The following is a 114,610-nucleotide window of genomic DNA, read 5'->3' as shown; positions in this document are numbered from 1 at the left end:
CCGCGGGCTCATCACGCCGGGAGCGCAACTTCTGCTCCGACCTGAAGTCGCAGCTCCTCTGTTTGTTTATTTCCCCGGCCGCGGTGGCCGGCTGCCAAGCACGCCGACCTTGCCTATTAAAAACCCATTTTTCTTGCCCTGCGCGGAGCAGCAGTTTGCTCGCCGCGCTCCGTTGTTCCGTTAAAATAAAGCGCTGCAAAGTCTGCTCGGGGGTGCGGGGGGAGGGGGCGATGGGGGTGGCGGTGGATCTGTGCCCGCCTCACGCGTCGCGCCCGGGGCCGGCGCGGTCTCCCGGGGTGCCTCCCGCCGCAGCCCGCTCCCGCGCCGGCCGCCGCCGTGCCCCGAGATCGCGGTGGGGCGGGGTGACCGCTCTGGCTCCCCGGCCAAACCATTTCCTGCCCTACGGAGCCACGGCCCCTCGCCGCCGGCCAAGCGGTAGCTGGGTCTGGCCGGGGGACGGCGGGCAGCGGGGCTGGGCGGAGAGGCGGCGGCGGCGGGCTGGAAAAATCAACACGCGGCAGCGGTGGCGGAGGGCAGGGGCTGATCCCATTAGCCGCGCCGAGCCGGAGCCGGGCTGAGCCGGAACAGCGGGGTCACCCCTGCCCGTGGCGCCCCGGACCGCCGGCCGGAGCGGCGGGAGGGCGACGCTCGCTATCCCCTTCCCCTGGTGTCCGCCCCGGGGCCCCCTCGCCCTTATCGGCGGCGTCAGCCCAGGAGGGCGGCGGAGGCGACGTCGCTGCCCACCCTCGAGGACGGGAGACAGACGGGTTTGTGCCGCTGGGCGCGGGGGGCCGTTTCGCCTCGCCGCTTTATTCAGCGATGGCGCTGCCCGCCGGGACGCGCTCCGGTCAGCCCGGCCCGGCCGGGCCCCGGCTCGTAGCTCCCTCACCCTTGGCACTGCCCCGTTGCGCCCAGCCTCCTCCGACACCCGAGGGCGTCCTGTCTCCCCTTCTCCTCTAGGGCGATCTAAAAGTCGTCCGAAGCAAGCTGCTTTTAGAGCAGATACAACAATAAAGTATATTGAAATAAGTCTGCGGTTGGTGAGTTTCCAGCGATACTTAATGGCACTCGTGGTAAACAGTCCCTCTCTGTGCTAGCGGGGAAAATCATCCAGACACAAGCACATTCCACCCTCTTTAGGGCTCCCTGGCTGTTATTATAGTTATTGCATTACTCTGGTGTAAGCCTTTTGTAACTAAGCTTCTATAAAGCCCCGCTTACAAGCACCCTGATTAGAATTTTCCTTGCCAGTAACCAAAGGCCACCCGCTTTCCAGTGCTATACAGAGGGAGCCGTCAACAGCCACCCCTCTGAATGTACGCTTTGTTCCTGGCAACAAGGAAACGAGTGGGCTTCTATTGGGGAGAAAGCAACCCTTCTTTTAAATATCACACAGCGAGAGCTGATGGGGCACCGGGCTCCGGAGGGGCCGTGACGGAGGGAGACAGACGCGGCGGGGTCACGGGAGCGCGGAGTGGCCGAGCCCTAATGCTACCCACGAAGCGGCTGCCGCTCAGCCGACGGTCAGAGGATCATCTGGCTGATCCCGGCTCAGGGGCGGGCGGGGACGGAGCCGGGGCCTGGATGGAAAAGAAAAGGAGGGCGCCGGATAATGGTTTCCCAGCGGCGCACACCGCTCCGGCACCCTGGCTTCCCTCTCCCCAGGCGTCGGGCGGGCAACGGTTCGCCGAGCCGGGGCGGGCTCTGTGTGTGTCTGTGTCTGTGCGTGTGTGTGAGCCGAGCGCAGGGGACGGACGCGACCTGCCGGGGGGCCCGCCCGGCACACCAGCACCCCCTCTCACCCGTCCCACCGCCCCTCCGGGGACACCCTGGGAAAGCAAGCGTCGTGCGGGTTAGGACATCGCCGTTTCTGCAAACACGGCTGGTCTGCCAGGCACCCCCATCTCCGGGGACGAGGATTTCCCCGGGGATGAAGATTTCCCCGGGGACGGCGGGAAAGGAGCCTGGCTCCCCCCGGGAACTCCCCCGGGCGGCTGCAGCCCGGCCCACCGCGCCGGCAGCGAGCGAGCGGGGAGCGGGCAGCCGGCCGGCCTCCCCCGGGGGGCTCCGCAGCCAGCCCGGCTATTGTGAGCGCCCGAGAGTCCGTCTCGCCGGGTGTAAGTAATTACTGTGATATGTCCAACATGTATGTAAGTGACATTACTAAGGAGGTGAGAGCTTGGCGCTCAGAGGGCCGAAATGCTGGGCTTTCGCTTTCGTTCAGGATGTGTGTAACAGTCTTTTCTCAGCTCGCCTGATTTTTAACTTCCTCTAAACCTCTCTTTTTTTCTTTGCTCGGAGAGCAGCAACGAGAGACCCGAGAGGAAACACGCTGCTGCTGTGCAAAATGTGGACCATGTGTGGGAACTATTTACTCAGAGTGCAACTGCAGGCACCAGGCGAGGGGGCTGGCAGAGCCGGGGGGCGGTGGAGAGAAAGGCTACGTCTCTCTCTCGCTTCTCGCCCCCCCCCCCCCCCCCGCCCCATGTCTTCCCTAAAGCCAAACCACGTCGCTGTGTGTGTGTTACGGTGCGTTTTACTGACTTCTCGCTGGGCGCGTGTTGGTTTTTTTCTTTTTTTTTTTTTTTCTTCTCACCAGTCCAAGGCTTTCCCGATCTGCTTTTGTGCTGACCCACCATAAGCCTCCGCGGGCAAAGGGTTAAATCTTCGGAGCCGTGCAAGGAAGCGGCCGAGTTTCAACAAAAAAAAAGGAAGAAAAAAGAAAGAAAAAAGGGGAGGGGGGGAAGGAGTGGGAGCGTGAAGAAGCAAGCACAGAGAGGGCCGCACGTTCCCTGATGGTCCTTTTGGCTGCTGTAGAATAATAAAAATAATTAATAACAATAATCACCACCCTTTCTTTTCTATTTGGCTATATCAGGAAGTGCCTCTGGCCTTGAAGCTCCCTATTACCTCTCTTCCTCTCCCCCACCCCCCTTTCCTGGGAAGTGAGAAGAAAAAGGTCTGCAGCTGACAAATATTATCCATCCTTTTCATCGATCGGAGCATATACAGATGTGATAGCTTGATGTACGCTGCAAACCGGCTGATCCATCGCTTTCTCCCTCTCTCGCTGGCTCTGGTTCGGCCCCCTCCTCCCCCTCCCCCTTTGTTCTCCCCCCCCCCGCCTTTCCCTCTCTCTTTAAATAGATTTCAAGGCGCTGCCTGTTGGAGAGCAGCTCTCCAGAGAGAGCGAGCTATTGCTTCCCTGCCGATAGCCTCCCCCCTTCTCCGGTTTCCAAACAGAAAACAATCCCCGGCCCGAGGAACCTGTGCTGGGGATGCAGGAAGGAGTTAAACCGGCAGCGAAGAGCGAGATAAGGAGGCAGCTCCCTGCACCATCTCTTTCGAGCCCTGTGTAAAAAAATAATCACAAAAAGAAAAATAAAAATACATATCGGTGCTCTCCGTCGTGCACCATCACGTGGGGAAGGGCCAGCTTGTCCCGGGCCACCATCCGCCCTGGCTCCTGGCCCCGGCGGGAGCTGTCCCAGCCCCGCGCTGGCCGGCGCAACTCGAAGCGAGCGGCTGGGAGGCGGCTGGCGGCGCGGAGCGAAAGGGTTAAGCCTCCCCTCCACCGCCCTCCTCTCTCGCCAGAGAATAAGCGCTCGCACGAAGCGTTTCTGGAGAGGCAGGCTGCGAGCAGGCCTTTCGCCGTGGATCCATGGCTACCTCACCGCCTGTCAGTGCCATGATGGCCCTCCCCCGGTGCCCCGAGCGGTCAGCACGGGCTGTTAACCGGCACTTGCAGTCAGTTTCTCGAAAGGTTAGCCAAGGTCCCCGGTTCTTACAGACGGGAGGCGTTACGAAACCGCCTTTGTATCTGCGTGCACTTACATAAAAAAGGCGAGGAGGAGGCGAGGGAGAAGGGAGCAGCCCCCCCGGGCAGGGAGCGAGCCGGGCCGGTGGGCTGGGGGCTCTCCTCGGGCGGGCGTGGGACCCCCACGGGCATCTCCCTCCGCAGATGCACCACACCACCTGGCCGGCAGCTCGCCCTTGGAAGGGCTGGGGTGGCCCTCGCCGCCAGCCCCGCCAGCCCTGCCCGGTGCTGGAGAGAGCCAGGCGGCGGCGGGGCTGCCGAGGCGAAAATGGAGTGGGAGGAGGGAAAAGTGCTATCCGGAGAGCTGTTGTGACAGATGCTAAGCCTTGCCCTACGCGTGCTGGTGAGAGAAGGAGTTAAAAGCAAGCTGCTTTTTCGATCGAGCTGCTTCCCCGAGCGTCGGAAGGAGCGGCTTGCTAGAAAGCCGTCCATCAGCAACCAGTCCAACCTGCCCGTGATAATATGCGATCAACACCAAATCACCCCCGCTAGGCACGATCCATCATCGCTACGATGCAATGGGCCCTTGTATGGATGTGTCTACACGGGGGGCGGGCGAGGAGAGAAGGGGAGGGAGCGGAAAAGAGAGAGGGAGAGCTGTGTGGATGTGTGTGCGGGGGGGGGGGGGGGGCGCATCATCCACCGGAATGGGAATCGCCGCCTCCCCCGGCTCTCGGAGAGCGGAGCTGCCCGAGCCAGCGGAGCCGAAAGTTGCTGGGCCGGGGCTGAGCGGGGAGCCTGGCACACGGCCCCGCCGCGCCTCCGACTGACATCAGCCTCCCCTCCCCCCTCCCCCCCCGCTCCTCCTGGGCAAGCTTGACTGGCGTAAAATTAATAATTAATAGGGTGAAATTGATTAAAGGGCTGGGCGCGCGATAGGGGCGCTCGGAGAGCCCTTCGCCTTCCCGGCCGCTCCGCATCCGCCTCCCCGCCGGTAGGGGCCCGGGAGCGGGGACTGGCCGCCGCCGCCGAGCCGGGGGAGCTCCGGGGCAGCCCAGCCCGAGCAGGAAGGAAAAGGGCGGCGGGGACCGGGGAGGGGGAGGAAGGCGGCGGCTGCAGCAGCAAACCCCGCTGGGTGGCTGGCTGTAACCGAGATCGGCCGCGCTAGGAGCAGCGGCGGCGGCAGGCGGGGGCTGGCCCGACTCGGCTCGGCGCAGCTGGGTGTGTGTGCGCGCGTGTGTGTACAAAGCCGGGTCCCGGGAGCTGCCCGAGGGCGGTACTCGGCACCACAAGACCAGCCCCCCCTCCCCCCCCCTTTTTCCCTACCGCGATCACTCTCTGCCACGGAGGGAGTGGGGAACCGCAGGGGACGCGGCCGGGCCAGCGCACGCCTCAGCCTCCAGCCCCGCGGAGGTGGGAAAGGGTTAAACGTTGGAGGGCGACGAGGGGGGGGACGGGGGATGGGGAGCGAGGGGAGGGGGGATGCCGAGCACAGCGCTGAGCGCAGGGAAACCACAGCGCACCTGGGCTCGGCTCGGGAGCCGGAACGAGCCGCCGCCTCCTCCTCCCTCTTTCCCTCCCTCCCTCCCTCCCTCCCTCCCTCCTGCCCTTCCACCAGCTCGGTGCCTGCCTGGCCCGTTTCGCGGCCGTATCCCTGCAGCAGCGGGAGCTCAGCTCCTCTGTTCCTATCAGCTGCTCCCTCTAACCTCAGTGACCCAGATAAGCACGGCTGCCTCCCACCCCCGCCCGGCAGCGTGCCGGGGGCTCCGGCCCGGCTCCCCACCAGCCCTCCCTGCCCGCTGCGCCGCCTGCCTCCCCGCGGGGCCGCCCCCGGCCCGGCCCGCCGCCTGCAGCCCCGGCGGGCTCCTCCCGGCCCGGCGACTCCAGCCCCGACCTTCAGCGGGGGCAGCAAACCTGGGCCGGCGCCCGCCCCCTCGCTGGTCTCCCCCCTCCTCCCCCCCCCCCCGCTGCCCCTCTCGCACGGCTTGGGATCATTGTTAGCCCGAGCCGCGCCAGCCCGCCGTCAAAATAATAATTAAAAGCAAAACAAACACCCCGATCCGGTCTTTCCTGGACACGCGGGTCGGAGTCACCGCAGCCCAAGTGTTGTTATTCCCGGGCTGGAAATAGCCCTGGCTCCGCCCTGGACAATCGCCTGTCAGAGGCCTCTTCTCTCCCCTCCCTGGAGGCCCTGCCCTGCCCTGCTTTATTTACTTTTGAAGTGTCTGGATTGATGGAGAACTGCGGACGGCACTTTCCTCCCCCGGCTCCCTCCTGCACCAGGGCTCCACCGGAGCCTCTTACCGCACCCGGCGCTCCGCGCCAGCTCCGCATGACCCAAGATAACCCGGCCCCGGGGAGGCCGGGGCGAGCGGGGGAGGGCGCTTCACCAAGCCAAACAGATCGATCCGTCCCCAGCCGCCGCGGGAGCCCGGGACGGGGGGGGGGCCGGAGGGGCCCCTAGCAGCGGCGCCCGGGCGGGAGAGGGGAGCCGCAGTCCCCGCCGTCCCGGAGCGCCCCCACCCCCGGCTCGCCCGCCGGGGAGGAGGGGCGGAAGGGAGATCGCGGCCGGGCCCGTAACGACACAAGGGATAAACAGCAAAGTTATCACCAGCCGTGACCAAAATAAATGCCTGTGATAAAAAAGCACTGACAGGATGATCCATTACGCGGGTGTCACTGCCTACAACGAGGTTCAATCAGATACGCCGGTTGCCGTGGACAACGGGGGAAGCGGCGGTACCGGGCTGACGACTTTTCTGGAGGGGCGGGTGGTGGTTGCCATCAGGGAGGTGACACGGCGCGATCTGCACGAGGGTGGCCCCGGCGTCGCGGGAAGGGACAGACCGCGGGGGCCCCCCCGCCCGTTTCTCCCGCGGCCGCCGCTCGCCCCGCTGCCCCTACAACCGGCTGCCCGCCCGGAGGCGGCCTCGAGTCACCGACACATCTCTGAGAGGGAGAGGTGCGTTCTCCCCGCGGGCGGCCCCGGGGACGTGCGCCGTGCGCCCGGGGAAGCACACCCTCCCGTCTGGGATGCCGTCGGGTACCTCCCCGGTTCATGCCCCCCCTTCCCCCCCCCCCCCAGTGTGGGGCCGGGAGCGCGGCTCGGCACGGTTCCTAACCCCCCTCCTCGGGCGCCCCGCGTCCCTCCGCAGCCCGGCGGTGGAAATCAATGAGCGTTTGTTCCGTGCGGCGCGACCGTCTTCTGAGCGATGCCCTGTTATTAGCAGGGGAAGGGGAAGGGGGAGGGAAGAAAGGCTCTCTGCGGGCTCGGTGCTGCACGTCCTCGCCTCCGGCAGAGCCGCCTGCAGGTGCCGGAGCGGGGGCAGCGGGGGCCGAGCTGGCTGGCAGCGCCGCCGGGAAGAGCCGTGCCCCGGGGCGTCGGGCTAATCGCACGGCAGGTCAGCTCGGCGGGACGCCGGGGCCCCGGGCGGTGCGATTCATGAAGGCTCGGAGGCAGCGGGGACAGGCTGCGGGCCAGTGCCCCTTGTGCCACATTCCTCAGAATCGGGCCGGGCCGGGCCGGGCCTCGCCCCTCGGCGGGCGGGGGCGGGGGCGATGGGGACAAGGTCCCTGCGCCAAGCGGGGTACCGCCCCCTCTATCCCGGCCCCCCCTCCCGGGAGCAGGCAGCCTTTGGCAACGATCGTGCCCGAGGTGGGGGGACTGCGGGGCACAAGGGACACTGTCCCGTCCCCCCGTCCCCCCCCCGCCAGCGGGAGGAACGATGCCGGGGCCGTCCCCGCCGGTGCCACGGTGCGTGACACGACAGCCCCGTGCCTCCTCGGGATGAGAAACTTCGCGGCTGCTAGCGACGGGTGGCTGCGCCGCCCGCAACGCATCCTCCGGTCCCCAGCTTCCCCCCCGAGCGTAAACGCATCCCCCCCGCCGCCGCCGCCCCCTTCCCGTCACGATTTAATGCTTTTCATGTTCTTCGGCAACTGCGTTTCCGCAGAGAAACCCCGGCGCGCTCCCAGCTCGGCTGCTCAGCTGTATTGTGGCGAGCTCAGGCACAGCCGGAGTGAATCCATTACGCCTCGATCCTACAATACAGGTTTATGCGGATACCCTCTGATTTACATTTAAAACAGTGCACAGGCATTGTCTGCTAGCCTGAAAAGAAAACACAGCCCCGTAACTTCAAATGACCTTCAAAGCAATGCAATTAACTCTCGTAATTATCGGTACACGCCTTTTAGAAAAAGACACAGGTGCTCGCGTCGGTGCTGTTCCACCTGGCTAAGCAGCCTCATCCTACCAGGGAATGACACCTCCACCCTTTGCAGTCCCCAAATCTGGGACTCGCTCCGCCGTTCCTACATTTCGAAATCTCCCCTCATCCTCCCCTTCCCCCGCCCGCCGCCTGGGCTGAGGGACAGCTTGCTCAGCGCGGCGAGGCTTTGTCACACTGCCACACACACCACCACGTCGCTGGCTGGTGCCGGCGGCGGGCGGCGTGTTTTGCTTTCCCGGCTCCCACAAAGCGCTCCCCTCCCGCCGGCCCCCGGACCGCAGGCCACGCAGAGCCGAAATTTAGGTTAATAGGATGGGCTTTGATCCGTGGTCCCCTTCGCCCTCCCCTCACCCCGAACGACATCGATCCGCTGCATTTACTCCCGCGCCGACCGGCCCCCGGTGCTCCCGCAGTCACGCTCTGCGCGACCGGAGAGAATAAATATCCCCGAAATACCGAGCCGGTGGTGGCCCCTGGCCCTGCCTGCCCCGGCCCCGCGGCCGTGGCGGTGCGCACGGGTGGCCGGTCCCCGGCGGCTCAATGTGCAGTGTCATGATGGCTCCCACGGCCCGCGGGCAGCACCGGGGGCGGCACCGGGGGGCGGCAGGGACGCGGGCGGCTGAGGGGGCGGGGGGGGGAGCTGTCGGCCCCGCAGAAGCCGCCGCCCCCCCTCCCCTTCTCCCCTCTTGCACACACACACACACACACACGCACGCACGCACGCACACACAAAATAAATAAATAACGAGGCGGCTGGAGCCATCTGGGGTTGGATGGCTTCTCATCTCATTACAGAGCATTAGGAGAAACAGGCAAATATACAGCTATTAAAATTAATCGCCTCGCGCTGTCAGCTGAACATAATGGAAATTATTTATAGGCTGCCTACGATGCCTTTCTCGTCACGGAGGCTCGGTGTGGAGAGGCGCACTCACGGCTCCCGGCACGGAGAGGCGTGCGGGGCCGTGCGGGGGGCGCCGGGCTCGGCTCGGCGCGGCCCCGGCCAGCGAAGTTTGGGATCTGGGGGGGGGGCGAGGGAGGGGGAAAAGGCAAGGAAAGGCAAGCGGCGGAGGCGCCGCGATGCACGCGTCAGGGTGGGTTATTTTCAGGTGACTGGAGAGGAAGCGGTGGAGGCACAAATAGGGCAAAACGCGGTGCTGGGGCCTCCCCGGGCTGCTCTGGCGACGCGTCCCCGGGGCGGTGCGAGGCAGGGCCGGGGGCAGCGGGCGGCCTCCTCCGGAAAGAAACCTCCTCTGGAAGCGGCGGCGAGTCCTTTGCAGGCACCGTGCGGTGCGGCGAGGGCACGCTGCGGGAGGGGGGCGATGCACTCCCCGAGCGATCTGCCTGCAGATCTCTGCTGCCAGATGAAATGTTGTCAGCCCTTCCGCTTCGGCCGCTGGAGCGGGTTTCGGGGCTGTTTGCTTCTGCTCCGGGGGAGACGGGAGTTTCTTTGCTTGGGGAGAAAAAAAACCCCAAACCAAACCTAAACCCAATCGTCTATGCCAAGCAGAGCTGGCCTGTTTTTCCGACCGAGAAAGTGCGTTTGGGAAGCGGGGAAGCGCTGCCCGTGCATTTCTCCGCTCCGTCCGGGGCTGTTTGGCCAACAGCTCGCCGGGGCGAGCCGCCAGACCCCCACAGCTGCGGGGCTCGCCGCGCTGCTTTGCTGGCGTGAGGACTGCAAGCCCCCTCCGCAGGGGCCGGAGGAGGCAAAGTACGAGTGCCACTGGCAGCGGGAGCCGCCGCAGCAGTCCGGGTGGCACCGGCTGGGACGGGGGGAAGGTGCGAGAAAGCCCGAGCGGGAGGCTGAACGCGCAGCTCCGCCAGGCTTGAGAGGTTAATAAATACACCCGTCCCCACTCCCCAGCCCGCCTGAGGCTAAGACTCGCAGCTCAGCGGGTAATTGACAGTCTCAATCCAAAATTGAAACATGTGTTAACAACAACGCCACGCATCCTAGGAGCTACCCGGGAGATCGCCACCTCACGGTCTTTATATATTATTTGAATCCACCGGAGGAAAGTGTCACGAGGTTTTCAGAGCACGTTTCACCCCTACCTGTAAATCAGCTCTTATCACTGCTGGCTGCTCAGACGGAGCCAGCCTCTGCTTTATAGCGCAGGAGGAGGAGAGCCATTGCTCTCTCGCAGCGCCGTTTCCGTGCCACCTCCAGGCGAAGCCCGCCGGCAACCCCCGCCCGATCCGGCCGCTTCCCGAGGGGACCCCCCGCCCCCCAAGGGTGAGCTTATACGGTGGGGCAGCGCCGGCTCGCCCGTGTTCGGGAGCGGCCGAGGACGGGCACATCTGAGCCCCCGCCGCCGGGGCTGCGCGGCTCCTCGGCGCTCCCGCACGGCGCGGCGGCGAGGACGTGGCTCCCGGGGAGTGCGGCCGCACCACGGCCCGGCCCGCATTCCGTGTCCCTCTCGCATACCCCACGCCCAGGCAGCCCCCCTATCCTTGCCAGGGCAAACAGGACTGGTGTCCGTGTGTCGTGTCGTCGTCCCTACCCTCTCACCCCCCGCCAACGTCCTTGGGCGAGTGTCACACAGCTGCAAGCGGGAACCGGTGCCGGTGCAGCATCTTTCCCATGGAGTTACCCGTGTTTCTAGGATCGGGCAGAACAGAAGCAGTCCCTCGCGCTGAGCTGAGGGCCTCTCTCTCGGCAGCGCTCCAACAGCCGGGGTTGGCTGTTCTCTGAGGAGCAAGGAAACTGGGGTTCCCCCCTCCCCAAAACCCCTTTAAACCGAAACCCCTTTAAGAGCCTATGCTGTCCTCGGCAGGAGGGATCGGGTCGGGGCAGGGAAAGAGCAAACTTGTGCCGCAGTAGTTGGACGTGCAGAGGCAGGACAGCACTGGCAGGGTTCCCCGGGAAGGGCAGGTCTCCAGGGCCTCCCACCGCCAGCTCCATCCCTTCCCCCCGCCGTTGCAATCGCCCCCTTTTCACACCCGCAGCCTGCGCGAGGAGCGGCCTCCGCTGCCGGGGGGGTGGCAGCAGCTCCCCCTGCCCCCGCAGCTCGACCCCGCTCGGGAGGGCTGCTGCCTGCGAGCCCTGCACGGAGGTCACGACCAGCGGCGCAGGCAGATGGAAAATCCCAGTTCCTGCCTCACATAAACAAGGTGGGGACGGGCAGAGCGGCCCTGGGCGCTGCGCGGGAGGGGAAGGGCGTGGGGTCCCTCCTCCATGGCCCGCTGCCCGCTCAGCCACAGCTCTTGCCCGGGGAGCTCCCTCCTCCGGCGGGCAGAGGCCGCGCTGCAGTGCGCGGAGGCGGATGCTCCGGGGGTTCTGTCCGGGGAAGGTACGGGGCCGCCGGCGGGAAGGGACCTCCGGGGGCGGTCCCGGGAGCGGGGGCCGCCCGGGCAGGGCGCCGGCACGGCAGCGGAGCAGAGCTTCTGCCCGGCGTCCTCGGTCCCGCGGCGCGCCCGCCCCCCGCGCCGCTCGCAGCTCTCGCCCACGCGTGCACTTACACGCACGCACGGTGAGTCACACGGGCACGCCGCCTCTCGCACACCGTGTCACGCATACGCTCCGTGTGGCACACACACAGCCTCTTTTCGATGGCGCCGTGTCACGCACACGTTCCGTGTCACACGAACATTGATTCCCACGCACCCTCGCTGCCTCTCTCGGGGAAGCACGCCAGCTCTCACACATTCGCTGCCTCTCTCACCCGGGACACACACCGAGGAGCTCGCATACAGCCAGACTCTCTCACACCCGGGCTCTGTCACACGGCCACACACGCTCACGCTCCGGGTTTCCCACGCAGGCACACGCGCGCCGCCTCCCTCGCAGCACTCTCCCGGTCCCCCACGCACATCGTCTCGCAGGCGCTCGCCGCCGCAGGCTTCCACACACTGAGCCGCACGCCGTCCCCGGCTGCTCCCCGGGCACGTCGCCACCCACACACCCACACGGAGCCTCCGCCGCTCACGCCCGGGGCGACGGGCGGCCCCAGAGCCGTGCTCGGCCGCGTGTATGCGCTTGTGGGAAACCCGAGGACCATCCCTTCGGCCCCTTTGGCAGCGCTCCGCCACCACCGCCGGGCCAGCTGCGCGGCCCCGGTCCGGAACAGCTTGTGTTTGTTCCCACCAGACGGGAGGGCGGGGGGGGGGAGGAAGGGTCAGCCGGTCCCGAACCGCGCAGACCGGGGCAGGGGGCACCGCGGGGCGCGGGCAGCGGCGGAGGCTCCACCTGCCGCGGGGCATCCCCGTGGGGGGACATCCCCCCCCCCGGGACACCTCCGCCCCGCTCCTCCTTCGCTGCCACGCTTTATTTCACCCCCCCTCCCCCCACCCCCCAGCCCCGTCTCCCCCCGCTTCGTCCCGTCCCCTTCCAGGCTAATACTGCGGCTGTGCTCCGGCCCCCGGGCGGGTGGCCCCGGCCGAGGCAGCGCCGTGCGCTCGGCGGCTGCGATGTGCGTGCTGCCAGAGCCAGCCAGGGAAAGGCCAACAGCGCCCGAGGCGCGGGCAGAGGTATCGGTTGATCTCTTGGCAGATCTGAGAGCGGTTTGGCCGCCGCAGCCGGGAGGCGGGCCCGGATTATTCATCACGGGCGGACGAACACAATTCCTCCCCCCCTCCCCCCCCTCCGCCAGCCCTGGATATTTTGTCCCGGCCGTGCAAACAATATTCAACTTGTATCCTCTTCCGTGAAGGCACCGGGAAGCCGGCGGCTGCCAGGAACAGGCTCCCGTGCACCGCACGGCAGCGGGATCCTGTTTCCCTCGCAGCCAGCGCAAAGCGGGTTCTCCGCGGGCAGCGGACGCTTTCTGCCCCCGCCCGGCACACGGCGGCGGCCCCCGGGTCCTGCCAGGCGTCCCTGGCGAGGGGGTGGCCGCCGCCCGGCTCCCGGCCGCAGGCGAGGGCCCCCGGCGTGCAGCCGCAGCTTTGCAAACCGCACGATCGCAGCTCTCGGAGGGCGGCGCGGAGCTGGCAGCCAGCGCTGCCTGCCCGTGCCAAGCCGCGGGCACAGCGGGGCTCGGCGGCCCCGGGCGCAGCGCTGCGCTCACCAGCCAAGGCCGAAATAAAAGCCAGCTCCGCAAGCGCCCCCGGGGTTTGCCTGGCGCCGGTTTCCCCTTTTCCGCCCGGCAGCCGCCAGGGAAGAGCGATCCTCGCCCCAGCGGGAGCCACCGGCGGCGCGGGGGGGGGGGCGGGGGGAGGAGGGGGGGGAGGAGAGCTCCCCTGGGCCCCCCTTGCCGACCCCGATCCCGCGGAGCCCAGCGGCAGCCGGGCTTCCCTCGCCCCCTATTGGAAACCGCCGCGCGGTGCGGGGCCGCGGCCATGGGGGTTCCCCTACACGCCCCCCTCGACCGGGCCGCCGCCTCCGGGCGCAGGAAACGTCCCCGCCGCGCTCAGCGGCGAGCTGCGGCTGCGGCACAGCCCGAGCGGGGCCCGGGGGCCGCGGGCGTCCTTCCCCTTCCCTTCACGTTTCCCTTTCCCCTTCCTTTCCTCGGCCCCCCCGCTGGGCCCCCCCCGCGAGCGCACTCAGCCGAGTCCATCTTGCTCTTAAATCAAGCCGGGATATTTAAAGCCTAAGTCCCGGTTCATTTTCGTCCTGGACCAAAGGCGCTGGCTACTTATTCGGGCAGCTATTGAAATACCTCCCCCGACCTCCCCTCGAGGTTACGAGCGTTTGCTGCCGGAGAATGTCACCAGACTGTTTGGTCCCGCCGCCCCGGCTCACCGGGACGCGCCGCGGGAGCCGGGGAGCGTTGCTGAGGGCGAGGGGGGGATGTGCTTTGGGGCGCCGAAGGGAAAAGACCTCTTTTCAGCCAGAGAACCGCGGTACTTCACGCCCACTTCGTGGTTTATTACTACAGGAGGAATCTGTTTGTAGTCAAACCGTATTACATTGGGCCGTATCGATTTTCCAGCAGTACTCCCCACCGATTTAATTGTTTTTAGGAATGTCAATTGCAGCTCTCACGTTCCCTGAATTCATCAGCGCTCAAATGATAAACCTCATCATCTCATACGGCAATCTCCTCGTTCCTTTCTGCCTGCCCCTCTCGCCCCCCCCCCCCCCCCCAGCCCCACACACTGACCGCGCCGTGTGTGTCTCAGGGTATATTAAACTTCATGCAGCGCCCCAGCAGCGTGCTCCCACCTCTCTCCGATTCATAGCCCCTCCACTCCATCTTTGAAGTTTTAATGTCTTGAAATTAATGCACTGAAGAAATACACCCCTAAATTAGCCACGGTTCCTGGTTTCGGGTTCTACGGCTCAAAATCCCCATTGCAGCGCTGAGCAGAAAATACAGAAAAAAACCCCAACCAACCACCAAAAAGAAAAAAAAAAACAACCAACCAAACAAAAAAACCCCAACCCACACAGAGAAGTCATCGAGTCTTTAAAAAATAATTAGGAAGAAAAACAAGCTGAAACTGCGGACAAGGCGCTGGAAACTCCACGCTGCTGCTGCTCGTGGTTGCGCTAATCCCTGCAGGCGGGAGCAAGCCAGTGCCTCGCCCGCCGCTCCGGCCTCCGACTCCGCGCTCGGCCGCCCCCCCGCGACGGTGGGGACACGCGTGGGCAGCCGCGGGGAATCCTGCCAGCTCCTGGCCAAGGTCACCAGGCTCCCAGAGGTGTTGCCGGAGGGTGTGTGTGGGGCTACGCGGTGCGACCCTCCCGCGGCGGGGACGGACTCCCGAGGGCCAGTGTGGGGACCGTCCCGGGACGGCGAGCGCAGCCCGCAGTGCCCGTAGGAGGACAGCGTCGCGGCCGGTCCCCGCGGGAGGGGACGGCTGTCGCCGAGCGCCGCTTAGCACAGTTTTTCCGGCAGCTTTTCCTGTTGCTGCTGCTGCGGCTGCCCGGGAACCACTTCTCCCCCCTCACAATGCGCTCCGCGGGCAGGCTCAGTCCCCGCGGCGGATTCCCGCCGTGGCAGCCGTTAAGCGGGATCCTTCCCAGGCGCACTCGGCGCGTTAGTCCCCAGAAATACAGTAAAGAGCCTTGATGGGGAGCAGTTTCGTTTGTGCTACAAAGTTAGCTGCTATCGCTTGGGGTGGCTGCGGGGGGTGGGGGTGTCACTGCATGGGTGGGAGATCAAAGGCTTGATGCGAGCTTCCCCCCGGCGCCCCTATTTAGAGGGATCGGGACTTAGCGGGCGACCCGCAGGCAGGAGCTTCTCCCCGTGGTGAGTTTGGGATCCTCTAGAACGTTTAAGGCGACGGCAGCGACCGCCCTGAAAGCAAGAATTACCTTGCAAACTCAGGTAGGACCACCCTCCCCCCCAGACTAATAAGATGTGCGGGCAGCGCTGCCCGTTACCCCCTCCCCCCCGAAATTTCCGCTCAGCGAGGGGACCCAAGCACCCTAAAACATCACTCGCACGTAGCGCCGGGGGGGGGGAAGCCCAGGCTCTGACCCTTCGCTCCGTTCAGGAACCCCGGGACTTGACTTGATCCCGCTTTTGCTTTCTGCCATCTCCTTCGCACGGCATCCTCCTGCTCCTCCTCAGGGGGAAGGGCAGGGAAAACCTTGCTGCTGGCTCCGTTACCGGGAGGGCTGCGAAGCCGTGCGGAGCGAGGAGCAAGTTGCGCGCCCGCGGTGTGCCAGGCGCGGGGAAGCGGGGTACCGGGGTGCGCGCGGGGGCATTTCGCACCCCGCTCCCCCCGCCGGGGGCCGGAGGGTGGTGACGGGGGAAAGTGGCGACGGGCGGCACCACCGGGCATCCATCACCTTGCGCTGCTGTCTCCCGCGGGCAGCCCTCGGCTGCTGTTTATTTTGTTATCAAATCAATTAAGCTGCCGCTGTCGTATAAAACGGGGGCGGGAGGGGAGGGAGGAGGGGGTTTGGAGTAGGGCTGTGGCCACGCCTTTGATACCGTCTCACCAAAGCAAAGAGCTCCTCCTGTTGGAGAAATGTTTTCCAGCTGGATGGGAAACCCAGCACGCAAGCGATTTATTATTTTATTTTGTGTTATGTGGGTTTATGTTATTATTTTCTTTTACCTTCTTTCAGTTTTACTTTATTTCATTTTTACTTTATTTCACTTCATCTGTCGGTGGTCCCTGCACCAGCAATCACGCCAGGCACCTGGTTCATATGCTGTCGTGTAATCTACTTCTCTATCGCCGTCATGGCTGGCCACTGACGCAGGTGGGAGGCCTGGTCAAACACTGACCCCCAAACGCTGGACCCTTCCTGTGCCGTGCACAGGGACCCAGCCCCGGAAACACCAACAGTGCCCCAACAATACCTGGCACTTTGTAAGTAATGTGTAACAGATGTGGGATTTCTAGGTATGGCCCGAAGTCTCCCATAATCTGCAGTAATCAGTGGTCACTGGAAAGATTTATGCTGGCTCCTGGGGCTATCAAATCAGCTCTTATGCAGGGTAATAACTGACCTGTGCACTACTAAGTTCATGTCCAGGATTACCTTGAAGTTCTTTTAACCTTATGGTTTCTGTGGAATGAACTAAGCTGAACTGGGTAGCCATTATAATCACAACCGTTATCTTTTGGGGAAACATCAGAAAAAGCCAGGTATTTGAGGAGCAAGGAGATTCTCTCAGAGCCTTGGGATTTGCTGGGAAGAGCTTCTCTTGAAGGTGGCATCTGGCTGGAAGCCTTGGTCTGGCTGCCTGAGGAGAGCACCTGGCCAGCCTGCCTGCGAAGAGCAGGGCTGCCAGATTTCAAGCAGGGACTTTTGCTCCCTCTGTTTAGATGAGCTCTGCTCTTTACCTCTCTAGTTGCTGCCAATGATTTAAGACTGTACCCTACTAAATAGTGGCATGTTCTTATCTGATTCTTTTATAGTAGTGCAAAGAGGATCATGATCTCTTCAGTGACAGAATGCTATGGTGGAAGAGGTACTTACCCATTGCATTCTCTCCTGGCTGATGTGATCTAACCAGGGGGCCTGAACCCTGTAACTGGGCTACTTTAATCCCAAGGTATAATGCAAGATGGACCCTGGCTTCTCTTCCTACCCTGCCTTTCCCCAAGGTACAGGACTACTTACTCCATCAACCTCCTCTTCTTCTTTCACTCATTTGCTTCCTGGGAGCCACAGACGCCGAGTCTTTTGGAGATCCCTTGCACTTTGGCATGCCACTGGGGGAAGGAAGAGTTGTTCGGAGGGTGCAGAGCTCCTGCAGCTCCCTGCTACTCAGATGTGGACAGCATCCTGCAGCTGCGAGGAAAAGAGTGCGATAGTGGTGGTGGGAGTTCAGGGAAGGTGGAGGAGAGGTGGAGTTACAGCAAGGCTGGGCATTGCAGAGCAAGGCGAGGCGATGGGGCACCTCCAGGCAAGTGTCAGACAGGTATTGGTCATACCTGTATCGCACCAACTGGCATCTGGTCAGCAGAGGTCATGGACATTTTGAACTGTGATACTACTGGGATAGCAATGCTCATTACAGATACTGTCATCAGGACAAAAATGGTGCTTATGCTCCCTCCCCATGTTGTAAGTACTCTGAAGGCAGAGTCCAGTGTGCTGGGTAGGTATCCCATGGGAGATGCTTTCAAAAATAGCCACTGAGTATGAAGGCCTTAACTTCTGGGCATTCAGCTACACCCCATATGCAAAAGCAGGTGCACTTGGAATCGGCAGCTATTACAAAAAAATATCCTAGCTTAATTCTGGTTGGCCAAAAATGGATAAAAATGCTAAGACATGTAGTAGTGTTGGAGGACGGTGGAAACTGGCAGCAGAGGTGCACTTTAAGATATTTTCTACTGCTTTTGCACTATGAGTTTACCCATTTTAGAATCATTTGTTTTGTCACCTTTGCTAAGTACAGTTTATTTCTGTTGTTTAACCAACAGCTGCACTCTCCCAGGCCACCTGCTCCTCCTACCCCACCCTGCAGCAGCCCCGAGCTTTGTGAGGTACTAGGGCCATGTCCTAGCCAGTGCACAGCGTAATGGCAAAAAGGCAGTCTTATGTATTCACACCAACATGGGGAGAGAAGTGGGAGGGGGAAAACTTAGTGAAGTCAACAGTTGTGACCTTAAGGTGTCAACAAAACAATCTGGAAAGAATGACAACAAAGTATTGTTTTGTTATGTTTTGTGGTTACTCCTTACTGCCACTCTTGTCTTCTCTCAAAATTTACTGAAAAGAGAGAAAAAAAAAGTGTCTCACCTATACCAGGCACTACCAGAGGCATAGAAATAATGAAGTTGCCAGTGAAGTCCTCAGCCAGCTCTCGCAATCTGCAAGCGTCATTTCACCTTCTCCACATTACGTCAGCCACATCCACCACCCACAACCCACACACCTCCTCCCTCTCTCCCCACACAAGGTGCCTAACCATTAAGCTCAAACTGTGTGGCGTGGTTTGCAAAAGGAGCAATTGTGTGGATCGGCGGTGTCCTGTGAAGCAGCTGGGGTTCAGGGTATGTGGTCTTAGCAGCTGGTGGAAGGGTGCTATGTGAGAGGATTGTGGTTGATGCAAATCTTTTGTTGCTTGTAAACGGGAATTGATTGTAGGAGGGTTCATGATTTTGAGAAGTTCTGACCTGCTCCCTGTGATAGTGTGTGAGTTAGGTGGTGCACTGAGGAAGTATGGTGCTGCATTTTGTTTTCTTGACAGGCGAGTCTTGCATGTGGGCTTCAGGTTAAAGGTTTTGAGTGGGAAGGGAAGGAGGAAGCCTGTGCGTTCTAGAAGTCGGTGGGGTGACATGCCGAAGGTGAAACTGTGGTTAAGGGCTTCAAAACCTGAGTGAAGGCTTGGCTAGGAACTTCATGGCTTTCTAATGTTTTTGTTGGTGGGATGTGCCATGAGCAACTCTTAACGGATTTTTAACAATATTTTTGGTTTGGTGGGATTTCTGTGCAAACATTGACAGATGGCATGGGTAGCTCATGTATTTTCATCTCTGTTCCTCCTGTAGTGTCTTGCAAAGCCCTAAATATTCACGTATCACCTCACTTTCTGACTGACCTCTTTACTTGACTCCTCTTCTCTGTCTCCTTTTCCAGATCATGTCCTGTATTCATTCTATATTCTGTTGTTCCTAGAGCCCAGGCTAACCCTTTTCTCCTGTCTTCTGACTCTTCAGTCAGCTCTTTCACTGCTCTTTTTTTACAGAATCACTGGAGATAGCCATATAAGTTGATATATTACGGGCACTGAGAAAAAAAAAAGGTGGCAAAGGAGGGAGAAAGGGGATATGTATGGGATAGTAAGGAGGGCAGCAGGAGGAGGGGTGGTGAAGGTACTGAAGTATAGGTGGGGGCGGGCTTGTCTGTAATGTGCTCTGTGGGTTTTCAGGACTGACAAGCTCCAAGGGGGAGGGAGATGTGAGAAAACGGGTCTGTAGCCAAGCTGGACCTGAGCAGAAAGAAACAGAGGAACTGCATGCTGACAAAGCCTAGGCAGCCCCTCTACCCTGAGCATCTCTGATGTAAGCTCTCCCTCCCCTTCCATGCTGCCCCCCACAACCTTACTGCTGCAGCTGTGCTGCATCTCCTCTGCCCCTGCCAGCTGAGCTGACCGTGGCACAGCTAACCAATATGCTGGGGGAAGAGACTGAGGGAACAGAAACAGGGTTGGGTTCCCGGGGGATTAAAAGCCCAGGAGCCTGTACCCCTGCGGGGGTAGCCCTCAGAGGGAGCCCCTCACTCTTGCCTCAGCTTTGTGGTGCAGTCGGGGCTGGTATGCACTGGCACAGAGGTGCAGCTCCTTTGGCACAAACTGAGTGCAGAAGAGTGGAAGGTGACATGGGCGAGACATCTGCAAGGAGCGCTGCTCAAATACTACTGATCTGATGTGGTACCTCAGGGCCTGGGGCCAGGCTTAGTCCTTTGCCCCTCTACTGCAGAGATGCTGGAGCATTTGGGGCTTAGCAGGGCTTAATCACTTACACACATCCAATGCTCAGCCGCTTGCTGATCCCATCATGTGCGCACGCATGCATGCATATCCCACTCATCTCACTCCCCTGTTACCTTGAAAACCCACCTCTGTAATTTCTATTATCAGGTGAGCAGTGCAAGAGAAAGAAGGCTTTTAAATTCACACTGCTGGCAAACCTGACCTAGTCCTGTTGGCTAAACTCAGTATAACTTGGATCTGCCACCTGAGGTGGGAAGAATGATTTGTGGTGCCTGAAATTTCCCAGGTACAAAGCAACAGAATCCTTGAGGTGACGTCAGATCTTCCATCTGTAATATCTGACATTTACAATTATTTAGAAATAAATGTGAAAGAAAATGAGCATCATTTAGAAGTGAGTAGATACGTCAGAAAACAATGTGTTAACCCCTCTCTGCCTTATGGAAGAGCTAGCCTCTAAAATCTGGAGATTGAACTCAATCAGGAAAGTTTGATACAGAGGGATTTGATTCCTGTTTTGGCTGCAAATTCCAAGCCAGCTTTAATGATGGCCCCAATACTGATATCCTCCCTCTTATTTAATTGAGCACAGTTTACTTTAGCTAATATGCACACCAGAGTCCCCTAATATGAATCCCTACCATAAGAAATCACTGACACGCCTTCAAAATGCCACGGGAAGTGTTCAGTCATCACTTGAGAAAAGAGAAGATATTCCAAATGACTGAAAATGGGGTGTATAAAAGGAAGGAGTTAATATTTAAACAGGCTCTGAATTCCCCCCATTAGAGAAGCACCAGGAGTGAATTTGTCCCTTGCCTTTGCACTCATACACACCTCTGCAACAGTCACCTTGCCTTTTTTTGTGGTGCAAGCCAGACGAGGAACTGATCCGAGCTTTCGAGCAACAGGCTGTAGGTTATCAGCATCACAGGGTGGCTGGTTTGTTTATACAGCTCCTAAAGGAGGTGATGGATTAGCCACTCTTTTTGCACCCTACTGAAACTAAAAATGTTTCTGGCCTCACCTTAAAGGAAGAAACTGGGTATTTGCCTCTATGTTCAGTGTTTTGAACCAGATGGCCAGAGCCAGACAAAAGACAGGTGTGAGCCAAATTACAAGAATATAAACATTTGTGACAAATCACTCCAGTAACCTTTCTTCCTCTTTCTTGACAGCTTAATGCTGCTATAGATGTTAGCTTGTGTGGGACAGGTAAGAAGGCTGGCAGGGCTTAGTTAAACATAGTTTTAAATGCTAGATTAGAAAAACCATGAAATTTTACTAGGTTGTGGAAGATTGGGCTCTCCTTTGTTAGCGATTCTTACCGAAGACAAACTTTACTGGTATTCGTGTCTAAAAATACTTTAAAAACTGCTTCTTGGGGAAGAATATAGACTCCAGGTGCCTGACCACAACAGTAAATTGCTGTCAGTGACACAGCCTATGCATATTTAGGGGACCTAGCTTTGCCCTCTCCTTGACAGGATAGTGGGTTGCCTTGGGGTTCATCTGCTCATATCACTTTCATCTGTCATGACATATTCATATGCAACCCAGCTGCTGAAGCTTACACTAAGAAAGGAAACTTAAAAGTAATTGGTTGATGTTTATGTTGTTCCTTAGGCTACACCTGCATAGTCCTTTTCAAGGCTTGCTATTTGAAGAATCATTGACCTTACATATATATACTGTCCTATATCTTAAGTAATACACCTTTCTACTGTTAACCTTTAAATAATGCAAGTGCAGAAAAAGCCTTGTCACTGCTGAGCATCACCCAGTAAAATCTGACTGCAGTTTAATGCCAATACTAAATACATCATAACATTTTAGTAAACTCATTTCTGAGGTGAGACTGATTCTCTTAGATTTACTGGGAGATTAGACACCTTTTCAACTTGAGAGTTTTAGAAATGCTCATTGTTGGAGCCAGCAATCTGAAGATGATGAAAGCTTTTGTGCTGGGGCTGAGCTTGGTTTGCTGCAAACTACCCAAGACAAAATTGTGTCCCACCACAGGCATCTGCCTCAGACTCAGTCCCTGCAACAGAGACATTTGGGGTCTCCTGGCAAAGCAGCCATTGTCACAGCGGGCCCTGCCTCCTCCAGTGCTGGGTGAGGAGATGACACCCTGGTCCTGCCCTAGCTCTCCATGAAATGGCAGTCTATGGGCTCAGATCTCAACAAGGAGCAGTGAGTATGTTGGTACTGTGCTGTGTATAGGAGTTATCCTGGTGAAGAGGGGAGCACAGACTAGGTGAAGAATATGGCAGTGGCCACTTCTCTCTGAAGTGATTCCGAAAGGGATTCAGGCTGAATGATGCTGAATCGTCACAGTAATAAAGTGATAATCATTGATTTGAGTATCCCCAGCACAGCATTGAGTCTTAAATTTTATCATTAACCTGGCTGATACAGTTATAGGGAAAATGAAGTGTGTAGCCACCATCTTTCATTTAAAAGACCAGTTAAGCTGAAATAGGTAGCTATGGAAATAGGTAGAAGAGGATGTCTGTAGGTATGATAGGTAGGAGAAGCCATATGGACAGCTTCCGGAAAGTCAGCCAGCAAGCAGTAAGCATAGCATCACTTGTAGCATGACTGAGAAAATGCTCAGAGAAAGGGCTCTGGGGTTAAAGTGCTTCCAGAAAAAAGCTGAATCTATAAGCCAAGAAATTGTCTCCTTTTGCTTAATTCCTCCTGCATTCTAGGAATCAAGCATTTGCAAATAAACAGGGCTGCACTAAAGAAATAACTCACTGTTCCCAATTTCTAATAGAAGTGAATGCTAAACTTTAGCCATGCTGCCCACCAAAAAGAGCAACTATGCATTGAAGAAGATGCAAAAATATAAATTCATTTTCAAGAAATTAAAATTGTCCATGTTTCTTTCTGGTAACTCCCAAGCTGTGTTTTCTATGATACCTTGCCTCTGGTTCTGCATGGAAAAAGCAGTAAAAAAACTTGCAGGTTAACAATACGGCAAAATGCCCTTATTTATGGTCTTTGAGGCTTGCAAATGCTGAGCCCTTGTCTATTCTAGAGAAATGGCCGTAGAGTACTGTGACCGCCAGGTCACTCTGAGCCAGCATAAGCTCCCGTGCACGCAGGGCTATGGCTGCTGCTGGCTGTGCGTAGCACTGCCTTGGCTCCCTTTGCTCCCAGTGGAGTTAGCACTGTCAGCAGTGTTGGCACAGCCTCAGCTTGGGTTGTGTGCTTAGGCGATATGCTCTGTATATAGCAATATGCTATATATATATGTGTATGGTATTTCCTTAGGCAGTACGTTACTAGTATTGGGAAAGGTTTAAGGGGGGTGAGGGAAAAAGCACCTTAACATAGAGACTCACACAGTAAAGGCTCTGTGAAGGAAAGCCCCATATCCCCAAAACACAATTTCAGATCTATTGTTAGAGAATAAAAAGACAGTAATTACAATTGGAGACCAATTGCGTGCTATTGCCAGGGAAGATAATTCTCACCACAGATACACAGCTAGCTCTATTTTTATTCTATAATTTCTTTTTTCAGCATGCTGAAAAACTCAGAGAAGAACAAGTGACAAACAGAATTCAGAGGTATCCAAGTAAAGTTACTTTTGAGCAAAACATAATCTATCAGGATAACATTTACAGTGTCTATTTTAATAAAAGTCCTCAAACTACAGTTCTTTGGAATTAAAATAAATATTGTTATAATGCATAATATAGGCAGCTGGTTTCTGGATTGTGCTGTGCTATCATCTATCACTGTAAGTAGTTTTTAATGTAAAAATGAAATATACATTCTGCTGCAGCTACTTGTGTTTTGTGCTGGGTTGGTTGTTTGGTTTTAACCATATTGTCTTAGATGGGGAACATGAATTGACTATCAAAGGGTGATGTTGAATATATGTCTTTTACAGCCGCTAGCCTGAGTGATTCCTTGGGTGAAATTATATTAGATCAGACTGTATTGTGCTTGGTGCATGTTATCAGTGCCTACAAAACCAAGGCAGGCCATGGCTGGGCACCAGGACTTGCTGAAGTGCAGTGCCACAGCCCACAGGGGGGACATAGCCATTTGGGTGTCCTGACATATTTATTGCTGCACATTGACCCGGCAGCTCCAATCCAGCGCCTGCTTGCCTGCCACACGGATTCAGTCACAGGCTTAAGTTTTGTTGCACTCATTACTCCAGCTCATGCATTAGCAGGCTCTTTGGACTTGCCTCAGCATACCTAGATGTGCTATCCTTGAAACAAAATGCAGAATAGGGTCACCCTAAACACACTCAAACATTAATTTTGGCCTGAATGAAAATGCTTAGTGTACAAAAAAAAAAAAAAGCATCATAATGCAGAAGAGCTCAGGAAAAGTGATGAACTAGAAATATACTTGTTAGGTGAGCTGAAACTTGTGTTTGTGTCATCTGAGCTATCATTTGTTTTAGAATACAATAGCCCATGATCCCAGACCTGAAATAAAGAACATCAAAGTTTATGCACTCCACAAGTCTGTTTCTGTATATCTTGGCTGCTAACTGTAGGATCGTGCAGTGAAGCAGAGAAGACAAAAAGTCTGTTCAGAGGGAGCCCTGGTTTCCTCCAGCGTCAGCATCTGGAAGGTACAGTGAGAGCAAGCCACATCAGGAACAGCATTGGTGAGGCTCAATGACATCTTCAGAGAGATGGGGGAGCAGCTTCAGAGAGCTGCACTATCAGCAGGACACCTACAGAAAACTTTCCAAAACTGCAGATGAGAGACACTGGAGGCATGTTTAGGTGGCTGGAGATACCCAAGAACTGACAAGCATCTTGAAGGAGTCATCTGTGCCACCCTTCACATTTGGGAAACAAGCTTTCTTCAGTGTTTAGGACAATAACTGCAAGGGCACCTTCACAAACCTTCACAGACCCCTGAAGACTGCTTTGCTTCTCTAAGTCAGAGAAATAATATCCCTTTTGTTTCACTGGACTTTTTTTTTTTTTTTTTTTTTTTTTGGAGAGAGAAGTGGAACATGTTTCTTCCTTTCCTGACAGGTACAGAAAGATCGTTTTCTCTTCTCAGCACCATTCAACAAAAAAATGGAATAGCAGACAACCTATGTTTTTCCACTGTGATGTTCTTTGCTTCCTTTTATACCTTTCTCTCTGAAAAGTATCCACATCCCCCTGCCCCCTATTTCCCAAGGTTTTCCTGGTGATTGTGTGTTATTGTGGGGATTAATGCAGGGGAAACTTGAAAGCAGCAAGAGAAGCCTGCAGGCTCTGTCGAGTGTGAGAGATGGGCTGTTATCCCTCATACCTCCTTGTTGCGAATCCCACGTGGTAGTGTGCTAGTGAAAAGAAAACCTGCTCTGTGCAAGTGTTTGAATCAGTCAGGGCAAAAAGCACCTGTGTCCGGGTTGGTTTTAGCAATAGAAGGGACTGACTTTGCTCCCACACTGGGCAGCCCCCTCCTCCAGCTGGTGAGAGCCTTCCTGAGAGCACTTGCAGCTTTGTCCTGCTCTGGGCTTGGCTTACCTATCCACAGCGTCTTCCGTGCCAGGGACAGGGCCTGGGCTGGGCACCCTGCTCCCACCCCTCAGTCCCACTGCCTGGGGAGGCTGGAGCTCTGGGAGCCAAGGTTCCAACTGAGGCAGCTGGACCTGGGTTGAAAACTGGAGTGCTGGAGAGGAGGAAATGGGCAGCTGTCCTCTACAGTGGAAAATCTGCCTGTTGGGTCCCATCCTGCCTCTGCCAACTTCAGCAGGAGCTTTGCCTCTGGATGAGCCTACTATTTTCTGAGCTCTTCCTATTAAGTTCATACTAGCTAGTAATAGTCTGATCCACTGTAATAGTCTGTCCCTGTTCACAGACTGCAGGAGCAGGTTTCCCTTTGTGATTTACAACTCTTCAAGGCGACTTAATACCAATGCTCTTTAGCAAATTAATTTTTTTCCACAAGCCAGTCGCTAAGGGCATTTGCTACTTGCTATTCATGCTGTATGGTTGGGTGCTGTATCCCAAGGTATTGTCCCTGTTCCAGGACTGGTCTCACCTCAGCACTATAATCTGGAACCGCCTCTCTGCTTGCAGATTGTTCACAAATATACTGAATTGTTCCTTGGATCTACTGTGCTCACCAGGAAAAAAAAAAAAAAGGGATATTTCCAAGACAGCTGCAGAGGTGCTTCTGATACACACGCTCTCATTGGGCATAGGGTCGTGCATTTTATTTCTTCCAAGCACTCTAGGGAAAAAAACACAGATATATCTGGGCATTGGTGAGTAATATATATAAACCACTAATAAACAGAAATTTTTTTTAAAAAAAGATGGCAAATAGCAGCAAAACTAATGAGGAGTCTGATTCCTGGGACTGAAGTGAAAGCTTTTCAGTAGCATTCACCTTGCTGACATAGATAGGACCGGAGAGTAACGCCAGAAACCAAACCTCCTTCCCAGCCAGTACAAATGGTTTAATAGTACGTTACGTAGACTTCCTGAAATAGCTGCCCCCTGATTCCTCAGCTGTGCTTGGGGAGGAGGTGGGAGGGAGTATATATGAATGCTAAATGCCACTGCAGGCTCCCCTACGCAGGCACCCCCATCGATGCCAATTTTTGATCCAGCAGCACAGGGCGGATTAGCAGCGGAAGATTAATTCCTTCCTGTCATCTCCCCGGGGAGGTTAAATGATCTCAGGAGCAATTTCTCTTGCTAGGAACACTGTAATCCCGAAGCAGACTGCTAACTGCTACAGTTTATGTGGGGCTCTAATGATGGCAAGGAGGTTCCAAGTTTGGAGAAGGGTCATCGGCCAAAGAGATGTTTATTTAATTAAATGGTGATTTCTTGCAAACCCTTCTCTCGTGTGAAACCTGTAGCTTGGAGGAACCGTTTGGGTAATTTTTAAATGTCTGAAGGAGAAAAACCTTAATTAATTAAAAAAGGGGTCCTGCTGAGTATAAGCAGTTGAACATGACCCATGGACTTGACCTTAGCCATGCATGCTCCGCATCTGCGTCCTCGCCCCACTTACCCAGCACAGCTACTTGAAAATGAAACTCTGGTTTAAACTTTTTGGCTTGGTTGTGCAGTCTCTGCACCCACAGCTTCCTGTCAGTATGCTCCTCTGTAGCCTGCCACACCAAACTGCTCTGAGCCTGGTCCCCAACCTATGCTAGAAGGTGGCCCCATAGATCAGCAGAGACACAGGCAGCTGTGTGACACCCCTGCTCCTGTTCTCCTCTCCTCCCTGAGGAGGCTGTCTCACCAGTGGGAAGAAGACATGGGAGTATTCCTGACTGCAGAATCAGGGATAATAAAAACTTGTCACGGTGCTGTCCTGCCTGTCTTCAGATGACAAGGTTCCCTTTTCTCCAGGCCACTTCTGTGTGGTGAGGAGTGTGCTGTCACATCACTTCTGCAATGCAGTGAGCACATATGGGGCTTCCCTGCCCCACAGCATGCACTCGCAGGCAAAAATAAAATGTGGACCAAGAAGCGAATAGTAAGGAAGAGCTGAAGGGAGATGAGATGAGAGGAAGGCTTCTGGTAATCATGGGTTTGAAAGAGAGTCTCAAATAGAGATGGTTCTTGGCAGCAGGAAACAGAAGACAGCTCTAAGTGGGAGAGCCGCGTGAGTGACATACAAATGGGAGCGTGGGAGCAGCCAGCCCCTGCGGCTGGAGCAGCAGTGGGAAGGGGAGGGGGGCCGCAGGAAGGGTGAGCAGAGCCATCCGTGGACTTCAGATATGCCTGGCACTGGATGAAAGGAAGAAGGTGAACGGGGGTCTGTGGGCGCTTTTATCACAAGATGTACTGGCGGGTGGATCTACAGGACATCAGCCAGTCTAATACAATGCCTGCATGCCTGCTGTCACCCTGGAGATGTGAGAAGCAGGGCTGGCAGACGCAGGGGGTGCATCGTAGTCACTGCAGGTACCACTGGCTAAGGGCATTTGCAACCAGCAAATTATCCTGATGCAGCTGACACGTGGTAACTCATTACTCCCCTCAGCAACCTGTTCCTCTGTCAGGGTTCTTACTCAAGGGTCCAGCTTCGATTTAAACCTGGCTTGTAGGGGTTTAATGTGTACCTGCAGATTCCTGGCTATTTCAGACTTGTCTCTACACAGAATTTAAAGTAATTAATTTAATTTAAATAATTTAAATGGAATTAAAAAAAACAAAACAGTGGAGACCTCTCTGTAGGTACAGCATTCAATTAGATCCCAGCGGTTTATTTTTCCCTGTATGTTTTCAGGTGTAGTGTAAACTTGTATGCATACTTCAATCTGTATATGCCTGTTTGTGGAAACGGAGCGTTTGAGCTGAACCGCTTCGCCATCCTGCCTTTGGAGAAATCATGGCAGGGAACATCAGAACAATAAGGACAGAGGAGGGGGAGGCAGGTGAGGAAATTTTGAAGTGAAAAGCAGAGTGAGAGATGGGATGGGGGTTACAAAGATGAAAAGCAGACCATTAAAACCGGGGGTCTGGTCCTGTCCCCTGCTAGGAATTAGTAACAGTAGTTCTGTGTGTCTTATGTGAGGGCACAGAACTGCAGCTGCATTGCAAAAGATGAATCTGGGGAAGATTACCAGCAGCAAAGGCAATAGCTTGGAGGGCTTCTTTGCTGACCATGTCTTCAGTTCCAGTCACTTTATGCACTAATCCAGTCAAATATATGCTTAGCTGTAAGCATGTGAGCAGTTTCACTGATTACAAAGGCACTACTCAGTTGCTGTGAAGGGAAGCATGAGCTTGAGAGCTTTGCTTGCTTCATCAGGCTTTCTAAGGTACACAGCCTGTAAATCAGCACCTTAAACGATACCCTGACACTGAAATACAGTCACTGAGAATTAGAATAGAGGGAAATCAGAGACATGCAGGCTGGATGCTTTTTAAATAAATTGAAGAGGTTGAGGGTGAACTTCTTGTGTATTAATAGTTTATTGCAATGGTTTACATGTGAATTGCTCCCCTGAAGTTGCAAGATTGCTGCTATTCTGTTATCCTAACAAATCACTAGTGGCACCCAGTGGCTAGAAAGGTTAATCAAAAATTTACCTTTGTCCCTTATGATTCCCCTTGCACAAAAGTTAGCGTTTAAATGCAAATACCACTGTCTTGGTATTACGCGTATTAAATTCAGACATAGCTATTCTTGGGTGAGGTTTCAGCTGGAAAGTATCTCCTGAGTAACGATTGCAATTTCTGTTCACGGAGGCATTTAGCCTACAAGGTAAAATGCTTAGCCTTCTAGCACAACACACGGCAGGCTACAAACCCACTGCATTTTGGCGCAGTTGTGGGATAGTTAATGCTTATTTATTCTGTGAGAGCACTAAACCTGCACAAATGAAAATTATGCCTGTTGTAAGAGTTCCAGGACTTTCCTCCAGAGAACACTTTCCAAAATTTGCTGACTTTCAGTACTTACGGAATTTCAAGAGCCAAGTGATCCATAGGAAAGTTAAAGCCCAGCTAGTAAATGAAATGAGCAATTAACCAAACTGATGAGAGGGAACGCCAAAACTCCATAGCCGTAGTTTCTGGATCTTTAGCCTCTACTTGGTGCATATATAATGAAAAAATGTGTCTTCTAAAAGACAAGTAAAAATTACCTAATTTGTTACTGAATGATACATTAAATGGGCTTAAAGTACGTGCCTGATACTGCAGGCTGCGGAAGTGATTTCAGTAGGATCAGCCACATGACACGGGTTTGTAGGGGTTTATGTGTTACAATGTTGGGGTGCAGGCAGAGGCAGAGGTTTGTTATCCCCATTTGCTCTGCGGGCTGTGCTGAGCTAAAGCCCCTTTGCACTGTGTTGTGCTCCTCTGCCACCCCCTCCTCCAGCCAGTGGCTCGCAGCAGGTCACAGCCACCTTGTCCCCACCCGACGCTTCTGCTATCAGGCTGATGACAATTTCTATCAAAACTTACAGCTCTACCTGCACACCATTTTCTGCTCCCCCATCTCCCTGTTTTGTCAAAAGCTGGCATAGCAAGGGAGGGAGAAGATGCTAATCTCATCCCTGCTCCATTTTAGAGACAGGAATCCTGTGTGTGGTAGGAGGATAACGCCAGGGGCCTCGGTTATTGGTTTGCTGTGGCTCCCTGCAGCGCTGCAGGAGCAGAGAGCAGCAGTGAAGCCTTTTCACCAGGCAGGTGACAACGGAGCGGCTGTGCAGGAATCACATGCTTATACTCTCCCAAGCCCCCTGTGGCGTCCCAACAAGGGCCATGGCAGGGAATAACGGCCACGGCCAGGACATTGCTGCAGCCTTGTTGTTCCCAGCTGCCAGAGCAGCCTTTTGGGGCTGAGGGACGGTTGCACCCAAGCTCAAGCAGTCCTGTAGCAACTACCAAACATGAGGTGGAGAGCAATGCTCCCTTTTTTCTGACACTGGCCCAGGCCAGGAACAGCTGGTTTTGCCTGTGGTGTGTTGTGTGGGCTGCTATAGCTTTGGGGAAGCACGGATTTAATTCCCCATGCTCTCCATGCAGGACACCTCTGGAAAGCTTTACTTGCAGTACTCAGACCTCACTGGACCAGGCACTATGCTGGTAGCAGTCTTCATTTCTGTTTCAGCCATTTTGTACATTCCTTGCCACCACAAGGACCCAGACCACCAGTCATGCCCTTTCCAGCTTCTTTTTATGGAATATAACACTTACGGCTGCAGATCATTTACTACAGTTTGTAATGGGTTGCAGGGAGCTGCTGGTGAACCTGGTGTGTGGGGTGGATGTTTTGCAGATCCTTTGTTGGTCTATTCTTGTCTTTTCCAACACTGCAATAATAAGTAGAAATGTAAGTCTTAGGGCAAGAGCCTCCTGACCATCAAGGTCAAATCTCTGCAATTACAGGTGTTATCTATCTTTCTCTAATGTAAGTTAATTTCTCCTTGCAAAAACTGGATAACCTCTCTGTGCCTCAGTGTCCCTGTAAAATGGGCACATCATCAGACAGGAGTTTGGTAATGGCAGGGCAGCGCTGCAGGTTTACATCGCTTGCCAAGCACTTCACGATCCTCCACTGGGATGTACCAGGAAAGTGCAAGTTTACTTTTAAAACTTACATACCCCTCCAAATGGTTTCCTTGAAGAGTTTTTACGTTACTGTCATTGCTCTTGTCTCCCAGCACATTCCTTAACTGAGGTGTGTGTCATTGCCTTCATTCATCCCCTCATCCCCCCCGCCTTTCCCTGCCTTCTCCCAAGGCAGGTGTGAAGTGTGTGTGCAGCAGAGTGCTCTGCCATGGTTCATTGATTTCTCTTGTTTGTTGCTTTCTTTTCTTTCCTTGCTTTCTTTTCTTTCTCCCCAAAGAAAGCAGTGAGTGGAAATGCAATAGGTGATGTAAAATTTGCAAGCCAAATAGAGCATACATTTATTCCCATGTGCACAGCTTAACAGGAGGCTGAAAACTGTTCACTGACTCTTCTTGTCCGTGCAAGAAGAGCTTCTTGCCTGACTGGTGAGTATAGACTTTAACCCATGTGGACATACTGGTATAACAGGGTTCAAATGTCCATTCTGGCATGTCAGCATGTTCTACCTCATTCTCAATTATATACTTTGCAGCTTTTCATTAAGAAGTCATAGTTCTGTGTGACGTCTCATGTTTGGAGGTGGCTACAAAAACCTGTTGGGTCCTGGCTTCTTTCTTAATACAGTAATCAAATGCAGAAGTGCTAAACCATTAATTCTAGAGAGTTTGGGGTTTTGTTTGTTTGTTTGTTTTTGTTTGTTTGTTTGTTTTAAATCCCAAGAGTATGAAATCCGAAGAAGACTTAATACAAGTATTCCTAGGGGATGGTGATCATAAGTGTTGTGACCATCTGGGTATACAGCTGGCTAAACATAGCGTCTACTTCATCTCCTCCAGGAGGGATCCTTAGAAGGGGCAGAAAAGGGCTAAACCAGTACAAAAGCCGACCTTTTTTTCAGTAAGAGCATCCTCCCTGTTTTGGAAGTGTTAATCGTTTGGCCTCCCTCAGCCACGGAGGCTGCTTTATTGTGTATTTATTACTGAGATGAAGGCTGGAGCCAGAGTTCCTTGGCCCATTTATAAAGCAATTTAAATGAGACGGCTGCTCTGGGCGGCAGTGCTTGGGACCAGGCTGAGCCGCCGCAGCAGGCGTGCCAGCGGGAACTGCCCTCAGCCTTAGGAGCGGGGATTTACGGTTCACATGCAGTTCAAGCGCGGCTCTTGCCTTGGGATTATGTACGTGGCCAGCACCAAGGCATGCAAGACGGGCTGCTGGGCAGTCCTGAATCCTGCAGCCAGGGAGGGGGGCTGCTGGTACCAGGCTCCTGCATGCCCAGGGACCTTGCTGCCTGTGCAGCAGGGAGCCCCAGAACCGGGAGGTGCTGCTTTGTCTCCCCAGCTCCTGCCTCTCCCTGCTCCATCCCTGGTGGCTGTTGCCCCTCGGGAGCTGCTGCTGCGTGGTGCCTGGGCTGGCAGGGCTGGCAGGGCTGACCAGCCCCCCGCAGCCCCGGCGGGGAGGGAGTGCCGTTTCAGAAGAGGGCTGTGGTTCAGTAGCCAAGTGGCGTGAAGAGACTTGCACTCTCCTCGATGCCGCTGCTGTTGTGGCAGAGACAACCAGGTGATGCCAGCTTTTGGGGCAGCTGCCTCTAACCCTGGAGTGTCATGGCTACAGCACGCAGCATCACAGGTGGGACCAGTTCTGGCCCTCCTTCCCACTATCCCAGCCCATTCCAGCCCCAGGACCAGACTCCATCCCATCCACCCATGCTAAACTGTGTGATCATCACACCTCGGCTATGGTGTTTCGGCACAGGGCCTTCAGCCTCTGGCTGTGGCTGCCTGAGAAATGGCTGTATTCCAGCAAATCCCACAGCCTGCCAGGCCTCATCGGGAGCTCTGGGGGAAAATATAACTCAAGCCATAAACAAGTTAGTAAGGAACAAAAGGATATGTGAATGGACCATCAGTGGGTCTAAATCATCAGCTGAGACTAATTTACACCTCAGAAAGATGGACATATACCTTACCCAGGAAAGTCCAATTATAAAAAAAAATTGAAAAAATATCCAAGCTGTTCCTGCTTACAGGAACACCTTTCTTATCAGGACAATCCTTCAAAATCTAGCAATCGCCAGCAAAGCCTGAATTCACTACCAATCCACCTTCACCTCTCACATAGCTTCTGCACCAATATCACACTGCCTTCAAAGCCCCCAGACCTCTTCTTCCCCACCCTTGCTCCCAGCACCTGCAGCCTGGCATGAAGTCCAGCCTCCTGGTCACTGATCTCCACCAACACAGCCATGCAGGCAGCTTCCTGGCACATGGGGCTGCAGTGGTACGTACCATCGCTGTGTTTTTCCCAGGTAAGCGTTTAGGAAATTTCACAGCTTTCAAATGGAATTAAAAAACAATGGGCAGGCACCTTCTGTGCCATAATATGCCTAAACAGAGAGTGACTTAGAAGAAAACAAGACCCATTGTGTCAGGACAGATCAAAGATCCATCTGAATTGGTCAGGCATTAAATGATCATTGTAGGTCCATTCCAACTGAAATATTCCAGTCTAGTCTAGTCTATTCTGCCATGCCGTCTTGTCTCCACCAGCAGCTGGCCACAGCTGCAGAGAGAGGAGTACAAGTGCAAGACATGCATGCAGTGATCCCACTCAGAAATATCTGCTCAGCCTCAGCGAACTTCGGCTCAACAGCTCCTGCCTTACAGGTATTGCCTTGGCTTATCTGGCTTTTGGCTACAGGAGAGGGGTGTTGTGGCAAATGGAGGATGAGGGTCAGGGTCTGTTACAGAACAAAAAAAGTCAGATTTGTCTTCAACAAAAGAGCCCCATGGTAGCTAACCTCACCTCCACTGCAGAGGCCACTGCTAAGGGTGCCAGCCCCGTGCTGCTGCCAGAGCACAGTGGGCTGTGGTTACACATCAGAGTTCTGCTTTCCTGGGTGTGCTGCCACCCACAGGGTTTTGGGGTGTTTAGGCCAAGACTGGTTTCAGAAGCACTCCATACCTTGGCTCCATGTGCAGGTGGCTTTCATATCCTTTTGTAATAAAGCCTATTTACTCTTACCATTCATTGAGCCCTCTTTCCTGCTTCCTTTACTTTTCTTCATTTTCCTTTCCTTCCCTTCTCTTCCTTGCCCTGCCCTGCCAAACACTATGATAATAGGGTTGTTAGGTCCATGCTATTAACTTGCAAGCTTTAAGCCAGAAAGCGCAAGAGTTAAGGCTCTAGGACAACGTTATCTTGGCCATGGGCACACCTGTAGTGCTTTCAGGTGTGTTCATTTACACCTTTTGTATCTGAAGCTCTTCAGCCAGACTGCCTGAGCATCCCTCTGAGCTCCTGCACAAGGTAGGGCAGAGAGCAGCACCCCACAGGTGCTGTATGCCTTTAAAAGCTTCCCTACCTCCACACATTTCATTGATAACAGAAGCAAAATACAATGCAATAGTGTTTCTTTCATTTTATATATAGCCTAACTTTTTAAAACTATGTGACCTCAAATTTTGAGTTTAGGGCCTTTATTTTGTTGCTTGTTTGTGCCAGAGGGAGAGAATGGGGTCAAAAATCCTGTTTATTTCTTGAGGAGAGTTATTGAGGGAGCAGCTGAATGCTGTTGTGTGGGTCATGCCTTGGGTAAGTGTCATCATACCCTCACAGCTCTCCTGTTTGTCTGGAAATGCTGCTCTGCAGTGCTGGATTAGCAGAGCAATGGCATCCTTGTCTGCAATGAAGCAGCTCACTTCTTATAAAGGAACAAGACAAAACCCCTCCCCACATTTTTTCTTATTAAGAAGAAAGAAGGAAAAAGCTTCAGTCATGGCAAATATTCACAAATAATGCTGAGAGACCCACATATAAAGGTAGGGTTTTTTTCTTCTGCATACTTTCCCCCTTCCCCCACCTTCCCTGGGAAGGAGATAATTCTTATTTGCTTTTTTTCCCCCTTCCCTTCCCCTGAGGCAGTGAGGACCAAGGAGAGTTACCAAAGTTTCTTGCTTTGTTTTGCTGAGAGAATTGCAATGCCTCCCAGGTAAATTGTCTCATCATCAGTCAGGCTGAGTAGAGGAGTTTGTTATTAACACAAAAATGTGGGGAAAGTAATTTTTCATTTTTACTGAACCTAAAAGTGGTTGAACAAGATCTCTTCATATTTTTCCTTTCAAACTTTGCTGAAACACAATGTTTAAATGCCAGAATAAAAGTGCCACACTGAAGAAAGGCACGCTGGAAAAGAATAGCTATAATGGCAGCCTTAACAGTCGTGACAAGTAGGATAAATCTTCCAGTCTGTGGATGATTTGTTAAGTGTTTTGCAAATATATATACATATTGCAGATATATGTTATGTGTGTGTGTGTGTGTGCAATCAATACAGTGTGTGTACAACAGATGGATGGATTAGATAGATAATTATGTGATTGCGAGTCTCCCGTTATATTTATGTTCACCCATTAAAGCCACTTGTGAGTTATCCCTCCTCTCCTCTCCTGGAGATAAAGGTCATTAATGCCATCAGCCCTCAGGTATGCTTCACACCCTGCGCAGCCACAGAGGCAGAAAGCCAGAGATCCTGATGCCTGCTTTGGCAGCATGGTGCAGCTCAGCCTCCTTCATTTTTGAGGAAAATGTAAGCTGGAAAAAAAGTTAAAAAGTTCAGGTGTTTTTTTTTTTTTACTGCCAGATGCAGCAGCTGAGGTGGGATAGTTGTTAGTTTTGCTACTTGAGGAAGCAGAAAGGTGTCTGCATCAACCGGAGGGTGACCTTGTGTAGAGGGGCAGGATGCATGCCTGCTCAGGGTGGGCTGAGGGCACGCTGGGCTGTGAGCGTGTCCCCAGGTGAGGCCAGCAGCTGCTCTGCTTCTGCCGATGGCCCCAGCCCAGCAGATGCTGGGGTGTCCTGGCTGGACTCGGCTGGAAAGCCCGACCTCTGCATGCTGTGGGGTGACAGAGCGAGCAGGGACGGAGCAGGCACAAGAGACACCCCACGATGTGTCAGTCGGCTGCCCGGCTGCCTTACCCTGTCACGGCTGCACGCCAGCCTCCTTGGAGCCTGGCCGACTACTGGGAAGAGGATTTCAGTCCACACCCATTTAGTCACCGGCGTCTGACTTGGAAATATCTGACTAATTAGGGGTTGTATGTAATGTAACCTAGGCAGGTTGCGTTCCTGCTACCCCAGCCTTCCCTGCACAAATACCTCGAGTCCATGCAGCGGGCTGCAGGTCCAGCAGCGATGGGGACAACCCACTGATGGGTCTAGGCCAGGTTTGCAGACAATATCCTGGCCCCTACCTACACCAGCCAGCCACGTTGCTCCTGCTGGCTTCTCCTACAGGGCTCACGTGGAACAGTGGGGATGTAGGGGAAGCCTTCTCTGTCCCTAGCGCCAGTGTCCCCAGCAGGGAGCTGCCCCTGGCAGCGCAGGCTTTTCTGGACAGGCACAGGGCAGCAAGGAAGAGTGGAGATGGTCCAGCAGGCTTCAGCACTGATTCTTTAGGGTCACTCTTAAGGACATGGACCTGTTGGAGCAAGTCCAGAGGAGGGCCAGGAAGGTGATCAGAGGGCTGCAGCAACTCTCTTATGAAGACAGGCTGAGAGAGGTGGGGTTGTTCAGCCTGGAGAAGAGAGGGCTCCGGGGACACCTCACAGCAGCCTCCCAGTGCCTGAAGGGGCTACAGGAAAGCTGGGGAGGGACTTTGTACAAGGGCATGTAGTGACAGGACAAGGGGAGGTGGCTTTAAACTGGAAGAGGGTAGATGTAGATTAGGTATAGGGAAAATATTCTTCACTGTGAGGGTGGTGAGACACTGGCACAGGCTGCCCAGAGCAGCTGTGGGTGCCCCATCCCTGGCAGTGCTCAAGGCCAGGCTGGATGGGGCTGTCAGCAACCTGGTCTGGTGGAAGGTGTCCCTGCCCATGGCAGCGGGGTGGAACTAGATGGTTTTTAAGGTCACTTCCAACCCAAACCGTTCTATGATAAACAGCCCTAACTAACACTTCATTTTGATCCTTTTAAGCCATTTCTAGATCTAGCTTAGTCTCTGCTTGACCTCAGGGAAGCAGAAATGGGGCACAGAGCAATGTTTTCTGAATTCTAGAGAGGATCTTCTGGAGGGAAAAAAAACCCTAAGAAAAATCAAAGACTGCCTTGTTTCCTGTTTTGCTAACAGAGAGAGGAGGATAACTCCAGTACTCAGCACTGTGGTAAATAAACTGGTGAGGTGGGTCCTGCCCCCCACCTCCAACCCAAAATCTCCAGTGAATTTGCTTTGCTGGAATGGAATTCTACATTTTAGATGTAGACTAGACTTTCGATTTCAAATTACTGGGTTTTGAGTTAAAATACTGAAAAAAAAAAAAGTGACCTTGGGCTCACATCCTGATACACCACCAGTGGGAAGAGGAGTATTTGTGAACCGGCAGTTGCTTTTCTAGCTGTGGTCTTATGAATCCATGTGCAACAGATGAAACAACATCAGCCAAAGTCATTTTACCTCCTGCCTCTCTGCGAACTGCAGCTCAGCTAGGTCCATGGGTATACGCGGCTGCATCCTGCCCACCAAAGAAAATACAAAGACTAGTGATCTCTGTGCTCCTCGTCTATTGATGGACACAAATGACCAGTTTAGCGCTTTCATTTCCACACCGGGAACAGAGGGATTAAAATGCCACTATCTCCTGATTGTAATGCTTTTTATGCAGGCCCTAGGTAAACATTACAAGAGTCAACAAACCACTGTTAATAAAAATTGCTAATTAAATGAGGGCCAGTGGCTTGCTTTATTGACATAAGTATTTATAGGCTTTTTCTGCTCTCTTGTATTTTCCAAGGCTCTGTATGTTTTGCGTTTACTTGTGCTCTCTGTTCCTGCTTGTCCTTCTAATTATTGCTTTATAGGGGTTTTTTGTTGTTGTTTTAACCACCCTGAGTCAGACATAAGGATTTGTCTTATGTCAAGTCCATTCTTTTCTTGGAAGAACTTCTCTAACACAACACAATATTTTGGAGTTTGTAAATAATACCATACATTTCCTAAATCTGTCTTTTGCAGTGTGATACTAGCCAAGATAGCTTATACTTTGGGATAAGACTTGGATTTTTGGTACACATTTGTCTAGCTCCTCAAGAAATGGGGCTTTAAACCCTGTGTGAAAGGAATTATAATTCAGCTGAGCTTATCTGTGTTAATTCAGGATATGCAGTTGACTATCAGAAAAGCATCCAAACTGCAGCTCAATAAGAGACTCCAATGTGTTCAGTCATCCTTCTGCAGAACATGCAGACCATCATCATTTAACTATTAGCATGTACTATTAATTCTGTGGAAACCCACACTGGACACAGCACACAGGACTGAAATGGCACACAAAACAGAAGGGTGACAATGTCAACTGGAGTGCCACACTGCTTTAACTCTCAGAAGACTCCTGTGTGATAGTAAGGTCTGAGCATCACATCAGCAGAAGATTCCTTGGGATAATATACCCCAAGGATGTGACACTGCTGCTGGTTGCTGTGGAAGCTAGACTTGCACTAAATCAACATCTCCAGGTTTCCCATATGCCGTGTGCTATCCAGCCTGACTTTCTGTTCAGATATGGTGAGGCTGGCATGTCCTGTGGCTTCTGCTTGTGCAAGGTTTTATTCTAGAAGACATCAAAGCCGGTTACCACCTTCTCATCATGGCCCTTTGTGGGATACAAATGGGAAACCCAACTTGTCATCAGATGTGCTTTGGAGACTGATCTTGAGTAAGCACTGGACAGGAATCAGGGATATTGTCGAGCCAACACTGTTGAGAACGTAAACAAAATTGAATGGAAGTGAGTATGATGTAGAGCTTGTGTCCTTGAAAGCTAATTTAGGCTCTCTTGGTTCTGGTTTAGTTTTAAACATTTCTGGTGGGATGAGGGAGACAAGCATCTGCAATATAAAAGATAAGGGCTGGAGCCTGACTAATATTAGTGTTTTGAAGGAAGAATTTTCACAGCCCATCTGAAAGTGATTTATCCCTACTTGGAGATACTCCCAAGCACAGACCTGTTCCAGAAATGAGCAGCCCCAAAAACAATAGGCTTCAAACTGGAGTGAAGAGTGGGACAAGTGCTAAGGATATTCTGAAATAATCACTCCAATCAGCAGGTGAATAACAAAAATTGCCAGTTAATAAAAGGCATCAGGAACTGCAATTCTGACCATACTCTTAAAAATAAATAACAATAAAAGGGAGTTAAAAAGAGGTAAACAGCATTTGAGTGCTAGGCAGAAGGCCTGGCACACTCCAAAACATTGTAAAGCACCTTTCAGTCCCAAGGGAGATTGCAGGTTTGAACACATGAAGAACTTAACTGCTCGGTAAGAAATTATCAGGTGCCTGCTGATCCATGGCAACTGTCCCTGCTAATTTACATGGTGGCGTATGTGGGATAATTTGAGATCTCTGCAGCCTCTGTGGAAGACAAGAGAGAGGTCTACACCAACATGAATGACCTCACGTTTGTTGCAGCCTAAGAGTGGTTGTGAAGACAATTGTCTTCTGCAAGTTGACTGGTGGCAACTGGTTCTCCTGTGGTTTCTTCTTGCTGTGGCTGAGCATGGATGAGTGTGTCGTTGCCTGTATGTTGGCCATATAGGCTTTTCTTACTGTGATGTAATTCTTTCCTCCCTCCTCAGGTAACCAAGTTAGGGAGCCCAGTGTTGCTCCCCAATAACAGGACTGTTTCTGTACAGACGGTGAAGGGATAAGCAGATTGTCCTGTGGTGAAAAGTGATTTGGGGACCTTCTAATAAATAACCACCATGGTTTTGACACTACTATGGCATCCTTCTAAAATGTAGGTCTCATGTGGCCACATTTATCTTCTAAGGCCCTGTACCCTAAGGTCTGTAGGCCCTGAACACATTTTTTTATTGAAAATAAGGCAGTGAAGAACATTTGTTATAAAAATGCGATCTGCACAAAACTAACATGAATTTAGATTTCATTACAAACATGGAACCTGGCAAAGGTTAATTGAAACATTTGCTGAGGGCCAATCTAAAGTTTGATGAAATCAAAGGGGGACTTTAAACTGACTTTAATGGTCTTGAGGTCAGGTTGTAAGGCAAATTGGACAAGTTTCAAGGTCCCTAGGTCAATGGATTTATTTTTTTTTTTAAATCAAAACCATGCCATGCTATTAGTTTAGAAAGACATTTCAGCCATCAGCCATAGAAATCATTTGGTACCAGTTCAACAGGAACCAGATCAGGTCATGCTGTCCACAACGCCTGGCTCCTTGGGTGTTAAATCACCCTGGTGGAAAATGCCTGCCTCGCTGGCAAGGGGTAAGGGAGAAGCCAGGCATCAGGCACTGCTGGGTCTGAGAGTCCCAGGCCTTACCTGGGGTGACCCATGGCATGGCACTCTTAGGACACAGTCCTCACCAATGGACCTCTCCTCAGCAGAAGGCAGCAGCCTGAAGACCTACAGGGCACAATGCAAAGCCAGTCATCTCTTCCCCTGCGTATTTGCTTGCGGGAATGGGTGGGTGGGTTGTTTATCTTGTGGGGAGGAGACTTTTCCTTTTGACCCTTGGGAAAAAAGGAATTGCACTGTGTATGTTTACTGAAAGTCCGCTGTGTTCCCTGAGACATGGAGATAGGGCACATCCTTATAAATCAGGATGGAGAAAAAATAGAAACAGAAAAGAAATGGGCTGGGAGAGCTGCATGACAGTGTGCATGCATGTGTGCACCCAGCCAGCAAGGGGAATGACACTGACACTGTTTCAAAGGAAGGTCATCGTGTAGACCATAAATCTCCAACAGTTAGAATTTGCTTCAATCGTCATCATTAACTCTTTTTTACAAGAAGTTCAGCAACTATCAGAAAAATTTGAAATTATTATTGATTTATGTGGCCCTGCAGCTGTTCACAGCTAGTGATTTAAAGTTTGATGCGGCTAAACACAGCACGACCAGCCTGAGCCTGCCTGTGGGCGTCCTGTCCTTAGGAGGGTTGCCAGTGCCTGCAGCGATCGCGTGAGTAAGGGCCGGGGTGCGCAGGAGAATGGTACAGGCACATGCAATATGGGTGCCCAGGGGCAGCACCGCTGTGAGTGTTCTCACAGCCAGGCACCAGCAGCAGGCAGAGGAGGAGGAGGAGGACAGCCTTCTGGGACGGAGCAGACCTTTGCCATGGACTTGCACCCTGGCCTTTACTTTTGGGTGCTCTGGGGGAAACAGACTGCTGCTTTGAGGTGGTGGAGCCATTCTTACATCTGCAGCTGGTCTAGTTTTGCTACTTGGTTTCTTCCAGTTAGCTTCGGGCCCATGAGGTTTCGCTGAGCACCAGGCACGGTTCATGAGTCAAGTTCTCCAAGACTCTTTCGCTCAGAGAAGAGGGGGAGGGGAAAGTTTTCTCTAATTGATCACAACTAATGTAATTAGTACTTTGCAGGTTTTCTATCCATGTACTTTTGAGACCTTCATTAGTCTTAACACCCATTGTCATTCTAATTACTTTCAGTGAGCCTACAGCAAAGAACAGATGTCATTCTCTTCTGTGACTGCTGCATGAAAATATTAGAAAGACACAAACTGACCAGATGAATGTTTAGTTAAATTCCAGTTCTGCCATTAACTTGCATGGCGGCCATGGCAAGTCATTTCATTTTGCTCTGGGCTGTTTTTTTATTCATATAGAAAATGGAAATAGCAAACTGATCCATATTAAAGGTCTACTCCAGCCCCAACTAAGATAATAGAAACTTGGCTTTGCTTAGCTTTGCTTGGCTTGGTAAATCTTTTTGGAAACGTAAGCCTTACTGTTTTGAAAAAAAACCCACCATTAATCACTGGGAAAATCTATTGCGTTGTTTAAATAAGCAAAATCAACTGAGGAAAATAACTGCAGCCTTCTCAACAATTGAGAAGCAAATTCTGTAGGCCCATGTTTATAACACGCGGAGCATCCTGATCTCAACACGCTTTCCACCACTGCCTCTGTTTCCACTGGAGCACTAGGCTGCTTCCTTTAGAAAGTCCAAGTCCACCAGAGGTCAGAGAGGACCTTTATTTATAAGGAGTTTAGTTTGCGGTCCAAGAGCTCCTTCCCAAGCAGTTGGACACTTTTTATCAGCCCTTGCTTGCTAACTAGAAGGATTAACGACCACTTTCCAATTCCATCTTCTGCTACCAACGACCAGCTGTCATGCTTGACTGCCTCCGTTTCCAAGACCAAGGGGCTAGGGACATCTAATGGCAACTGCATGCATAGCAGATCATCATCTCCCCCTGGAGCCGGCTGTCCTGTAAGGTAGGGCTTCCAATATTTAACTCTTACAGTACCTCAGAAGCGTATCTGTGCAAGACCAGCGAAATGACAACGGCCGTGTTGGCATATGACATCCCGGCATCCTACTAGAAGAAAAAATAAGTGACGTAGATGACTCTGAGGCAGAAAATGGACAGTGGTCAGTGTATGCATTCAAAATTTGTTCAGGTGCCTGAATGTTGCTGAGCCATCTTGGCTCTGTTCTCTTCTTCCTTGATGAGTGGAAGAAGGATTTAGGACAGGAGAGTTGCATGAATGAGTTACTACAGTATTCTTGACAGCATCCTCACACTGGAAAAACATCACGCTGAAAAAACCATATGATCTTCCATGGAAGAGGAGGGGAATAAAAGAACAAATCCCTGGAGATTAAGGAAGGGAAAATAGACTGGATCGAATGGACAAATGCCCTTTGTTCTGCCTCCAGGGTGCCCTGTGCCCTAAGCGAAATGGGGCCATGACATGAAAACTGCAAACTCCTGAGTGTATGCTCAGAATATGTAGTATTTCCTAACTGTCTCTGCTGAATGGAGAGAAATAGGTGCTGTTGAGCAATTCATGTGAAATGCACAATAACAAATATACCTTCAAGAAGGTGCTCAGCAGCTGGGTGGTTTACTGCCTTGCCTGGGAAGATCCCTCAGGGGTGACACAGCTGATGACTCAGGCAGCATGAGAGATTCAGCACGGGATTTAGGGGAGAGTCTTTGCTTAGCAAAGCCAGTGACTTATATACTGGCATAATCTATATGTCCAGAAACCTCCTTTTTGTGCAGCCCCCACCCCCCCTTCAAAACAGGCTAGATAAATAAGCAGAGATCAGACAGGGACACAATTCTGCAGTGCTGAAGGCCCCTACCTTTTACAAAGGAGTCCCTGTTATTTCTATAGACCTAAGTCCTGACGTGCAGTGGGCATGTAAAACGCCTGGGGATTCCAGGCATGCTCCAAGTGCTCATGTCTTCTCTGGAGATGGCCCCTTGCTAGCAGAGGTGGGACAGGAGCTGGAACAAGGCACTGCAGAGTCTGGGCCTGATCGTGATACCGGTCCCTTTTGCTGCAACATTCTTTTCCGTTAAGACCAGAACAGCAATGCTCCATGTATTCTCCAAGGGTGGTGTGAGACTCACTGTTGACAGGCGAGTCATGGGGGACCTCAGTCAGCACTAGAAATTATCCCCATCTGTCCCTTCCCCTCCCAGGGTCATTCATCTCAGACTTCAATGTGGACAGAGACAACTCAACTCCTTCCATGAAACAGCCAAAGACTTAAACTGACTGCCACAGTGGAAAGCTGTGGGCAGTTACTTCATAACTGCTGTAGCAGGAGTCACTGAGGATGGCCTGTCAGCCTCCCAAGGGATTAGTGTCCTGTATGATATGCAACTGAAAGGTGGAGAAGCAAAGTGCAGGAGCAGCTGCAGAGTACACTACAATTAAAAAACCCCAAAGCAATGAAAAAAACACCCCAAATCCTGAAGCTTCTTAACTACAACTAAGGCCTCCATAATCCCTGTCTGGCAGAAGCATCCAGCCACGCCTTCCACCAAGGGTGGCTAAGGGGGTGCCCAGGGAGCAGAGCAGGAGGGCAGTCTCTCTGCTTGGTGGAAGGTTGCCCTCAGCCCTTCCTTACCAGCTGTGCTCCTCTGACTGTTGTGAGGTACTGTCCTTTCCCTCCCTGTGTGGTGGCATCTTTGCTTGCTGAGAAGTACTGCATGCGCAGTTTCCTCCACAGAAGGTATTTAAGAAAGTTGTAACTGTCGCAACTAGCCATGACAGTTAAATAACTACTGCCTAGCACATCTGTATCAGCAGTGGAGTTACAGCCCAGCTCTTCCTGACACCTAACACAGAGTCTGTTCCTCTAAGGCTGGTCAGAAGATAAGTGACAAAACAGTAGTGTGACAAAACACAAGAACATATTTGGTTTTAATTTTATTTGCCATGATAAAACATTGGCTATATTCTGTTTCTGATATCCAGTTGTATGCTATCTGCAGGGAGTTTCATGGCTTGTCCAAGGCCCATTTAATTCAGTGGCTTTGTGTCAACTTCATTGAGTGCTGGATCCTACTTGGGCTGTAAATGAGTCCTTTAATAGGTACAGCTGTAAAAACATACCTAGCTACTTCTCTGTAGGCCTGTTTTTTTCTGTAAAAAAAAAGTGTATTTGCAGAACAATGGAGTTTCAGATCAAAGGAAGCCATTTTCCATTTCAAGTTGAATTTGAGAAATAGTTATGACCTAATTAAAAAGAATGAAGAGGGAATGTTGAAATTTTGGTATATTCAAGCCATCTTGTTATTTTTTTGGGAGTAGCCTTTGATCCATGGTGGTTCAAGGGATAAAGCACAATCCAAGAGGTGGGACACTTAGGTATACAAGCCTTATCTGCATATTTTGGAATAAAAATTATAACCAGGCTCTTCTCCATGCCAGGTGCAGCTCCTAACCACCAAGCAGTCCAGAGGGATGTGCTCTCCATGTCCTGACAGAGCTATTGCACTCAGCAGAGCCACTTGAATATCCATTTTAACTGAAGAAAGAAAAGGACGTTATAAGTCAGTAATTAGGACGCTCACTTGTTGGTCCAAGTGCTGGAGAGCTCTAACATGGACTCAGTACTCTGTAGGCTGATATGGATAGTGCTCATGGGGTTTGAATCAGAAACAGTCAGATGAATGGCTTTCTGCAGTGCGGATGATCAGACTAAGCTGAAGAGAGAAGGACAGCTTTTCCTCTATAGTTTTATGAGCAGTACTTAAGCTAATGTCTAAGACTTGTGATCTAGTCTTTTGTTTTTAATCTCCATTCTTATTTAAAACACCCCAAAGAAATCTTTTGTTTGCTCAAAAAATGACTAGGTCAATCCTGAGTATTTTTCCTTCGATTTTTGAGCTCTGACGCTGCACTGAAAAAGTGACTTTTATTGCAAGCTAAGTCCCACATTTTTCTGCTCGAAGAGGTTTTCACTGTGCTTCAATGCTAAGCTGTCAAATTCCACGGGACCCTACCACCCTCTGCTTACCTCCTGTTGATTCTGAAGCTGGGAAGTGCTGTATGAAACTGATAGCCTGACTGGGTGTTAGCTTGGGTCTTGAGGCAATTCAAGGGTAAAATAATCTAATGCAACAATATGTCAGAACTCAGCATTCAAGGTATCATCATTCTTGACTAATTGCCAGTGCCATGGAACTAGGCTTCTGTTGATCACAGCCAAGGAGAAGGCTGACATGGTGTATCTCAATACACACAACTACCTAATCTGTAGCTTGCAGTAGACTTATTGACCATAAAGAAGATTTCAGAAAGGAAAAACAAGGCAGCATCCATGAAAAAGGATAGATAATAGCTGATTCAACCAGGCTTCATTAGTGGAGAAAGATGGCTAGCTGTGGGATGAAAAGCAACTCTGATATTTTCTTGAGCCAGAGTCCTTTTGATCTTAAGCATGTCTTGAAATTTTGGGTTGCTTTCTTAATCATAAAATTATTTTTAAAAAATCCTTTTTAGAAAAGGCTGTCCCAGTCTGTTCTGTACTTCCTGCACCTGGACACCGGGTGACAAAGGTGTTACAGCTTTCAGGAAACAGCGCATTTGTCAGCGTGGAGCCCCCAGCTGAACAAAGGGCTGGATTCATGAATGCAATATCAACCATGGAAATGTTCCACCCCTGCCCCTCCCCGGCTTCTGACTCAATCTGTTGAAACAAAAAATGAATTGTCATTGGATTTTGCAGCCTTTGAGGTTCTGCAGCAGATCAATACATCTTGGACATGCTGATGGACCCTCATTTGAATGAAGCTGTGCAAGAAGTGCAAGAATTTGAGCTTAGATTGTGTGCTACTCTTTTGGGTTTTGTTTCTAGTAAGGAGAAGTAATACAAAGCTGCTACCAAAGAAGAGATGAGAGGCAGTCTCTACAGCAAGGAAAAGTAAATGTGCAGTGAATTACAGTCAGATCTGACTTCACTCCCACACAGCAGCACCACTTCAAAATTTCCCTCACCCTGGAGGAGCAGGGTACCCTTTTGACAGGAACCTGGTGTTCGTTAATGGTGTTTGCTCTGCCTGACATGACATTTAAAAGCTCTAGACCAGTACCACATTTATTCAGTGTTGTCATATTCAGCAAAACCTTTAAGCAGTTATTCAGCTTGAAGCACCTAAGTAGTCCCACTGTCAACAACAGGACTTCTCAAATGCTTAAATTTCTGCATGTGTTGAAGTACCTTGCTGAATCAGCGCTTCAAAGCCTAATAGTCTGCTGAACCAGAGTGATCATTCCAGTCTTTATCCCCAAAACCTTACAAACACCCCTGGCATGCAATGTACAAAACTAGTTTTAGTTAATTGGACAAAACTGTATATGTACACTCCATGACCTCCGAGAGTTTTGAAAACTAATTATGCCGGTGTCACCCTGCATACCTAGTTCTATGATTCATCACATCTGCCTATAAGGAATGTGGCACTGGCATCAGATATGCTCTGTGATTTGTCCTAAAGGCTGGCACATCCCTAGCTCTGGGTGGTTTCCTCCACAGCTGTCACAGAGCGCGGTGTTAGCTACCTGTGATAACCGATGAGCAGACAGATGCCTTTTGTGCTGCCATTTTTAATGTGTTTCTCTACATACCCCTTTCAAAGACTAATAATTTCCGCCAGGCAGGAATACTGTCAGCCTGCCATCAGATAAGTTCTCAGGCAGAGAACTGTACCCCGCATTGCCTATTTTATCTAATAAAGATTTTTCCATCTCTGGTCTACTGCTTATAATTTAGCCTTCATAAATTGACTTGCCAACACAGTTGGCTGGACAGAAAAAAAGTAAGATGCTGACGTATCTTCAGACTCCTTTCAGCTGACATAATCCACCCATTGTCAAAACAGGTAAGTAGAAGGGAAAACATTTAGTAATCAGAAACTGATTTTCACTTTACCATCCTCCCGCCTTTCTGGTACTGTGACAAGAAGTAAAGCTTTGGTCATTCACATGCTGCCATAGGACAACATTTTGAGGCTAGAGCTGAAATGAAGTTTGAGATTAACCTTTTTGTTTTTTTTCAGGAGGGGAATAGCTACTCAACTTACCTAGCCAAAAACTTCAAACAAAACCAAGGCTGTGAATAGCACAGGTAGCGTCAGAAGTATTACATCTGTTTCCTCACAGGTAAGAACAGCTTTTTAAGGGTGTTTATTCCCCTTTCCCTTTGCTCCTTTTTTCAGCTAAGTTTGGTGACACACGGCTTGGTCCCTACTCTCAACGGAGACACCAGTGCCCTGCCAAGCAGGCTGCAGCAGCTTCTGCGCATGCTACGTCCACGGACATGCATGGAGGCCTCCCACTGCACAGCTGGCAGGATAAAACAGTCCCTAGATATCTGAAGAGTAGACAGTGAACATCCCTTGCAGATGATATCAGCAGCAAGTATCAGGAGGTAACTGGGCATTTCTGAAACTCCCAGGGGCCCCAGTCCACTGGGTGCAGGCAGGGAGGGCAGGAGCAGAGCTTTTATCTGTGTGTTTGGCAGCCTGGTGCCCACATGAAGTTTGTGTTTTCCACGTTGCCTTAGTTCAAAGGAGCATTAATGTGTGTGTTACTAATGAGATAAAGTGGCTGACTGCCTGCTATGCTGGTTTAGGGAACAAGCACAACTTTTACTGCTCTGGCTCCCCTAGTGCTGAGCTAAGAGGACATCTGCCTCGACCCACACAGCCCCACGGAGAGGTTTGCTTCTCTTCTGCCTGTTGTCCTCACCTGCCAGTGCACCTGAGGCAAGTCGTGCTTTCCCTCTGTCACACCATTATGTACCATAGCCCAAATTCTGCAGACACTTAGGCATACACAAGAGACCCCACAGAGGAAAGCCAGCAGGTTCCTGGGAATGAAGGTGTTCAGGAACACATCTGCATGACTGAGACCCAGAGTCCTTGTAATCTGGGAAAAACAAGCAATGGCTTCTAGCTGTCCAATAAAAGCACACTAGACCCTCACCCTGCTATATGTGTTAATCACGCTTTGATAATTGTCTCTAAAATTAAGTTTAATAACAACTGAAATGTTTTAAGAGTTTCCTTGGCAGCTGAGTTTACAGAAGGTGCTACCTAGGCATGCTGGAAAATAAAATAAAATTATACTATCTAACCTCTGGGAGAAATAACAGCTTGGATTTGTTAATTTTGGACAACATCTAAATTCTTCTGCTGGCACATTTTTAAACTACAGTCCTTAAATGCATCTCCTCATACTTTTACAGCAGCGATAAGAAAATTGGCTAAAGAATGGTAATGCCCCTTTTGGATCCTAGTATATCTTTTGGGTCTCATTTGTTTAGTTTAATGAAAAACTAAAGTTAGCATAGCCATATTCCAGTCCCAATAAGAATAGCCTGTGTTGGGATAATAAACTAATCATGGCAGGGGCAGGCAGAGTGCCTCCACTGCAGGGCAGAACCAGCAGCCACTCAACAGCCCTCAGCAATGTGCAACTCTTCCCAGCTTCTCCACATTTAGGATAAAACAAACATGCAAACAAGGCAGAGCCCAGTCCTGAGGACCTCCCCAGGTGGCCTGAGGGGTGCCAGATCACAGAACTGGTGTGCAGACTGGTACCTGAGAGACCAGCACAGGCACAGATAGCTGTTCCCACTTCATAACTCTTGCCACGCTGGGAAGCCAAAGGCTGAATAAATACCATTTTACAGAAATTTGTAGCCACTGAAAAAACAGCTTTTAACACTAAAATTTGAGGGGTTAAATTGATAACTGAGTTGGAATTTCTTCAGCACGTAAAACAGGCAGCAGAGAAAGTAGAGGCGTTCAGATGGAAGTAAACAAATATTTTTTGTTTCTTAATCATAGCATGTTCACCAGGTGTTTGACAACTGGATCGAGCCTTTAAAGTCATAACATGTTACCTGAAGATGTGGCTTGATTACAGCCTAGACATGAATGTATAATATCAGTTTTCCAGAGGCCAATTACATTATTTCATGTAGCTGTTCCATGAAGAGTGAAATTATTCCAGTGTGTATTGATCATTTTGGTTTTCAAAAGCTGTGTCTTAGTCCGATGACAGTAGCTTTCAGAGGTACGAATGCTCTCTGCAGACAGTGCCCCTCAACTTGGGGTACAGCTAAAATCCTGAAAGCTGTGCTGATTTAATTACAACTATTCAAAGAGAATGAAAGATTTTATTTAGAATTCCCTGAGATGGAAAAGAAGGGGGTAATGGAAATTCTTTTATCATCCCAACTGCAGGGGTTGTGACTGAGAGTACACTCTCATTTGCTGTCTATACAGCTGTAATTAAATCACTCCAGCTTTCAGAGTTTTAGCCATACCCCTAAGCCGGGAAAAAAATTCACAGTGAAAGAGATGAGATAACACTACATGAAAACAGTCAAAACAAATAACTAGATGCAGTGGCAAGAGTTTACTTTCTTCCAGAGAATTCAAGAGCCAAGCAGGACACAAGGCATGCTGCACTGTGCCAGTACTGCTGGCAAGGATCCGGCTGCACCTTACAGTCACCCACAGCAACACTACCTAGAGGATCATGGTGCTACTGATGTGTCCCACTAGCCACATCTGCTGGCTAATATAACAGAAGCCCAATCCAATCCATGACCAAAATTTAAGAATAAGGGTTTGGAAAAGCTCCATCTTCCCAGGGATTCTAGAAATCTTTCTTGCTGAGTGCCCCAAAGAACATAAGCTCATTTTAATTGGAAAAAAAACCCAAACCCCCCCAAAACCCCCACTCCACAATGACAGGAAATCAGCACACTAGTTATGGAAATAAAAAAAAAATAAAATAGAGTGAAGCTCAACCTCAGAGCAGGGCTTTGTTATAAATGGATAAACTGATCAAGTCCTCTATGTGTTTGGAGACAGATACATTGCAGCTGTTACCTGCTGTGATCCTGGCCAAAAGCGCAGCCAGGCTGCAGGGGAATTGGGTGAGGTTTTGGGCAGGATGGCAATGATAGAGGGGGTATGAGAGGTGGCTGCCTCCTGATGCAGCAGCACCCAGCCAAGCAGGCTTTGTGCATCCCAGAGGGCAGTGACATACCCAGGTTAGGATGTCAGAACAGGCAAGTGCAGGGTTGTGGCCCCACTGCAATGAATCATCAGCCCAGCTCCTGCCCCACCAGGTAGGCTCAGCTTTGGGTGTGAGTACAGATTGTTTCTCAGCCTGTGAGCCTTGGGCACCCCCAGTTTCCCAGCCTTACACAGCGGCAGGCCGCTGCAGCTTTGGTCCTTAGTGGATGTTCAAGGCTTGAGGGCAGAAAACGCTGTTGTTGCTGCCACCATCCCATAAAAGCACCAAATATGATGTCTCAGCATGTGGCAAAGCAGAGTGAACAGATGATGTGGGTGTTCAGAGACAGGGGGAACATCCTTAGGGATACAGAGTATGGATAGCAGTGAAATTGGTTCCATGGGCCAAGGACAAGTGGAAGACAAGAGCAGTTAGCCTAGGAAAGGATCTGACTCAGGACGCTGAGACATTTTGCCTTGCTTGAGGCTAACCAGTGTTTGGTAAATAGGTCGAACCCTGCCGTCCCACCTCATCCTGTGCACCTCCATGATGGCAGGTACCATGCAACCCTGCACATGTCCTGTTACTGCTTTGCAGTAAATCCATCAATAGACTTAGGCAAGGAGAAAAGCACTCAAACACAATCTGTGATAATAACAGAGAGAGTAAATGGTCCCAGCATTATCGCATCCTTAAAGCTCCACTTGGGGAGCTCCTCCCTGGGCATTCATGTTTACAGTAAATTGTTAGGGGCTGACTCTTTCAACACAAGGAGAAATACCATATAAAGCTACTGCATCATGTATAAGATATAGGATATAGCAGGGTTATGAAGCATAGGTATATGATAATAAATATCCACAGCATGTGGCCTCAGGGGTAAAGGTAGCCCTACCTATCTCTCTTTACAGGGTAACATCTTAGCTGTAGTGTCTGGCCCCTGTTAGAACTGGACATACCTCTGAATCCTGGGTAGCATTGGCTTGCATCATTTCAGATGCTTGATCCTGCCATTCTTGAGCAAATCTCCCGTTCAACTGCATGGGCATTTTGCCCAATTCTCTGCTGCTTGGTTGGACCTTTTGGAGGTCAGGTTAAGAAACAGCGGGGAAGAAAGTGAGTGTAGCACTCTGTACCTGCTAACACACCAGACCATCTCAGTTCTACAGCCGAGCGGAGCTCAATATCTCCTTTTCAGGACAAATAACAGTCAAATCCCTGTGATAGATCATACAATTATTAATTCTGTTCTCAGGCGATACACATCAGAAGATGGAAGTCCTCTGAATGCAAGGTGGTAAGATAACACTTCAGGGAAAAAACCAACACCAACACACCTATACTCACAGCCCCACACCCCCCATTTAAGTTCCCAGTTCACTAAAATTTCAGAGGTAAACAATAAAAGTTATAGCAAAAAGATTCAGGTCACTGTAAAGACCAAAAGATGCCTCACTGTAGATGAGATGATGGCCTGTTGTACAGAAACCAAATACAAACTGACCTGGACAAAGACTAATTAAAAAGTGTTGCATCTGTTTGCATTCTCTGTAACTAGTTTGGCTTGTAACTGTTGGAGCTGAAACTGGAAATTGATTTCTCTCTGTACAAAAATCTCCCAGCTATTCAGAGGTTCAGCTTGCTGGCTGAGATTACCCATTCTCAGAAGATAAGTGATTTTTAAGGAGTTCTCCAGAGACATGTCACTCGGGAGACTTTCTCCTGGTTAACTATTCTCCAGCTAAACCAAAAAGCACAACACTTTTCTCACCATCATGAAAGTGGTCTAATGACCTGTTTCCAACTTGGTTTCTGAAGTCTCAGTGAACTTTAACAGAAACTTGTCATGAAGGCGTAGGACTAGTCATATGCTGCAGTCTGGGAGGTGGTGAGAATTCAGAGATATGTGATAGGAAGAAATTCCCTGCCGAGTGTGTTTGCTGAGGATCAATTTCTAACCGTGCTATGGCAAAACCAGCCAAAGATATTAGGGGAAGGAAGAAAACTCCTCCGTGAACTTGTGTGCAGACACTTTCACAAAAGCCCTTGCAGAGCTTGTGTTTTCCACCAATGTTCTGGCAAATGCAGTGGTATCACTTGTGCAAATGCTGGTGAAAAACAACTATAGGCATATCTTAAGGTTTTCTCTGAATGAATGTTCACAAATAATGCTTTGGAGAGCTCTTGGCTGGAACAAAACCTATCTAGTCAGAATTTCCAGCACAGCTAGGGACACTAGACTAAAACAGCAGATGAGTTGGAAAAAATACACCCTATGTACAGAAATGTCATGGGGACCTTCCATGACCCTCCCAGTGATAACACAGCAGAAATGACTAAGCACATAAAACCGTAAACTTCCGCACTGGGAACTGTGTCTCCTCGAGCTCTTAAAAGTCTGTGCGTAGGATATTGCTGTAAACTGGGCAGCACCAGTGCCTTCATTGATCAGGCAGGATGTATCCACTTCATACTGCACTGCGGGCTTTCCATTTGTGTACTCTTTCCTACGTTTCAGCGGAATTTTCATTTTAAGCAAATTTCAGCATAATCACTGTATTTGCTTAAACCTGCACATGTGCGACAAAGCTGTTCCTAGCCCATCTGCTCTGGCAGCCTCTGTCCTGTAAAACGGACACTCGTCTGAGGTGTTGGAAGCAGAAGGAGGGATCCCCTGTCACATGTGCAACTGAGGGCAGAGGCACTAGGGAACTGTTATCACCAGACACTAAGAGGCACGTGATTCAGGGCCAAAGTTTTACACTCCTCACACATGCATATGTATTTTACCTCATTATTGGCTTCAGCTGTACTTATTATTACCAATTTGTGTCCTGATGCTATTTTTCTAGGCAGCCTCAGTGGGAGACACTTGTGTGCAGAGCAATATTTGCATTTCTGCAAGCCTTTACGGGTATACATATTGTTAATACGCACATAAACAGGATGCCATTCATATTTAAACAGTGCTTTTGGAGTCGGATGGCATCACAGCTGAGGGAATGGAAATGCTCTGATTTGTATCACTTATTTCAGTGGAGGCTGCTTCCTTCACATATTCTGACTTCTGCAGAGCTGCTGTAATAAGGTAGTTATATTCACATAGGATGAGACACTAGGCGTTTAATAACCCCCGCTTCCTCCCCCAGAAGCCTAATAAGCTTGCTTTGCCAGTTGATCTTTACAGTCACTCGCCCCTCCGTTTTTTCCAGACTACTGTGCTTCCTTTATACTTCAGCTCTTTTCTTCAATGTCATTTGCATATATTCAAGGCCCTAAAGAAAAACAGCTCTGCATTAAAAGACTATTACAGAAATATATGCTATTTAAGTAACAATAGAACGTGTTTTTCATTGGGAGGGAAAAAAAAAAAAAAAGGATATTTTAGTTCCAAATAAGATTTAAAAGGATGTCACATGATGTTCAGTGTACTTTGGCTCACAGAATTTGTCCTGCAGTTTGTTGCAGCTTCTGCTTTAGTCAGTTCATCTCTTTTGCAGAAATAGGTTTGTAACAAGACTCTGTGTGTTCAGTCATGCCACCTCCCTCTTTGTCCGAGGCTTTTCCCAAGTGCAGATGACCAGATGCTTCGCTGCACTGCACCCTCTACTGCGATTTGCTAAGGGGGTGTAAAGCAGTGCCGCTTGTGCTGGGCAGCATTTCACACAGCCTTCAGCAGGCTGCAGGGAGCCCAGCTCAGCAGGGCTCATCCAGGCATCACTTCCAAAAGCTTTTCATTCCTAGGAGTCACGGCTGTGTCAGGCGGGAAGCTTTTCCACTGCCTTTATGAGATAAAGTGCCAAAAGGGGATGCATTTGCAAAAACATCAGGTGAAAAAATTCATGTTAGACAAATCCCCACCAACTTCGTGGGTGTTTACGTTGTGTGCCTGGGGGTCTGTCTCATCACCCCCGACAGGTTTAATGGCCAGGGCTGAAGCAGTTCTTGTCCCAGCTGTCTGCCATGGCCTTTGGCTGGCAGTCACCGTCACTCAGGAGAACTTGGTGACTGGGCTGGGTGTCCTCTCCACAACTTTCTCAAGGCACAGTCCTGCAAGTGGATTAAACTGACCTAAAACCACATTGCTTCCCAAAGGGATGGTCCTGCCTTCCTCCAACCTGGCTGCATGCTCCTGGTGCCCCCATGCTGGTGCTGCTGATCCTGCAGCCACACAGGGAGTGGGAGCCAGGCGCGACAGGGCTGAAAGCTCACCCAGCAAAAGGAGAAAAAGATCCTTTTTCACCAGGTCAACAAGATGAGCTGTCCCACCCTGCAATGAGGTGGCAGGAGCACATGGCTGGGAGAAGTGGGATCTCTCCCTTTCAGTAGTCCATTCCTCATAGTTCAGCTAAGCTGATGGCAAAGTCACATTTTGAGTTTACTGCTTGAGCGGTAATTTAAGCTGCTGTCAGCTTTTGGTTCTCCTTGGCATCTGGGGCTGGCTGGCAGTGCTGCAGCCACAGAGACTCACCAGTGCCTCTGCTAGGGGACAAGACACTCCACCAGAGAGAGAGAAGGGCAGAGGATGGCAGCAGTACCTGCACCTGCTGCAAATCCATCTTCTTGCTTCCTTCTTTGGGAGGGCTGTTTTTAACTGGATCATCTCAGTGACCCAACATGTCGAAGTGCAGCTTCACAAACAGTTGCATCAGTGCAAACAAGGTGGAAGCAAGCTGGAAGAACATGGGGACAGGGGAGTCCCTTGGGCCAGCCTTGCCACGGAGCCACCGTGCTGTGAGGGCCACCACCACCAACATAGGGCTCTGGAAAGGTTCAGGAGGGAAGAGGCTTCCCTCTTGCATTTGAGTGTATAAATGTGTTACCCATTCCCTTCAAGGAGCTTTGCCCTTGCCTAGGCTTTGTGAAGGACTAAGCAGAATGCATGAAACATCCTAATGTCTTCCCCGGTGGCAGAAGAACTAATGCTCTAAGAGGAAGGACAGTTTGGCTGTATTTTCAGCATATATTTTTTTGCCAGTGAGTGAGGAGGTGGCCGCTTTATAAGTGTGAAAACAAGAGGCAAATGACAACAGACTATTGCTTCCATCCCTGTGTTTCAGAAAGCAGCAGACAAACCAGACGGTTTTTGAAGGCAGGACAAAAGGTCCTCCAAACAGAAATCCGCAGGGTCATGACTCTTCAGTGCTATTCTCATGAGAGAACAGAGAGGATTAAAAAAAGAAATCCTAAAACCCCAGTGACATATTTACCAATTTTAGATGTGAAATAAAAACAACTAATTTCTCCACCTTTATCCAAGGATTTCCATCGCCTATTTTTACTGGGCATCCAGGGCAGACTCACAGATAACTGCACTTCATCATTCCACCAGGAAGCTCATTCAGACTGCAACTTGGACTATTGGTTTTTAATTTTAATGCAGTTTTTCATTGTGATAGCTCTTCCATCTGACACAGAATTGCCACGTTGCAAATTGAATACAATAAAATTGCTAATCAGCCCATTAGAATATGTTGATGGTATAACATCTATTAGTTATTGAATAATGTCTTCCTCCAATGTATTTTGAATTAAGTCTGCATGATAACAAAATTAATCCAGATAAGTATACCTACCCATAAATGCAACATGTACATGCACGTGCAGACAATCCCATACAAATACCAGGGAAAGAAAGTGTGTCTTCAAGTAGTGAAATAAAGAATTAAAACAAAGAAATTATCCATGAAGTAAGACAGGCTAGAGCAGTTTGCTCTGATCATGTGTCTTTCATGGGAACACAAGACCTATTACAGTCTCCAATCTCATATCACACAGAATTTCTTTGACTTCAGGGGCTTCTTATCCTGGGAATACTTCCCACATTTTACTTTCCCAACAGTTAAACCAAACCACTCTCCTGCACTGACATCTTCTTACCCCATTTTCTCCTGCTTTTTCTAAGCTCTTGCCTGACAGTTTCTTAGGTCCTTAATTCTGATATGCAGAGGCTACAATTTTTCTTAGCACCCCAAGAAGAAAAGCCCTTAGTTCTTTTAAGGTCTCACTCAATTTCTCTACCCCAGTGCAAGTCTTCCCTTGCTTTACTATTGCAAAGACGCAAAACATGAACTTCTTTTCTTGGCTTCCCTTCCTTGGGGAAAGATAATTTCCTACACCGGCAATTTCCCCTGTCAGCATCCTCTGGTGCTACATCCTGCGTGGCTGAGAGCTGCCACACCAAGAATGCCTTTGTGTGAAGCTGAAAATAGATAGAAAGTAGCAGTGAATCCAAAATTTATCTTCCTTGTTTAGTATGCTCTGTTAAAAGCTCCTAATCATTATAAAGGAAGAATTGTTGAAGCTGTTAAGGGGAAATTTGTCCCTGTCCCCAAACATATGTTCTTTATATTCAGCAGAATCAACCTTTATGGTAATCTTCTAAAAGAAACACAGCAGTCCTATTGTAAAGCCCTATAATTTGGAGGAGTTTATTTTCTGATAGGAATCTTGGGATTTTAAATGGGTCAAAATCCAGAATTAGCCAGTAATGCATAATAAGAATATAATATTATAGAAACTTTCTCGTAAAATAGTACAGCCTGCTGTAAGAGCAACTGTGGTCAGAATCTTACTGACAGTTTGATTTTCATATATTTGAAATGATAGTCCAGGTGGATTTGTAACCTTGGGCATTTGAGAAAAATGTCACTAGGCATCTCTGCATCTTTATGTACCTAAATACCTTCAAGGATCAGGTTCTCAATGTGCCTAAAGCCCATACAAACCAGCATCTGTGTCACTTAAGGCACATGTCTGAGAGTAATCTACTTGCAAGAATCATTAGGACTCTTACCATACGCAGATAAGAAAAGGAACAATACACTTGAAATGTGCAAAGATGATTCAGTTCAATCTGAGGAGAGTTGCTTTGTATTCCCCGTCAGTTTAACAATCGTTTCATCTTTCAAGGAAATTATAACTGTGATTCATTTGGACAAAGTTACCAACTTCTCTTTTTATCTAAGTCCTATTATTGGTGCTTGTCACAGCCATTCAAGGACCTCCTGGGAACCAAAATGGACAATTGCATCCTCCTCTCTCTGCCAGCAAGAGACTAGGTATCATTAACAATGCTTACATTAATAGCAAATTTTGGAGGGACTAAATGCGCCCCTGCAGGACACCATGGATGAAGAGACAGGATACACATTTCAGTTCAAAGTCCTGTCTGTGAGTGGAGGTCTGTGACATTTTCCCATTCAAAATTAGACATTCATAAGTTCACTGCAGCAAGGTGCACATTATTGTTTTGGTCTATGGAATCAATAGCTGTGAGAGAAGGAGTGCAAGGTGGCTTTTTGAAAAAGGGAGTGTTTTTCACAATGGAAAGATCCATAATGTGTAATAAGTGGCTGTAGGTGGTTCCCTGCCCTTGCTCTTTTTTGTGCCGTATAGGTCTCAGGGCTCTGAAAGGAACTGGAACACAAGGTGAGGTCTTTTATCAAACTTTGTGTTACTGTGGATAATGTGGCATCCATATTTTGCCATATTATGTGAGCAGAGGAGACTTGTAGAAGCGAAATAGCTTGAGCTTTGTCTAGGTGAGGTCAAAGTGGGGCTGGAAAGCAGAGGGGAAGCCTGGCTTGTGGCCAGCTGCAGCCCACCAAACCTTTGTGTGCTGCCAGGCAAAGGGATTTCACATCTACAGCCGAAAGCCAGCTGATCTTGGAGGCTGTAGTGATTTTGCCTGGCAGCAGCAGGCAAGGGGCTACACTGGGATGAGTGTCCTGGCACTCCAGGGTTGGAGCAATAAGCTGGTTTGAGCAGAATGCAGCCTGCACCCCTGGAGTTACCACAGCTCAGGACACCCTGCAGCAGCGTGTTCCTGCTCCTCGCTGCTCCTCCATCATTCTGGGTGCATTTTACCTGGCAATGAGAAACCATTGCAGGCCCTGCTTCATGGGTGCCATGCCACTGAGGCTTAGAGGACACTGCTCTCAGGGGATGGAGGGTGGGAGATGTACAGCTTGACACTCCCTTCTCAGGGGGGGTACGAGGGGGCTGAATTTTCTAGTGGCCAGGGCTTTTCCTGCAAGTTGCAGCCCATGTCAGACTGAGGCAGTGCTCACCCCCAGGCTGAACTCTGATCCAGAATAAACAGAAAAATTCTGCATTTATGCTGTTGCCAGCTGTGTCAGATGGAAGTACTTACTGCACTGCAAATAACTTTTGTTACATGATGCCCCACTGCAATGCTTCATCCACTAAAGAAACAAAGCTCTGAGAACCACTGGACTTCGGGCAAACGCCAGGGTTATCCCTGCACCTCTTATAAAAGATTTACGTCCAGTCTGGAGTAAGATGGTGGCATCAAAAAACCCCACCATTGCTATGAGACTGAAGGTAGCAGTGGCAGTATTTAATGCCTTATCTCACTTAGGTATGGACAAAGTTGCTATATTCATTCCTTTCTAAAGTGGACCAGACTGGTATAAGTACATCTATGTAATCTGGAGGCTATGTAACTATAAGACAGTCTGCCTAGTCTCAAGATCATAAACTGAGATAAAAGAGAGCATTAGGTAATCTACTCCATCTTCCATCCCTTGCAGAATCTTTCCCTGTTAAGTCATAGAATCATAGAACGGTTTGGGTTGGAAGGGACCTTAAAAACCATCTAGTTCCACCCCCTCTGCCACAAGCAGGGACACCTTCCACCGGACCAGGTTGCTGACAGCCCCATCCAGCCTGGCCTTGAGCGCTGCCAGGGATGGGGCACCCACAGCTGCTCTGGGCAGCCTGTGCCAGTGTCTCACCACCCTCACAGTGAAGAATATTTTCCCTATACCTAATCTACATCTACCCTCTTCCAGTTTAAAGCCACCTCCCCTTGTCCTGTCACTACATGCCCTTGTACAAAGTCCCTCCCCAGCTTTCCTGTAGCCCCTTCAGGCACTGGGAGGCTGCTGTGAGGTGTCCCCGGAGCCCTCTCTTCTCCAGGCTGAACAACCCCACCTCTCTCAGCCTGTCTTCATAGGAGAGTTGCTGCAGCCCTCTGATCACCTTCCTGGCCCTCCTCTGGACTTGCTCCAACAGGTCCATGTCCTTGTTACACTGGGGGCCCTGGAGCTGAATGCCGTACTCCAGGTGGGGTCTCATGAGATGAGAGCAGAGTAGAAGGGAAGAATCCTCTCCCTCGACCTGCTGGCCATGTTTCTTTTGATGCAGACTAGGATACGGTTGCCTTTCTGGGTTGCAAACACACATTGCTGGATCATGCTGAGCTTCTCATCAAGGAACACCTCCAAGTCCTTCTCCTCAGGGCCGCCCTCCATCTATTCTCAATCCCTGCCCAGACCGTATTTGTACTTGGGATTGCCCCAGTCCAGGTGCAGGACCTTACACTTGTCCTTGCTGAACTTCATGAAGTTTGCATGGGCCCACCTCTCAAGCCTGTCAAGGTCCCTCTGGATGGCGTCCCTTCCATCCAGCATGTCAACCACACCACATGGCTTGGTGTTGCTGGCAAACCTCCTGAGGGTGCACTCAGTCCCATTGTCCATGTCCCTGACAAAGTTGCTAAGCAGCGCCAGTCCCAATACTGACCTCTGAGGAACACCACTCCTCACTGGTCTCCACTTGGACATCGAGCTGTTGACCTCAACTCTTTGAGTACGACCATCCAACCAATTCCTTATCCATCCAGTGGTCCATCCATCAAATCCATGTCTTTTCCATTTAGATACAAGGATGTAATGCAGGACAGTGTCAAATGCTTTGCACAAGTCCAGGCAGATTATGTCAGTTGCTCTTCTTATCCACCAGCGCTCTAACCACACTGTAGAAGGCCACCAAATTTGTCAGGCATGATTTGCCTTAGTGAAGCCATGTTGACTGTCACCAATCACCTCCTTATTTTCCATGTGCCCTAGACGTAGTTTCCAGGAGGATCTGCTCCATGATCTTGCAGGACACAGAGGTGAGACTGACTGGCCTGTAGTTCCCTGGTTTTTCCTTTTTTCCCATTTGAAAAATGGGTGTTACGTTTCCTCTTTTCCAGTCGGCGGGAACGTCACTGGACTGCCACGACTTCTTAAATATGATGGATAGTGGCTTAGCAAGTCCCACTAGTGCTTTGTTGTATATATTTTAAGTGTCCAGAATGACTGAACTTCTACTCTTCAGAGATTATCTTGAAACTTAGCAGGACTCTCCAGAGGGAATTTTTTTGTTGTTGTTGCTAGTTAGTCTTACATTTTGCCTCCTTAGAATTAACTCCACAGTTCCTGTTTCACCCTGTTGTGGTTTAACCCCAGCCAGAAACTAAGTACCATGTTGCCTCTTGCTCACTCCCCGCCAACCCCACCCTGAGGGATGGGGAGGAGAACTGGAAAGGAATGTAAAACTCGATGGTTGAGATAAGAACATTGTAATAAATAAAATAAAAGTAGGAGACACGCACCCCAAACCAATATTGATAATAACAACAATAATAACAATTATAATGAAAAGGAGGGAGAAGGGGAGAGGACTAAAATCCAAAGGAAAGGGAGAAAAAGACAAGTGATGCACAATACGGTTGCTCACCACCTGTTGACTCATGACCAGGCAGTCCTGGAGCAGTGGTCAGCAGACCCTGGACAACCCCCCCCCAGTTTATATACTGAGCATGACTTTCTATAGTATGGAATGCCCTTTTGGCTAGCTCAGGTCAGCTGTCCTGGCTCTGCTCTCTCCCAGTTTCTTGTTCCCCTCCAGCCTTCTTGCTGGCAAGGCCTGAGGAACTGAAAAGTCCTTGACTTAGTATAAACATTACCTAGCAACAGCTAACATCTGTTATCGACATTATTCTCACACCAAATCCAAAACACAGCGCTGCACCAGCTACTAAGAAAAAAATTAACTCTATCCCAGCTGAAACAAGGACACATCCTAAAATATGTTATATTTTGATCTTGGTTCCTTTCACAAGAACCAATGAATTCTTATTAGCATCTTCAGAAGAAGCTGAGAGTGATCTCAGCCAAGATAAGTCTAAGGAGGGAGTGCAGGAATGTACACTGCTGTAAGGAACAGCCCCATCCCTTCTTGCTCCATCCAGCTTCTAGATGCTAGAAAGCATCTAGCACAGCCTGCTCCTGCTGCAAGCAAGCAAGCTGGCTGGACATTAGAAATACTGGTGAAATCCTGGCAAATTATGTCAGGCTCTCTTTTTAAGTAAACTCATAATGAATGCTTTGAGCACGTACCTGAAAAAACCTGATTGCCAGGCTTCAGAATCTGGAATAGCAATGATACATCTAGTTTGTGACTAGCTGAGCAGCAGCAAACCCCTGCCCGCACGTCCCACTTGTTTGTCACCTCAGTGGTACCAGCAGGAAGCACCTACTAGTAAACCAGTGCTTTTCTAGTGCCTCTGTTATCCTTCCCTACAGCATCTTGCCCCACGCCGCATTCACCTCTTTCCAGTGGTATTCACATATGTCAGAAGTGTGTTGTTGGTTATTTTGTCACCTTTCTAGCTGTCACTTTGTTGAAATTTACATTTCTCTCTTGTCTCCTAAGTCAGAGCTCAGTCTCACTGACCTTCAGCAGATACCACTGCAATTATAGCCTTTTTCTCCTGACCTTCTTTACGCACATTTTATTGCAGACTAGCAATGTTTACCCTTTCTTTAGCAGCTGAACAAGCTGATGAGCTCCAAGTGTAAAAACAGGGGGTCTTCTCAGTGTACCTCAGTGAGTGGGGGTCTTGGAGGTAATAAGAAGAATGTAGCGTAAGGCTTTGGCCCCTCTGAAGAAAAAGCTAATTTAAAACCAGTGCTTTTCATGTTGTCAAAGAAAATCAGTAACAGGCAAGAAATAATCCTCTTATATAACAGGTCAAATAATAGTATGTCATCAAGGTGCTTTTAACTTCATTAAAATTTGTCCCTTGATAGGTGACACTTTAATTATGTGACCAGGTAATAAAATAATACATGCCTGAAAACTTATGTCCAGCCCACACATAATTAATGGTCCTAAATTAACCCTGGATGATAGGGTAGAACTTAATCTTAGATAGAAAATAATCTACTGGACATTTTTCACATGCCTGTTTTGGAGTTTTGAACTGACAGTTCAATTTGGCAAAGTAAGTGACATAGTGACATTAATCTAGCCCATAAGATAAACAATAAAGGTAACAAATGCTTTTTAATCTACACCGTAATGGTGCCATGATCCAACAAAATGTCAGGAATGTGAGGATTAGACTTTTACATTGCTTTAGCATAAGTGTTTCCCCAAGGGTCTTGGCAAGATCTTGAGCTGGGAGGTGGGTTCCCAAATGGTGTATGGAGAGAAGCCTGGGTGATGGCTGGAGAGGGCTTTGTTTCACTTCCACCAAGCCTGCTGCAGCACTGACTGGACAGCTTTCCAGCCCCATGGGAGAAAAGGTGCAAGATTTCCTCAAGGAGGTAGCAAACACCATTTTAATCTCGGGTACTTGGATGAAAGTTGGCCGGAAGAGCATGTTTCAAAGGTCTGGATTTCAGTATAAGCTTGCTGCTGATCTGTGAAAAAACAAATCTGGAGTGTTTTTTTCAAGCATTGCTATGAAACAGAGATGTAGTTTGTATAGGTTTAGGCATGAAAAGGGTGATTGATCTAAAGGCAGTGTACTTTGACTTATGTATCAAATATTTGAATATGCCTGTCTGATAGGAAAGTGATCTTAGATAACATGAATTTTTATATACTGACCTTTAGAAATAAATGATTTAAGAAATAAAACCAATCTGTGCCAGAAAATCTTAATCTGTGAACCTTAAGTCTGCTTGCCTTTAGTGCTATTTGTTGGACTAAAATCCCTGAAAAAAAGAATAAACTATGTTGGTCAGAAAACTTGGTGCAAGTCATAAACTCCAAAGGCATAGCTCCAGGATTCAACCACTGTGTCCTAAACAACACAAGTCTCATCTAATGTATAAATGTCTCCAAAGCATTTATCGCTGTAGTGTCTGGGCCGATCACATAGATTTTGGGATACAGTGGGATCTGTCCAGAAGAGATGATCAATTTCCCATGCAGCTGCTGTGCTGCCCTTTGGCTTCACCATTACATTTAAAAGAATGGAAGTAACTCTGACCACAAGCATGTGGTGTCCTGATGTGACTTTAATGCTGACATTCAGGTAGGATTATTGGGGTTTAGATTTTCTTTGCTGCAGTTCCCCAAACATTTTCCGAGAGTAGAACCTCTGGCTATGCTGCTCCATTCATGTCCTGCTGCTCCCAAACATCAATTTTGGGTATCAGCAACTCCAGCAGTAAAAATGAACTGGAAAGACAAAGGTATGCTGTTTCAAAGATGCCCACGTGTATCTATCACTTCTACCCTGGAGAATGGGAAGCTATTGGGGAGCTTTGATGGTCTACGGGGAGACAGACCAGACAGGGATGGGACTGACCTAGCCCGGCCTGGAGGTTGTTCTATTTTATGCCTGAAGGGAGTATAAAAATCCCCATGCCACCAGGAACCAGCAGAATCTGCACCTTCCACCTTCCCCAACCCCTGGTATTTCCACTAATGGCCTGTCTCTGATGCTGGGTGTAAGCAAATGCAATGTCCAAATGCTGAAAGTTATGGAAGTTACCCTCAAAATGTACTGTTCACCCCTAACTGGCAATCTGCAGGTAGAAGAAGACAAGGGTAAGTTTACATGTTAGAGTGTGCCCAAGTGCCCAAATGCCACTCTTGTGGTGGTGTTCCTTCAAAAATAAAGCAAGCAAGCAGTGACCATCAGAATGTTTCTGAAGTGCAAAGCATGTAAGAGAAATTGTTATTTATTGATAGTGCGCTGGAAACTCCCTGGGAAGCATATCTGCCAGCAGTGATATCTGCATGTCAATCTAACTCCCTTTCTCTATTCTGTAGCAAAAAAAGAGCTGCATTATTGCTCTTGCTGCTGTGATCTCCTCTCAGGCTGCTCTAATACATCTCTCCTTTTGGGATAAACCCCCTAGCATGCCATCTGTCTTAAGTTCCAGTTCCTCCTCAGCGCCCACCACTGCTTCCCACACACAGCCTGAACCAGAGGCTCCTTAGTACCCTGCCCAAGCCTGCACTGATAAACCATGGGCCGAGGGAGGTTTTGGAGGTCACTGACACTTCTGTTGGCCCAGAGGACCTAAGTGAAGCGGCTGAGATAGCAAGGGACACTGATGCAGCATGTCCACATCATCCCTGTGGGCTCAAGCTTTGCAAGTGTGTTTCCTCTTCCCTGTGCAGAGCTTGCCCGGCCAGGACAGTGTGCTCATGAACGCTGGCACGGGATGCATCAGGAGAGCATCAGGCAATGGCAGGACCTGGTGTTTACTTCCCACCATTTGCCCTCTGCTGGGCTTGAGGCTGCTGCCCAGCGGTGAGCTAATGAGACCACTCTGACCTCAGAGGACTGGCAGAAAAAGATTTCATTACAGAGAGTGGCTGTGGAGCACTGGCATGCTTGGCAGGACAAAGGAACGTGGTACTGTCTCCAGAACCATTTGGATGCCCAACAGCTGAAGCAACCAAGGTTATGGGGTAGCATCTTGTCAAAACCCTTACAGGAGGGCAGGTAGAGTAGGATTTTCTGTGTTTCCAAACAGCATCATTTAGGTGGTGGGAGGCCGACTTGGTGTCCAGCTTATTCCCTGGGCCTGAAGTTTTTTACTAGACAGCCTCTTCCAGGTGCTCTGATCCAGACACTGGTTTTGGATGCATTTTCCCAAATCAGGTTTCACACTTGGCTCTCGCCAGATATTAACTAGCAATCTGTTGTGCTCCTGCGGCCAATGGACAGTGCAGGGGAAAAGGAGTTTTTATCTGAGTCTGTGTGATGAGAGCTGGATGCTGTGGAAAAGGAGCAGCCTTCATGGAAAACATGCTCAGGGAACCTCCAATGTACAAAAGCCAGAAGGTAGCTCCCAGCGCACTGGATGCAGGTAAGGAATGGAATGGAGCGGGAAGTATGAGCCTGGGCCAGTGCGATACGACATCAGAGAACAGTGATAACTGGAAATGCTGCCCAGGTTTGGGTAGCAGGATCCTGTGGGTGAGGAGCACAATGCAAATGAAAGTGTGTTCGATCTGGTTTCCTTTCAGGCTGCAGCTCTTTGTAAAAATCTGCCTATACTGGGGCTGTTTGGCAGGGTGTCCTGCAGGGAGCCAGCACCGCATCACACACTCTGCATTGGCAGGACGTAGCCAGGCAGACAGCACAGTTACCAATTAATAGCAGACAGCAATATTTAAACTAATAATTAAGGGGATCAGCATAAAACAAAACTCTTATTAAAATTAACAACACAGTCACTAAAACTGATGCTGTTTCAAGCTATTCATTATAGCTAACAACCAAATCTAGCCAACAGCACTTGATCAGGGCTGGTGCTGTTTTTAGTTTTATGTCTTCTGGAGACAGGGCTTACCTGATTTCAATGCTCTGTGGACACATCGAAGTAACCAACTGGAGTTGACGCCAAGTGGGAAGGACTCTAGTTCATTTTGCTGCCTCCCATTATGGTTCCAAAACCACACATGCACACCACATCTTTACCAGCCATGAGGTTTGTGCCAGTGCAGTCTCTGGTGCAACGCACCACACAAATTCAGAGCGCTAACAGCTGGCAGATCTCCTGTCTACTCTGCAAGTGGAGCGTCCTGGGTGGCACGGCACTGCATGACTCCAGCCTTGGGTCCAATAGGTGGGAAATGGCCCTGAGCTATTCACTGCTGTGATCAGGTGAATGCCTTAGTGCAACTGCAAGAGACAAAGTAAAGACACAAAGAGTATTTATAGCAAGAACCCTTCCAGCACACTAAATTGCTAAGGTAGATGCCTGTTGCAAATAACTTTTGAACATTTTGACAAGGTATGAAAGTCTTTAAAGTTAATCAGCCTCCAAACTGTGCTTGCAAAGGGGCAGGCAGACAGGGCTGTATTAATGTTCCCACTGAAGGGAAGGCTGCAGTATGAATTTGCACCTCCTCTGAGAGAAGTGAATCCACACATGACAGGATCCTCCAAACGAAGCTGCCCTGAGTGATCAAATTATCACAGCATAAGAAATATTTGACCCCTAAAATAGGGGGTTCCTGCCCCTCAGCTGATGTGATACAAATCTGTGATGCATCCTCTCCTGGTCCACTGCAAATACACAGTAAAACATTTGCTTGAAATGCTTTTATACTTCACCCTGCATTTGAAATGGTCTAGAAGTGCATGCAGCATTGTTTACCATGTCTCTTAAGGGGAAAACCTGCTCAAATGTGATTTCCAAGAGACTGAGTTGGTACAACAGCAGATGCTAAACTGGCAAAGAAAACTGCCATCAGATTTTTCCTTCAGCTTTTTATCTGTCTGCCTATATCCTTCATTAGACCTCCCACTCTCCCTCCTGTATCCCTTTGAACTCTCCACTTTTTAATCCTAACAAGGTCGCACTTTTGCTTCGTGGCTTCAGATCCAGCACTCTTCCTGCCAAACTCCAGCCAGCTAATTGTTCAACTCCTTAATGCTTTCAAGGTCGAAGGACGTGGCACCTCCCCCTGACCTCCAGGGCACTTTCAATCTCTTATGAGCTGAAGCGAGCAGCCACCTCGGTCTAAAACCTCCTCATCAGCTGCACTGCAGTAGCATCAGAAGGACCCAGGGAGGATCAAGGCCCCCTTGCGCTCCGATCTGCATAAACAGCCAGTGAGAGACAGGTCCTGTCCTCCTGAGGTTATGGGCTGAAAGGGAAAGCAGGCAGAGTGAAGGCGAGTGGGATACACGTAAGCGGAGTAATCATGATGATGCTAGTCACATTGCTTGTTAGTCTCTCTTTTTTTTTTTCCCTCCCCCCTGATATGAAAATAAAATAAGTTGGCTTGTTTCTGGGAGTGTTGTAAATTAGTATTTGCAAAAGTGATCATCTGTTTCCATCCAGCTTGGTTCTGTGCCAGTGCTGCTCCAGGCTGCGCTTCCTGAGGAGGTCCTGTGGCTCTTCAGGAATAGCACAGCACGGAAGCACCAGAAGATGAAGGAAAAACACTTGTTTGCCCACCCACCCCATCAGAGACGGCTGCAGTCTAGTAATAAGCCTGCCACCAGCAAGCTGAATGCAATGTAGCCCAATGTGTCCTGTCAGCCACCAGCTTAGGGCTGGAGAGACGGGAGGGACTGTCCCCTCGCTTACCCTCATTACAACGCAAAAGGGAGGGAACATCCCAGCTGGTTCACAGAGCGTACACCTGCCAGGGGAGAAGGAAAGTTTTGAGAACTGGAAAAATTGCCCTGAAGTAGGGTACAATATCACTTCAGACAAACCCTAAGGAGAATAATTTATTCTGCTCTTCCTTGGGCAGCGGAAGCGCACCAGCATCACAGAACTGCAAGGACAAAGGACAGCCTGTCCTGTCCCGATGCGAAAAAGTCCTACCTTAAAAGTGAGGCTTCAGAACAATGTGTGAGAGTTTGATTTGCATCCAGAGTGGAATCGTGCTTGCCAGCCATCAGGCTGATGTGATTTGAAGCAGCTGAGATATTAAATGCACTAAACCAGAATGTATAATAGCCATGCTGGCAGACCTTTAATTATTGTCGTGCTTGTGGGCACTGATATCATTCAAATTAAAAGCTTTCCCCACTACTTGCATTTTTTTAATACGTTGATGTACTCTGCACTGATGGATTGTCCTCTCTTGTCCTTCTCTCACAAAATGCTTGGCACAATTTGTTCCAGTGCAGAAATAAAAATTACTGGCACTCACCTGCTGTATTTCTGGTGCTCTTTTGTTTTGTTTTAAAGCATCGACCCCCTAACTAGAAGAAAAGTTTGGTGAGTTTGGAGGGGTAGTGTTAATTCCTCAGTCACCAATCCTTTCTCAGAAAAAGCAGGAATGCTCATTATTAATAGCAAGACTGAAGTGCTGGTGCAAGCTTCCCTAGAGCAGTGCCTTTGACAGTGCTGGCTGGTGACACGGAGAAGTTTCCTTGCTGTGTGCTGCACAGATGCCCTGATTTTCCTCTCTCAGCTGGTCCAAACAGAGGTATTTTCAGCTAGTGCAGTGCTCAGATACAGCAGCAGAAAGCTTAAGCAGCTCCTCCGAAACTGAAGCAGCTTCTCTGTTTGCACCATTGTCACTGATACCAGAATGTAGTTCCTTGTCTACTGCCGTGATAAGGCTGCTCACTTGCTCAGTGTAATTCTGGAACAAGTGGAACTGTTTTAAGCAGAATAAGCACAGTAGCAGCACAAAATACGTATCAGAAAAGTTGTCCATGCCCTCTCCTGAGATGGAGAACTGATAAACTAGGCAGATTAATATTCTCATTTATTACCCTGGATGACAGGCATGGCACATCCTATCTCCATCATACGGAGACTCATTTGTAGGACATGCAGCACTCATGTCTTCCACACAGCTTCCAAATTACAGTCCCTGATTTGACACAGCTGGTGCAAAATTTCTTTCAACTCTTGCTACATTCTGCGGTTCTGCTTGCTGTACTTGTTACGCAGCTCGTTTTACCTGTGGGGCAGTGATGGAGCACAGTTAGAAAGGGGCTGAGGCTCAAACCAGGACAGTGCTTACCCCTACCTCATCTCTCCCTAGCTCTGAGCCTCGGCCTCTCTGCAGACCCCAGAGCAATGCTACTGCTTCACAGGGAAGGTCACGCCTTGTAGCCTGCTTTGGCCATTGGAGACTTGGTCTAATTGCCTGCATGCAGAACCAGGAGGCAGAAAACTCCTGTGTTTATAAACTTGACTGCAGCACTAAATCTTTCACTAGCTTTGAGCAATTCACCTTTCTGCCTTAGTTTCCCCATGTGTAAAAGTGAGATAACGTTTACTTTCCTCCCAGGGATATTGCAAGGATTAATTAGTTAACTGAATTTGCTTGAAAGGTGAAAAGCGTTTTACACATGTTAAGTATTGTTGTTTCTCTGGGACAAAACCCCCTCCCTCCGCTTTATACAAGTGATTTTAAAAGCTTAAAACCAGAGAAAAGAAAAGCTGAGGATACTGTCTAACTCAAAACCAGCAGGATGTGGGAATGCTGATGAAGGGAGATCATCCTAATATGGAAAGGGCTGCAAACATGAAACCTTTCAGACCTTTGGAAGCCAGATGAGGTGAAAATGAGCAGCATTTTAGTGGACAAGTGGACAAGATCTCTTCCTTGGCTCTTGGCTCAAGCCCAATGGAGTCAGCAGCCAGCTGTCCTGACTGTCTGGTGGCCTCTGAATCCAGTCAATCTGGCAGCAGGCATGGCATGGGCCTTACTGGAAAAGATACTATCCCAGTTGGGCTTCCAGAAGAGCGAACAAGTTCACACTGCAAGTTCACCATGGCAAGGTGAGGAAATCTGCACTTTCCCTGCCCAGGCTAGGTCCAGCCTTTGGAATTAAATGCTGGATCACACAGCTATTCCTCCTGCTTCTCACCAGCATTAAATTAAATGAATTCAAAAGTAAAAGTCCAGGACACAAAAGGAGCTACTGTCACTGAGAAGACAAGAATCTGCCTAGGAGTTTAGGATGAACAGCAGCACTAGCTCACAAAAAGAAAAAAGGAAGGAAGTAAATGAAAAGCAACAGCTCTCCTAAGGTGCCATTTAAAGTGGTAAACAGGACGAACCCAATTACACTAGTTACCCTTGGAAGTGCTGTTCTGCAGCTTCTCAAGACGCTATAGCTTAGGCATAAAGGCAGCATTAACAGGGTGTCCACAGTGACAACAGCCAGTCTCTTCTGCATGTATTAAAGTCCCTGGGAGGCATCATTACCCTCAGGTTCGCCTCCTCACCAGAGTGTGGTCTTTCCAGATGTGCTGAAGGAGTACCCCATGTGTATACTTTCTATCACACAGCAGGAAAGGTCAGGCATAATTAGGCTGAGCTGCCTACCTATTTTGCCTACAGTAAAATGGGGGGGAGTTTACGCAAGCTGTTTTCTTACCAGACCTGTCAGTCAAGAAGAGATTTAAAGTTTATCAGCGAGATGCTGAAGAGTACTTGCTCACTGACACAACTGGGTCCAAAAGATGATGTCTGCTTATAGCCTGAGTGATGTGAGAGCTAGCAAAGGCGAGGCTATATAATCAACAACTGGCAAAAGAGGAGGTGTGGGTGTTGCAGTACCGTTCTGTAAATGGCACGGCCCCTTGCATAGCTGTCACTCAGCTTGCTCGTGTCTGCCCCATCTCCCTTCTCTCCTTTCCTGTATTTGTACCCAATGTGCCGAGATGTATTTGCACCTAAATTGATACACACATTTTGGCTGTAAATGCACTTAGTGGTCCTGTATCTTCTCATTCTTATACCAGTATAAGACAGGAGTAATCCTAAAGGAAATTCATAAGGGCAAAACCAGTGAAAAACAAGTGGAATCGAAAGGAGGTCCAATTTATAGAGGCTAAAAGCTGATTTTCTTTTGAATGGAGGCTAACCTAATCAAAACTAAGAAGCTTCCAGATTTCAGGACTTCTACAAAAGAAATTTTTTAGACATAAAGAACTGATCATTCCTGGCTGTCACAGGCAGTGCAGACGATGAAAGCAATGGATGTATCGATTGGCTCCAGCTGAGGATATGGCCAGGTGGAATTAACATTGTTCTAAAGAGCAGCACTGCATGAGTTTACAAGCAGAGAAAATTCCACTTGACAGGTCTTGGTGTAACCTTCCAAGGTAAGTGTGGGCCTGAGATACGTTCTGTATTCACAGATAAGAAAGGCAGACTGTGAGGCATCTGCACAACGTTCTCTCCAGTCCGGATTAGCCTAACAAATGTGTTTGTGGACTCCTGTTTCACTGGTATTAGCGAACAGTTCTTACTATTGCTTAGCATGAGAGAAGGGGGAGAAGTTAAGAAAAAACCCCAAAACATAGTATTAAGACACTGCTGGAGCCTGAGGTCAGTATTGCCTGCTGTTCAGGGTTGCTGCTTCTGTTTGAAGGACCCTTTGCCTCTCTTCCTTTATCACATTTTCAATTAGCTTTCCATACACATCTGCTCCTGACCTTAAAATAATCTCCCCTCCACCCCCAAAGGAAAATGATTTTGTAAAGAAATTGCTTCCAGAATCACAGTTCTTTCCTCAACCTTCAGTGGCTTTGGTAGGCAGTCTCGTACATTCCAGCTTACTCCAGAAAGAATCTGTGCCTTGCTGAGCATCACATTTTGTGGCCAAGATTTTGAAGAAAGCAAATGGGACCAAAACTTCAAGCACCAAGCCCATATTTAGGTATGTGTGTTGAGCGCCCTTTTTTTTCAGCAGTGCATAGCGTGTTGTAGCTCTAGCTGACTTCTTTTCCTTCTGCTACTCTTTTTCACACAAAGTCCCAACATGACCATGGTGTTTTGATACAATGGCAGGAGTATTTACTGCCTGGTAGACTCAGATCTGTATTTCTGAATCCTGTGATGGTACTTTCTGGAAAGGCTGAAGGGTAGAAAAGTGAATATCCCTGGATCTCATGGCCATTTAGCACAAACAGAAAGCCACAGCTGAACCAGAATATTTCCATGGCATTGAAAAATTTGCTTTGCTCCCTCCAGAGACATTTTCATTCACTCCTATTTTTGGCCTATGTGCTAATTACATTCACTGAAATTCTCAAAAATGGGCTGTACAGGGGACTCACGTAACGCAAAGGGCTCTTGCTTGTGTAGAGGAGTATTTCACCAAGTAACAGTTGGGTCTTGGTTAGTCCTAGTGTAGATAGTTGAGGGTTTAGTCTTGTTTACTGGATTTTTGTCACTTCGGTTTGTTCAGCACCTACTCTGGTGCCTGGGTGTCCTTGGTGGCCGCTGGGGAACACCTTCTGCCCCTGCAGTGTCCCACCAAGAAAGCCAGAGCTGCTGGAGGCAGCAAGGAACATGCAGCCAAGAGGGAGCTCCTCAATATGGGCACAGAGGGAGACAACTCAGAAAGAAAGGCTGGGAAGATGGAAAATATGGATTTAGGTTATCTAAAGGAAAGAGGTACCACAAAACACTGACAGCAGAAGACACACTGGGCTACAGAAATTCATCCCTGCCATAACTTTTATTTCAGTTGGTTACCCAAGAGCTGGATTTGGTGTGCCTGGCAGAAATTGTTTGGCTTAGCCAGTAATGTTAATTGGGAAAAGTGAGCAGTATTACTTTAATTGCACAAAAGAGAGGGAGGACAGATCCCATTTCAAATTTCAGAGTAAAGCTTTTTTTAAGGGGGGGATAAATATTAATACCAAGGCTGTGCTGATGAGCTTTAGGGGGGTTGCTAAGCAACACAGCCCTTTGTCTATAGCCCAGGCAATGCCTGGGAAGGGACCGTGTAGGAATAACATTCATATGGCTTCTATAGAAATGTATTTTTGTAGCTTTTCAAAAATAAACAGAAACCCAAATCTGTCTCCTTGACTTTTTTCTTTTTTTCACATGAAAGACTATCTGCTGAAAATGTAGTTAGAGCTGCAATCTGCGAGCACCTATTTTGAAGATATTGTGAGCCTGATAGCAAAGTCGGGGCAACATGCACGTGTTTTTAACACATCAATATTCACTTAATGTATCTCTAAAGAGCGTAGTTTATTTTAAACTCTCCAATTCAGATCTGTGTACTAATTTGCTGTTTATGGCACCAATCATTACATTTTCGTCCATTATATTTTGTTTTTTCCAGGTCACCTTTAGGAATTTCATAAATACATCCCAGTCTAGCATATAAATGAAATAGCTAATAACATGCCATTACATAACTGGTAGAATAAATCCACACATTCCAGATATTAAAATCATGTATGTGTTGGTCTAAGCCTTGTAGTAAAATTCAGCTTTACAATCGTTCAAATTCAATATGTTCATTTTTATTTAAATCTTAGAGCCTAGGAGTACAGGGCAAAGGAACAGCTTTTGATTTGAGACTCACAGAGAGAAAATTATATTTTATTAAGTTAGTGAAAATGCTGACTGCAGAGAAATTTTAAATAATTTATTTTTGAAAAAATGAAAGTACTCTTGTGTTCTGATATGACAGAAAAGCTAAAGCTTTGCTGTTTATATAAGGGAGCAGAGGTGAAAAGTGGTAAACTCAGTGAACTGCTAACAGTCGGTGCCTTTCTTCTATCATTTGTCCTGGAATTGCCTCCTCAAAGTGCATACAAAACACATTTTAAACTACTAAAGCCATACTATTGCAGAAAAATAGAAGGTGGACCAGAAAAACCCACTGTGCTGGCAGACAGGCTGTGGATTTGATATTTACTCCATATAGTACATGTCATCCCGAGATCCTCTACACATGCACAGAGGGTCTGGAGCAAGATGTTCCTACCCAGAGCAATCAGCTTGGGAAAACAATGCTGCTCTACTTTTACCTGCACTTTGTGAAGAAATGATGACCTTGAAAGAAAGGGAGCTCATGCCATTAGTTACAATTGCCTGTCCCAAGGAGCCAGCAGGGGAGCTTACCAAAAGCCCAACTGGAGCCAGTGACAGATCCCAGCTTCTTCCCTTACATCCTGGGTCCCCAAGCTCCCAGGCATCCATGCTGCCTTGAAGGAGACAGGGACCAAAGAGACAACCGGGAGCTGTTACTTTGCTGGCCATTGAGTGCTCCAGCTCCTTCCTTATCTACAGGTCAAGTTCTGGTCTATATCACAGCTGTACACTTGCCCCTAAGGATTCTCCTGTGGTGTAGGCAAAGCAAGCAGCTCCTCCAGGCTTATTAGGGTGGCATGCAAAGAATACTCCTCCTTTCCAAAACCACAGAGGCTTGTAAGATCCTGGTGCATTTACAAGTGAAAGATGACAGCAACAGAGCAAGAGGTGAAAACCTCAAAAAAAAAAAAGGTAAAGAGAAGTTGTTACTTCTTAGTTACTAAAACACACAGTGAAATACTGGAAAAGAAACCATTTCTCTGTTGATGTGGAATCTACATGAGATCCAAAGGCAACCATAAGGAGGTTCTTCAGAGGATCATTGCCCATGTTGTCAGCACAACAGCTAATTTCACTAAACTCAAGGTGAGTCCACCATCAAACATGTGGAAACTGCTGGGCATATTAGCGCTGATTGTTTTGGGTCTTGTTTTTGAATGAAAAGTTTTTCTTTACAACAAGATTATCTCCTCTGCATATGGGTCCACAGTGCAAGTGTGATATCCAAAAATTAAACAAGATACTACTGGACTCCCAACAGGGTGATGGATAGCATATACCTGTGCTTGCAGAAAATTTGGACTGCAGACCAGTACCAAACTTCTGATTTCTCAGAGTCCACCAGACACTGTTTTTTACGAACACTCTATGTAAAAACATGGTAACATGGATGTAGTTGTGCATGGCCTCATAAACAGCAACAGTCTGTCTACCTCAGTTTGGGGGACCATGGACATATATCAAAGCTGCTGGTATCTGAGACAGATTCTCTTAAGATGTACGTCCACTATCTGTCTTATGTGAATTCAGCAGCTTCCTTCCTGTATATGTAACTTTTTTGGCTTCACTTTCCTCCTTTCCCAGCTCCCTCATCTGCTGTAGACTGCAGAAGTATCAGAGAAGTCATATGAACTTTTGAAACCCACAAGAGTGTTTTTAAATGCATTGGGCGGGTAGATGTGGGAGACTGGATCACAATGCAGGTAATAATGTGCAGGCTGCTCCTGAAGAATAGCATTCCCAGAGGCCTGATGGCCTGCAGCCTCTCCACAGAAGCAGCACAAGGCACTGGACAGGGAACACTTTGTCTGTCTGCAACACAGAGCACCCAACAGCGAGCCAGACCCAGGCTGTCTGAGCCTGGCTTGGAACCTCTGCCGAAAAAGACAGCAAGCCATGCTGTTTTCCTATATCAGCCTACAAATAGAAAAAAAAATGATTATTTGATCTGAGGATTGTCTGCTCAGACAGGCAAGCAATCGGCTTGGACATTGCAACACTGGGCAACCATTCCCAGTGCGCTGGGAACAAGAACAAATTTTCCAATTCCTTGTCAGAAAGAGGTAGACCTGGCATCTGTCTTTTGCTTTTACTTGCAGGTATCTGCGTCACTCAGTCTTCTACCCCAGCGTGGGACTTTGGAGATGGTTTAGAGCATGTCTGTGAATACTTTTTCCAGCACCCGTCTGTGTGTAACTAGCCTCCTCTGAATGCTTTTTGACATGCATTCAGATCAATCCAGTCAGTCTCTGGTCTGGGAGTGAGTCATCTCCACTGTTTTGTTCTTCTGAGGTGTACTGCTGCTTAGCTCAGGGACAAGGGGCATGCCTGCAAATACCACATTGGAGATGAAATAAATAGGCTCTGAGCAAACCCACAGAACTTACTAGGACCCATTCATACAAGGATGGGTACAGGTCCAGCTAGAGCCTACCTCCTTATATATGAGTGATGGAGAATTTTTTTTTTATTTTTGCAGTGTGTGTGGCTACTATAAAATTAGAGCTCTTCCATAGCAACGCTATGGAATTTCATATAATGGTAAGTTATATGCAGAATCTGTGCATGACAAAATTAGACTATGCATGTATAAGGTTTTGAATTCAGCTTACCTAAGGCAGAAGGGACTGCATTTTACAGTGGAGCTCAGGATGTGTTGTGTCCATCACCTGCAATGCACAACTCAAAATTGTAATAAATAAATGATAGGTGAAGAGCCAAAACATAGTGGTTTTTTTCCCAACAAAGATGTATCATGTCCTTTTCTTCTACCTATGTATTACCTGCTCTACAAACAACTCAGTCTTGATCATATCTATTCATTCCCTGTCTTGCAGCAAAGACACTTGTTAAGTGTCTTCCTTTTGACTTGTCTCAAAGGAGTTTTCTGCTAATGTAATGCTTCCAAGCCTGTCCAAAATCAAAGCAGATGGATGGTGTAAGTGGGACTCCTGCTCAGCAACCCCTGTCTAGAACATAATACTCAGCTACCCCTGCTAAGTGAGTTCCTACTAGTTAACATGAAGAACTGTCCATGTTCTAAAATCCACTCAGGCAAAAGTATAAAACAACCTGCAAATGGGCTGCTGGGGGTGAAAAAGCTAAAGCGAATAGATCTTGGAGTGAAGAGGTGAGCCATTTTGTCTGTATCCTGCTAGCCTCTGACATCACTTAACTGATGAGGAATCCTTTTCCAGTACATTTGATCAATGTTAAGAGGGAGAACTAAAGGTTTTTGGATGCAAATACAGCAGATTTTCACAATAAAAGCACATTTATTACCTTCCATTCTTGTCTAAAATACCTAGAGCAGATGCAGAATATTGTTGATTCATACTACCCGCTTAAGCAATAACAACTGAGTCACAGGGCATTTCCTAGGGATTAATGAGTAGCTGGGAGAGTTGATGGCCCAAAGCAAACTGGAGGGCCATTAACCCCAGCCAGCCATTAATTCCCTGGGAAATGCCCTATGCCTCAACTGTTATTTGCTGCTGTGACCTCCATCCTCTTCTTTATACTGTTATACAGAGGAAAAAAAGATGTTGAGCAGGGATGATGCTAGATGCTGCTCCTGCCAGAGATGAGTATTTCTCAGCCCAGGGAATTCCTGGCCAGGCCAGGAGACACTAGCAGCACATTGTGCTCAGCTGTGCTCATGTGCTCAGCTGTCAATCAAGAAATAGTTTTCTAGAATTTTGCTGGAAAAGTGCTTGTCTGTCCAAAATGCACAGATAGCAATGAAGTAAATTCTGTTTTGAAAGATAAGGTATGAGCCACCAGGAGTGCAATGGTCAGTGCTCTAAGAGCTGGGCAAGGACCACAGAGCCCGCCACATTGAAGTGCAACAAGCTTTACAGAAGAACACCCTTAGAATTAGTTCTTCTTTCTCCTGTGCATGTCCCCTATGTCTAGAGTCTCAGAAAGAGCAAGGAGATGGGGACATCTTCCTGCTCTAAAGCCAAATGCAGCAGCAATGGTAGTAGAAGAGATGCATAGCATCTTACTTGCTGCATGATACAGAATACGTGCCACGCCAGGTAATACTAGCTGGAAGACAATTGCTCCTATAGGGCATGTAATGCCATGGGTCACATGCTAACCTGCTGCACGTGTTCATTCACAACAGAGCAGTTTCTGCCCTCCCCTTTAAGCCCCACCATTCTCCTGGGACACCACCCTGGCACAGCAAAATCCTTAGGTTGGAAACCTCTTAGAGCAGCTGTGGCTGGTTCCCTTCCCCTCTAAGTGCTTGAGCTCAAAATACCCTCCTCCATCTGGAGAATGAGGTTTCCAGGTCATTTTAATGCAGTTTGCTGTTTTTGAGAGCACAAACTTTGTGCCAATTCACAACCTGCATAACTTGAATTAAATTAGTAGGGCTACGCAGAACACAAGCCACTGCCTTCCCTACCCTCCTTGGTAGTGGACATAGCTGACAAAAAAACCCAAGCACTTAAAAACTAAACAACATTACATGAAATAAAGACTTCAAAGATAAACATATTTAAATGAAATGTGAAATTAAAACAAATCATATCAAGGCTTAAAATTATATCATTTGTTTAAATAACATTCAGCAACATATTGTTACTGCTGAAGTTCTAGACAGGTGAACTAGGTGGGTTGCCTGGGACAAGCATTTGCTGAAGCAGAAAACCAGATTTGGAAGCAGTAGGCTTTTGCACATACAGAATATTTAAGTACTTTATTTTATTCAGTCAATTCTATTCAACAAGTGCATTTCAAGTTGAGAAACCCTAGAGAAGTTTTAAAAAAAAAAAAAAGGGACGACTTGTTTTTTCCTTCTCCAATCTATGAATAAAAATGAGTTCTGCAATAGCTTGGCTATGACTTACTTCAGTGACTGATAACTTACATCCAGTTATTTACTTGTAAACTTAGAAAAAAATGTCTGTTTTTTAAATTTTCTCATGAGATATCACTTAAGGTAGTTTATTTAAGTAACAAAAAGAGTATTAGGCTATTCTGGGAAATTTTGATTGAATTCTAGTTTTCATGCAAACATAGGTTCATAAAACCAAGAAAACAAATCTGGAAATAAATGAACCATCTTTCATTTTCCAATTAAAAATATGACAAAACTAAGAATCTGATAAAGTGATTCTTAATTTATCATCATAATGCATTGCAACAGGCTGCCCAGGGAAGTCGTTGAGTCACCATCCCCGGAGGTATTTAAAAGACATGTAGATGTGGCACTTAGGGACATGGTTTAGTTGTAGAATTGGCAATGTTAGGTTAATGGTTGGACTCAATGATATTAAGGGTCTTTTCCAACCTAAATGGCTCTATGATTCTATGATTCTATTATAAATATGCATAGATAAATACCTTTTGTTAACAAGAAGAAAGACCTCACTCACTGAGTACTTCCTCTTTTTATAAATCAAGGTGTTCTAATGGTTACCAACCCATGAAAACTAACTTTTCTTTTAAAAAATAACTAGCGTAACTGACAACTGCAAAAAGAGATAAAATCTATTATTTAAACCAAGATTTCCTGCTTGGAGATTTAAATCTCGATTTAAACCAGTTTGCTGTGGGTGTTGGAGTTGGCTTACAGCCTTCAAATAATTGTAGGGAAGAAAGAAAACTGCTGAGACACACGCTATAAATATTTGCTGGTATCTGAAACTGCAGCGATGTCTTTACATTCCGAACCTCTGGGTTATCAGCATTAAAATACTGGGTAATGCCCCTGAATTGCACTGAAGTAAGTGACTGAAGGCTAAGGAAAGCCACAGCAATTGGTACTTGACTATTTTAACTTTGACCTAAAATGGTGAGCATAGCTTTAGAACACTGTTTAACAATCGATCTATTGCTCAGTTACTTTCCAAATTAATCTTTTAGTATAGGACAGATCCTGTGATCCCAAAGTTTCATGGGCAGCAGGTAACCTCCAAATCATGGCACCAGCATACATTAGAATTGCTTCAGGACAGCAAATAGAAAAGAAGAGAAGCAGAACCGTACACCATAAAAGAAAAGTATGGTTACAGGCACAGGCAGCTAGAGAAACCTGCAAAATGACAGTTCATAAAGCATACCTATATAAAGACTGAAAACCGGCACTGGTAAAGTAAGGTGGTGTAATCTGTGCCTTTCCATTTTCTTCAGCTCCTGGTGAGCTGACTCCAAAGAACAGTATTTTCTTCTCTCTTGGCTATGCCAGCAGTCTCTAAATCCACACAGACAGAAACACACCTACAGCTGGTGTACATGCTCAGAAAGAGCTTCTCAGTTTATCCAGTTGCTTGAGAGCTCAGCCTGAATGCTTTGGATGGTTGGTGCTACACCCTACATCTGTATTTGTCGGCTTTTTAAAAAGCATCACGTCTTACTGTGGTTCCCAAACAAATCTTTGTCAGTGGTCTAAAAAAGTCAAATGTTGACTTTTCTATCTGCTACAGGCACTTTCAAATCCAATTCAAGAATGGCCGGTATCCATTTAACTTAAGACAGCAATCATGTAGATTAAAAAAATTATTACTATGAGTTGTTTCAAAAACAATTTAAGGGTTCATCTGCACTTACTTTCAAGTGGTGTAAGACCAGATGGAATTTACCAGCTGCATGGGTTTAAAAGAGATACAACATCAGTGCTACCTGGTGTAATGCTTAATCTCAGTCTTGTGATGGTGAAAGTCTTCACGATGCTTTCCCTTGCTTCCCAGTTTCCCCCAGTTAATGTAAGAGACCTGCAAAGCAGTACATTCTCCTAACTGGAGACATAGTTGTGCTGGTATTCAGATGTGGTTTGCTCTGGTAGAAATGCTCCCTTGCGGGACAAGGGAACACTCTGCCACTTCATTATTTACATGTAACTACATATATAATGGTATTTTTTACAGATATGACAACACTGGTGAGAAGTCACCCTCACAACTGACATCGTTACTTGTGTGCAACTTTTAAGCTCTGACAAGGGCAAAGAATGACCACATCCAGTCAAATACTAATTTAAACTAAAAAGTCAAATCAGTAATTTCAGTGGGAGAGAAAGATTTAGGTACTTCTGAGCAAAGCCCTTCCAATGAAGCAGCCCTTTCCTCCTCTTCCTCCTCCAGGTCTCCTGATCACTTACAAAAAGAAACTAGTTGTGTATGATGCTCGAAGTGCCGTTTGTGAGCAAGCAGTCAGTAACAGTTAAGGAATATGGTATCTGCCAGAGAGCACTCCATCTCACAACACTAAATCTGCTTTTCTCAAAATTAGATGGCAATCTGACTGTGGCTGGACCGAATGTTAGGTATATAGTAACATTTGTATTACTCCATTCACCGTGGAAGGAGAGATAAACTCTTTCATCCTTGCCTTTACATTGAAGCTTTGACAACTGTGGTACAGAAGCGATAGCTTTTTTGTGTGTGTAAAGAAATGGAATAATTGTTGATACACAGCTTAATCAAGAAAAGAGCAATCTTTCTTTTTAAAGATTCTGCACTGCTTGCAGACATTTTATCAGTCCTACAAAACCATTCTCTGCTGTAACTAAATATTATCCATTTTACAAATGGGCATGCTGTGATATAGGAAGAGACTCCGTCACACAGCCACTGGTAACAGATGACACTTCAGTTTTGACACATGGGTATTATCATAACCATTAGACAAGGCTACCATCTTAGGAATGCAGAGGTACATTTGCAAAGGGTTTTGAAAATACAGCACTCATCTGACGTCACAGCTGAAGTCAATTGGATTTCCTTAAGGTCAATAAACCCCAGAGTATCTCATAGGCTGCAGCCCATATTCATTGCTCTGGAGCTCCTCAGAAAGGCAGGTGGACTGTGCGTGAGAAACGGATCTTCCCACTTTTCAGGTTTGCAGGAGGACTCAGTGGAATGGACAAACATGTTACTATTTGATGGGATCCACTTGGCTGGAAAAGACTTCTTTCCCCAAGGCTTCTCTTTACAGCAATCTGCCTTGGCTGTGAAAGTCTGGAGGAAGCTTTGGAGCTTATCTATGCTGCTGCTTGACTGCAGCACAGTGAAGTAGGCTTTCCAAGCCTTAGAGAAACATGCTGATCAGAAGTCCTTTACCAGGCACTCAGAGCCCAGGTGACAGTGCTAACCCTCTGGGCCACCTCTACACTTTACCTGTTACGAAATTTCAATCCTTCATCACTTGTGATGAAATAGAAACCAGAGGGTGGAGACACAATGAGCATTTTTGAGAGCCCTCCTTATGTGATAGTTTACCCTGTGATGGCTTAAATACAGACCAGAATGAATGCTCAAATCAAAGCACAAACTTCTTTGGCCTCAGGGTAAGAAAGGCATTTCAAACATTGCTGGCCTCAAGGTACAAACCCAAATATTTGCTAAAAAACAGAGAGTTGGCTTTTCTAAGGCAATGCCTTATTGCTGCTTCTCTGGAAGGCTTTCTCTGCTTCCCACCCTTCAGGAAGAACATAGGCAAGGACTAGGACCACAGCCTCTATCTCCTGTTCTCTCTGCTCCTGTAGAACGATCACCTCAGCTCCACAGCTGTCAGCCAACACTGAGAAGCAAAAGGAATGCAAGATGAGAGAAAAACTATCCTAGGTAGCTTACATTGCTCTCATGCACTTGGGTCACTACACAGACCTCAAGGAAACACTGATTTCATCACACCTATCACAGGATCAGGAAGCTTGCTGATACTATAGCTTCTCTGTGCCTGGCACAGCACCCCCTCTTACTTGGTGAGAGGAAATGTGGCTTGCAAGGTGTTAAGAATGTAAGAATGTGATTAAACAATCACCACCACCCCTCTAGCTCCTAGTCCAGTTAAGACAAGGGATGGACAGGATTAGGCAAGACACAGATTCGGGAGTGGTTTGTTGGTTTTTTTGTGTCATCTTTTAAAACTTACTCTAGCCTTTGCTCAAGTTAACCTCTCCCTATCCCCCTACATATTGTACAATCTACCTGCTGGGAACTTACCCTACCAGTGCAGTGTCAAGTCTTCTCCTTGGCACCTTGGGATGGTTTTAGGCTCAAGCTTAGCAGCAGACTGCCCGTTAACTCATGATTTAACGCTGTTCCCTCATGGTTGGCAGCAAAGTCGGGGAGTCAGGGAGCAAAGGAAACCCTTGCCACAGTTTGTTGACCATTTCCTTCAGCCTCAGTGCCAATGCAAGCAGCCCCTGCACCTTGCTGCATGCCCCTATACCATGCTACATCTTGACTGTGCTAGAACAGCTACTCACGGGGCCATGCTAGGAACCAGACTGAAGAATGGTTATGAGTTAAAAATAACCAATGCAACAAAAAAAATAGCGATTTTTGACTTAGAATGGTTCCCTGACCCAGCCGAGCCACCACACATCAAACTGTTACAGGTTGGTCAGGCTACACCTTTCACATGGTAACCTGAGATGTGATGTGGATTTTGTATTCCATCAGAGACCGAGGCACTGCAAGGAGGTGCAGATGGTCCTGCCAAAAGCCAAGCAGTTAACAGAATCTGAGCATCTGATACCTAAGACGTGTCCCATGGGCGCCACAGCTTGCCAGACAGACTGAAATTAATGTCACAGTGAACTAAGTGGCAACGGGTCCTCCTCCTTCACCAAGTGCAAACCAAGCATTTCAGATCAGGAATATCCAAACTTTTTGAGAGGAATTTTTGAAATTAAACATTACAAATTGAAATATTTTAGGACATTCCATCTCATAGAGAAATCAATTTCAGTTCAGTTTTCAACCTGAGTCCAAATGAAAAGATTTTAAACATCTGAATAAAACTGAGCAAAAAGTCTTATTTTCAGTGAAGTAAGGATTATATTTATACCATGTATAAATGATATCAAAGACAAGTAGGGTTTGCACAATATACAATGCACAAAGAGGACGAAAATACAAGGATCAAACAGGTATCATTTTTACACAAATCTCCTGTAAATGAAATAAAATACCATAGCAACATATAATAACTTTAACAATTGCTATACAATATATCATCATGCCATATTGTCATACAATGTACACATAACAATTTAAAAATTGCACATATGCATATAAAATATTCACGACCTGCTCCTCTGATACTTAAGTATAATCCTAGTATTATTTTAATCATAAACATTATGAAGTAGCTTTAGGGGAAGACTCCAGAATATGAGAAATGTTGAAGCAATAACTTAATTTCAAGAAAAGTGTATGTAAAGGGATTGGTTGTCAGTGGAAGGTAAAAAAGGCTTTTGTTAATTTGGCCTTTTAAAAATGCTTTTTAAACAAACAAATACATTTGACTGTTGTTGCCAGTGACAGAAAGTCTCAAATATATTATAAAAAACCAGAAATATCTCCACCAAAAGACTTTCTTCTTTCTATAACATATCTTGCCATTGTCTTGATCAAAAGTCTACTACTCACAGATATAAATGGTTTGTATCGCAATTATTAATGCTATATAAGGATTTCTAATAATAAATCCATATGACTATATAGATACAGTTGCTACGCCATGAACATACACTGAACAGTCAACAGAGTATTGGGGGAGAAGCCACCAAAAAAAGAAGTTACAGCAGGTGAGAAGAAGTTGAGAAGAATCTCTGGATGAATTATGGATTTACAGAAAATAGGACTGAGGAAAAGTCCAGGAGGCAAAACTACAAACATCTCTGACTTTTTTTTTTTTTATTCTCTCTTTTAAGACCTACCTCCCTAAGTAATCTACCATTAACGCTTCCTTACCATGAGGCTGGGAGGAAGTCTCTGCTGCGGTTTCAAACCCTTACATCCTGTCTGCCCCAGCCCAGAGCTGGTGAACAAACTGTTCTTTTTTCCTCTTTGCAACAGACTTTACCACGAGATTCAGGGAGCAATTTAAAGCTGAATAGGAGGAAGTTATCACGGAGCCATAAAAGGTTACATGGGACAAAGCTTTGGGAGCAGAATAGCTGAAAGTTATTTATCCAAAATAAACAAAATTACCTTGGATGAAAAGCACTGTGAGTTACTGAAGGAATGAGTTGGGGAAATAGCAAAGAATCAGAAAGAAGTAAGATCCAAGATTTCATGAAACAACTTAAAAACGGATTATGTGAGGCAGGTGAAGCAAGTATTTCCTGAGCAAGAACAGGGACACGATGGCATGCTGAAGCCTTTGCTAGAAGTGAGCTGTCCTTTTTAATATTAATGATTTCTTTTTTTCTCTTTGGTGTGCTTGGAATAAAATGACCTGGGATACATGCACAGCATCTGCTTCCCCGCGTTGTGCTCAGATGCAATGGGAGAGTAAACAATTAACCAAACTCGATGCAAACGAGAGGCAAACATTTACCTTTACAAAAACCCTGTCTGCAGGCCTGGGCTTGGAAATCTCTGCACTTACTAGATCTATGGAAATGACTCATTTTTATGGTAACTACTCAGTGATGTTCACTGGACAGTTTCTTACCTAAAACACATGTGCCCAGAAAAATGCTTTTTTATCAAAAAAACTGCTTTAGCAGAGCCTGCAATAGGTAGGACTGCAATAAATAAATTAATGGTATACAGTCCTAGTAATAAACACTGGCTTATGAAAAAGATGCCACACATCTTATCTCTCAAGCTCTCTGAATTATGTATTTCTTTGTAACATTCAGGGAACTCCTGGGAACTGATCCTTACATGGGGAGGGCAATGTGAGGAACCCACGTGGCACAGCTTTTTCACTCAGGGTCTTTTGGACTGGGAGGATAATCCTTGCAAACTCTCGAGCTCAGAGTCTATAACCAATTGCTTGCCACTGTTATTACTACCTTTTTGTGATCTGCTCTGAGAAAACACTGATTCCTGCAGCACAACTCCAGTGGTGCCCAAGTTCACCTATATACAGGACCACGGAGTCAAATGCAGAGACCAAATCCTGTCCAGGGCTCAGGACTGAGATTTTGAGCTGTCCGTTCTTCCCCTCCCAGCAACATTTAATTCTCACAGAAGCTGCATAAACTGAACTTGAGGAAACTACACCTCCACATTTGCCTGGAATTCCTCCTCTCTTCCTCCCTGTGGGTGTCACAAAAAGCTTAAAATAGCTTGTGACTTGCGGCACTTTTCCTGTATCTATTGCAGATATTTGAAAAGGGTAGAGGGAGGGAGGTTAAGATCTGAGGTAGTATTTATAAGCCTAGGGAAATCATTATAACGGTGCTAATCTAGCTCAGGACCAGCCACCTCTTGGACCCAGAGGTCAGAATTTTAATTCCACAGCGTCTCCTGATTTTGCTGTTTCAGAAATGCATATCATGTTAAGAAATTAGGAAGCTGTGTCTCCTTTTGTCTCAAGGGATTTGGCTTTGTTCACCATTCTGGCAGCCCTCTCTGTCCTTCAAATTAAAAAACCCTCTCATACCTGTCACTATTTTTAGTGTGTGTTTTTGAAGGAAGAACTCTGTCTACATTGAACAGATCCCCAAAGACAATCTCCAGTGCAGACACATAGTGACATATGAAAATGAATGTAATGCTCTGAACGCTGTGCCTCTGCTTCATAGGCCAATTCTGCCAATCTACTACAATTTGTGATTCACAAAAGTAGACCTTGTCCTTAGACACAGAACTCTAATTCCTCTCTTCCCTGTGCCAACCGACTGAAACACTAATTCTTAAGGAACATATTATTGCCCATTTGCTGACATAAAAGGCTCCTGGTATGAAAAAAGCAGCTTTTCCTCTACTGCCCTGTGGTGGGAAGCAGACTTGCACAGCAAGGTGATGTATTATTAGAACCAGAGAAATTCACGAAATTCCTTCATGAGATTGAAATAAATTCTGTTTCGTTTGTAACTGTGTTTGCTATTTTTGTTAAACTGCCCCCTCTCAGGTCCTATCCCAAGAAGAAATCCTGTCAAGAAGGATTAATTTTGGCCAATTCTCCTTCAAAGAGTCACAATCAATAATCTCTCTTGTAGAAGGCAACCTTCGGGAACACAGTAAAGGATGTTAATGGTAGTTCCTATGGACATCTCACTTTCTCTAAAGGCAACAAATGAAATATTAAAAACTAAGTAGCATTTAAACGAGTCACTCACCATGAAGTCTGTCTCAAAGCACACAGGCTAATCAAAACCAGAGCAACACAAGGGACCCTAGCTTTATGAAAATAATCTTTTCTCCTGTATCATCAATTTCATAAAAGGCCTTCAAAATCCATAAGACTAACACTGTTTCTCACTCACAGAGAGAGAGAAAAAAAAAAGTGTGTGAGCATTTCAGGCTTTTTAAAGGCAGTAATGTAGCAAATTGTAGCCTTGTATAACTCCATTTAAGTAAGCCAAGTTAAATACATATGGCCTACAAGGTTGCGGTAAGGGAATTTCATAGGCTCTAGAAAGTCAGAAACATTACAATCTCCTTACTATCACCTGTAAGTGGGATATCACACCACATTTTTTCAGCACTAAGTGGCTTATCAATAGACTCTCAAAGAGCAGCTTCAGATTTTGTTACACACCCTGAGAACCTTTACTTTGAAACAATGCATGCTGTTTATCAGTCAGCACCATAAGCATGTATACAAATATATATCTGTGTTTTTGTTGAGAAAGCATAAACTGAAACATCCCATAATACCTTTCCTGCCAATATCCGCCTATGACATTATTATGCACTTTGTGCAAAATTGGGTAGGTCTGTGATCTGTCAGGTATTAGAAGTAATAGTTGGGGTTGTCTGCCTCTGCAGCTGTGAACAATGACAGAAGGAGGTGCTGGTGATGCTGGCTCTCAGTAATTAGGCCATACATAAGACACGCTGCAGCAAACTGCCTTTTGCTCTCCTCGTTCCCTCCTCACCCCAGAGAGAAAACACTGAGCTTCACTGCATCAGTAGCAGGCCTGTCTCCTCATTTCAGGAGTGAAGGCAAGATCTTACCTGTCACAGTTGGTGCAGCATTGGCAGCCACACAACGAAGATCAACCAGAGCCAAATCGTGTCTTTTACTAGACAGTGAGGCACCACAGATCCTCCTCCCTTTTACCTCAAACAGATGGTAATGACTTTTCCTTCTCTCTGTTACCCTTTGCTCCTGGTTGCCCTGCACGAGTTTCTCTGCATATGACCTCTGTATTGTCCACGCTGCGTTCAGCTCACTAAAACTGCAGGCAGAAAAGCAAAGAACTACCCAAACAACCAAAAGGGATAGCAGCCTCCAGCAAGAGTCCCTCCCATGCAGCACATCAAGTGCATCAAGCGCTGGAGAGCCAGTGTTGCACTGCGTTTGTCAGCCAGAACAGGACTTTAAATACTCCAGATAGCTTCACTGAGACTACAGCTAGCTACAATTTCATTATAATGAGTAATATATATATAAAAATAAATATATATATCTCCTGCAGTCCCATAGTTGTGAAAATCGTTCCTATGCAACTATACTCTGGCATCTCCATTTAGCTGGGCTTCTAGCCTTTTCATTGTGAGGAGAACTGAAAACCTGTAAGCTGAATGCAAACTGAGACAGCATCACTGCCAGAACCTGCAGGAAACCATCAGCCTGCAAGGCCTGACCTGTCCTTCTCCCCTTCCCGGAGTCTACAGGACCACAGCTGTTGGTGGCTGCCCCCAAGCGTGGCCGCGAGCATGGTGTGCTCTCCCAGCCTCTGCTTGCCCCGTGTGGGTCTGTGTCACGGGCAAACCATGGGAGATGTGCAGAGCACTGCAGGCAGCCCAGAGGCAGCCTGCCTGGGATATGTCCACCAGGGTAACAGGCCTCCAACACCTGGGGATACAGTGCTGCAGGGCATCCTCCCACCCCTCCAGAGGCTATATTTCCAGCTTAACCCTCCGCACTGATAGGTAGATCTGACCAGGTGAGCTTGCACAGGGTCCCTTTCAAGAGGCAGAAAAGATATACATAGTGAGTCCAGAGGCCATGCAGTATGCACCTTGCCCAGTTTGGCACCGAGCTCACCACCCTGACAGAGCTCGCTGCTGGGAGGCACTGGGGCCTGCCAGGTCCTTCCCATAGCTCCCTCCTCGTATCTACTTGTGGGCACTAATTGCTTTGCAGCGTGTGCACTGCAAGGCTGTGTAGCCTCAAGCAAGAAAGCCGGAGTCCACTTTGTCACAAATATCAAGAGCAACCAAAAGCTTGGGATAGCAAATTTCCTTGCCTTGAGGTTAGTGCAGCAGCTCCGTACCACCTGGAGAGCAGGGTTGTCCTAAAGACAGCTATGAGCTTCCCACTTCCCCAGCATATATGAGGAACATGTGGAGAACATTGACAAGCCCAAACCTGAAAGTCAGGGACATGCATTGCTGAGAACAGGTACACATTCTCCCTTCTCAAGGCATGGGGCTCTTCAGATGGGCACAGAGAATGAATCCTCGTGTTCTCCACTGTTTCTGAAGGAGCGAAAGGGAAGCTTCGCCCTGTTCCAGCAAGCAAATTAATTTACTGGACTCCTATGTCACCTGTTGGAATTGGGAAATAATTATTTTCCTAGGACACCTGACTGCAGAACTTACATTCCTTTTAAGCCTAAGCATGAAAATGTCTACTAATGTTCAAAGCAGAACTAACCAGAAACAAATTCTTTGACGTCAGCTTCTCACTGACAAACTGTGGACCAAAAATTATTCACAGGAATCCTTCTGTTGGGACATTTTCAACAGAAACACTTCATATTTGACTGGAATGGAAGCAGACCTCATCCTTTCCATCCAACTAATTAAACAGGCCAAGAACATATCAACCATTTCAAGAGCATGGGCACAAGGTTGCTTTTTTAAAAATAATTTTAAATAAACTCATCACTAGTAAGGATATGGAAACAAAACGTTCTATTATCACAAACATCAGAAGGAAATGCAAAATCAACACACAGCAAATACTCTAGTATAGCTTTCCAGGTCCAGTCTGAATGAGGTTGGAGACGATACCAAATGGGCTGTGTCCCTCAAGTATTTGTACATGCATTCAAACAGTAAAGCAAGCAAGGAATCTGACTATATATTCTTTGCTGATACTAGACAAGCTGATCAATCGCGGTGAAAACTCATTCATAATCAGGTGTTTGAGATTGCTGCAAAGATGCGCAGGGCTCTTTAAGCATGTGCTGACCTTACCTGCATACCTAGCATTACGCACATTCTTAATTTTAAGCATGGGAATAATTAATTTAATATGAAATATTTCTGTGAGTATTTGCAGGACTGGATCCTAACTCTGAGCTGGTCTTCACAAAGATATTCAGGAAAATTAATCCAAATTAACTAAAGGCTTAATTTAAAGCAGATTAGTTAAAGCATATTTAACCCTGTAAAGACTTTTCAAAATTAAAGTAGTCTTAATTCAGCTTTGTATAAAGCTTAATCCATTTTCAATTTACACTTTAAGTGAATTTGGACTAATTAAGTTGAATCTCCTATGTAAATGAGCCTGAGGTCCTAATTCAGAACTGTGTCCAAGCACAGGTATAAAACTATCCCTATTCATAAAAACATACCCTTGAAATCAGCTGTTTTCAATAAGATGCACAAAGGTTCTTAAATATTTTCTCTTAACTATTTTGTATTCTTAAACTATTTGAGAATTATAGTTTGATGCTAAGAAAAAATCATAGCCCAAAGGGCTAAAAGGCAGATAACTGTGTTTTATTTACTGTTCTCTAGATGATACCAGTTTCTCCAGTGTGTGTACAAGAAATCTTCAATCATTGTTTTCTGTTAGGAAATCTCTGATTGACACAGAATTAAAAACTGGTTCTTCAGGCTGGAATTATTTTTTCCTTAGAAGGTGAAAAGAAGATTAACCCTTCATTTTCTGGGAAGACTTCTTAATGGAGTGTTGTTTTCTCAACTCAAACTGGTAAAGCACCCTACCTGTTAATTTCAGCAATTGCATTTATCTAGGATTTTACATCTCAGATTTTGCAACTCTTCTTTTAAATCTCACCTCCATGGAAGCGTACTCAAAGTGTTTGAATCTGTATTATTTTCTTGCTGTATATGCAGCAAGAAACTGAGAAAAAACCAAGCTTTATAACAAGGTTTGAATAAGTATTTCTGAATAAGTTTGAAGAGAGGTAAAACTAGCAGTGTAGCATCAAAGGTGTGTTAAGTGACAAGTTTTCTGCTGGCTACATAAGGTGAACTAAGAAAAAAACTACCTCCAGAATAAAATTTGCCAACTAAATTAGACATGGAGCCGTAAGAGCTATTTACAGAGTCATGGAGTCTCAGCAGACATCCCACATCTGCTTACTTTAAGTGGGTTGGAGAAGTCAGCTCACACGTGTTACAGCTCAGCTCCTGATCCATTCAACTTACTGTCCAAATACAAATTCCTTCAGCTCTCCCTGGTACTTCAATAGTCTTACTCACCCAGTGCAACAAAGCACAGGACAGCAATCTCCAAGATGCTAAGGACCAGAGAAGTTACAATGTGCTGTATCCTAACACAGAGAACCAATACAATATTTCCTTCCTCTCTCACTGAGACAGTACAGCTTCTGGAAACAAGCTGGCACAGATAGGGCTGACTCACGTATCTTCACCTGATCTTCCTCTACTAGAATGGGTATGGGTGGAAGCAGATTATGTCTGCACCACCACGTACCCACAGTCCACCCAATGCAGTGATGCAGTTATGAGTGATGCCCACCTGATGACCACAACAAAACTGAGATTTGACAGCTCTCTACATCAAATTCACCAAGTGCCTGTATTTTGGTTAGTCTTCCCCAGAAAGAAGAGTCCAAACAGATGATTTCGTCATCTTTTTCTAACTCATGAAAGAGAGAGAATTTTATCCTATGTAGGTTCCTCAAACATGTTTATCACTGTTAGCTGAGCACCATCCAGAAAAAAGGAAGAGGAGCTATTGCAAAGAAATCCAAGGTTGATTACTACCATCCTGCTCACTGACTGACTAATTCCTGCTGCCAGGAACAGCAACTTGTTTGGCCCTCCTTTCTTTTACCATCTTTCCTTCCATTGTTCTTCTACTGTCTGGTGAAGTTACAACTTCCACCCTTCCCACTTCGATAAAAAAGGCAAATAGAAAAGATATTCACCAGAATATACACATGGTTGCCTTCAATAGTGCTTTGTGGAATGGCTGTGCTCGTGAACGTGGCAGTCAGCAGCGTAATGTGGAGGGAGCACTGCTTGTAAATGGAACTTCTTTCTGATTTCACTATTGTTTCCAGAATTTCCATGGCTCACTTTTAGTTGAAGAGATGTTTCTGCCACATGGAGCTAAAAGAGCTTTTTAGATGTGTTTGAAGGCTGTTAGCCACCATCATGTGCCAGCCCTTCTCTCCTTGTGTTCTGTAGCTACTTCACATCAAGCACCAGCGGTCTCTGCACTTGCTGCTCTCCTCTTGATCCAAAAGCTTTTCCTATTCTTCAGTTTGCAGATGTGGTCTGGATGAGGACCAGTATCTAGCTGAGGTGTGTACAGTAAAATAATCACTCCAGACACAGAAAGGCAACTTACGCCATGCACACATTAAGCTGGCAGTGTTTAACTGGCACCCAGATAATAAGCACATCTACTTCACTGCAAAACATGGTCAGGATTTGTAGCCATGAAATGGACTTGATAGCCTTTAAATTCTGTTTTACTGTGCTGGCTTACAGAGATGGCTTGGAGCCGATGTGGCAGCTCATTAACACTCAGTTAACACTTCTCTATATAGCACAGCATTGACTTTTACATTTTCTTATTTTCAGGGGAGCAATGCATGTGGAATTAAAGGGAGGGGTAATAGCTTAAGACACAAAATATTATGAACAAATCAGTTTTAAAAACATAGAAATAAAAAAAGCTACAATATACTGAAAGTACCATTTGTGAGTATAGAGTCCAGGAGAAGCATTACTTTTACCTTGCCAAGTTTCCGATGCATATGATTCATTCTGAGAGTCCCAGCTTCAGGTACCAGAGACAGACATCTACAGAGGAGCAGTTTGTTATCTGAGGAAGCATGCATCTAAATCAGCTTCTGTTTTCAACCTTATAGTGGCATCTGTTTTATTTAAAAAACCTATAACTCAGTTTTAACTGTTAGGCTGCAAAACTGGGGAGAGTGCAACTCTCTTTCATGGTGTAGCCTTCAGCCAGAATGATCTTTTCTCACACTAAAGCAGTAAAAGAGGAAGTGAAAATGTCAGGCTGTGTTTGATTGCCAGAAAACTGCCTGTTTCCCATAAGAAAAGAGTAATTCCCATGTGAAATGCGGGTCTTGTCTACTAGTTGTCTCAGACCTCAGACAGCACAGTGAGAGTGTGCAGGAGGTTAACAGGCAGATTATCTTCCAGCCTTCCCCACTGCAACATCTGTCTGTGTTAAAGAGCAGCCTTGCACAGCACGTGCTGAAATCCCACTGAGGTTGCTCTCCATCCACATGAACCCCAGCCTAGCAGCCACCAGGGATCTAACAAAGGATCGGCAAGCAACAACCTGCAAAGTGACCAAAGCTAACCAGGGAGGAGGCGGGCATGCTGAAGGTGGCCAGCAGATACAATGACAGCCTACAGCTCCCCAGGGTAACCCCCCCTCCCTGCCTCAATGACTTTTATCAGACAGCCTCTCCTGGAGTGCTCAGCAGAAACAAAAGCTGCTTCTCTCCACACAGGGCTTTGCCAGGCAACATTTCCACTCTTCCCCCATCCAGGTTGAGCCTGCCAGGAGAGAGCTGAACTTTTCTGGCAGAAGGAGGTACCCTCACACTCCCCAACACCTGCAGGAGGTCATGAGTCTTTTAAAGGTCTGTTTCTTGCTAATCCAGGCACCCTGTGGACACCAGGGGCCTGAGTGAGCTGCACAACAGGATGCCCCGCAGAGCTACCGAACTAGTTTTAAGAGAGCCAGCGCGGTAGCAGGGGAAGCGTACTACATTACTACACGGCTCCACCTGGCCCAATTAGCCCCACTGGAAACCACTTTGGGTGTCTTTGTGTGGCCTTGCATTGTGCCAAGTAAACAAATACATACCACACATTTGCAAAGACAGCCTTTACAACTACACCAGAAATGTTCATGCACAGATTGAATCATTAAGCAGATTTCAGCTGGATGGCTGTGCATGAACTCTGGCATTTCGCACATGGAGGATGGCAGGCAGCAACTGAAGAAGCAGCTCCTGGCCTCTGAAGGGGGCTCATCTCACAATGAACCAGTCCCACCTGCGGAAGCTAAAGGGCGCTGATCTTTCTTTTGGAAATGTGATTGACAATGGAGATGGAAAGCAGTAGAAAAAGCAGTGAAAGATGATAAATTCAGACAGAATTATCTTTTTGGTTAGTGACCAAGAGGAATGCCTCCATGTAATGCAATGAATTCCTCTTTGGTGGAGGGGCAGATGGGACAAAGCCCAGCCTGATGCAACCTGGGGTTTTGCTTGTATTTGCAAATGAAGTAACTATAAAGAGGACTTTTAATGACCTCTACTCTTCTCTTTTCCTTTCTCCCTGGATAGCCCTAAAAACATTCAGCTGCAGGCATCTTTCTAGTTGATCAGTCAGTGCTGGGTATCTTGAGCACTTTCTTCCCAGGTATTTGATAAACTGTAATTCATCATAATACCACCTTTGGTTTTATTTTTTTCAGATCTACCACTAATCCAGTGGGGTATATTCCATCCTCGAAAAGCAGTAAAATCCTTCATATTTTTAACCAATAAATATTAAATGACACCTTATTTTTTAATATTACATCACTTATATATTCAAAAACTGATTTCAAGTATTGATCCAGATGTAAGTTAGAAATTTAACATCTCCATATTCTACATTCTCCTCTAATTCTCACCTTATCAGCTGGACGTTGGAGGCTCAGAGTTTCCAGCAGGAAGAAAAAACATTTTACTTCCCCCAACCATAGAAAAAGCAAAGTAATTTCACAGAACATTTTACATGAAAAATCCAGCTTTGCATCTCCTTTCACACTCCAGAACATCCCAGATCAGAAACAGAAAATACTTAGGGCCTCATAAGTTGGCAAAATATGACTCTGTTACAGCAAAATAAAAAAGTGCACCTTGCCACAGGAAGGATCTCCCCCATTTAATACTGTGTCCCTGGCCAGACTCCTTTTCATAAATGGCTGAATTATCTTATATGATACCTCATCATCCCTGTCTCCCTCTCACAAAGAAGTTATAAGCAACTTAGGCTATGTAGAATGGAAAATTGCAACCCCAACCATTAAAGTTTGGTTAAAAGGTCTGAAAAATGTTACAGTGGGAGGTGTCAAGTGAGCTTAAGTCAAAGAGTTACTACCTGCTTCACCTGTAATGTCTTCATTATTGGAGCCTTGGAAATTACAGTGATAGCTGCTACTAAAACACCTCAGACTAATATCCCTACATTAATCTCTTTTTGTGATATTGGAAAAATGCCTGTAAGCTAATAAGTGCTCAGCACATGGGAGGATCAGATTTGATATAAGTGAACTATTTTTTCTGGGGCTTTGGCAATTAGCTACATACATAAGAAGCAGAAAATAGGACAAAACCAGCAAAGTAATATGAAAGCATGTGATTTATTAAAAGACTTACAGCTGAAGAATATGAATGCCCCCTTTTTGTCTCTATATGTGATGTACCAGCCCCTCTTGCATAGCTCTTTGAAGGCAGAGAATCCAGAAGTAACAGCTGAATTCTCAAATCAAAAGGCCAATGAGCTGGAATATTCCCCTCAAAAGAGATGATGGTGGCTTTATTGAAATTACTTTCCAAGAAGTGGCTGGCTCCCAGAGCATGGTGGGGGAGCCAGCCATCTCTTGGAACAGATTTGACATAAATGAGGAATAATCCAAGGCTGTGTCCATGCCAGACAGGCCTCTTGTCATCAGCCTATGCACTGCTGGGATGTTTAGCCTCAGGACCCCTGACTCCAGGAACATGGGCTTCCCCCTTGGCCAGTGGCTTCACTTTGGCTCATTCAGAATAAGTAATCAACAGTAGCACAACCAGGATTTTCAAGAAGGTATGTGGTGGGGCATAATGAAAGGGAGCCTGAGCCTTAGGGAAGAGACTACAAGACAGCATTGCTAACTAATGCTGCTAGCAACAAAGCTCTTCCACAGCATCTCCTCTGCTGGGAATGAGCATGATTACCAGCCAAGCTTACATTCCAGTAGGCTGCAGGGGTATTTGAGCAAAAAAGCCATCAGATACCCTGAATGGAAGATCACCTTGCTCTTGCCAGTCTGCCCAATGTAGGTGAGCTGCTATATTTACAGATGCCTTGGTATACAGAAAAATGAAATAACTACAAGTAACTGCAAAAGCACCCCACATTTACCCAGTATAAATAAACTTGTAACACATCTTGCACACAAACTGTTTGGGTTCTTTAGCATTCAGTACTGTGGTTCAAGACCTCATAGAACAAAAGAAAACAGCACTTAAAGAACCTTCTGTTTGTTTCACTATACAGTACATACAATACAAACTTTGCATCCAAATCTAGCAGTAAGTCTTTGTTGCTTTCCATTGTGCAAACTGCCAAGTTGCACGTCAACAGTTACCGTAGCATCAGAGAAAGTTGCACATAAGAGGTGGAATTATTTGCAAACTAAGATGAAGTGTTGATGATTGTGTCCTCTCATACAATAAAAGCATATTTCACTGAGCTCCAGGATGCAGAGTAACAGCATGATCCCTCCTGTGATCTTGCTCAGGGAAAGGTCACTTAGCTAGAGAAATTATATTTACTTTTGGAGCATTCAGCTACATAAGCTACCAGCTGGGAAAAAAGTGTCGCTTCTACACCCCCAACGTGAATTGAAGTTATGAAGGGTTAAAAATGAGAAATGGTGGAAGATGGTTCAATCAACTGATCTGTGCCCACTGCTCCAAAAAGAAAGCCCAAATGTTCCCAAAGTAGGGAGGATTCTCCAAAGCATTTAAAGCCATTCTCTATTTCATAGATGAAAAGGTGCGTACACATCCACGTTACCATGGAGAAAACTACATCTTTTTTCTCCCCTACTTGCACATTTCAGGCTTTGAACTTTAGATTAATACAGGTCATTTTTTACCTTCACCTACCCTTCACCACAACACAGATGTTCCTGAAACAGAAAAGTAAAACCATTTACTAGTGGACCCATAGGGTTAGATTAAAACGCCAAACATTACACTAAAACTCTCAAACCTTTGGCATATTTAAGCCAGCACTGCATTTTTCATGGTACCTATTTTTCTAGCACATTTGGACCAAATTCTGAAGCTGAGCACTCCGGCCAGATTCTGATACTTTTCACAATGAGTAGTGATTTTCCCTTGAAGAGCCCCAAACTCATAGAATTTGTATGAAGAGAGACAGGAATGTGACACTTTCTAGCATTCAAAATCTGGATTAAAGTTCTTATTTTAGAGGTTTGGTCTAGCCCATAATCCAACTCATTTGGCAGCACTTTTTCTTCTAATTGAGATATATAGTTCAGCACAAATGAAACACACAGTTAAAGAAGACACTAAAAAGCCTTTTTCCAACAGTTAATTGAAATTAATTTTAAATTAGTAGAAGTCTGATTATAGAATGATGTCATTTGCATGGACTAACTTCATTCTAACATTAGGCTAAGTCAAACGAACAAAGCTAACGAAGGTGAGAAAAGTAGCAGTGTTTTTAGCTGAAATTAATACTTTCAGCACTGTATGTTAAAATAGGTAATAATCTCCAAATCTTTACTTTGATACGTGCTTTATTTCCATATACACACTAGTGGCAGGACATCAATTAATTAGTAAAATGAAAAGAAAGATCTCTAAGGCAATATTAGCATTTAAAAATTCAAACATCATTGTTCCTTACGCTGTCGTCTTTAATCTTAAGTTTTGCTTTTGGAAACCGAACCTAACTTCTCCAACTCATATATTGCTCAGAGCTCCCTGATGCTAATCTGACTGCTATTCTATAAGGGTTTCAAAAAAGTGAGAACACTTCAAGTATAAAAACAGTACAGAAAGGAGACTATGCAAAACGGTATTTTCTCATTCCTTATGCACCAAAACAGCAAGGGATCTTCATGGCTGCAGTGCACACTGTGATTCCCCAGCTGCTCCCGAGGGAGCTCTCGGAGAACACCACGAATGCATCCCTGCCCCACTGCCCACAAGAGCCAGAGCTTATGTAGGGCTCCGGGAGGGAGCTTCTCTATCTCCCCTTCACACATAGTCAAGGCATCACCAGGGTGCTCATTCAGAGCCAGAATTTAACACTTGCCCTTGGATCCCATGGTTTAGATGTAGTCTCTCTCTATCCACTTTATAGACAAGAGCAGCTGCTCACCACTGCACCCCCAATCCACTTGAGGAAACTCTGATCTGAGAAAATGAGCTGACTTCTGTCCCAAGTCCTGCTTTATCAGTAAAATTTTCTGTTAATTACATTGGAGCAGAAAAGATCTCATGAATTGTTGAATTTGAGGTCCTTTATTATAGAAACTACATCACAAAATCTCTTTCATAAAATTACCAAGCACAGTCTAATAATAAGCTGCTTGCCACCACCACTCTTTCTGGGACATTTTTCTGAAACCTCACTATTTGGATGACTGGGAACCTACTTCTCTTTTTTAGCTTTAATTTATATACCCTTGGGGATTTTTACTACAAGCAATGATAAGCATGCCAAAAAGAGCTTACTTTAATTCTTGAAACCAGCATGAGCGAAGAAGGAAAGTCATTAGGAGAAGGTAGCTCTTGGGAAGTAAGCAAGTTAGGATTTGAACGTATAAGAGAAAATAAGCATCCGCTATTTCCATATTCACCAATGAATGGTCTTAACTGAATTTTCTGGACCTGCATAAACTTTCATCTGGTTTGGTTTTATTACCAGGAACAGGGTTCTATTATTTAGAACTGAGGGAAGCTGTACCTCCACCTCCCCTCTCAGCACCTAGCCAAACACACACACTTCAGATTTATGGATACCAAAGAACTGAATGATGTTTATGAGGACCATTATAGAAAAATTTAGATATAATCCAGCCTAGAAAATGTTCTGCTTAAAAATGTTGATTATTTATTTACAATAGAAAGGGCCATGTGCTTTCACAGATTAAACCCACCATTTTCTACCCAATTCTAGCTGCAAGCAGGAAAGGATATAGAATCTTGAATTTAAGTTCAATTTCTGAGTTGACAAATGACTCGGTCTGCATGCTCACACCAGTCCCTTACTCTCTTTCTGTCTCCATTTCCTCAACTTTAAAATATGGGTAATAATAAATAGTTCTGTATCCCTTGAGTGTATCTTAAGCTTAATTAATTCAATGCTTTACGAAGTGCTTTCTGATGCAGAGATGGGAGTGCTACACATATCCAAAGGATTCTATTTTAGACCATTTGTAAATAAATAAAACTGTACTTTTTAGATCTTATTTTTAATACAGAATAGGAATGACCTGGCCTCAAGTAATCTTCTCTCATGGAAAAGGCATTGGAAGCCAGGTCTGTAGCCAGCATTTTCTCCCAGGTCAGTAGTTCTCCCTTGCCTGGGGAATGTGAGAACGTGGCTGCAGGCCAGGCCTCTCGTGCACAGAGGGAGGGAATTGGAGCACCAGGACTCTGGCCAGCACTTGCCAACCAAAGCTGCACTTTTCTCATAGAAAGCTAATGGGAAAATGCATGTGCACGCCAACAGGTCTTGCTCAACTGAGAGCTCTGCAGCTGTCCTGCTAGGAAACAAACGTGACACAGGGGCAGCAAATTATATGAGAGCTCAGGGGCCCCTTGTACCTTCAAGGGAGGGGAAGCAGAGGTCAGAAACTTTGGCCGGTCTGGTACTTCACTAGGACTACAGCTCCGCAAATCAGATTGCTTAAGGTAGAACACGATTTCTGGAGCTGATGCTCCACTGCAAAGCCAAAGATGAGAAGCCCAAGATGGGACCAAGTTTTTCAACCAGGGTTAAAGTGGTTATATTTATTTAGCTGCAAATGTGTGTGGAGTAGGGAAGGAACAAGAATTATCGGTCTACTAATTCTTAGTCAGGAAGGGTCTATCACTCTCTAAACCTAAAGTAACCAGGGCAACTAGTATGCTTGCTGGTTTTGCTCCTACACGTTACAGTGAAAATTAATCAGAAGGTGGCTTCTGGCTAGCCATGATGTTTCTTTAAAATGAAAGAATGATTTCTCATGGACAAAGCATGGCCAAGCAGTTAAGCAGCACGTTTAGACTCAGGAAGCCCAGGGTCCACTCCTCCTACTGGAGGCATAAGATCGGTACTTGTATTTTCTGCCAAGCTCATCACTGGGAATGGAAAGTGCCTCACACTATTTTAAGTCACCCCATCTCTATGTCTCAGTCCCCCATGTATAAAATGGGAGACAATAGCAAAGAAGTCTCTCAGGGACTGTGAGATGCTCGGATGCTAAAGAAAGAGAGGCCATATGTGTTCCTAAAATAAGTAACAGCATGGATAGGGCTATTTTGGGACGACAGAGCTGTGCTAGCTTTGCATGCAACTGCCTCCACCGCAGCAGAAATAAAAGCTATAGGAGTTTAAAAAAACATGTATACACATATACATATGCCTGTATGTTACGTTTCTAAGGTAAATGATTTTGGGTTTTCCACGGCTCAGGTGATAGTATTCAGAAATTCTGGCAGCTACTGAGCTCCACTTTAAGCGGCATAGATAAAGCTATGAGCTAGTGTCAGGTAGCGCAAGAGTTATGGCGTTACCGGTTGGTATAGTTTTAAGGGTGATGGCCAGGGAAAGGGACAGTGGTTTGGTGGTTGCCTGGGGCACCTGGTGTACCCTGGCCACCCACACAGGCGGGGAGAGTAAGGTGAACACCAGTGCCATGTGCCGCACCAGAGTGGTGCAGTGAAGAGCCAGTGATGGTGGTAATGCTGTCTCATTTCAGCAGGCTTCTGGCTGAGGCTCTAAATACCAGAGTTAATCACCTAACGTGCCTAGTGGTGGCTCATGCCCTTCTGCAGGTCTAACTTTTTATACCTACCTCTGAATGATAAAAGATAAAAGCTTTGAAATATATAGGTATAAAATGAAGAGCATGTGGGGCACACATACAGCTTATGGCTGTTTGCCATCATGAAGGTTTCACAAACTTGGTTTTCCTTGTCAAGTACAGCAATGCCCCAGACTGTGCCATAATCCAAGTAGCAGGGAGAAAAGACAACAGACAGGATCACTTGAACTTGTAAACAGACTTTCAGCAACTGGAGATGAGAGCAGGTCACAACAGTTGCTGAATGCATGTCTGGCACCTAGGTACCTCATCACCCAGAAATAGTTTAGGTATTTATTTAGATATGGACTTAGAAATTTGGCTTGTGTTCAACATAGAGATTTAAGTCTGATTTGATCAAGTATCTCAGAGTTTCACCTCACAAACTGGTCTTTTGTATGTGTGTATTAACACATACAGTCATATGATACATTTCTTGTTGTTTAAATTAGAAATGTTACAGTGATGTTCACCGACTTTTAAATCCCTGAACAGATGCAAAAACCAGAGGACTGTGAAAATTTCATGTTGAAAATTAGCCATGTTTCCCCAAATCTCAAAAACACTCACATTTGTGTTAAATCGGTTTACATATAATAATTTATTTGCTCTTATTTATGGGTAGTTCTAAGGCTTCTTTACCAGCAAATAAAGCGTATAGGTACGTGTACATGCAAGATAAATCATTAGACCAAATTGCTACAATCAACATAATTTTGACTCAGGGCTCAGCTCTGAAAGGTGCTGAGCACCACAGCCAGATGCACTTGAAGTGAAGAGAATGAACGTGTTCACAGAGATCAGTGTAATATAACATTAAAGACAGAGACAATTGGAATGACTCGCTATATTGGGCATAATTGCAAGGTTTTGGTAGCAGAAGAGGCTGCAGGGGTGACCTGTGTAGAAGAAGAAGAGGGACTGCCCTGTGCTGGTCACAGCTGTTTCCAGCTGGCTCTGCAATGGGCAACACTAACCCACCTGTACATCAAGATTGAACCAAAGAGAAGAGCATATGGTGCCTCAGCAAAAACAGATTTGAGAAAGGTGGTAGCCACCAAACAAGAAGAGATGCCAGAGGAGGAGGGATGCCAGAGTAGGCACAGAACAGGAAGAGATGGCCAAGCAGGGGCAAGAGAGACACCAGAGCAGGAGAGACGCTGGAGAAAAAGGAGGCCAAGAGGAGCCCGATCCAGGGCAAAGTAGGGGCACAGCAAGAAGAAAGGCCTGAGCAGGGGTGCAGAGTCTCTGGAGCAGGTATGCCTCTGAGGGGACTGTGACCTGTGGAGGAACCTCATCAGAGCTTTTGATTAAGAAACAAGGAGCACTAAAAGAAAAGGAAAAATCGTGCACTGACTGCCTTCTCCTGTGACAACCATCGTCTTATCAAAGGGATGAAGCATGTGGGGTGAGCAGTGAGGGGACTGTGGATAGGGAAGGGGAGGAAAGCTTTTGTGCAGGGAAGTGGTATTTTCCCTAAGTGTTTGTATTTCTCAATACTGGAATCAGTACTTTAAAGTTTAACTGCAATCAACTAAATTCTGTGAAATTCCCCAACTCAAGACTGCCTTTTTGTCTGCAACACTTGCATAACAAAAGAATCAACCAAAACCTTTATTCCAAACCTGAAATAACTACCTACAGTTTAGAAAAACCGAGAACCTTTGCCCTCAGCTGTCTGTCTCCATGTTTTCACCATACTTACCCCAGATCCAAACAGGCCTGCGTTTTATGAATTGGACAATGCCCAATAACTATGGGAATTAAAAGATAATAATGTGCTAAAACACTGACTGCCAGAGTTAGACAGACACAAGGGACAAAAAGAAATGTTTTTTCCTGATTATCCAGCTGCTTTGAATTCAGCTGAAACACAGTCTCTCTCTGAGAAACTAAGTGAAAATGGCTCTCACCGTGCAAAGCCCACCCGCCTGCTCACTCGGGAGGGACTCAGCCAACCCAGGACATGGAAGAAGTGACATGAGCTTTCTGAGGAGGGGGCCAGATTGCTCCCTGTGCCAAGATATGTTGAGCCCAGGAGAAGGGATGGGATGCTAGGGAGCCCATGCTGATTCTCAGATGATGCTGGCCCTCGCCCAGGCTTTTTCATCACAGGGTGCTTGAACTTATGAGAACTGGACAGGGTCCCTGCAGGGCTGGAACTAGATCAGCACCAAGAGACTGGAGTTTCTTTCTCCAGTTTCATTTCCCTTGGCATGTTGAGGATCCCCCATTGCCAGACTGACCAGCTCAAAAGCGATAAGGAGTTTGAGAATAAGCCCTGATGGTTGTTTAGCACTCACAACAGCTAGATAGACCTTGGAGTTTCCCCACTTTTTCCACCCTAAACACAGGAGTACTGCAAATGCTAAAGTTAAGGTAAACTCATATTTTCACCACAGCCCCTGAAATTCTTCCCCACATATCCCATTTCTACCAAACAGGTTCAAACATAAGTATTTTGTGGACAGAAGCTAGAAAAGGCCAGGAACTTTGCAGAAAGCTCTTATGGATGATTTATGGGCAGACCATTGCTAATTCACAAAGGGTGTCCAATTTTTAAGTATGATTGCCTTTTCAGTCACTCCACAGAGCTCCAGATAAAACAAGGCTGGGATTAGCACTTTAGGGGATGTATAACCAACAATCAGTAAAGCTGAGGTATGCAGACACTATTTATCTCAATGAAACTCTTTCTACATTATGATGACCTGAATTTAATTACATCGCCTTCATTCATCAGCTGACATGCAGTCTCTCCAGTTAGATTGCCTCTCAGAGCATTGAACTTGCAGTATAACCAAGAAGACATCAGCCCTTAAATCATCTTTTCTAAAACATGGAAACACACAAGCTCTTTTAGGTAACAAGATTTTTTTTTCTTTAATAGGGCCTCTTGGTTTGGCATGTTGAGTCTAGTATACCCACGTCCTGTAAAACTTTACTGGCTTATTTGTTTTGCGCAAAGTAGCACAACACAGCTGCTCTTTATGGACTGAAACTTTTACCTGGCACTGAAGTGATCCTTGGCTTCATTTTATAAAGCTGTGGAAAACCTCAATCTATGATTATTTTGTTAGCTTTAAAAAATACTTCTGTTTTCACATGCCTTTAGTACTCTAATTGTGCTGGGGAGTTAGCTGCATAATTTCCCTGTGTTGATTTGGAAACTATTCTTTCTGCCATAAGATCCATGTGTGTGTTTGTAGCATGGAAAGTTCCAGTTTGTGATTCAAAAGCTGCCATTCAATTAGATATGGACATTTCAACTTCAGTTTGGCAAAAACACTATACAGTGATTTCCCAACATCACAGATGCTTTATCTGCAAACAAACCCTCCAGATGCTCATGCTGTCACATACATACTGTTGAAGACTGTCCAACAATGCTCCAAGATCCTAAAAGCATTTACAAAATCAAGCTCAACTGCATGCACCAACAGAGAAGTCACACTGAAATACGATGAGAGTGAGGACACTGCAATGAAAGCAATGACCACAATGGGCAGGCACCAGCAGGAGCTGAACACCTCTGGACAATAAGCTCAGGGTGCAAACGGACCTCCAAAAGTCCCAGTTGTTTTGTTCTTCATTTTGACAACCAATCCATCATTTGATTTTAAAGACAGGCAAGAACAGGTTCAAAGCATTTAGGGCCTGACTCAAAGCCCCCCTGTAATCAGAAAGAAAATGCCATTGCTGTAGGGGTTGGTGGTATAAGTCTGTGATGTGTATCTGAGAAAACATCAATTAAAAGGTTATAAAACAAAAATTGTCAAATTTCATGTGGAAAACTTTTTTCTAAAGCTTTATTTTTCATATTAGCTTTAATTTTGCTTGTAGCCCTTTCTGTTTGAAATTTTGCTGCTTGTATCCATGACCTAGACCTTACAGAAGAGAGCATCATTACAGTCAGCTGCAAGGAACATCCATCACAGACAAGCCCCCAGCCTTGCCCAAATACAACTCTGTTTCTTAGGCTCCTCAGAGAAAGACTGCAGCCTCACCCTCATAAGTAAAGAGGAAAAAGGTCCTTGTCATCATGATGACAGTTCACAGCAAGATACAAGGAACAAAAAAAAAATATCGTTGCCTGAACCCATCCATAAGGGAACAGGCAGTTTCTGGGGGCTTCTCTGCAAGGAAAACCACCACCACCACGGGGTTTTCCCCTACAGCAAGAGAAATCACCCCCAAACTCTCCCCATTGAGACTGCACTTCTGCAAAAGTCATCTCCCAGCGGAGAAATGGAGCAGCCCATTACCCTGCTCAATACCAGCTAGAGGGAGAGAAGATTTTTCACTCATTATTTTCTAAGTTCTGTTTCTGTCAGGGGAAAGGGCTCTGGAACACTGTCTGGGCCATCAGTAGAGGAGGGTGGGGGTTGCTGTGAAAAGGAAGAGATGAACAATCAAAAGCAATCAAATCATGTAACAGCAGTGTTTGGAAGAATGTGGGGAATGAAGAGGGGTTTGTCTCAAAATTGCTTTCAATGCAATGTGTTGAGAGATACATAATACCGGATGGAAACACCAGTTCAGTAAAACATTAAGCAGGTACTTAATGTAAAATTAAAGATAAAATAAAAATTAACTGAAGGCAAGTGTAATCCACAAACTTCTCATGAGTCTTTTCAGCTAATTCTTTGCCTGGATTTATTGCTTACTTGACCCAAGAAACCACCATTCCCATTTTTCTCTTCTAGGAATGAGCCAAAATCGCTTTTTTCCACCCTTCCCCAGAAAACTACTTTAGTAAAAAAAGAAATATTCTCCACTTTCCTTCTTATGGAGAAGACGTGGGGTTATACCATGGACTTCAACAGATGCTCATAATTACACAAGTGTTTTCCTGAATCAGAGTTTGGAAGAGAAAATGATATATAGCAGTGGAATGCTAATTATAACCCACTGAAGTCACTGGAGAAGGCCTAGCAGTACTATGGCTGAATTTGGCAGGGCATGAGTATATGCCAAAGGTTTGTTTTAAAGGACAAAGTTACCAAATGTCAAAAGGACAGAATTAGTATACTTGTATATATTCTTATCTCAGAATGCTGTGTGCAGATTCTGCAATAATGACTGATAAGATCTCTCAGGTTCATCTGTGCCATCAGTACTCTTTAAAGGCACAGGGTAAACTATCTTCCAAAGCAAGCGTAATAGATTTTGGATCTGAAAAATATTTAGCTCCCAGGACAGTAGCTATATGTGCAGACACAAAGCAGAACTGGGAAGCATGTTAATCTGACCAACTTGATGTTATCCCAAGGGTGGGAAATCTTTTCCTTGTCAAGGGTCAGAGACCCGTCTAGCCCCATTACCACTCACCTTACCTAAAAATGAAAAGAATCCCACAACATGAAATTAAGAAACAGGTCACAGCCAGCCCACAGCCAGTATTTCCCATCCCTGCCCTAAATGAAGCTTTGTGGAGCATGAACCTTATCTTCTTGTCTCTAACTGTAAAGCCTAATGCACATAAATATCACACTGTAAAAAATGCAGTTTACATAGTGGAACAGTACAGGTTCTGAAATGGCCCACACTTCTGTAAGTACTGTTCTGTTCATAGCCTTGTTTATGGAACATAATGTGTAAAGACTTTCTGCAGACTTAGAAAACAAAGAAAAAGAAAGGTTTAAAGATTTAACTACCATATGGATTTCAAAATGAGGCAAGGTTTTTTCCCAGTCTTCCTGATGTAATTCCTGATACATTTGCCTGATTTACAAAATAAGAAAAATAATGCTCACTCTTCCTTTCTGCTTCACTAGGCTGCTATGAAGACCATACATATACTACACTGAATATGCAAAATAGTATTTAACTGTGATATTTGATCCCACATTCAGTAATCAGAAAAACATGTTCCTTTAAATTCCATCTAGTTTTACTGAAAAATTATTTGCTTCAGAAAATTTCTTTCTGGCACTTTCAAGAACTGTATTGTGTGATAACTTTGTTTTATTCTCATCATTTATTGGCTTGTTAAGCCATTTCATTTAGTGTTAATGATGCAAACCATCTTGTTTAATGCTTTGATGCTTCCCAACATATTATTGCTTTGGTCTGCAGAATAGGGCACTTTTAATATCTCTATTTTAAAAAACATAATCATTATTTAATTTTTATTACATAAGTTTTACAAAAATGCCGTCTCATAACAAGTAATTTGTATATTAACTAATACCACAACAGCTTTTAAAAATCATTGCAGTGTTCCAGAGCATTGGCCTAAGACATCATAGCAAGAATTTTATGAGCTCTTGTGTCTGGGACAAGTACTGTGATTTATCCACACTACAATGTCCCTTTTTAGCAGCCAAACACAGTACAGAGCAATGCAGTGTCACTGCAGCATCACTACACTGGAATGCCTTGTTTATTGTCATGGGAATGTTCTAGGCAGAAGTTTTCCAATGAACGAGACAGTGTAGCATTGGGGGCAACCTTCACTTGAACAAAGTTCTTTGTTCAATGTCAAGAGAAAGTGACTTTTCTGATTCTAAGAGACTGTTGACAGCAAAAACACAGGCTGGAGCAAGCAGCAGTGGCAAGCTGAGCTGCTTCAGGGGAATACTGCAAAGCTCTTTTATGACAACTACAAACCTGCTGGTGGGGCATCAGAGGGACTACACTGAGATCTCAGCAACAGAACTGCCAATGAATACAGCCCTCTCTTTGTTACTAGAGGTAAGACCAAGCCCTTGCAACCTTACATGGGAGAAAGAAATGGGGATAGGTTGAAAATCCAGAATTCTTGCATGGCGGCACAGAAACATAGCAGGGGTACTTTGCTTTACTCTATGTACTCAGGCTGCAATCTCCCAGCCACTCTTCACAACACCACCACGACCTATATGTTAACTTGAACCAGAAATTTCTTGTTACTTGAGTAGTTCTTCAACTTTACCAGGTAATTATAAAACCTCTTTGGCACCAGAATTGCTTTGATGTGTGTCAGACCCATTGTTCTGACCTCACTTACTCCTTTCAGGCAGATGTCTCTGGCATCATAGACAGTCAGCCCTGGACTGGCCCTGCTGCTGACATTTCTACCTTGTTCCTAATGGATGTAGCAGTTCTTCGGGCTTCACTTATGTTTTGAATGGTTTATAAGAAGGTAAATGTTTTTAATGCGCTCCAAGAACAGACAGTATAGAGATTCAAGAAAAAAAAGACTGAATTCTGCAAATTTACAACAGACATTCTCTGTTACATGATTAGTATATGTAAGAATAGTGTACAGTGCCTGTGTAGTAGGGTCTCAAAAAAAGTAACTTTCTATCAGCAAGGTCCTTGTTTTTATAGGTCTTACTGTGTTTTATTTTTTTTTTTAAGAAATAGAATAAGCAAAATTTATATGACTTTTTGGTGGGGGGTTTTTTGTGGCTTTTTTTTTTTTTTAAATCCTTGCCCCCACTATTCCAGGTTACAACTTTTCCTTTTCCATTCTAATAGTTCCAGTAATCAAATTGCTTACTTCAAGGCTCTATTTCTTCTTGCACAATTCTCAGCTTTGGTTGTGCCATTATATGAAAGACATTTTTGTCTGACATTTCATAGAGGCTTATGGGAATAATACACTTCATGCACCACCTTTGTATTTCATTTCAAGCCACTAAAAAGCAAACTTCATTCAGCCTCATTGAGGTTATCTGTCTTATCCCAAGTCCACACTGGCTAGGAGAGCTCTTTCACACAACTGCCTTGCATTTTCCATTGCTAAGGCTGCTTCCTTACTCACAGCTCAGCCCTTTTGACCAGTTTCTCTCTTTCACTTTTTGTCTTTTTTAAACACAGGGGACCTGCATAATAGTTATTTTAAATCTGACAGCAGCTCTCCAATAACCCAATGACTGACAGAAAACCACGAGATGGAAATCAGCTGAACAAGTCTATAATCAGTTTGGGAGACCGCTAGGGAAAGTACCCAAAGCAAGCACCAAAATTTAAAGAAACTGTTAAATGAGACACAGATATTGCAAGCGTGAAAAGCCTTTCTGTGGCTTACGGCTGAAATGCTGAATCCTTCTTTACCCTCCCAAAGGTGTATGTAGCTACACTGTGGTTTCAAATTCCATGAGGTAAGATGCAATGGAAAAAGGGTCGTTTTCTCAATAATACATATTGTGTATTAGCAAAAGCATTCTCATTATCTCCCTTAAGTTCACAATTTGGTCTTACAGATGTTCACTATTACACTGCCATCCCTTCAGCTCTCAAGCACGCTATCTCCTCCCACAACAAGGATCAGTAACAAATGAGACCCAGGACGCAGTGCAACTGAGTACAAGTAGAACTGGCCTGATTTTCCCAAACACTAAGTGACTACTAAAGAAAGCGTGATTAACAGGAGAACGGTCAGCGTGTTTGTATTCAGGTATCTCATTTGGAAGCCCGATTTGAAGGGCACAGAAAAGAAAAATGACTAGTGGATACATAGTCACTTAATTCAGGTATGAATCTGTGCTGGTGCCTAGACAGTCCGACGTTCAGCTAGTGGCTCCTGCCTCACTGCTTGCAGCAGTGTCGACGTTTGTATGGCCACACCACTTACAGAGCTGATCTCACCGAGGAGTGACCCACCCCAGAGGAAGAAAAGCTCCCTCAACTTGAGCTTCAGCACAAGGGAGAGAGCACAAACAAGGGGAGGGAACCAGGAATTTTTCTGGCAACAGCAGCAACCAGATTAAAATGACTGTTTAATCATGGCTCCTGACCTTAGAGGTAAGGCCAAGAGGTGCAACGCAGCCTGTGCTAATCAAATGCTATCAGGGCACCGAAACAGGGAGGACTGCACTTCCCCTACTCCCCTCCACGAACTCCTGCCCCCTCCCTTGCCCTAGCTTTGATAATCATCTCACCTTTCAACAAGTCAGTTCAGCTTCCTGAAGTTTAAGAAAACCAACTCCCCACAAGAGCTGGGTCAGAATAACCATGCAGTAAACTGAGAGGAGGCCCACAGCCAATGTGATACAGAGGGGGAGATAACCAGACTTGGGGGAGAACAGAAACATTGCCACACCTTTCAAAAGCAAAAAGCTATAAGCTTAGATCAGCAATCTTCACACTAATGGTTGCAATGATTACCTTCAAATTATAGGACACGTCTAAAGCACGTGGACTCTTCAACAGGAGCTTCTATTGAGCTCAAGATGGAGATAACATAAAAGCTTAATGACAACAAATTATATTTTAAGTCTTAACTACTCCATTGTTAACCATTTTAGTAGAAATAGCAAGCTAAGGTGTTTATCTGCTGGTAGTGACTTTTCCCCTGGGTGAACTTCAATTAAATCTCTTCAAGCATAGAATGTCAAATTTAACTCTCTCCCTCTCACCACATCCTAAATCTTCTCAAACTGGAAGAAGAGGTGCATTTCCAGAAAGGCTGAGTAGTCACAACAGGATATTAGGTTTGTGGGGCTGCAAAACACGATAGGTCAGAGCAGAGAGGCCTCATTAACCAAAAGTATAAAAGATCACATTTGTCCTTCTCAGTTGGTGAAGTGATAGCGACAGATTACAGAAGCCAACTCTTATACCTGCTGGCTGTGGAGAAAGTGTAAATTAGCTTTACCCTTCACTGAAATGGAGCCAAAGAACCCTGCCCTCCTGTTACAGCTGTGTATGACATGCAGGTAGTTACTGCCGAGTTGCTTACCTGCTGGCAAGTCACTCCCCAACTTACTGTGTGACAAGTGGCTGACATGCCTACACCTACAAGCTCAGCCTACATTTTGATGTTAATATTAGGCAGCTGTGCCAGAGAAAGGATAATGCTCTTGGAACACTTGTGTATATTCTGTATTTAGGACAGGATGGAGGAATGCCATTTCACAGTACCTAACCTAGTCGCCCAATGGCCCAGTGTCTCCTCTGTAGCTGGTTAGCCTCTAGGGTTTCTTGGAAACTGGGGGAAATTGTAGAAACAAAACTGAATATCAAAGTTGCAGGTGGGAGACCAGGTAGAGAAAGAATTGGAATAGGACAGAAGCTTCTGGGGAGAAGATGATTGGCTGTTTCCCTATTGCACATGACCAAGGCCTGTCTCCTGCTTTACCACTTTTCCACTCCAGAGCTCAGAGCCATGATTGAAAGGATGTAGGAAGGATTTAAGGCTTTTCTAGAAGGTGCTCAGAAACTCTAAGAATGGCTGTATATCAAATAAAAACACAGTCTAACTTACTGTTTTAGGTTTTGGATGGCAAAGGTACCAGCTTTGGTCTTTAAGAAGAATTAGGAACAGAGATGCTTTAAGTGTTGTCAGCTAACATGTGTGACCAGCAGGTCGAGGGAGGTGATTCTCCTCCTCTGCTCTGCTCTCATGAGACCCCACCTGAGTACTGCATCCAGTTCCAGGGCCCCCAACATCAGAAGGACATGGACCTGTTGCAGTGAGTCCAGAGGAGGGCCAGGAAGATGCTCAGAGGGCTGCAGCACCTCTCCTATGAAGACAGGCTGAGAGAGGTGGGGTTGTTCAGGCTGGAGAAGAGAGGGCTCCAGGGACACCTCACAGCAGCCTCCCAGTGCCTGAAGGGGCTACAGGAAAGCTGGGGAGGGACTTTGTACAAGGGCATGTAGTGACAGGACAAGGGGAGGTGGCTTTAAACTGGAAGAGGGTAGATTTAGATTAGGTATAAGGAAGAGATCCTTCACTGTGAGCGTGGTGAGACACTGGCACAGGCTGCCCAGAGCAGCTGTGGGTGCCCCATCCCTGGCAGTGCCCAAGGCCAGGCTGGATGGGGCTGTCAGCAACCTGGTCTGGTGGAAGATGTCCCTGCCCCTGGCAGTGGGGTGGAACTAGATGGTTTTTAAGGTCCCTTCCAAACCATTCTACAATTCTAAGCTTCCATGGTGCAGTTTATGAGACTTTGCAGATTGTAAAATTTAGCCTGGCACTACTGAAGGCAAGTTCTCCCTAATAAGCTAATAAATTGTTGTGGATGACCTCTTGCCTTTTATGAAACCATGTAAGCTCAAACAAGTGGGATAGAATAACTTAAATTCTCCACTGACCTGGAAGGAAACAGTGCATGCCGGTTTCACTGCAGTTCCCACCTAGTTCATTTCCTAGTTCTGACTCAATTTCTGTCATCCACTTCAGTGATGCTCTTAGCCACTGTTTACTAGAAAGGCTGGGTAGTAGGACAGAAGGGACACCAAATGAAGTGCCCCAGACAGGCTGCATTTCAATTAACTTTTGGTTTGAAGATGAAAACACAAACCCGGCGAGGCTGCAACCGCATTTTTGACCAGCAGATGGTGCCAAAAGTGCCCACGATCCCGGGACGCTCATTCAAAATACCTTCCAAAGGCCGCTGGCAAATCTTCACTTTGCTGAAGTCCTTACTGCTGGGATTATCAAGACAAATTGAAGGAAAATGTAATGAACAGATCAACTACAATTCATATGCATCACACACACATATATCTTAATTTCTCTCCATAATTCCAGGGAAATATTTGGTTTCTTTCTCCCAGGCTTTCTTCCTCATTAGTGCTACAACATCAACATTGGGAAGCTGTGTACCTTTAATTATATCAAATACCCTTAAAACCATACTCTCCCCCTACCTTCAATGCCATTAAAAATAGCACATTAATTTTTTTTTATTAAGCTGGCTTAATTAAAAGATAGTGATTAATGTGACTTTGAAACTACTAACATTAAGCAGACTACAGATGACCATCTTCCTCAGAACTGTTACATCAAAATTACATTCTTAGCAGAGTGCAGTGCTGTGTACCAGAACAAAATGTTTGTAAAATACATTTCTAAAAATCCGCTGTGATCACTGAAGGCAGAGAAATCCCTCAGGGGCTGAGAGGGCAGCATAGGCTGAAGTACAGGCAAGAGAGGCAAGGTCCTCCTCCTCTTTCCACTAACTTGCTGTAAGAGCTCAGGCAAGTCAGTCACTTCATCAACACTCTGTTCCAGCCACTACCACTATTCAGACTGCAAACCTTGCAGGCCGGGGACCGCCTTCAGCAAAACTTGTGTACAGTGGCACTCTCACCTCCAGTGAGCCCATAGGTGCTGCCAAAAGTCATAAACAAAGGCACGGAGAAAACTGCTAGAAAACGTCAAGAGATTACAGGAGCTGCATTGCAGGATCTCAGTTTTAACATTGTAACATTTGTTCTGACACATAAAAAAGAAGCATAGTTCTCTTTATATGATGTGCATATAGAACGCAGCAAAAAGAACCCTAAAATGGGCTTCTCATGCATATTTGCAGGCTTTAACTGTAGCTCCGTCCCACTGATAAGAAAGCTAGCAATCTCCTTTTAAGATCACAAAGTCAGCTATTGACTGATAGAAGTATAAGAGAAAGGCACTTTTCCTTCCTTTCACAAAGTAGTACAGAAGACATCTCCACCTTGTAGAGAGGGAAGTACTTCCATTTTTCTTATGATCTGAGTCTTCACGAAATCGGCTCTGACACAGCCTAAGATTTAGCTTATTAACAAGGGGTTTGGGGTTTCTTACTGTTTTCGGATTTTTTTCTGAGCCCTTTAGAAATTGCTTGAGCTGCCTTTGGTTTATTTAGCCTTGATGTTCACATCTGCAGGAACAACTGTTTCTGCTCACACAGACGAAGTCTGTAAATGGGGACAGGAGAGAGGAGACCACAAAGCAATTCAGTGGCAAAGACTAACAACTTTTCACGTGAGACCCGCCTGACAACTGTAACCGGTATAAATCACCAAGCCAGGCACAATCATCTTGTCTCTCATCTCCCAGTCTCCCCATATGTCAGCAGCCCCAAATTAACTGCCGAACAGAGAGTGTCTTTCAAACTTGTCACATGCCCCCACCACACCAGGACAGGGGGTATCCAACAAACCCATACTGTGTTAGGCACATGTTCCATTAGCATGTCAAAGTCAGAAAGCATCACAGGAGCTTCTGTGCATAAATCTTCTGTGAGACTGTAAAGCCTAGGACCAAAAGGGATATTGTTCGCCCCACCGCGCTTCTGAACTTGGTAACACTGAATGGCACCTGGCACTGGGAATCATTCTTTGCCATAGGATACGGCTGGCCTGGTGGCTGCAGCAGCTAGGCGAATATTCTCCAGGTAAAGCACTGTTTTGGAAATGATGGTTGAGACAATTACTTCTGCTAGCAACTACACCTGGTTTAGTAGGGACACAATAAAACCAAATGATAACACAGTAGTCCAGTACAGACAAAGGGCTTTTGACTTAGCCTTTTCCTTGCATTTCCTCTTCTACCATCATCCACAACACTGTTAGCACAGACAAGGCTCTAGGCAAAGGCAGCATCCACACAGCACATGAGCAATTCCTGCTGAGGACATTTTTGCACAGCACACTACTAAAAGAACCAGTGAATACTGGTATTTTGCCTACAGCTGGCACTTTGATTTTGTGACTGCTACTAGCAGTATGTGGCTTTATAAAAATTATTTCTGACCTAATGTGCATGTTGTCTCATTTTTTTACTTGCCCTGAGCAGAAGCTCTGAATGAAATAAGTTTTATTAGAATAATTCTACTGCATGTAGATTTTGTCACAAGTATTGCTTAAAGGATTGCAAAACGCAGCCTCTTCAAAGGACAGCTGGGATCTAAATTAAGCCTAGAGAAAATAGCTAGAACTCTGTCAGCCTGTAAAGTGATGGTATTACTCTCTTATACTGGGCTTCACTGACATACAGATATACCCAGTGGGCACTGAAAACCAGTGTACAGAGTTAGTGAGACTTGACTGTTTCATAATAAAATTTATTGCTTCTACTTACTATTTTCCCAAAGAAGAAACCAAGATGAAAACAGGAAAACACCAGATAGAAGAGAGAATTCTTCACAAACTGTGTTTCTATCATGATTTCAAGAAGAAAAGCAATTCAAGTAGCAGAGAAGGAATACAGGAATATCCAAATGCAGAATTCTGATTTATCTTCTATTTCTAAAATTCATTTATAGTATTGCCAGTACTGAGAGTTCAGAAAAAAAAGGGGAATGTGAACCCTAAAGTCTCAAAGATACAATTCTTGCTGCAAATATGAAAAAATAAGATGACACTGTGGTTCTAGCATGACTTCTAGAGTGACTGTTTTATGGAAAACAGTATCAGCATAATCATAACGAAATTTTAAATGACTGCTAACAGGCATAGATATGAAACACAGAGATAGTAACAAATATAAGAGAAACAACTTATTTAAAACAGTGTTACTCACTTTGCCCCCTTCTTTTACACATCATGTTTGTAAGAAGTCCTTGATTTAGAAGAAGGGACAACCTCTTCCCTCACGTGCTCCTTCCCCTGCTCTGCACTTTCTGCTACATCCCCATCCAAAACACCATCACATCCACCTAATGCTCTCTAGCAGTTTCACAAACACTGCTTTGAGCCACCCTTCTTGCCTTATTTCTACACATTTTTTGGGTGTAGACCCAATCTGAAGGGAGGGGAGGATAAGGGGGAAAATGCAGTTCTACAGCTGCTGCTGTGACAAGGCAATCCAGTGTATATGCATATTTCACGTCCTATGATCACTTATTTCAAACTACAAGCATCTTAGTGCAGGAACTGTATTTTTCCCAGATAGGTTAAACTTTGTGAAACAATGCTAAATTATACACAGTAAACAGCACACTTGCAAAATCAAGCACCCA

General features: G+C 46.8%; 2 long non-coding RNA genes across 3 annotated transcripts; both read right to left on the bottom strand.

The window, feature by feature from the left end:
- Window positions 1–2,658: 2,658 nt before the first annotated feature.
- On the bottom strand, window positions 2,659–4,556 carry LOC119143894. The gene is made up of 2 exons (XR_005102865.1): window positions 3,268–4,556; window positions 2,659–2,811 (listed from the first exon to the last, which is right to left on the bottom strand). It is a non-coding gene; the product is annotated as an uncharacterized LOC119143894 (long non-coding RNA).
- Window positions 4,557–24,948: 20,392 nt separating this feature from the next.
- On the bottom strand, window positions 24,949–92,086 carry LOC119143394. 2 transcript variants are annotated; one of them, XR_005102693.1, is made up of 4 exons: window positions 91,846–92,086; window positions 75,620–75,676; window positions 65,528–65,859; window positions 24,949–25,994 (listed from the first exon to the last, which is right to left on the bottom strand). It is a non-coding gene; the product is annotated as an uncharacterized LOC119143394 (long non-coding RNA). The 2 variants fall into 2 exon arrangements; XR_005102694.1 differs by lacking the exon at window positions 24,949–25,994 and adding an exon at window positions 62,252–62,629.
- Between the last annotated feature and the right edge of the window lie 22,524 nt (window positions 92,087–114,610).

The sequence above is a fragment of the Falco rusticolus genome, chromosome 2 (assembly GCF_015220075.1).
Source record: "Falco rusticolus isolate bFalRus1 chromosome 2, bFalRus1.pri, whole genome shotgun sequence".
NCBI lineage: Eukaryota > Metazoa > Chordata > Aves > Falconiformes > Falconidae > Falco > Falco rusticolus.
Note: the sequence above shows the minus strand (reverse complement) of the source record. Positions and strands in the feature narration are given on the sequence as shown.